Source organism: Abramis brama (assembly GCF_963993115.1).
Source record: "Abramis brama genome assembly, chromosome: 15".
Classification (NCBI taxonomy): Eukaryota; Metazoa; Chordata; class Actinopteri; order Cypriniformes; family Leuciscidae; genus Abramis; species Abramis brama.
Window position 1 is genome coordinate 12,642,011 of NC_139977.1, and position 112,818 is coordinate 12,754,828.

A 112,818-nucleotide genomic window follows, 5' to 3' on the forward strand; every position below is an offset into this window, starting at 1 on the left:
CATTTACTGTTACTATAATAATAATTATTGTTACTTCGTTTTATTTGTTTAAATTCTGGATTGTGACCCGACAATAAAATTGACCCAAATACAATTTTGGATAAAAATCGGATGAGAATTTACGGTCTTTGTCAGATGACGTTAAACTCGCGAGAAGCGATTATCTGACGTTTAGAAACAATGTTTGTTTTTGTTCTCTTGACTTAAAGGATGCAGGAGGAGTGTAATTTGTAACATTCCACAACCGTTACTGTTGAGTAACACATGAAAAACTAATGGACAGACACCCCAAAATGAGAGCGAGGTTGAGGTTCAGAGAAGCTAAAGGAGGTTCAACAACTGATGAAGCGGAACCCAAATGTGCCGAAACTGAAGAAAATTGTGTTTTTATGGCTAATAGTTCTGTCGAAGCTCAACGAGTCGGTTACCGAACTGAAGTTAACCGTTTGACGACTCACAGACAAGGTCAACCACCGCATGAAGATTACAACTCAGTCGACAGGTCGATGACAAGAGACGTTGGTATTGAAAAGGAAAACGCTGACATGATTATAACGTTATGTCCACTTCATCCCTCGGTTCAAGATTCACTGGAGATGAGAGATCACGCACTTTCCTCGTTAAACATTCCGCAGGTTTTTTCACCTACAGACACGCATCAGTCATTTAATTGTAATTTGTCCAGTTTTCCTACAGAAACCCATCAGCAATTCGGCGTGCCACCTTTTCAGATGGAAAAAAATCAGCAAATCAGACGTTCGTATTTTCCGATGGTAAACCATCAGCCAATTATCGTGGTGCCTTTTCCAGTGCTATACTATCAGCCAATCAGCGAGGCGCCATTTCCGATAGTAAACCATCAGCCAATTAGCGAGGCGCCTGTAAACAACCGTGAGCCAATCAACGAGGCTTCTGTGCAAGACTATAGCCAAGGACTCAACTCTACTCAGGCGACTTCAGGAGCAAGTAGGTGGATGGAGGAATATTTGCTCTGGACCAGAACTTTAAAAAGCGCCATTCTCTTCCTTTACATTTCTAAGTATTTCAAGCATTAATTTTAAAGTATAGCTATAAAGATAAATGGTACATTTAATTATTATACTTTGTTTTGGATCAAGAACAAGTTTTTAGCTTTAGGGCAAAAAGGAAATTCATTTGTTAAAGGGTTAGTTCACCCAAAAATGAAAATTCTGTCAGTAATTACTCACCCTCATGTTGTTCCAATTCATTTTTGGGTGAACACATTAACACTTTAAGTGACACATTTACTGTGACCTTTTGCACGTTTATGACTTTGTATGTTTTCATGTGCATGCAGATGCAGCATTACATTTGAACTGTTTTTGTGAGCAGAAAGTAAGGTGGCAAGAAAAGGTGGCATCAAAAAACCCATGAATGCCTTCATATTATGGTCAAAGATTCACCGACCCACCTTGTCTAAGGCCAACCCTATTGCCAATAACTGCGAAATCACTGTCCAGCTGGGGTTAGCATGGAACAAACTGTCTGAAGAGCAGAAGGAGCCATACTACGCGGAAGCACGTAAAATCAAGGCAGAACACATGCGGAAGTACCCAGGTAATCTATGCGGGAATATTCAAAGACATTATAGTGTCCCTATTATGCTATTTTAAAGGTTCCTAATTTTGTTTACCTACAATAGGTTTACATGCATCCAAGGTTAAAAAAAAAAACACTTGAACACCTCCTTTCTCACAGTGTCAGAAACAGTTTGATGGATAAAGCTGTGGTTTTCAATCTTAGTCCTGGGGACCCACTTATCTGATCTGCATATTTTGTATTTCTCCCTTATTTAACACACCTGATTCAGATCATCAGCTCGAGAGATCCATACACTGAACTGAGTGTGTCAGAAGAGAGAGACGTACAAAATGCGCAGTGTGTGGGGTCCCCAGGACTTCATTTATCATGTACTTTGGGACTTTGCGGACCTTTTACATTCACAAACCGATATATTACATGCTACATGAAAGGTAAAATTCAGGGAAAAAAGCGTAATAGGGGCACTTTAAAAGGCATACAGAATCTCTTTTGAAACTGCTTCAGATTTCTTTTTCTCATTTTTCTGCATTAATACAGATTGGGTCTATCAGCCAAAAAAGAGTTCCGTCCCCAAAGGGCCGACGGCCATCCCTGCTGCGACCCAAATCTCCTCACTCTCCACTCTGACACGGGCACAGAGATCTAACCCTTACCCATCAGTCAGAGACGTCATAGGCCAGAGCAGTCTAATTCCTCCAGGTTCTGCTACTTCTTTTTGTCCTTGTCTTTGAATATTACACGCTCAGTATAAGTTAAAGGAATAGTTCGCTTAAAAATTAAAATTCTGTCTTCATTTACTCACCCTCAAGTTGTTTCAAACCTGTATGAATTTCTCTCTTCTGCTGAACACAATAGAAGATATTTTGATGAATGTCGGTAACCAAACAGTTGATGGACCCCATTGACTTCCATAGTAGCATGGAAGTGAATGGGGTCCATCAACTGTTTGGTTACCGACATTCTAAAGGTGATGATACACAGGGCAACTTTTTTGAGCAATGTTGCCGTCAACGGACAACCAGATGAGACACAGGGCTCACGACTGATCTAAATTATCCAGATAGAAATGTATTGCCCATTTTCAATGGGAAAGTGCCCAAGCAACAATCGCTCGGCAAGATTGCCCAGCAACATTGCTCAAAAAGTTGCCCTGTGTATCATCACTTTAAGTCGTAGACTTTAAAAAAGTCTAAGGGTCATATGCCCCTTAAATTTTATTTTAGTGAGTATATGTCTTAACATTACTGCAGTAATGATAGACACAGGTACAGTAGGTCTTTGATACTGTCCAGATTGGCAGTAATACTTTACTGCCCACCTTTACTGTCTTTATTGTGCTTGATATAAAATAAAAGGTGCTTTAAAAAGTCCTTGAATCATAAGAAGATTGGGAACCCTGTATGTAATAACTAGTGCTGTCAGTTAAACGCGTTATTAACGGCGTTAACGCAAACCCATTTTAACGGCGTCAATTTTTTTATCACGAGATTAACGCTCTTTTTGGCCTAGCAAACTTTGTAGTTTTTTTCACATGCTGTTGCAACAACTAGTAGCGTTAGAAAAACTACAACACCACACCGGATCTAGCTAGACCGGAAACAAAACAACAGGCACGCCGCACACACTTGTTTGGGCTTGCGAGCCGGCCGAAGAGTAGTAGGCTAACGTTAAGTTTTGAGTGGATGGCGAGCGCGAGACGCCGAAATGGATGCCAATAAGATTCTGAATGGAAAGTTTACTTTTAAAAAGTTGCCAAATGGTTCCATTGACAAGACCAAAGTGATCTGTGTGTTTTGTCGTTGTGAACTGAGCGATCATCGCAGCACGTCCAGTCTGAAACACCACTTGATGGCCAAGCACACAGCTGATGTGCAAGTGAGAAAGTTGAAAGTGTGAAATTGAACACTACAGTATATGCCAATGTTGTTTTAAATTAAAAAAACATTTGCAAAAAGCAAGCCGATTCACTTTTCCATGTTGACAAGAGCATTAAAATGAGAAAAAAATAATGGGACAAAAAGAAATCAAGGGACATAAAAATGTGCGATTAATTGCGAGTTAACTATGACATTAATGCGATTAATCGCGATTAAATATTTTAATCGTTTGACAGCGTTAGTAATAACCTGTTTTATTTTTTCCAAGTTTTGCCAAGTTATAGTGTCTCTGAGCCCTCAAACTAGTGATATTTCAGACATGATAAAAACACTAATTACACTAAACACTAATTAATTAAGCTTACAGATATTTTAAAGTTGTTGTTTTTTTAAACCCTCCAGGAATTGAATTATTTGGATCATTCTGTTAATACCCTGCAAACATGATATGAAGCCAGAAATAATTTCACCCTAAAAATTTCACAATACTTTTGTCAGCCAACATAAACCAAGGCATGGAGATGCATCAAGGTGTTACCAACAGTCTTCACTCCGCTCCTCACTGTGTCTTCTCTGCAAACCTCCACATGACTTGACCGCAGTTCTACCCAGAGTGAGCTTGTAATATTGTAATGTGCTTTTCTTTTCTTTTTTTTTTTTGTAAATATACATTCTCAAATTAACATTTTTATATTTTTCTCACAGATCCATCCCACATTCAAACTATTTTAGCCATGTCACTGACTTCATGAGACACTATGAAGACCAGAGGCATGAGACGCTGAATCGTGAATATTCACGAATACTGAATATCAGACTTCTGGGTTCCTGTTTGTTCTCTTGCCTGGACTGCAGAGAGTGTGTGTCCATTTTCATACCTACTGTCTCAGTAATTGATTGTTTTTTACAGGTCATTATTTAATTTTTTTTAAGGTTCTGTAAAAATAAAAATGTTTTAAATTTCCTGCATTCAGGAGTGTCTGCATGTTCATGAACAATGGACGGGAATGAGAAACATGCAGAATCTGTTATGAAACAGATCAGGCTCTGAATTGTGATTGCCAATCATTCATAAATGCCACTCAAGTGGTGTGTCACAGATTTAATTATTTTACCCTACTACCAGACCCAGACTTTTAATAATATGAAAGTCCATTGTAAATGCAACATCTTATTGCTAAATCTGACTGCTTGAGATGATTGATGATGATTATGAAAGATGTGATGTGCATAGAAAGACTGCTTTACATTTAACATCAATACGCATAACTACACAAATAGAACATTTAGGTAACATTGGAACAATATCTCACCAGAACTGGAACAACAGGTCCACTGTGACACAGGCAACGAGATTTAAAGATGAACCCATCATCTTAGATTTGCACTTCTTATCTTTTGTCCTAGTCACACACACACAAAGAAACCTTTTTAAGTTTAATCACGAGTTTAATCACAGCACTACTAAGAAGTATATGTTGAAACTGACAACAGATAGTGGGATTTGTTAGTTAACAACAAGCAGTGCTGGGCAGATTACTTGCAAATTGTAATCCGTTGCTGATTACAAATTACATGATGAAAATTGTAGTTATAGTCCAGTCATTTTATGAAAAAAGGTTGAACAAATTGCAACAGAAGCAAACTCAACTGATTTTGTATCCTCAATATGTCCTGAGTAAGGAAAAAAAATGTCCCGAAGAATCCCATTAGGGGAAAATTTGGAGACCCAAATATACCCAAGGCCTATTCATTCTTTTTCTTAGTTGAATTGGGTAAAAAATTTTAACCTTTAGATATCACCATGAAAATTACTGAGTTGATTACTTACATCAAGACAAACAAAAAATGTATTACAAGTTTTTTTTTAATTGTTTGTTAACATGGACAAACGGTGCATAATCTAATTACGTATGTGCTAATTTGCATAAATACCACAACAGATCTTGGGTATAGCCAGGTGAAAATGTCTTGTTGAATCTTGTTGACATATAACAGTAAAATACTTAATGTTAAGGTCTGAATGGAACCCATTTAGGCTACCCATGAGCATAGAGGCAGGAAGATACTTTAAACCAGCCTTTATTAATTATTATTGCAGAGATGGGGTTTGGGGCTGGGTCCGTGGGACTGTTTCTGGGGATTCACTTTTAATTTTACTTACCTTTTGTCTTCTGCATTATCCTTACCATTGTCTCCTGTCAGACTCGTCCCCCAGAAACAGTCCCACGGACCCAGCCCCAAACTCAGTCTCTTAAAAATTAATAAAGGCTGGTTTCTAAAGTACTTCTTCCTGCCTCTATGTATTAATGCTCATGGGTAGCCTAAATGGGTTTAACATTAACATTAAGACCTTAACATTAAGTATTTTACTGTTATGTGTCAACAAGATTCAACAAGACATTTACACCTGGCTATACCCAATGTTTAGATCTGTTGTGGTATTTATGCAAATTAGCACATACATAATTAGATTATGCAGCGTTTGTCCATGTTAACAAACAATTTCAAAAAACTTGTAATACATTTTTTGTTTGTCTTGATGTAAGTAATCAACTCAGTAATTTTCATGGTGGTATCTAAAGGTTAAAATTTTTACCCAATTCAACTAAGAAAAAGAATGAATAGGCCTTGGGTATATTTGGGGTTTTTTCGAAACTTTCCCCTAATGGGATTCTTCGGGACTTTTTTTTCCTTACTCAGGACATATTGAGGATACAAAATCAGTTGAGTTTGCTTCTGTTGCAATTTGTTCAAGGTTGACCCCCATTGTGGCTTAAAATGACTGGACTATTAGTGACGTAATCTAGATTACTCATTTTAGGTAATGTATTCGGACTACTTTTTGATTACTTTTGACCTAACTTGTTTATCACTTAGATCTGAATGGGATTATTGTGTACCATATTGATATATTAAAAGAGAGAGAGAGAGAAAATATTTTCCTAAAACATTACAACATATGATGCATTAAGCATTACATTATGCCAGTGTTTCCCAAACTAAGGTTAATCAAAAAACTTGTGAAAAAAGTTTAGAACTCTTGTGAAGAATGTTGGTAGACAGGTGACGGCACCAACTGACTTCCAGTAGGGAAAAAAAATACTATGGAAGTCAATTGGTGCCGTCAACTGTTTGATTAACGACATTCTTCAAAAAATCTTGTTTTTAGTTCAACAGAACAAAGAAACTCATACAGGTTTGGAACAACTTTAGGATTAGTAAATGATGACAGAATTTTACTTTTGAACTATCTTTTTAATTTAAGTAGATAATCGTTTGTTTCACTCCCATTTTTGTCGTTTCTCCTATTAAATCCAGTCCCGTCTGAAGTGAAGGTTGTCAGCAGGAAGTAAAATGATACTGCCACATTTTGGCTAAAAATCGAAGGAAGCATCACGTGACATTTGTGATTTTAAGACTTTTCCAGAATGCACTGAAAGACATTTAGATAAAATATTTCATGCCGTATGTGCGTGCCATGTTTTTTTTTTTTATATATATATATATATTTTTTTTTATGGATGCCACATTTATATTTTTTGAAGAGCTGCAGAGATATTCAACTCAAGCCTTTGAGTTGTGATTTTTTACTTATGTAGTTTTAGATCAAGAAATAGGCAATCACCATATTTTTAAAATATGTAAAATGTAAAATAAGTTTTGGGGTAACGTTAGTGTAAGGGGATAGAATATAGAGTTTGTACAGTATAAAAACCATTACATCTATGGAAAGTCCCCATAAAACACGAAAACACAACGTGTGTCTTTATTTATTTATTTGATCCTGTGGTGTTTTGAGCTAATAATGCCAATAATGTCAATCCAGCCAATGACGTAAAGGAAAGTGTGAGGAAGTGCTTCGCCAACAGGAAGTTTAGCTGAAGTGTGTTTGTTTAGTTTCTGGAGCGATGGCGGAGAACATAGAAGGAGAGAGCGCCGGACTGGCGGAGAACAGGTCAGATAACTACACTATAACATCCAGTATGACGACTCTAGATGTATATTCACGCAGAAATCGGTGCTTATTCATATCTTAGCTATAAAGCCAGCCTGTGTTACAGTGTGAGTGGTGGAAAAGTCCGCTGGCGCAGTTTAGCGCAGTTAGCATTTTTGCTAGCTTCGTAAACGTACACTGTTTTTTTAATTTATCTGCGTGAATAGTTCAAACTTTAAAACGCAAGCTAAGCAAAACTGTTCGCCTCAGAACAACGCACTAATTAAAACGAGAATATTTCCTGTTAGAAACTAATGGTGTGTTTGCAGTTGATGTGTTAGCTATGTCTGCTTTGCATGCTGACTTCAGCCCACCTGCATATTTGTGTACGACAGTGGTCCTTTTTTATGCCATACTTATTTTGTTTATATTTAATTTGTGTTCAAATTAACACTGAATAGAGAAAACAGGTGAGATTCATTTTAATGTTCGTAGGGGTTGACCAAAATCTTAATTTACGATATCTATCTATCTATGAAATACCCAGTCTTCAGCCCTTAACTTAATGCTAAAAAAACTCCTGATACCAACCTATCCACTGTGCACAAAAAAAACTGACAACCATGAACAGAAGAAATATACTCATTCATACAGTCCTGATGATAATACTGTTAAAAATCAAGTGTAACAACAAAAAAACTCTTATTGTGTGCAACTATTTATTCATACTTATACTCCAGTCTTATTGCATAAAAAATTATACAAAAAAATACAACACCACTCTTTATGAAGCGAAATAATTATTAGTTGTGTCTTAAGCCCCTTTCACACAGTGTTTGATTCCAGAAATTGCCATAGAATTGCTAGAGTGCCTTCTGTGTGAACGCAAACACGTCCCGAGATGGGGACCTTGTAACGTTGCTGGGATCAGTCCCGGTCGGAACGCGCCCTGTGTGAACAAAAGGCAGGACCACTGCCGTCATATATCTAGGAGCTTATTTAGATAATTTCCTTAGACAACAATTTTGTTGTAGAGCTTTTAGTGTACTAAGTGGTGGTTTTGCATACCAATAATATTGGTAGTTACTGATTTTTTTTTTTCTCCTCAGTATGGTGTTACGTTTTCGTAGCCCCGCTCCACCACCTAGCGCAGTTTTGCGAGGACCTCCTCCATTACTACGACCCCCACCTCCGCCCTTCGGCATGATGAGAGGACCCCCACCACCCCCTAGACCCCCTTTTGGTAGACCACCGTTTGACACCAGTATGCCACCTATGCCCCCACCCGGAGCTATGCCCCCACCAATTGGACCTCCACACCTGCAGGTAGGAATTATTACAAAAATATGATATTATATGTGCACTAAATGTTACTTTCAATCTCTGATAGTGTCCGATCTCTGTCTCTCTCTAATCTCTAATAATCTAAGATTGTCTTTTTCACAGAGGCCACCATTCATGCCCCCACCCATGGGAAACATGCCTCCTCCTCCCGGGATGATCTTTCCGCCTGGAATGCCTCCATCACCAGGAACAACTTCAAGTTTGACTAGTGATGACATCTGGGTAGAGAACTCCACGCCAGAAGGAAAGGTGCTGAATGTTACTCGCCGATAGCTCTATTTTCATTGTGTTTGTAAATATAATATTTAAATTTCATTTTTATAGTATTTTTAATGTAATCTTTTGTTTCATATTGGGTGGAAAAACCAAAGGAATATAATCATATCAGTTGGCTTAATTCGTTGAACAAATAGACATTTCCTTCAGTTATTTTCATGCCTAATTAAGCCTGTTTAAATGTATTCTGTTCTATATTTCATCTACAGCGCACATTTATAGAGCCGCAGTGGCACAGTAATCACATGACATTTTCCTGTGATAATGTAGGGAACCACTTATACAAAAACACGTAACAGTTCATGTTTTTACTTAGGCTGCAATTTAGTTTTAATCCAACAGACGTGTGTGTGCTGAGTAAGCTCAGATCAGAAATCAATTGCATGCAACAAGTGTCTCTCTCTCTCTCTCTCTCTCTCTCTCTCTCTCTCTCTCTCTCTCTCTCTCTCTCTCTCTCTCTCTCTCTACCATCTACCATCAAGTAACGCTAGTAATATGTGCATCGTTTTACTTTCTATGCTATTCAAATATCTGACTGAACTACAAACATTCCAGCAATGTCTTTGGAAAAAGGGATGTACGCTTGAGTCGAGCGTCTATGGAATATGAAATGCACAGTGTGCTCAATCCTAATAAAATAGCTTCACTTCTGAATCGCTACATTATATTTCTCAGCAACAAGGGGGTCTGTGTTTATCTGGACACAAACACTGTACTGTACAAATGCTGCATGGTATTGTTTTCTTGGTATCCGAGCATTTACAAATACACAAGCCCAGTATCAGGTCCGAGACCGATACTGGTATCAGTGCATCCCTAATACACACACACACACACACACATCTTTCAGAAATAATTTTATTTTTCAAATCAAAATGTTAATTATAAGACTTACACGCACTATAGATGTGTAAAACTTTTTCCCAAGTCAGTCCAAATTGTCTTGTTGAGAAAAAAAACATAAGTTGCATCGGCCACATTGTATTATTACATTTAGAAATAATGTAAATACCTATAAATAAAACATTTACAAACATTATCCTTTAAGTTTGATGGTATTCAGAACAGGAATGAAAAAAATAAAGCAAACATACATTTTCATTACAAACAACATTTATTATAAACGGCAAGCCTAAAGAAAACCCCCCAAAAACTATTATTCGGCACGAATCCAAATGCGTGCGCTTTGTGCATGTTTTGCGTGCTTGACTTTAATAACATTATATAAGTTGCAGCACATCTCAGATTAAAAAACAATTTATATTCTGGAAAATATGGCATATTCACTCTTTCTTTTTTTTATAACCTTTTATAGCACTTGCTAGTTAATCTGAATGGTGGTTGGACAACTAGTCAACCATCCTCATCCAGTCCTAGCATTAGCGTCCTAGGACTTTTGAAACCTTTCTACTATGCTCTTCCAGGTATATTTCTATAATTCCCGGACTCGCGAGTCGGCCTGGACCAAACCAGAGGGAGTGAAGATCATCCAGCAGTCAGAGCTCAATCCTCTAATGGCAGCTCAGTCTGGAGGAGCTGCAGCTGCTCCTGCTTCTACTGCAGCTAGCAGCGCTGCTACGGTTGTGACCGACCCGGTCTCCACGCAGAGCATGTCCCCCTCACACACCCTCAGCTCCAGTCCCGACCCCAGCACCAGTCCGGCCCCCAATGCCTCTCAAACCTCCACCAGTGAGTATTAAACACAGAGGATGAGCTATGAATCATGTAATGGCCTGTTGTTCTCAACTTGGGGTTCCTGAGGGAACTGCCGGGGGTTTAATTAAATTAAATATAAAATGAAAATAAATAAATGTGTCTGTATAATTTATCAAACTAAAACTCACAATACCATCTTATTTTTAATGTGAGACAACCCTCGACGCACATCTCCTGGATATAGATATATATATTTATATATATATATTTATATATTAGTCCTATATTAGTGTCCTATATAAGTATAGTCCTATATGTATATCTCCACCAAATCAGCTTATCTTTGGAAAATTGCTTTATGCATTAAGATGCATTCATATGTGATATAATCTGGAAGCAAAACAGCTACACTTTTTATATCAGTCAATAAAGCTTTTTTTAAAATAAATTTTAACTTAAGCTATTACAACTAAAACGTGGTATTATGTTTGAACGAAACTGCATATTTGTCATTTTAAGAAAAGGAACTTAGTGCTGGTGGTGCTTGAAACGTTGGTTATTCAGTGTTTAAAAAATAAATAAAAACTAACTAATTCTGATAAGATATTACTACTAATTCTACTACTAATAACAATATAAAACACGCTTAGATCTTATGAGCTGCTGGGTTAATGAATATTAATCACGTCTGCGTTCGCTAAAACTGATTTGCTGAAATCAAAACGGGGACGGTAATAGGTAACACATTTAACACATTTAACGCTTGCACATTAGTTCCACCCACTACTGAAGAATCTGGCAATGGCTTCTCCTTGTTCTTAAAGGCTGAATGACAGGAAAATACAACAAAGAATATCATACATGTAGCGCGTCAATTCTACGTGGCATGTTAGACTTTCTCGCTCACGCTCTTTCTCTTTGCATGTTATCAAGTTATCAAACACTTCAGTCTTCTGCATGAATGATAAATTCAGTAAGCTTCTAACGTTATTCAGTCAAGAACAGTGAGTGATTTTCTGTCTTTTGTTCTTTAATTAACAGTAATGACGGATATCACATCAGCAGGTTTATTAGGCTGCTGTCACTTTAAGACCTGACGCACGTCTCACAACTCTTTCACCAAAATAGGAATTTGGCATAAATTTGTGTTTTTGTCCATTCAAGCGCTGTCTGAATCAGCTTTCTGTGCGCTTGAGTGTGTGTGTGTGTGTGTGTCACACAGACAGGAGATTCACAGATACGCGCCAGTAGTAGCGCACTCTTTTGTGTCTTATCACGTGAATAAGAGCGTGATCATATATTGTAACACTAGCCAAAGGATGACAGGGAAAAAACAGATGCTGCGTTAATTGCTTTAAAATTATTGTGCGTTAATTTTGACAGCACTAATTTATTTTTAGAATTAGTTAAGATAATAATAAGCCACATGTAAGTGCAGCCCTATTATATTAAATTATTTTGAAATAAAAACAATCATAATAAAACCCTTACTCTTATCTAAGGGTTTGGCTGACAAAAAAGTTTGTGAACCCCTGATTTTAAAGATTGGTAGTACTCATGACCAATATGATAAATCTATAATGTTTTGTCTTGATATCTTTAATCGCTTTAATCCATTCTTTCCCTTTGCTTTGTTGTTCTTGTAGCGTCTGTTTCTGAGATGCCTCCAGTGGCCTCTACTCCTCCTGCTAGTGTAGGAGTGACCCCTGTTGCTGTGGTCAGTGTTCCTACAGTAACCGCTACAGTCACTGCAGTGCAGACCATGCCACTGTTGCATCAGAGCCTCCCTCCTGGCCTGTCTGTGGCCCAGCCAGCTACTGCTATCCCAGCATTCCCCCCGGTCATGGTACCACCATTCAGAGTGCCTCTCCCTGGCATGCACATCCCACTGCCTGGTACGTAGAAATTAATTTCTTCTTGAAAGTTAGCCAAACAAGCCAGCAAATATAGTGGTGAGAACAGTTTCAAAAAGACTAAAATGTGTACAATATATCCTCCAATAAGTATATACAGGCCTGGTTTCACATACCCCTTTTCCACTGACACGGTTCCAGTGTAGGTTCCCTGCCTGTGTTTGTTCTTGAAACAATTTGTGCATTTCCACTGTAGAAAAGGTGGCTCCATGCCAGAAAGATCGGTTCAACTCCGACTTGCTGGTCTCGAACGGAGCAGGGGGGCGGAGAAATTCTGTCGCTGTCTATGGCGGTCCAGTTGAGCAATGTAATAACGTTGCACTACATTGTTGTTAAATCTAAATTTATAAAACTGTGCGCATGTGAGAGACCTGAGAGTAAGTGAAACAACAGTTTGGGTTTCAATATATCTCCAAAAAGGACAGATGAGAGAACCAGGAGTTTATGCAAGCTGCCTGTACACTAGAATCACTCCCGGTACTGTGAACAGCAAAACAAAAAAAAGCCACTCTACCTGTACAAACACCTGAACGCACATTGTTTGATTTTAGACTGTTTATAGTCAGGTAAACAACATGTAGCAGTGTTACGTCACCATTCGTTCCTCAAGTCCGTGGAAAAACATTGCCGGTTTGCGACAGGCTCCAGTTTGCCCGGCTAAGACCTGTCTGGGTTCAGCACAGGAACGTGAACAACGTCAGTGGAAAAGGGGTAACGGACAGGGCTTAGATTAAGCCAGGATTAGTTCAGTTATGACATAAAAGTAGCTTTTGTAAATGTGTTTTGGGGAAAAAAATGACTGGTGTGTAATATGCTGTGCATCTTGAGACAAAACAATGGCACTGACATATTTTAAGATTCAATTAAAACTGCTTACACATGAATTTTAGTCTGGGACTAAGCTTAAGCCTGAAACCAAGGGATAGTGTTGTATTTGGTGCTTTTTGGTATTTGAGTAAGTGTAGACCACAATAGAAACTAAACTTTATTAGTGGACTTGAATTACTCAATAACCAGTAGATGGCGCCCTCCTCTTACAAAGTGATGTGGACTGCCTACACTTACACTGTGTTGCACACAACAAATATGAGGACATTTTAAAGTTGTGATTTCCAAGCATTGGAAATTCATGGAGATTAATAATCATGGAAATCTCTAGTGTATACAATTTTCTGCTTTAAAATGTAATCAGCCGAGTTTTCAGGGCCTATCTAGATATTATTATTATTATTATTATTATTATTATTATTATTATTATTATTATTATTATTTTGTCATGATATAATTTATGCTAATACTAGTTCAGTTTTGACACCCCTTGGTTCCAGTTTCGGTACCATAGCAAAAAGTATTTAAGTATTTAAAGCTGCAGTCTGTTATTTTTTCCTCTTTGTCGCCATCTCTGTTCGAAATCTGCAATTGCAGTTATTCGTGAAATTATCAACTTTATGCGGGTTGTGCCTTGGCACGGCGCGGATGAATCCAGTGTTTTGAGGAGAATGTGCGGCTGTCAGTCGCCGCGCCGGTGTGGAAACTGTTATTCGGAATCACAGATTCTACTTTTTGGAAGTATGACCAACATAAGAATTTCAGAATTTCATCTGAACAAGTAACATCCACTTTTGTTCTGACCAACTAAGGGGGAAAAAAGCATTGCAGTAAATCGCGCTGATTAAATCTAACGATCGCTTATCACGTGAAACCATGCAAATTATACTTTGTTCTCAAATTGTTAATGTTAACAACATCAGCATTGCCGTGACTACATTTAATGCCCTTCCGATATTTATCCTTGTTTTTGCATGGGCCGGTTGTCTCTTTTTTTTCTGAAGCCACTCCGAAGTCTTTTGTATTTTACAACGGGTGAATCTCCAGTTGTCACTGGTGATTGTCATTTGAACCTTTCTGGATCCGCCATCAAATTGATAAGTTTAATTATATCAAGTGCTGTGAGAAAAGGCTATAAATCTCCACCTCCAGCATCCTCACACGCAACATGGCCTACTAGCCGAGACTCCTCCTTTATGTGTACAGATGTGAAGTAATGACGCAAAGACATGCTCGAATTTCCCGTGGAAATCCACCAGTACCACTGGAGTTAAAAACATTATTACAAGCTTACCGTTTTGTATCGAGCTAAGGCAAGCAGAGAGTTTTGAACACTGGCTGGTTATGTACTTGCTCAAATTTATTGTGGATAATTTTTAACCCAAAAAAGTTACGGACTGCAGCTTTAACTGTTTGAAGATAAAAAAAGATATATATTAAATGAAGTTAATTATAAATGATATAATTTTACTATTATAAAATAATATATTAAAAAATTAGCATGTTGCCTTCAAATATTTTTAATTTATAAAATATTGCTTTAAAAAGTTAGTAATAAAAGGAACACCACAAGGAAGAACAAAGAAACATCCTTTTATAATTCCAAGGATTATTATCCAGCCTGAAAATCCACCCCAGAAATCTCAATAACATTAGTTTTAAAAATCTGTCCATTCATCATGAAAATTCGAAAGATGTGGAAACCCTGTAGTATTTTCTTGAGGTTTGATCTGCTGAATGCCATTTTCATTTGCAGGAATGCCAGGGATGGCCCCACCTCTTGTACCCATGATGCATCACCAGCTAGCTATCACTGCAGCTCCTGCACATCTAGTGGGGACTCTCTCACTTCCTGAATGGTCTGAGTACAAGACGGCTGATGGGAGGATCTACTATTACAACAATCGCACTCTGGAGTCCACCTGGGAAAAACCTGCTGAGCTAAAAGAGAGAGGCAAGCCAGACCTCATGTTTTTTTTTTTTCTCTTTTTTTTTCTGTTAACTTGACTATAGTTACACTTGACCATTAACATTTGTCAATTCAACATGTCGGTTTAGCACAGCGAGTAATATTACTTTATTTCTCTGAACAGATAAGAACAGTGACAAGGCTAAACATGGCCATAACCATGCTGATTCAGTTTTAAAGGATATAGACATGGAAGTCAAGTCTGACTTTGGCAGTTCTAAAGAGGTAAGTGTGAAGTGTGCAACTGATTTAGACTTGTTTTGAGGATTTAGGAGGAAACATTATTGATAATGTTTTGATGTTGTAGTTGCCCAGGGAAGAAGATATGACAGAGGAGGAAAAAGCAGCACAGAAGGCTAAACCTGTTGCCACAAACCCAATTCCCGGTACTCCCTGGTGAGCCTTTTCATCTCTTCAGTGATTAAAGTCTTTAAAGGCCTCCTGAAATCAAAATATAAGTTTTTTTATCTTTTAGTATGAATATGTTGGCCTTAAGATTATGAATAAGCTGGTGTGTTCCAAAACAATGAGAACTGCATTTAGGAGATACAAGCATTCAAAACGTAGTCTCTCACTTCCGCTAAAATTGATCACAGATTTTTATGACATCATCACGGACTTCAGCTTCTCATCACAACTTCTGTCCAATCAAATGCTCTGTAGAATCTAAAGCGTTTGTTGTGTGTTGCTCAAACGCTCGAGTTTTATTCTGTTTTCCAACTGTATGTTGGTTAAGAATGAAATGGCTAGAATTTATTCACACCTCTACTATTGAATCCAACGTATCATCAGCGCTCGGATTCGCTTCCATGGTGCTGTCAAGTACGAATTGCAGTCTGAGGTAAACTAAACACTATTGGCTATTTGAAAAGGGGGCGGAGGAGCCATTCAATATGTCCCGCCTTAGCTTCCTGTTTCAGTGGAAATTACATCAACACATCATACAAAGCTGCGCGTTCCAAGGCACTTCGGTGGGCTTTTAATGTAAAGTCATTAAAGTACCATTTTTAATGTAAAGTTACAGTAAAAATGATACATATTTGTGTTTTAGGTGTGTGGTCTGGACTGGAGATGACCGTGTGTTTTACTACAACCCCACCACACGACTGTCCATGTGGGACCGACCTGAGGAGCTGGTGGGCCGTGCTGATGTGGACAAATACATTCAAGAGCCCCACCACAAAAGGGGCCTAGATGACAACAAGAAAATAGGTAAAACGCACTGTGATTTACACTGTATATATTTTCAGCTTGCTTTTAAACTTTGATTCTTGGTCCAGAGTACAGTAACGCAGCAAAATAAGACACTCTTTTATTTCTCACAGCAGGTTTCATCAAAGAGGAGATTGAAACAGCCATAGAGGACACACTGGACGATGAGCCTTCTAAGGCTAAGAAGAGAAAGTAAGTACCATCGGCTCTCAGCAGGAACCATAAGGGGCCGAGCACTCACCCCTGCAGAACACCTAACTTTTGTATTATACAGAAGAAACTGGAAGCATCACGAAAACTTTATTTCTAATCATATGAAGAGATAAGAAAATGAGGCTGCTTCCATTTAGGCCCTGATCAAAAACATGTTGAATGGACTGTTTTGTGTCACAGGTGTCGGCGTTTTTTTTTTTGCACCCAATGCTGACTTGTCTTAGCAGTGGTAATCTTTAGTTTGGGTCTTTGAAAAGTGGTGACTCCATAACGTTTACCAAATCAAATCAGTCACTGTTTCCCATCAGTGCCCTTCACGCCTGCCTCCCCCTGACCCCAAACAGTGGTCCTGTTGCACAGGGGACTATTTTTCAGGGAACGCTTCTAAGCTCTGGCGATGCCAACGTGGGCCTCCAAGGTAACCCACCTTGTTTGACCTCTCTCTAGCCTCCATTAGGCAAACCCCAGTGAACCAATCAAAACTTCAGCCCTTCAGTGATGTGTATTAATGTAATAAAGGTTTTGGGATTTGTTTTCAAGAACCGAAAGCAAAAATACCAATATATTTGTACTTGACTGCATTCTCCCTTACAAAACGCAAAATAACTCGATGCAAGGATTGCATGAATAATGCAGTCCTTAGACTTTAAACACACCTTCTCAAATACAAATCAATTTGTTTAGTAGGGCTATCAAAGTAACGCATTCTGTTAATTAAGCATGGTTTAATAAATATACACTTGGTTTGTTTCGACATTAACTTTTATGAAATTTGACTAGTCACAACAGTTTCATTCTGTTTTGAGCAATTTCTAGAAGTATGTTTTCTATCCTTAAAAGGAACCAAATGCATTGTGTTAACTACAAAAAGTTTTGAAGATTTAAATATTTTAATCGATTGACGGCTCTAGTAAATAGATTACAGTTCGATAGACATGTCAATTCTCTCAATTTAATAGAAAAATCTTCAGTATTTAAGTCACATTTATTTATATAGCGCTTTTTACAATACAGATTGTTTCAAAGCAGCTTTACAGAGATAACAGGATTTTTTTTTTTTAAAGAAGCACTTCACAATTTATTTACAAGCAAAACAAAAAAGTAACAAAATTCTGAAATGTTCTTCCTTACACTCTTCCTCTTGTCTCTGACAGGAAGGACGATGTGAAGGAGGCTGACGCAGAGAAAGACGCGGCCATGGAGGCCGAACTGAAGGCCGCTCGTGATCGGGCCCTGGTGCCTCTGGAGGCCCGCATGAACCAGTTCAGGGACATGCTGCTGGAGAGAGGGGTAAAACACTTCAATCCAACGCAATACTCTAACCAGCTCTGTAATGTTAGACACATAAATCTGAATGGAAGCCCATCAAGGTACAATCTTAAGTTCATTCTTGTTACTATTATTCTTTAATATTATGTAATATAGTCTTAAATTCCTTTCTGCTCATTCTGTCACTCCCGTTTTCTTACCTGTTATTTCTGAATTGCTTTAAAGTCGTGTTAAATGATGTGCTTGACTATAGGGATGGGCGGTATGACCAAAGTATTTATATTACTATGATTATATTGTGATAACTCATCATAAGAGTTATTCTGGAAATTCAGTGACAAAAAGTCTGAAATCAGCTCATATATGCTCATTCACGATTTCCTAAATTTGTCCACTAATTTAGTCCAGTTGATGTACAAGGGAATGAAAATAAGTGAATTTGGACGAATGCGTTGGAAAGGCTGCCGCTTTTGCGTAGTTTTTGCTTTGTCAACGGAGGAGAACCTTCTCTAATACAGGGAGATTTCAGAAATAAAAATTGTGACTTGGGTAATTAAAATCAGGTGATTTTCCTATTGATTCATTAGAAAGTGTAGGAATAGCAATATAGCAGTGCTATACTTAAAAAAAAATATTAAAAAAATACGTTAATATTATTTATTTATTTATTTATTTATTTATATATATTTATATTTATATATATATATATATATATATATATATATATATATATATATATATATATATATATATATATATAAATATATAAATATAATTTTCTTGGAGCTTGATCTTATATATATATATATATATATATATATATATATATATATATATATATATATATATATATATATATATATATATATATATATATGAGGCAACAATATTACAGTACCTTTTGATACTGAAGTCCTCCAGTTTTGTTTTTAATAGTCGATTAGTGAGACTCAAGATGGCACCAGTTGAGTTCAAATCAAACAAGAGAGAGCGAGTTCATGGTGTTTGGTGTTTTAAAGGAGAACTCCGGTCAATTTTAACATTGAGCTCATTTTTTTGTACATTTGGAGTGCTGTCAGTACAGAGAACAACGACAAAAATCGGTGTTGCCTACACAGTGTTATCCTCTTTTTAAAATTTGCACCCTGTTGACTTCAATGGGGCAAGTTTTAAATGCTATGCGCGTGAACTCGACAATCGATTACTATGGACTTCGACCGAAAACAGGATGTAAATACAGGTATGTGCGCTGGCTGAAATAACATCATTTTTATTAATATCTTTCACATCTACTGCAGTCAGATTTACCCGTGTTCACTCTGAAGGAATCACTCACATTGGCTGTGCACTTGTAATGACACATCAAGGATGTTAAGAGGCTAAAAGCAGGTTTAAAACTTGCCCCATTGAAGTCAACAGGGTGCAAATTTTAAAAAGAGGATAACACGGTGTAGGCAACACCGATTTTTGTCGTTGTTCTCTGTACTGACAGCACTCCAAATTTACAAAAAAATTAGCTCAATGTTAAAATTGACCGGAGTTCTCCTTTAACACTAGAACTACCGGAATTCCATAACTACTAGAACGACCATAGCGGTCATTCTGACCGTTCATACTTTGACGTTCATATGGCCGTACTGAACGTCATTTTCGTCATGTCATATCTATTGTACATGTTAACCTTCTCTTTTCCAATGAAGCTTTTAATTCCTGTCGTCATAGCCCTTAAAACAAGCACAAAAGAAAGATTCCCCCGACAGGTGCTGTCTCTATTTGAGGAACGTTTTGCATCAAAATAATATTTTTTTCACCACGTGAATAGACATGCACAAAAGTTAGGAAACGTACAGCCCTGTTTGTAAATAAGTTCAATAATCAATACAAAATCTAAAAATAAATGGATCTACAATGATAGGTAATAATAAACAGGACACAAAATTTTAATTCAAATGAATATGAAAATGTATACAAACAGGCTAAGAAAAAAAATGAACATTAGCTAAACAAGAAAACGAACTGCTTTAGAACGATTTGTTTCAGTGAACAAAAAATATTAACAAACAAAATCAGGTTAACTGCCCATTTGAACGGCGCAAACACCCCGCATCATTGACGCTTACGCACATTCCACACAGGTAAACACTGCCTTTCGTGTGCAGCTCCCACACACTTTGTGACATTTGGCACATGTCTCCTTGGTTTTATTTTGTTTGCAGTTCCTCCAGTTGTATGGCTTTTGATTCCATGTGGTCGGAGCGAAGTTCGCTCGCCAGTCGTGTGATGAAGTCCCTCCGCGAAACTTGCAATGTAGCGGACTTATGATATTTATAATGCGTGCGGTCAAAATGACTGTTATGGTCATTCTAGGTAGAAATAGTCAGAACTGTTGTGTGTTTTGTGATTTTAATAAAAGAACAGTGTCAGAATAAAATATACACATATTTAGGAAAAGTCAGAGTCCTACAGCCACATTTATTTTATTTTAACAAAGTTATTACACTGTAAAATTTAAAAACGGTCAAAATGACCGCCTTGGGAGTTCTAGTGTTAAGCCCCCAACGGCGCCTTCCAGGCAGCGAGGGGATGGGTAGGTTTAAGGTTGAGGGTAGGGTTAGCTGCCTCTAAGGAGCCATTGGGGGCTTAAAACACCATCGAGCCGAGTTCACAGTGTGATACGAGAGATATGAACGAATCAAATACGTGGATGAGCCATGTGTTATCCAGCAGAGCTTATACTGACGAATCAAGAGTCATACCACCCAGTCCTACTTGACAGTAGTGTTCATGCCCTCTCTGTTCATACTAGAACCTCTATCTGTCTGATTTATTTAAAAAAAACTTTGGTCCTACATAATAGTAATTATTTGGCATTTCAAGCAACTATCACAGTAGAATGTAATATTACATTGAGTAATGGATAAGTTAGTACTTGGTGTTGATTGATTTTATTTTTCATCTATGTCTATCAGTGTTTTGCAGTAGTGTAATTGTAGGTGATTTGATGTAGATTTGTGTATCATTGTAATTTTGTATGTTGTTAAAGGAATGTTGTGGGTTCAACACAAGTGAAGTTTGTATGTATGTCACATATGATGATTAACTTGAATGAAGTGTTGTTTTAACATTATTGGAGGATCTGTTCGTTGGTAAGCCATCTTTCTGCCCACTTCATACCTGCAGGTTTCAGCTTTTTCCACTTGGGACAAAGAACTGCACAAGATTGTGTTTGACCCTCGATATTTGCTGCTCAACCCCAAGGAGAGGAAACAGGTGAGAGAGATTGGTGTTTGCTGGTTTGCTGAACGAGCAGAAGTGAGCAGCTTTGTGAATTTGTCTCCATTCACTGTGCAGGTGTTTGATCAGTATGTGAAGACTCGTGCTGAAGAAGAGAGGAAGGAGAAGAAGAATAAACTGATGCAGGCTAAAGATGACTTCCGAAAGATGATGGAAGATGCCAGATTTCACATTAGGTCTGTTTTAATTAGGCCTTCTCTACATTTCGAGTGTTCAGCACTAAATAAAGGTCTGGTTTAACCTGCAGATATGCATCTTAATACCAAGTGTAAACAGATTAGATTGACAGACTAAAATGTCACGTGTTAATTTCCCTTTTATCTTTTAGGACCACATTCAGTGAGTTTGCATCAAAACACTCCAAGGATCCTCGTTTCAAGGCCATTGAGAAGATGAAGGACAGAGAAACCATGTTCACAGAGTTTATGGCAGCCTTGAGAAAGAAGGACAAAGAAGACTCCAAAAACAAAGTAGAAAAGGTCTGTCGCCGGCCTCCCACAACCACCCTGAAATCACCACTTGCACTTACTATATTCTGTTAAGCTCTGACAACTGTTGTCGACAACAACAATCTGTTTCTGGCTGCAGGTGAAACAGGATTTCTTCGATTTGCTGTCAGACCACCATGTGGACGTCTCTCAGCGCTGGAGCAAAGTGAAGGACAAGCTGGAGACGGACCAGCGCTACAAAGCTGTGGAGAGCTCAGCTGCTAGAGAAGAACTGTACAAACAGTATGTGGAGAAGCAGGCGAAGGTCAGGAGGATGCTCTTATTGTGCATGAGGCATTAGGACAGGGACCATTTTTATCGTGACACAACCAAGGCGACATGGAAAAATATGAACCAATAATATCGTAGCACATATGATGAGAAAAACGTATGCGTGTCTGTGTTGTGTAGAACGTGGATGCTGATGCGGAGAAGGAGCTGGAGCGGCAGGCTCGCATCGAGGCCAGTCTGAGGGAGAGAGAGCGGGAAGTGCAGAGAGCTCGATCGGAACAGACCAAAGAGATCGACAGAGAGAGAGAGCAGCATAAACGAGAGGAGGCCGTCCAGCACTTCAAAGCTCTCATGTCAGATATGGTCAGTGCTGGCTCACTCTGAAGAATTCTACATTGTATTAAATATACATTTTTCTCGATTTTTTTTGTTGTCTCTTGTGTGTTCACATATAGGTACGGTCAACGGATGCTTCCTGGTCTGAAACGAGGCGCAACCTGCGTAAAGACCACCGGTGGGAGTCGTCATCTCTGCTGGAGAGACACGAGAAGGAGAAACTGTTTGAAGAACATGTGGAGGCTCTTACCAAGAGGAAGAAAGAACATTTCAGGCAGCTGTTGGATGAGACCTCTATGGTGAGACGAGGCTCACAACAACAACATTTATATAATGTGTATATAATAATATCAATATATTGTTATTATAATTATGATATACATTATATAATAATTATAATCCTAGAATAAATATATAATGTTAATATACAGGCATATAGTAACAATATTAATATATTGTTATTATATACTTCTATACTTAGAATTATGTAATACTACTATTATTATTATTATTATCATTATTATATACTTAATATTTAATTATATAGTAATAGTATAAATATATAATGTATATAATACTTGCTGTTACTAGATGCTTGTATAACAACATTAATATATTTACTTATAATTATATAATATAACTGTTATATACTTATTTAATTATATTTAAGTTTTTATATATATAGGTATATAGATATAGATATCTAGATAGAGATAGATATATAGAGAGATATATAGAGAGAGAATTACAGTGTGTATATGTATATATATATATATATATATATATATATATATATATATATATATATATATATATATATATATATATATACACACACACACAATATACACAATATATTAGTTGTATGCCTTATTTTATATTAATAACTAAAGTATAAACAAATATATATCATATAAAATGTATATAATAATTATTTATTGCTCATAACATCAACAAATTGTTGTTAAAATTATATAAATAAAAATATGTATTATACTTATATATTTAACAATATTTATATACACACAAAATATATATATCTGTTACTATCACGATAATGTTATAATTATTATTATAGAAAATTAATACAAATGTTCACTACATGATTTGGATAAAAGGGTCTGCTAAATGGATAAATGAATCTTGCTGAGTTTTGAAAAAATTTCAACGTAAAAAGTTTAGTCAAACCTTTTTGTTAATAGATGGTTTGTATCTGAACAAAAAAAGGACAAGAGATGGATATTATGATTTCCTATTTAATGGATGTTTAAATTTGAGTAATTAAATATCAAATGGATTATTAAAACCTTAAATCTGTATCTGTGGGTTGTCCATGTGTTCACACTGCTTCTGTAACCATTTAATCCTAGATCACCTTAACCACCACATGGAAAGAGGTGAAGAAGATCATCAAAGATGACCCACGCTGCATCAAGTTCTCCAGCAGTGACAGAGTGAGTTCAATTATTTGGTTGTCATATTGACTTTTTTTTTGCCTTGGCATCAACTTTTTGAAACGTTCTTTCTTTCACCTTCTAGAAGAAACAGCGGGAATTTGAAGATTATATAAAGGACAAATACATCACAGCCAAAGCTGACTTCCGAACTCTACTGAAAGAAACTAAATTCATCACGTATAGGTATGCACATCACTTTCTTTTCAAAAATGGGGAATATTATTTTGTCTTGACTGACTGCTTTTGTGAAACACAGAAGACAGTTTTACAGTTTTGTGATGACATGAGTGAATAAATGATGACAGATTTTTATTTAAAGTTAATGTAACTAGCCTCATTAGCAACATTAATCTTCTAGAATTTAAACTTGGTCACTTCTAAAGCTGTCGAGCTTGTGTTCTCTGTAGATCACGGAAGCTGATCCAGGAGTCAGACCAGGCCCTTGGTGATATTGAGAAGGTCCTTCAGAATGATAAACGTTACCTGGTCCTAGACTGCGTCCCAGAAGAGCGCCGCAAACTCATCATGTTCTACATCGAGGACTTGGACCGCCGTGGACCCCCTCCTCCCCCCACAGCCTCTGAACCCAGCCGTCGCTCCACAAAGTGAAGCCGTAGTGGACTTCAGAGGACTGAGCATGAGCCTGCACAGTGTTAAACACGTGTATTTCTGAAATGTCTGTTATCTTCTCAAACTGTGCAAGATGATTCCCTGTACGGCCACTAGGTGTAGGCTAGCACAAGGCAAACTGTCAATCATTGAACTTCAGTGGTCAGGCAGGGAATGTGTTTGTACATGTCACACTGCAGCCTCTCGTGAGCATCAATTGTAGCAGGCTAATATGACAGGTCAGTGCGGAAAGGGTGTGAAATAAGTTGTGTACCCTTCAGTACATGTGTATGTGAAAAGTTTCTTAAAGTGGTTTGATTTGGGCTTGTTGCTATATTTCTGTGTTGACTGGAAATAAATGCAACCTTTTTGTTTTGTTTTTTAGCAGTTGTGTTCTGATCTCATCTTTTCTCAGTCCATGAAATCAAAGAATACAAAATGTTCCTCTCGATTTTTATTACATTTTTCTCCTTTTCTTTATAAAATTAGAACAAAAAGCAGAACATTAGTACATTTGCTACATCGTTTACTTCAATTTTACACCATTCCTTGTTGGTTGCATCAGTCAACCCTGAAGTTGGGTTTTGATGCACCTTTCATGAAGTAAACTGAGAAATGAAAATAAGCTGAAAAGTTGATTACCTCAGCAGCCACAACAACATATTCAATTATCAAAGCCATCTGCGTCCTCTGTCCTGCCAAGAGGTGAGAATCAGATGTAGGCTGAATACTGACTCAGTCGATGAGGCCCTTTCACATGACTCAATGTTATGCTACAGCATGGTGTCAAGCTAAAATGTTTCACGCACATTTGACTTGGTTTTTAAGTTTAACTGTTGAAGCATATCCAATGATTAGATAACATTACATGAATGATGCCAGCAAGATGGAAGAGGCTGCATATCATGGCATTCAGCGGAACACATTCAACTTTTTTCTTTCTTTCAAAGCATGACTTTTTTTTCTACACTAAACACATTTTGGTTGCTTTCACTATTTTCATTTTGTACATTTGCTCTTTCTTGCTACCGAAGGGCATCTACAACGCTTCTCATGACGGTTAGAGCGGTCAAACCCTGATACGAGTCATGTGAAAGGGCCATCAGCTACATTAAAAGTAAAAGGATCCTCTCTGTATTGCTGTGCATAACCAATAAACCTACAGAGAGCAAGAAGATTTGAAGTAATTAAAAACAAAAGCAGTCCAACAGCCAGTGTCATTGTCCGTGGTTTGCAGTGCACCTTCAAGTTTCCTTTGTTTAGATTCAGTGCAGTATCAAATCTGCTGTAAAGGCAAAGCTCATCTAGATGTTTCTCACAAGTTCAATGCTAGTGAGTCCAGCCTTTCCACTCTCAAGCCATCTAGAGAAATGGTGCCTTTTGTCGCTGTGATAACTGGAGACATCAGAGCTTCATGCTAGTTGACCTTGTCCTGAAATATGTAGAGGTTGTTGGTGGCAGCCACAGCAATGATGTTCTCGTAGGGGTGCCATGCAGTGTGTAGGATCTTCTTACTGAAGTCCAGACTGTCCACACTGATTTCGTCTTTCCGACGCTTGCCGCCAACACAAACTTTGCGTGGCTTGAGGATGGCTCTGGGTTTGCTGTTCTCCCGCGAGGCCTCGAGAGTCACATCACGCTTAGTGTTCCGATCGAACATACGGAAGAAATTGTTGTAGGAGCCTGTCATTAGGACACTAATGGGAAAGGAAAAAGACAATTATTAGTTCTTATTACCTGATATCAGCCATATACAGTCTAAAATCACTTTTGACCAGGGATTTGTCCAATCCTGCTCCTGGAGGGCCACCTTCCAGTAGAGTTTTCCTCCAACCCTGTATAAACACATCTGAACCACTAATCAAGGTTTTCAGGATTGCTCGAAAGTTCCAGGATACAGCTAAACACTGGAATGTGGACATCCAGGAGGAGGACTGGACTTTTGACACACCTGTCAGTTCCATTCCAGACACATTCAAACTTGTCGAAGATGCAGTCGTTTTCGTACAGAGAGCATAGCTTACTCCTAAGGTAGTCATGGACCTGTCAAAGAAAGAACCGAAAGCACAGACGATCAGTGCCTTGCGGAGTATTTGACCGAAAATGACAAGACTTGTTTATGGGGTCATCATAAACCCATAATGACTGTAGTCATTGGTCATGGTCTAATCTGCAGAGCAAGTACCTGGTAAGTTTCCAAAGGCTTGCTCTCCATGTTGACATCCCACACCCTCACTGTGAGATAGTCACGAGTCATCAAGTAGCGTCCACTGTGGCTGAATTTCACATCTGAGATGGAGGAGATGATCTCTGAGAAGAAGGAGCGATTACTGGGGTCTTCTGGTTCCTCAAATACTGATAGGGAGAAACAATAAGATACAGATGAGTAATATTTCAGGAGCAGAGTTGAGGCCTTGATCTTATGGTCTTAGTCATCATGAGACCTCTCATGGCCTTTGTCTGAATCTCATTACTTGGTGTTTTGTTCTGGATCTTGGTGTAGGTTTAGGGCAGGGGTGCCAAACTCAGTTCCTGGTGGGCCACAGTCCTACAGAGTTTAGTTCCAACACACATACCAGTAGTTTTCAAAGTAGTTTGGATCAGGTGCGTTTAATTAAGGTTGAAGCTGTGGCCCCTTTTTGACACCCCTGGTTTAGAGTCTAAGATAAGACTACAGTCATTTCCAGCATCTTATGTCCGGTACACATTGTACGATTTTGGTACACATCCCAGACGAAAGATGACCAATTGTGGTGATTTCAATGGGCGTGGCTCCTAAATGATGGTCCTACGTCATACAGTGAGAGAGGTTCATAGACGATCATTGTCACGGTCTTGCGACCAAAGACAGCCTGCGATCATTTTCTGATTCTGACAGTGTCAGAAATTTTGCTGATCATCTCACAGTGTGTTTGCTGATATGATCTACGTCTACGGACTAGCCAATAAAAATGCAACATGAAATGCTATAGCAGGGGTGTCTAATCCTGCTCCTTGAAGGCCTCCTATTTCCCTAATCAAACACACCTGTATCAACTCATCAGCTTGTTAATTAGAGACTCTGAAATGGGTGTCAGATAAATTAGATATCCAGAAGGTCTGGTCATGACCCCAACTCTGAGAAATTTCATAACCCTATTTGGTTTAAACCAGGGTTTCTCAAACTCGGTCCTGGAGGGCCACTGTCCTGCACAGTTTAGCTCCAACCCTGATCAAACACACCTGAGCAAGCTAATCAATGTCTTCAGGATCACTAGAAACTCACAGCTAGATGTGTTTTATCAGGGTTGGAGCTAAATTGTGCAGGACAGTGGCCCTCCAGGACCGAGTTTGAGAAACCCTGGTTTAAACCAATATCTTGAGAAAAAGATCTAATGGCTGCAGTATGTTGGCAGACTAAATGAACAGCACATCTCAGTCAAAAGATTAAAAAAAAAAGAATCAAAGACTAAGGAAACTCACATTTAGAGTGGTTGTCACAAAGTGCGGAGGTTCTCATGTCGCACAATCTTATGGAGCCCTTGCTGCTACTGTAGACAAACGTGTTGCATTGGTTAGGGTGAAACTCTGCCGCTGTGATCACCTCCGTCAACTCTTCCATGTTGGCTGGCTTTATGTCCACAATATCTGAGTAGATTGAGTGAAGGATCCACAATCCTATTCCCCATGAATCATCAAATCCCTTTTAATAAATGTCCTGCTTGATTCACGTGTCTGGCTCTACGTGTATTGGATTGCATCAGATCTAAATTTCCCAAATTACTGGATGAATCATCTTTCAAAAAGGTTAATCTGCAACTGATAAAATCTCTCATGCTGAATTTCTCCCAGGAGAATCTGGTATCTGTGCTTTCACTGGCTTATATCAACTGGCTTATATCAAAAACGTCAAATAAAAGAGCTCCAGGAGCCATAAATATAGCATTAGATCCATCTGTTGGTGTTGGGTAGGGACAGGTTATCCATCACGACATGCAGCGAGGATCATACATTTACAGTGTGACCGTTGGCAAGTAACAGGCTTTATCATCTCTACAACTCCCTTGAGCGACTCCACAGAATCACCAATACAGACTGTCCACAGACTCCTCATCTTAGCTCTGAGGGGTCCTTGAGAACAGTAATCAATAATGATCGATAGGGATGCGTGCTTGGGTAAGCTGGACACTATTTACCTTTAGGAGGGGAAGCAGGGGTCAGGATTAGTGGCAGACACTTGATAAAGGGTAATGGGCGTAATGTGTATCACAGAGGTGTTATCTGTCAGAATTAAGTGACAGCAGAGACAGTCTGCAGGTGGCTTATTGGGTTTGTTTGATTGCTGGTTTAGCTGAATCCTTTTGTTCTTAATTTAGTAACAAAAGCCTGTCAGTATTTATTGTGTCTGGATACAAAGTGACTTCTGGGAAGATAAAGCAATAAGTCACAAAAGGTGGGGCATTACCGTGATTTTACAATGGCTGAGGAATGCAGTGACAAAGGCTTAACTTTTATAATATTGCAGTTTGAATCAATTCTTATATCAAGTAACAGGCCTATGGTTCAATAAAGCCAATGCCATGTTTACTTGGGACATTACTTAAAGTATTAGATTTTCTAGATATTAGATATTAGACTTCTAATAGGTTCAAAGCCTGGCTGAGCAAGAAGGTCTTTTTGTCTGGAATCTGTATATTCTTCCTGTGCTGGTGTGGTTTCCTCCGGGTTAGCTTGGAGACAATAAATTGCTCGGAGGTGTGAGTGAATGTGTGTGTCTGTTTGTAATGGACTGGCCAACCGTCCAGGCTGTTTCCCTGTATTCGCCCCAAGGTGCTGGGATAGGCTCCAGCAAACCCACATAGAACAAGTGGTTTACAGAATGGAAAGATAGACTGATCTAATTTGATGTTAAAGCTTGAACTATTTACTTTATAGCCAAAAAGGTAAAAGTTACTATCGATGAATTGAATGATTTAAATTCTTTTCAATCATAGACACACAAAAAAAAAAATGCAGACCATCTGAAATTGTAAAAGGATACTAAAGCTTCGGTTTGTGATCTCCAAGTTCCACAGGTTGATCCTCAGGTCATCTGTGGACATGTATGTTTCGTAGTCGCTGTTGACCGAGATGGAGTTGATGTGATAGGTGTGAGCATTAGAGAAAATGCGACGAGGTGTTGCCTCCACCATCAAGTCCATGGGTCTCAACACAGGCACCTGAGAGGAGGAGGAAGACACATGGTTAGGAAAACAGACAGACAAAGAAAGGAAATAATGTCAATATTTGCAGCAAATACTAAGATATGCAAAGCAGGATGGTCCCTGGTTCGAGTCCCACTGAATTCCAGTTTCAGCAACGATCCAAAGACATGCAGGATAAGTGAATTGGAGAATAGACCGTGTGAAACACCCTGGATGGATGGGCAGTCTAAGACGCTTGGACAGGCTTCAGCATCCTTGAGACCCTACATAGGGGTTTGGAAAATGGATGGATATCCTTCCCATTAATGAATGTCTAATTTAATCAGACTGATTAATCTGAACAAAATTAGCATGCTCAATTTCTGCTTTAAAATACATTATAGGGAATCTTGAGTAAATACTGTCTAAAATAAGTGGTCATTTAATTTCAGCAATTCTGTGTATTTCTCAAAGTATTGTGGTTTGAGAGGCCTTGCTATATTGTGATATATAATATTAATCATATAATACTGTCAAGGGTATTAGTTGGTCTCTAAGCATTCTCCAAGTGGAGTAAAAACATATGTTTTGCCTCAAATCTGTTACTATATTTTAGGGAAACTTTAGCCGATACGATAACCGATAATTCTTTATATTTGAAAAGCCGATAACCAATAAATTGGCAGAAAACCTAAATAAATTTGTATATAATTTTAACCTGATTTAAAAAACAAAAGTATCACCATTAAAATTCATGTCCCAAGCACATAATTATAATAATGTTCTCATTATAATTTTTTGTAGCCTGTATGATAGACTTGCATGTTGCACTCAACTGTATTTTCCTTTTTTTGAAGGGAATCCAATCATATTTCAAGCAATTCAAAACCATCATGGTGAACAATGTGCATCTGAAGTATCTCAACTGAAGGAAATAATCCATTATTTATCGGCTTTAATATATCTGCCAAATTTTCTTATTGGGCCGATAACGATAACATTAAAAATGAACATATATAGGCCGATACCTATATGGTGTCGATAAATTGTGCATCCCTACTATATTCTGTATTCTAGCTCTACTGAAACACTGAACACTGTATTGAAACACTGTATCTGTTTTATAAATTGGAATTTCATGGGTCATCGGTTACCCTTTTCTCCAAATATCAGTATCTACTGTACATTAACCACTGAAAAAACACTTTTTACTATACAAAATATATTATTGTTTTTTTGCTCAGGATAAAACACAGATACGCACCTGCAGCTGAAAAAACAGAGGTGGTCTTTTGTTCTCAAATTACTTGCCCACACCTGGATCCGGCCAATTCCTAAAGCTACACAGTCAAGATCTGAAGACATGTGGAGTATAGCTCCCACAATGCAGTGTGGTAATAGGAAACACAGGTCTACCGTCTCTTTAATAATGACTAATCATTGGGCCGATGCTCCTACATGTGCTTCACGGGAGGGGTATTGCGTCGCAGTCAGTGTCTGACTCCCCATGAGGTTTTTAATGCGCGCAGCCCTCCACTAATGACAGAAGCGGCATGGCAGACATGTCCTACTCACTACAGAGATGAGGAACGCTCATCACCGAGCAGTGGGACGTGGAGGAGGGGCACACGCTACCATGCCAGGTCATTATCACCTAACACATGCGAACTCCATCTTTTCATTTCTGTAAGAGAGTGGGGGTGGGGTGAGGGATGTCCTATTGTTGATGTATACATTAGAAATACATTTTCTATAGCCTTTACCACTTTAACTATTAATTTCACATATAATATGTGAAAGCAAGTCTGTTATTTCATACAAAAAAACATTCCGATCAAAAATATTGTGTTCTAATCTGACAAATTTAATTTACGTCACATTTCACTCGAAATATAATATTATATATATATATATATATAAGCATATTTTAGGAGAATTCAGATTTGTTGTATTGTGACAGAAATTGTGACTAATTTGGTCTTCCGGTATGTCCTCTACCACCCTACATGTGCTTTTAATAATAAAATTAGCCCATGAAGCATAGCGTCATGGATTCAGTTGACAGGACCAGTCAAGACTGATTGAAGCTATTATCTCTCAATCAAGTGTTAATTAAGTTTGACTGCTGGGATATTCAGTCACTAATGATAAGAGGGGGATGAATATGTGGGTACACTTTATTAACACATTATACATAATTCATATCTAAAATCATTACGGATTTAATGTTAAAATGGAAATCATAAATCAGCATGGAATCAGAGAGTATGTGGAGTAGTAAAATGTGTTTTCTTTCAGCACAGTCCACTGCTGGCCTTACTATTTCTTCAAAACTTGCACAGTTTTGATTGAACTGATTGATTTTTAATGATTGTTAATGAATTCAGGCATACTATTCTTTCCACATAGGCTATGTTCACACAGCAGCAGAATACGGTTGTCATTCCTGTATATTAGTCCTTAATACGGTTACGTTCACACACAGCGACAGATATATGAGCTGTGTGTGATCTGAAGATTTTAGATCCACTCACTCTTCTTCACTGGAGCTGCTCCCGTCAGTTTTGGGGTTGTACGTGTGACTCAAATGCTCCGCTCTCCATCCAGATATATAAAAACATGTATTACCAGATTTGATGGCTGAACTTGTGACTGAGTTTTAGTTTTATGGATGTCACCATCCTTAATATTACTTTGGTCACTGTGAAGGAGTCATTTAATCATTAACTCAACTGATTCGTTCAAAGACGCTGATTCATGGTTACTGATAAGAGAAAACGGGCTTGACTCCCGTTGCACGTTCAACCAGGCAGTATTCGAGATGCTACTGTAAGTTGCTGTTTTGTAATTTGAACAAAATTCACACCTGTGTAAGTAAATGTGGTTGTCAATCCCAAAATCTAAGAGTGTGGACGTAGCCATATTGATTTTTGCCTACTATATAGACCTTATGCGCCAGAGAAACGAGGGCGCCGCCATCTTTAGAATATTGTCTTTTAAAGGCACAACATGTAACTTTTTTGCTTTAAAAATAGCAAAAATCACTATATCTATGTTATATATTTTTTTTAGTTGTGTACTTACATTATCCCGACTGTTTCCAACTTTCAAACCAGGAGAAATTTGTAATTTAATTCGAAGACACTTTATTTCTTTATTATAACTTTATTTGTTTCTTTATTTCCGTTTTGTCGCCGTCAATGGCGTCATATCCGCGTTGTCCCTGGTTTCCGCTCGTACTGCCATGGCAACCAGAGCTATGAACCAGAGCCGTCTGATAGTAACCAAAGCGACTGACGCGGACAATTTTGTAGTTCGCAATGTCTATTTGCACGCTGTTGTTGTTTCGTTCAAACATTATGGACCATGGCATGCAGACTTTGGATAAAAAAGGAGAACTAAAACGAGAATCAATATCAGCGCGGTGTTTTCGAGATGCCTAGAGCTCCCATAGACAATATATAAACGAGAGCTCCACGTCCGAGACTTCGACCGCTCCTACATGTACTTTATTAAACAGGTGAGCACATTTACATAAAACTAATCAATGTTATATAGTTCAACAATGATAAAATGTTAGAATATGATCTATGTTATTCTAATGTTGATCTAGCTTACTGCTAGTCTCATACAGACAAACTAACACATCAATTTCAACACATTCAAATGCAGTTTAGTGTGCTAGTGTAATGTTAGACCAAGTGAAACAGCGCTGCGTTACCTCACAAGTTTAATTTGTCTAATAAACTGACCTGTGAGTTGTAATTCTGCACTTGCGTGTAGTTCGGTAGAATGAAATGCCCATATTCCTTTTATATCCGCGGGACTCGCGTCGCGTGTGGAGCTGATAGCTGTCTCTTAGCAATCCCGAACTGCTTCATATCACAGTCATGATAAAAACATCGATGTATTCAGTCATCCATAAACATTAGATCGGTCGGCTTGACGTTGACGACAAGATCCATAATTCTTAGCAAATGTTGCGTCATCAAACTACGCCTTTGTTATTGTAAAGAGGTTAGCGACCCCTAGTGGCGAAAAATTCCATACTGTGCGTTTAACTTCCGTTTTTGCGGTCGCTCTGTACATTTCTATGGCATTGCTGTCCAGGAGTAATTCGATTTTGAAGTGGATTTACTTAATGTAAAGTTAACGAAAGTTATCATGAGGACTGTAATGTTTAAAGCAGATGACTTAACAAATGTCAGTCAACCGGGAATATTTTAAAACGAGCCGTTCATTAATAAACGCAGAATCGCTGTGAAAATACAGACTGGAAGTCAAAAGACAATGAGCGCAGCGCTGAAAAGGGGCGGGGCTACATAAGGTCTATAGGAAAGTATGCATATTCAGATGCAGAGATATGATTCAAAGATAGTCACTTGTTTCATACCTCAATGAATCAGTGTCTTTAAACGTCTCAGTTGAGTTAACGATTAAATAAAGACAGTCAAATGTCACCACCTACTGGTGAAACAATGTAACCTGCAGAAAGAGTCGCTGAAAATCCCTGACTGACTGTCTAAAATAAGTAAACAAAAATAACTGATACAAAAAGGAAAAAATCAAGGAGCAGATTTAACTCTGGGGTTCAGTATAATAACAAAAATCCAAATGTTTTTGTTTTGCAAAACATAAAAACATCTGTATGAGATCAACGAATTGTTCCCCGGAAACCATTGCGTCCCTGGAAAGTATCATTTTTCCACTAGGCTGCTCTTCTTAGGCTAACAAAACCAAACATCCTTTTAGCCATCATGTTTCTTTGTCTTTGAGTCAAACACAAAGCGTACATGTCTTCCTAAAGATGTCTCAGATTCACTGTTTTATTGACAGTGACAACCCCCTCCCCCCAGCAGAAACAATTTTGCTGGGTGAATCCCCTCATGTTTGGAGTGCAGACAGAGATGAAGGCAGTAAACACTCGGTAGCCCCTCATCGCTCTGGATAACAGTCGGGGCAGATGTACCCTGTGGAGTCCCTGAGAGGGATCCACCCTCACCTCCCCCTTTATCTCTCTGCTCAGTCTGTGCAAAGTGATAAATGCCCTGATTTTGTGCACACACACACATTTGGGAGAGGATTTCAGCTCTCCTTGCTCTGGTCTCCAGTGGGCTGCAGTGTTAGTTAAGGAAAGGCTGATGGAACTGCTGCCCTGAACACATTACAGCCGTCTCAAGAACACTCTCCTAAATATATCCCCTATCCAGAGCCACCGGTCTACTGTATCCTCAAAGGAAAGAGAGCTGTAAATTCAGGCTAAATTAATAATGGATGCAGGTCGAAATACCTGGAACTGTCCCAGATTTGGTAACCAGTAATATTAACATGTACAATCTTAATCACCTTACATTTTTACTTTAAGTCGACATGGACTCAAAACTGAAATTAAATTTGTCATGCAAATGAAATGCATGAAAACAAACTGTTTGCGAGTGTGAGTGAAGTCAAATACAGGTTGTCCTGCCCTGAAACCTACGCTTTTGTTAAACCAGAAGTTGACGTGTCCCAACTGTCACAGTGTTTACACAGTTTGGGAAAACAACCAGTGAATGGCTTTGATTTCGTGTGGCTTTAAGTGTCTTATCCTCCAAGACTGATCCTGGACATCTGTTCTTTTGGCAATAATTATATGAGAACCCACAGGGCATCAACAGTTACTTTAAGCTTTGGATAGTTGATTACGTTTCAGTGAAGTCTAAGAATTGCATCTTCTGCTCCCATAATGCAATTTTAAATCGACCTCCTAAGTCACCCGTTACGTGAGGGTCAATCCAAGCCCAGTGGAGAAAATAAAGCATCATTCTGCGATGACAGGATTAAACTGGGGTTGAATATTGACATCTTTCTGAGTGGATGACTGCTGGATAAATCAATATCATAATTACTGAGAAATTCTCAAACAGGGAAAAATCCTTTAGTACAGCCAAGTATTTGGATGAAGGCAAAATTATATAATACTATATTTACTTGGGTCAAAAAAGGTATTTTAAATAACTGCATTTAACAAATTGCAATTAACTCATATTTAACAATTGTTATGAATAACGATGGCTTCAAACTTGTGTTGTCCTAATGAGAGCAGCTGGGTCCGACAAGACAATGTATAATTAAAACAGTTCAATTACACTAACATTTCTCAAATGCCCCACGTCAGGGATAAACTTCTTTGCATTTCCAAGTGTCGAATCAGCTGCCTAAAAACAAAAGGGGTAACACATACTTTCCAAAATCTTCTCAAAGGAAAAGTGGAGGTCTTTGGTTTTTCTTGCAGTCTTCTCCCAAACCTCATTAAATTATAGAAATGTTTTTATTTTAACTAATCAATTACTCAATGTCTCTTATGCAGCTTCCAAAACAAAATCCAAAGGAGAAAAAAAGCCCTACATACTCTGAAAGAGGAAGAAATAACAAAAAAGACCCTGCCTGGCATCAATCTAATGATTCCCAGGAGAGAATACCACAGTATCAACAACATTAACACTTGACATTTATCAGCTGCCCCCAGCTGTAGCTGCGGGTCACCCCTGGACACGTTCCACTTATACAGAGTAAATCCATGTATGTAGGAGGGTATATTCCTGTGGGTCCACACTGGCACAGGCCTTCCTCCACTCTCACACCTCAAACAACAGCTCTATCTAAAATTCAATGAGACCAAGTCTCTAAAATACTCCCCAAACCCCCTACCTTGTCAGCTGTATTTGGCGAGATATGAAATTCCAACCCATAATCCTCCTCTGTTGCGCTAGGAGTGCCCACCTCCACTGGGGAAGCTATGGCTGCCAAATTACAACAGAGCTTGACCTTATTTTTTTCCCTTCACATACTAGAGCCAACAGATTAAGACTCCCTTTCTCCTCATGCTTGGGGAGACCGCATGGCTAGGGGAAGACAAGAAAAAGAAAATTGCATCTCTCAGTACCTTTAGCAGGGCTATAACCCCCATAGGTATTGAGAGGGACAAGTGGCCCTTCAAGAGCAGGATTGGACGTGTGGGAAGTGTTGTATTTGTATGTCTGTTGCCACTGGGCTTCGCAAAAAGACCGGCGAGTGAACTGTCTTGATTTTAAGGGATTTTGCTTACCCTCAGAGCTGTGATGGTGGTCGGGTCCCGTATCCTGCCATCTTCATCCTTCAGATTGTAGCCCTCTGGTCGTTTGTCTCGCTCACTGATTTTCCACAGCTTCACTGTTTTATCTGGGAAGAGAGATGATATGAGCAACAATGTGTACGGTGGAAGCAGTGTTTGTGATGTTAGTAGCAGAGAAAAACTGCACTGGCCGCTTTACAGTGGACCAAAAAAGGGTGAACTTAGCTGGCACGACAAAATAGACAGGATCTCCCAATTCACCTGACTGGACCCTGCTGTTGTCTGTATACCTAACTGCTCTGATGTGTCCATCAAAACAGGACTATAGCTTCACCAGAGCCTGGAAAACTGATGAATGTCAGCTACTTTTAATTGCCTGCAGTTACTCGGCAGAAAAAAGTCTTTAACAGCCTAACTGCTCAAAAAGGCACTGTAAACAACAAATGTTCAATTTATTAATCAATGTGTCATTTCAGTTCTCAGATTTCTGCCTACTACTTAGTAATTGTGTATGCAAAAAAACAGTTGTGCGGCTTAATGTTCTTGTGGAAACTGATACATTTTTTTTAAAGGATTTTTTGATGAACAGCATTTGTTTGAAATAAAAAAAAAATGTTTTGTAACATTATAAATGTCTTTACTGTCATTTTAGATCAATTTAATGCAGCCTTGAATTTTCTTTCAGTATATATACAGTATATATAGAAAAAGATTGATTTAAAAAAAATATTTTGACACATGATTCTATATGGTATTTTCCCCTAATTTCACAAACTCTGTACCACAATGAAAAATAACATATAGCTTAAAGAAGCACGTTATTTGTTCTTTAAAGAACACCCTTTTAATTCCAACAATTCAATATATTGTATTATTTTTCTAAATAGTGAGAAAGTTAAGGAAAGTTATATGCAACACCACAAATATCTAGTAAAGAAAACAGCACATTAACGTCCCGTGATGAGGGCCAACATCCAAAACACACATATGCTAGTGACCAACAAGTCTTTTCAACAGGAAAGTGAGAAGCATCAGCTCATATGAAGAGAACGCATCGTGTTTGCTCACCATTGGTGGACAGGAGGAAATAGGCGGCATTCTGTTGAGGCAGCCAGCGGATCTTGTTGATCTTCTCCTCAATCTCTAGGCTTTTCAAGTAGTCAAATTCGGGCTCGTGGCTCTGAAAGGTGCTGTAAACATTGTACTCCCCCCGACGGTGAGGGTGGTTCTTACTCTGCAATGATAGAAGTTGTTTATGGATTTAAAAAAAATTGCATAGTCTGCAGATGCTACTAATCAAAAAGACATTCTACGTGTATTTGGTGCATTGCTTTGTTTCACTGCCTATTTTTACAGTTTAAATCACTGCCTATTTAATGTATATCATGAGTGAAAAATGCATCCCCCACATTATCAGAGGATCGCATTTACAAATCTACAGCAGTCTACATTTAAAAAGCTTGAACCTAATTATACATTTAGGACATAATTAGTGGCATCAAACAAATGATAATTGGAAATTTCAGCTCAAACATTGGCTTATATTAAGTCTCTCTGTGTCACTCTTTTACAGTCGTATATGGAATGCGTGTTGATTTTTTTCTTTGTTGCTGAAGGCCGTGAAATACAAGAGGGGCAGGTCAGGATCTCAAGGCACAAAGGTGGTCTGTGTCAGAGGAATATCTGAATGCCGATCAGAGCGAGGAACCCTTCAGGGTCAGTTCTCACCTTGGGAAGCGTCTAAATCAATAAGCAGAACTCACACAGGCCGAGAGAAGAAGAGGGTATTAATGGAAACAGATTTGCCCTCGGTGGGAGGGAGGGGGTTAAAGGGGGTCTGAAACAGAGTGGGGCATGAATCATGGGGTGAGGATTAACAGACACCATGAAATCTCTTTAAAGATGATGCGAGAGTGAGACGAGGAGGAGCAGACGGCAAGGTTTTCACACTTTTGTGATGCTAGACAAAACATTGAGGGGTTTTTAGATCTTTGAAGGTTTGTAACCGACACACACACACACACACACAAAAACTAATTCAGTCAATATTCAGTTATATCAGGATTACCATATTGTCAAGACTACTATATTCATAGTCCTTCTATTTTGTGGTTTGGGTACAGTGATATTGGGTGTGATATACTGTACGCATTCAGATTTTAGATCTGTTTTATAAACAGCAGTTTTAATATTCATTATCATGATTGGTGAGTAGTAATACTCTGTAGATTTCGGTGAATACAATGTCTACCCTGAATTACCTCCTGTTCTCTCTGGAAGACCACCACTCGTCCACCTTTGTCCCCAGTGGCCAGGAGTTCTCCTGTCGGGTTGAACTCAACCGTGGATATGATGTCAGCTGGAAGGGAGGAAGAAGAAAACATATTATTTTAAAAGATTATATTTTAGAGCTCCTAGAATTTCCATTTAATAATCTACACTCACCTAAAGGATTATTAGGAACACCTGTTCAATTTCTCATTAATGCAATTATCTAATCAACCAATCACATGGCAGTTGCTTCAATGCATTTAGGGGTGTGGTCCTGGTCAAGACAATCTCCTGAACTCCAAACTGAATGTCAGAATGGGAAAGAAAGGTGATTTAAGCAATTTTGAGCGTGGCATGGTTGTTGGTGCCAGACGGGCCGGTCTGAGTATTTCACAATCTGCTCAATTACTGGGATTTTCACGCACAACCATTTCTAGGGTTTACAAAGAATGGTGTGAAAAGGGAAAAACATCCAGTATGCGGCAGTCCTGTGGGCGAAAATGCCTTGTTGATGCTAGAGGTCAGAGGAGAATGGGCCGACTGATTCAAGCTGATAGAAGAGCAACTTTGACTGAAATAACCACTCGTTACAACCGAGGTATGCAGCAAAGCATTTGTGAAGCCACAACAAGCACAACCTTGAGGCGGATGGGCTACAACAGCAGAAGACCCCACCAGGTACCACTCATCTCCACTACAAATAGGAAAAAGAGGCTACAACTGAGCATTGTTTCTGACCATGTCCATCCCTTTATGACCACCATGTACCCATCCTCTGATGGCTACTTCCAGCAGGATAATGCACCAAGCTCGAATCATTTCAAATTGGTTTCTTGAACATGACAATGAGTTCACTGTACTAAAATGGCCCCCACAGTCACCAGATCTCAACCCAATAGAGCATCTTTGGGATGTGGTGGAACGGGAGCTTCGTGCCCTGGATGTGCATCCCACAAATCTCCATCAACTGCAAGATGCTATCCTATCAATATGGGCCAACATTTCAAAAGAATGCTTTCAGCACCTTGTTGAATCAATGCCACGTAGAATTAAGGCAGTTCTGAAGGCGAAAGGGGGTCAAACACAGTATTAGTATGGTGTTCCTAATAATCCTTTAGGTGAGTGTATATTGAGACAATAAAATATATTAATTTATTTAATTTATTTATATCATCTCTGAAAACATTTGGGCCTGAATATGTCAGGGTCAAACTTTTTTCGCTCTAGATCTATTAATTTATTTATTTTTTAATGTAAAAAATTCCATTTATACATAAAGTAACTTCAATATAAAATAATACACCCCTTCTACAATTAACATGTTTAATTTCCCTCAACTATGATTTCCGTGATAACGTGGACGAATTGCAGAATCCAGTCATAAAGTAGAATTTACCGGCCCGACCATCTCATGTGAAATGATGAAACGCTCACCCTGCTCTCTTGAAATGTTTCCCCTGTCCATCACCATATGTAAATCTCACCAAATATCACCCATCACCATTATCCCAGCAAATATATTCTTCTAAAGCCAGAAAGATCCAGAGACCTTTGAAATGTGAAGCAAATGGCAAGAAATTCAAGGCTGACAAAAAGACCATACTGGACAAGAGGCATATTGCACGGCCATATGTAACGCTCTCCCTGGGATGAATGACATCGGATCCTAAAAAAGAATTCAGGTCATGATCATCAACATCAATCCAAGATGCACTGAAAAAATCCCCTGTGAGATTGAACTGAACTGATGTTCAGTTAATGAACTGAAGGACACTGTTAAAGATCATACACTCATTCAAAAACAGACAAGATCACAGTGACATGCAATGGACTGATTGCTTTTAGACAAGACTATATTGCATTTGGACCTGCGTAAGAACTACCCAACACAGTAAAGGGACATTGAGGACGACAGACTATATGAATTCATTACAGCAAGAAACTTTTTTCCCCGTTTAATTATTGATTTTACTAAAATATTACTCCACCTGGTACAACACTGCACTTGCAATGCGAATGAAACACGAGTCACGATAAAACAGCTCAAAGACTTTTAGACGCAAGCTAAAACGGCATGGTTGCTTTAGCAAATGTGTTTATATCTCACGTTTGCTTTTGTTACTTACCACTATTGGTTAGATTTAAGGTAGAGTAGTGTACATTATTTTCAAGTGCGAGCGAGCATTACTGGATGAATCAGCATTTTCGAACTAATCTCTTCAATGAATGATTCAATGATAAATACATATTATTAACAATCACTTGTCGCCACCTAGTGGTATAACGATGTAATCGATACATTCATTATTTGAAGCGCTAAGTTACTTTCAAAAGATGATTTGCTCTATTTTGATCGCTTTCGTAGACATCAGTGCTTATATCTGAACTATAAACTTTTATCCCAGTACTTCTGTGATCATTTGAATATTTGTAACAGAAATAATTACACTGTGTGATTGAAAAGGCTGTTTGTGAAGCGGTTTCATACCTATACGTGACAACTGCTTTCTCTGGCTCAGCGGCAGTGCCAACCAATGCCACTTTGGAGCCATTGCAGATCTGAATGTTCCGGTGTGATTTTGTCAACCGTTTAATAGACACAGGCGAATCTTTGTTACTACAGAATAAAATTGCATGGGTGTTTGAATAAGATCGCGATCTTTTACCGATTAGTCGTGCAGCTCTAACAGGCACGTATTTCCAACGGTTAAATATGTCCGTCTAGCACGTGTTTACATTGAAAAACAATGGAAAAGTAGCAGAATGGAATAACAAAAATGTGTTCTGTGTGATCGGCCCCTTCCTGGTGTACACAACGGCTCTCTCTCAATACACAACATGCTCTGAACTGCAAGTGGCCCGGATCCAAACCTGCAAAGATTCCTGACACTTCAAAGAGCTGCACAGCTGGATGGCTCCCATTGTGGGATGACACTATATCGAATCGCCAGCCCACCACCAGAAGAAAGTGGACCAGGGTGGGACGCTTCATTAAGGCAGCCCCACTAACAAAAGACGACCCAAAGTAGCAGCAAATCAGTATCCATTTTGGATTGTCTGAATTATCTCAAACATTTACGCACATTATTTGTTGCCGTTTTAATGTGCTGGCAGAAGACTACTATGTTAAGAATTACATCATTCAATTCAGAGCTTCACAGAAAACAAAAATAGTTTAGCATTGTATACATGCTGTTCTTGTAGGAGACGGATGTTTACCTCCAGCTATCTAGGTTTTCTTACCCAGAGCCAAGCTCTCAAAATAACCTGCAAATTCGAGCTCTTTCTGACCTAGCTAGCACACGACCCCAGTTTTAAGATTGTAATCACACTCCCTTGCTGCCACATCATTGTAGCCTTAGAAATTCTCGAATTGTAAAAGACGTTACAGTTCAGAGTACATTAGCAAACACTGCTCTGACTCCCTCTGCTCTGCTAGTCCCGATCGATTCCTACCTTTGACACATCTTCCTTGGTCTTCCTCAAGGAGATGCATCTGTTTCTCTGGCTTTGAGATGTACTGTTGCTATGCAATCCTTACAGCGAAAAGAAAGGGTTGTTTCTGCTGTTGCTCTCTCTCTCTGTGTCTCTCTATCTCATGCAGGTAACTCTATTTCATGGAGCGTATCATCTCACAATTCGTCAGCTCTCCCCACACAATCTCAAAATGAGTCCAGCGCTCCCGAAATAATCTTGAGTCATTTGCATAAATCCCAAACAAATACAGAAGAAATGACTTCTAAATATTTGCTTTTATCCATTTCAAGGAGAGAAAGACAGAGGGAGAAGCTAGACATAGAGAGATGGGGAGAGAGAGAGAGAGAGAGAGAGAGAGAGAGAGAGAGAGAGAGAGAGACTGACACCAAGACAAGAAAAAGGGATTGAAAAGGCTTGTTGTTTTCTCACCCCGATACACCTCTCTAGGCTTTTATATTGTCTGGATGGTGAATTTAAGTGCAGCGTTTCCATGACAACTCTTCTTTGGACTTGTCTTTTCTTGCAAAGACTTTGTTCATGTGGTGTGAACTGGCATCGCACTGACAGAATTTAGAGTAGTCGGATAAATCTTACGGAATGTCTGAGTCGAAACAAAGAAAAACAAAATCATGTTTCTTAAGGAAAATAAATCCTTTTAGGAACAGTGATATATATATATATATATATATATATATATATATATATATATATTTATATATATATATTTATTAGTATTTATTTTATATATATAGAAGATGTTAGAAATAGAAGGATGAAAATAAGTAATAAAAGTAATAAATATAAATAGAATAAATAGAATTTGGATGGAAAACGTCACAAAAAAATCTTCATATTCTATTTGCAAAATACTGCTTCATAGCTGATTTAATAGAGCACACGAAATCTGCATTTTCTAAATGCATATTATTGATCTTTGAACAATTCATCCGTGCATATGATTCATTCTTAAAAATGGTTTGACAACGTAATGTTGAATCAATATCATAAATGGACCTTCTGGTGACGTATACAGGACTTTTCCAATATTAAGTCTTTTCCTCCATTGCATAATTCCACCTAGCAAGACCAATAAGTACCATCGCCTCGCTTTCGTTTCGCCATGTTTGAAAGCTGTGTACGAAAGAGCTTCTGTGCTCCTATTGGTCAACTTCACAGATGCGACGTAACCCGTTGTAGAGGACCGGGAAAAATAAAAAAATGCTAGTCTTTCTGTCGTGAAATCGTGAAGCATCACAGACGTCAGTTGTCGTCCACTATCACACTATATGAGATAAAACGATCGACACTTGCATCCCGACGCCCATAGAGAGCCTAAGTCCCTCCCCTCCGCTTCCGGCTCATGGGACCTTACTTCGGAAAAAAGATGTATGGTAGTCAATGGAGAGAGACAACTTATCTTTTTATTCCGTCTGAACTGTGCCCTGAATTACACATATGATGTTTGTCAATTTAAAAGATAATTATGAAAGTCAAGAAAGTCGCAGTTTGTCATAAAACAGAAGAGTAACATTTAGTTTTATGTGAAAATCGCTCAATGAACTACATCTCTCGTCTCGCACTATATGTACGTCACCAACATGGCTGTCCGTTGCTCGTATGTGTGCAGTCTGGTACAAAACACTCAGTCATGACGGCGTAACGTTACGATTATAACGTAAGACTATAGAAACAGACAGACGTTAGCTTCAGTGAAGTTAGCTTCATTCATTGAGAGCAAAGGTATGACGTCACACGTGCGCCTTTTGGGTTTGTAGTCTCTGTAATTACGTATTTTCACAGTCTTAAACCTCAACAGTTTTACATCAAACTGCGACTTTCTTGACTTTAAAATGTATATTTTAAATTGACAAACATCATACGTGTAATTCAGGGCACAATTCAAACGAGATCAAAATATTTGTTGTCTCGCGCCATTGACTACCATACAATATTTTTCCGAAGTAAGGTCCCATGGTGGTCGACCGGAAGGGGAGGGACTTAGGCTCTCTATTGTCATTTACGAAACACCACGACACCTTATGTCAAATGGATCGAGGCAAAATTGGGCTGATATTGTGTAGTCTGAACCCAGCATAAGGACGGCCGTTTATTGCACAAAGAATGTTCTTGATCACTTCTCAGTTTGTCCACAGACCTTATATAATCACTGGTAATAAATTAGTTAATAGGTTAGTTTGAATTCAATAGGACAAAAATGAAAGGCATGTTATGATCTACGGTACCACAAGTAAGCAATATCTGTATGACAGATTAAAGAGCGATCACTCCATTGTGAGCTTCATTAAACAGCACAACTTGTTTGCATGAAAAAGGAGAGTTTATGCTGCTGCGCTAACAGTGGTAAAGCTTGGCAAACACTGGCGAAAAAGCGAAGTCATTGTCCTCTGAGTTAATGTGTGTTCTTTCAAACTGTCAGCGAACATTTACGCCAGCACTCTTTGAGTCTTGGCTGATCACCTTCTAGGACAATAGGTTTTTTTGGAAAGCACATCTAAAGAAAGTGCAACACGACAGTTTTCTGTAGAAGCACACCAAACAATACAAGAGACAGAGCCACAGAGCTCTATTAGAACACTTCATATCACACACACACACACACACACACAGGACAACTACAATCACCCACACTGGTAAAACAACAGAAAATGTGAAACATTTCAGAGCACACAAAGCATCATGGGGTCGAGCATTAAGGGGGTGGTGGGGTTGGGGGATGGAATAATTACATCAAAGTCATATTCCGATTCCTTGCGGAAGCAGAATTCTAAATGAGTTCTCAAAGACGCAAAACATGCTGACCTAATTAGGCCCCTGAAGTACACCATTTTTTTTTACTAGTTATCTCTGCATTCTTTTTGCTTATTATCAGCAGGGAATGTGGCAAGTACAGTGGCGTATGAATCACATACACCAAAAACACTTGCCATCATCAGGCAATTTCATGAGGTCTTTCAATGTGTGTTTTTGGAAGGAAGAAGTATCTAATATAATGGAGGGATGATGTGAGAAAGACAGTAATGGATAATGTGTGTAATAATAGTGGAGGAGGTTTTGGAAGGACTGAGCGGACAGAATCACAGAGCACTGGCGTGTATTCGCGGGTAGCGGCTTGGCAGCCAAAGTGTTATTGGAGGCTGGATCCAACCATTATTAACACATTAGGAATGTGAGGTACTGAATAGGAAAGCTAATTAATGGAGCAACACGGATGAGTGTGTGAGCTGACGGCTTTGTTCATGTGATTATGCCTGTGCACTGTCAATGAGTGCCGTCAGTTCATCAAGAAAGAAAAATGTTGTAACCGAGGATTTGTTAGTAAATAAATAAAATTGGAGGCTTATATACTATTGCAATACTTGTGAGTTGTGAATTATAAAATTTCCTGTTTGAGAGGATAGTTCACACAAAAAATGAAAATACTGTCATCAGTTACTTACACTCATGTCGTTCTAAACTCATAAAATTTTGCACCACAAATAAATATTTGAATGAAACCTGAGAGGTTTCGGTCCCAACATTGACATTTCATTCAACCAAAAATGTCAAGCTCTAAAAAGGTCATAAAGGCATCAAAAAAGTAATCCATGCATCCCATTGCAAATTTTATGGAGCAATGTAACAAAAACAAAACAAACAATAAATCTTTATTTATGACCACGACACATGCATGTGGTGTTAAGGCAAAAGCGGACATTCTAATTAATTATTGCTGCCTTATAAGATATCTTTTTTTTTGGCCAAATTCCAAGGCAACATCATATGTATCCTACTTGGAGAAGGCCATCCCACAATGCACTGAATTGGTCTCAGTCAAAACAAAAAATATCCAAGATGGAGGACAAATTTTGTTTAAGAATAGATTAAAAAGTATTGAAAAAAATAGTTCAGTGTGTAATTAAAATTGACTGTTTAAAATTGTACTGCCTTTTTATGCTTATTAAGTTAATTTATCCGGTAGCCTCTCACAGTGTTAGCTTAGCGACATGCTAACTCCACTTAAAGTTCCACTTGAACTTTAAAAATCAATGCCTTTCGACATGCTAACTCCAAACTCTTGAAATCAATTCTGTGTTGTGCTTCAATTTGTATGAGTTTGTGATATTGGTCAATTGAAGTTGGTTTAGAGGCTGCCTTAGAAGGTAACTCTCTATGTAGGCAGTATATAGCAAGGCAGTTGACTAAGTTTTGGACTAAGTTCTGTTTTTCACAATTCTCTCAAGGTTTGGTCTTCTCTGAGATTGCTTTGATAAGGCATGCATCCCACCCCAACAATATATTCTTATACCATATGTGGCATCGAGATTTCATTTTGCTTTTGTTATTGAAGTATGTATCTATCAATTTCAGACCAACTCTCTCTTGCCTGGTGGATCAGAGTGAGAAAATAAATCAAAAAGCCAGTGGAGCCGGCAAATGCAGCTGGGTCAAAGGTCACAATGATGTGCAGAAGCAGACTGTCCTCAAATGAAACCCTTTTTTCTAATAACACACAGACGACTCCAGGGCTGCAATAAAACAAGCAAACCCATATAGACACTGTCATCTCTTATATGATTAAACATGAACGCAGGAGATTGGCTGTGGCCATCTTTGACTCGCTGATTGTGGCGAGATTGGTTCCTGTGATGCCTACTTTGCTCAGAAGATGAAAGGCTAAAATTATCATAGAGAGGATGCAGATAGCGCTGGATTCACAACCGTGCTAAAATCGGAATGCAGAGGGTGACCAGGACAAATGTAAAAAAGGAGGTTTCAGTATGAAACAAGAGATGAAGTGGATTATTTTCAAAGTGTCAGAAAATTATTTTCAAAAAAGACACATGGGTTCAGACCGCATGCCCGCATTTCACCATGCAGCTTAGATTTGTTAGTGTGCATATAGTTTCTGTGGATATTTAAAAGGAAAAAATATCTAGTGAATAAACATTTGCAGAAATTCCTTAGGTTCTGTTATGTTTGTTGGTAATGTATGCCTTGTGAATTAAATGTATTATTTGCTTATCTGGTAAGAGCTAAAAGAGAAGAATTTAAGGCTGCATAATGATTATGGTTACAGTGCATTCCATGTTTATCTAATCCCATTGATTTCTACTTACAACTTTTTTTGTGTGATTGAGCATTGTAACCTATAATTCCTTGAGCAAATGAATGCAGTGGCCAATCAGACAGAACTACAACACTTCCACCTCAACAAATCAACAAAGCACACAGACACAGTGTAAACATTTTCTTATTCTTACTTTTCTTTGCAGTTTAGACGGTTTCATTGATTTTTACAAATGTGTTCGCAAGAGACCAGAACTTGCGCTTAACAACGGGGATCAAACAGTTGCATTCATTTTACTGTTTTGGATTGCTATAAAAAACATCATAAGTTATTTTTTTTATTACAATCACACAGCCTAGAAGAAATGTGAAGAAATTGTTGATTAAAAGGAAGTCTCCCTGTGTCCGAAACTCTGAATATGCATACTTCCCTACAATGTAGTAAAAGAAAAGCAGTATGTGAGACAAGTAGTATGTCTGAATTCCTGGTATTCATAAAACAGTAGGTGAAAAATACCTGGATGACCTACTACTTCCACCGAGATTCTGAAGTGCGCATCTGATGAACACTTCACTATCCCATGAGGCCACGGGAGAGGCAGCGTAACTGACGCCGGTTAGTAACAAAACAGTGACAACATGGCCAATGAAGTATGTCCGAATTTCATTCATACTACACATATTCATACTACATAGAACATACCTTTTAATGGTCACAAAGTAAAAACCAAATGTAGTACCTACTAGACATTAGATGCAATTTCAGATGCAGCTTACAACTACATTTAACTTTTTCTGAAGAATATAAAGAAAACTCAAACGCCAACAAAATGCAAGGGTGTTACAAGATAGGTGTGTGGTGTTGCTCTGGTGTGTTCTGGATGTCTCTGGGATTTTTTTCACTAGTTATTTTGTGCACCAAGTGAAAGCACACACAATGTGAGGTAGTATTTGTGTCCAGCAACGCAGTATAAATAAGAACGTGCAAAAATGTAATACTTATCATTAGTGGGTTTTTCATTTGTCTTTCATTTGCAAATACTAGGGGTGGGTGATATGCCGATAGACAACGATAAGCTGGATTTTGGATTATCGTCTCTATTACGCTCATGTGATGTTGCCAGGCTGTGCTGTCATGAAAGCTAATCAACTGAATGTGTTTTTAAGACTTACAAATTTATAACAAGTGTTTATAAACCATTCAAGTGCAATAAGTAGAACAATTTTCGGTACACTCGAAAAAATGCTGGGTTGTTTTAACCCAATTTTGGGTCAAATATGGACAAACCCAAACGTTGGGTTAAAAATGTAATTTAAAAATTTAACCCAACAGCTGGGTTTGTCTATATTTGACCCAAAGTTGGGTTGAAACAACCCAGCAGTTTTTAGAGTGCATGTGCACGCTGTCTGAGAGATGGTTTCGGAGTGCACACACCTGAAACGCAAGCAGATAAAGCCGCTGCTCATACAGCACGAGTACTGAGGTCTTTTTGCCGACTTACTGTGCTTGAGCGGTCAAATACACACACTTGTGTGTAAAAATGGCCGTCTTTGTGAGTCTCCTCATAAACAGTCGTTTATGTCTTAAGTGAACATAAACAGTTGTGAAAGAAAATGCTAAAAGTATATTGGTTCAGTGCATTATGTCTTAAAGTGACAGCAGCCTAACACACCTGGTGCATTCTGTGTCATTCTCAAACTTACGCAGTGGTTCTCAAACTTTTTTGGTCAACCCGATTTTTTGGATTTGGTGTTTGGAGCCTCTTTTTAAAGGCTATTCATGCACTTGAACGCAGTTGCAATGGCTGTTTCCTGTTTTTTTGTTGTTGTTTTTTTAGAAAATCACTCACTGCTCTTGACTGAATCACTTTTGTAACTTTAATAAGAATAAATGTATATATAATTTGCACAGATTGAGACTATGCAGTGTTTTTTTGTGTGTTTTTTTTTTTACATTTGACTTAATTTATGTGGTATTTCTTATTTCTAGGACATGAAGTTTTTCAGGTAGGTCCATTTGTTGCTTTGTTCTGTTGTGGTTTTTGTCCTATTGCTTTTAATTTGTTTCTTTGTGTTGACTGTTTGTCTTCAATAACAGTTTTTTGTTACTTATGTTAGTTAGACTAGTATTAGTTTATTTGAGCAAAAAGCAAAAGCAATATTATCTATATCATGATATACTATATAACGATAAAATCATAAAATAAAATTACTCATTTCGTGATATTCAATTTTCCTCATATTACCCGCCCAAATACCAAATATAAATACCATGAAATATCACATGTAAATGCATTTTTATATGTGCTGGTTACATAACATAAATAAGAGCAAACTCAATAACGTGCCTTTACTCGAAAAACATACTATTCGGATATAAGCTGATTGCTTAAGTTGATTTCTAGGTACAACAGACATAGACATAGGGATGACAGCTTGTAGAGTTTAATGCAATGCAAAAACAACTGCATGGGAAAGAGATTAGTGCTGTAAGGTATCTGAATTATGTGCGTCAGAGGGATAGACTGAGATAATCGTACCGGGTGCGCCCTGACCCGGTTTCAAAGAAACTAGTGGAAAGGCTATGAACCGTGCTTAATATAAAACCTCTGGAAATATACTCTCATAGACAGATTAACTCATTTAAAGTCTCTGGCTTGACAGATAGATGATATCCTGCATTAATCACAATAGGGCCATCACAGAGGCTACCCTTGTTTCCTGTTGATCTGCTGCACTAAGTGGCTTAGACAAACATTTCTAATCTTGCGTTCCGTGACTAACAAACAGAACATCCAAATTTCTTTCTGGAGGTATAAATAACTGACTCATACTAGTCTGCGGCCATGTCACAGATCACCAGAGGCACGTATCCGTCTGGACAAGAGGATTGTAGAAGTGTGGATGGATCTCCCAGCTCCTGGGGCATCCCAGATCCATCTCACTAGTCAGTGATCCTCTGTCCAACACAGGGATGGGTAACGTGACTGGGTCTGCCATGTAAAAAGTCGTCATGAAACGAAAATTGCGACCGACTTTTCTTATCTATTGTGGTTTTCGAGGGAGGAAGAGAAAAAAAATCCTTGACTTTGCTGTACCAAATTATTTAATGAATCAGAGATCTAGAATACAATTCAAGCCGTGGTGAACATGGTGATGAGGTTTTTACTAACTGAGTTCATAAATTCATGGGTTCATAACAAACTGAAAAAAGTAAGCAGGTCTGTAATTTGGCCTTCAAGAATTGAAGTACCTTTCAAAGATCCAAAGTGTTAAATCATTAACATCATTCCTCATTGTCTGTGGCAAGTTTATTACTTAATATGAGCAATAGTAAGAGTGCCTTAGGAAGCACCAATAATTAAAGCTGTCAATTAAAGTATCAACATCTGAGGATGAAACTGCATGTCAGTTCGAGGTTTCTTAATTTTAAAAGGAACGTAGGAGTGGAATTTTCTGCAAAATCCAACCTGACAGCTTAAAATGTAACTTAATATTATAGGCTTACTGTAGTAAAATGGAATAAGGAACACAGCATTTTTATGTATTTGCTTCATAATGGAATTTTATTCATTTTGAACCAAAAAAACTCTTCTGCAGTGCAGCTTTAATTAAAGGGGTCATGAATTGAGAAATCATGTAAGAGCAATTTTCCATGTAAGAGGTTGTTGTACTATTAACACATCCTGTAAGTTTCAGAACTCAAAACTTCCTGGTTAATCCAAAAACAGCTTTTGTTGAAACCAAGCTCCAAAAACGACTGGCTTCGGTTTTTGTCACATTATGACGCAATAGCGCGTCGAAAGACCACCTCTGCAGAATCAGAGAGATGCAGGATCACTGCATCTAAAAATAACATTACCGTCTAAAGGATCCTAATGCTAGTAAAGTGGTTATTTATTTTTAACTATGTGAATGTCTCAGTAGAGCATTGTTTATTTGTTCGGGACAATTAACTGTGGATTTTTTGGTAAATCAGTCACAATTTCGGGGCAGGCTTTGCAAACAGACTTCTACTGTAAGATATGGACCCTAAAGTAATGCCACAACATCTAAGTAACTGTGTTAATTCTAATGCCTGATCTGTGATCAATGATTTCTGATTACGATTCATGTACAGTCAGATGTTCTTTCTCTCAAAATCATTTATTGCTGTTTATGCGTCAGTAAATCAAGCTAGCGACTAAAAAGTCAATTTCACATTGTTTCTCTTAATAGCATGAAAATAATCTGTTTAAATTGTGATTAAATTATATATAGAAAGCGATCAAAGAACGCTCCCTTTACAATTGCTGGAGCTGTCAAACATACAGCGCAAGTTTATCAGTGACTGAGCTCTGGACTCTCTCCAAAACTCACATTATAATCAATGACGCTGTCTACACTGCACAATGAATCTCTTATTTACATTGTGTTTGAACTGTTATGATGAAAGCATTCGTGAGTGCAGAAATCGCGTTGCTGAAATCGAGACATATCTGTCATTAGCTACAATGCTTATCGCCTCAACATTTCATGCAACATTCACAAATAGTTAATTTCGACAGCTGTAATAGTAAAAACGTAGTAAAGGTTTCAGAGTTCCATATGTAATACTTATTTCATATGCAGAGATGTAGGGCTGTCAACGAATATTCTAAATTCGAATATATATTCGAATAGTTTTAAAAAACAGAATTTCGAAGGTGAAAATTAATATTCGAATGTGGAACACGCCCGCGGTAGCAGAGGCGTGGCTGTCTGCTTTACGAGTGGGCGCGCTGCCTGAGGGGTCAGGGACAGGTCACAGGAGTCACACTGTCTGGCACTTTAGTAAAGGTTAGATACAGCAGTTTCATGCACTGCAGGCTTCCACTGGTTTGATTATTTACTGTTTCATGTCAAGGAAAAGTTCCATGTTTACCACAGCACAGCTCGATCGGAGCGTTCAATGTCGGTTCTATATACTGTAAAACTTCAATTAATGTCAATAATATTTGTTTCAATCACTGAATGAAGCCTGCTATATTTGTGACAAGAGTCGCGACCTTAAATTGCTTGCACAAAACTCTTGATCAGCACTCAACATTTGTTTATTGTTGTTGTTCATTTAAACCGTTATGCGCAGAGAGTGTGAGTGTGAGGGCGAGAGAGAGAAAGAGTGCCTGCGAGTGCGAGTGAGCGAGCGAGCGAGAGTGAGGTCTGCGGTCTTGGCCATTAGTTGATTTACTTGTTTTTGTGTAGGTAATACGTTGTCAAATATGTTTAAACTTAAATAAACTACCTATACAAGTAGTTATGTCTCTTTGTATTAATTTGTCCTGTTATTGACGTAATGCGCGTCATTGACAAAATGCGCAACCAGATGTTCGAATAGTTCAAATATATGTTTAGAGGGAATATTCGAACGTCATTTTTGAGCAATTTTGACAGCCCTGCAGAGATGTTAACCAATCACAGCAGTGGGCATTTACACTTAAAGGTGCTCTAAGCGATGTCACATGTTTTTTAGGCCAAAACATTTTTTGTCACATACAGCAAACATCTCCTCACTATCCGCTAGCTGCCTGTCCCCTGAACACACTGTAAAAAAACGCGGCCTCTGTAGACACCCCAGGCTCCACAAACGGCAACAAAAACAAACTGGGCTAACCCGCACCACGAAACATAACAAACTGTTCCAGCCAATAACCGACAAGAAGGATTTGGGGGTGGGGTTTGGAGGGTTAGTGCGTGGATGAGGAGGAGGGAGGGTCTAGCTAGCCTCCGTTTTGTCTACCCAACATCACTTAGAGCACCTTTAAGACTCACAGCAGACACGCCCCTTTCAACAGAGCGTTCAAATCAGAGGGCTATAATCAGGGTACAAAATGGCCTTTCACTTTTAAATTATGACCATTTTTATGTAACAATCATACTAACATTATAAGTGCACCTCAGGAAACATTATAAAATAAAATACAGTTCATGACCCATTTAAAATAAATAAAAAACTCACTTAAAATATAGGAATAGGACAAGATGTAATAACTACAGTATGAGTATGCCCTAAAACATTTGCTGACAAACAAAAAACACCCTATTAAAAAAGGCGATTAATAATGTAGTAAACTTTTAAAGCATAGAATAAAAAATAAAAACCTAAAATCAACCGAGCTGCCTCCTGTCTGCCTACAATCTACCTCCTGCCTTTCACTCTTTTTCTTGAACTGTGAGCAGATTTACTTCGGGAATAATGAATATGCCTCCAGGGGCCGAAGCTAAAAAATTTCGTTTCATGAATAAATTGAATGGAGTAGCCAGGGGGTGTTTGGCTTGGCAGCAGCGCTTACCGGGAACCAGTCAATAACAAGCGGGACCCGCTCTCCATCTAATGATCCAGAGAGATTACATGCAGACCGTGATACAGCAGCAGACTGCTGGAGTTTACTTTCTCTTCACCCATAATGCACCTCTCTGTTAGAGAGGTCAGAGTGCTAAGAGAACAATCATTTAATGCTCAGGGCAAAGAAATAGAGATGCTAAAAATAGAAATTCAAGATCTGGGTTGTGGCTTTCAACTAAGGAATATAAGAGAAAAAGTTGCTATACCAAATTGTTTTATTGTGCATCATCAGTAACATATAATGAGCTTTTAATAGAGACAGGTCCATAAATAAGCTGAAAAGCTTTTTTATTTTTTATTATTCATTGAAAATGTACTTATAATTGCAAGAGAATACTATGGAAGCCCATTTCTGCCATTTGAGAAAATGCTTTGGTAACTCATAATTATGAGATAAAAGTCAAAATTATGACATACTAAGTCATAATTATGTAATAAAAAGTCAGAACTGTGAATAATTCAATTATGATGAATTCAAAATTATGACATACTAAGTCATAATAACTGAGGTAAGAAGACCTAAATCTCTTTTTTGTGTTCCACAGAAGGCAGAGTACAACTCAATTGACATTTTTGGTCAAACTATTTCTTTAAACACATACAGAGATAAACTGCCTCTTAGTCCCCCTACACCTCAGTAAAGGCTTTTACCCATAGACTGTAATTCCCTGCAGAGTTGGCCCTCCATTGTTAGTTGTTAGGGGCCAGAACTCAGAAGCTTTTGTCTGGCTGGTATTGGGTGGCTTGATGCTGACTGGGGGGATTGCAGTAAATATAAAGAGGCGTTTTGCTGAGTTCAGGTACTGAAGCAGCACTACTCTTCACTGCAGTGGTGGAGAAAGGTCTATTCCATATGGATACATAAATAACCACACAGGAATCAGCGAGGAAATAAATCGGTCTTGATTTACGGCCATGCATCCGCAGCAAACAAAAACGCAAATGCAAATAGGATCGAGAGCAGAGCGGCACAGGATCTCATAGGTTAAAGACAATGTTGAGGAATCACTAAAAGAAGCGGCGCTACTAACTTCACTACATTTTTCAGTGGTGTGACAGTAGTTCATCTGTCTAGTTCAAATTAGTTTTTCTTTAACAATGTAACATCACTATGTGGCAATTTTTATGCCATATATATATTTATAATAGGGGTCCTATTATAATTATTTACATTTTTAACTTTCTTTAGTGTGTAATGTTGCTGTTTGAGCATGAAAAACGTCTGCCAATTACCAACGCATAAAGTCACTCCAAGCGACTGAAATGCCTCGATTGTAGTCTCAAGTTTTCTTTCAGGAACATACACTTAACAGTATCACCATTAAAACAATTCCCGCCCAAGGCATATGCTAAATAAAGGGGTGAGGCCTGGTTGAGTTGCATTAGAAGTGTGTTATGGTAAGGGCGTGACATTTCCAAAACACGCGCAAAGATGTTGACCAATCACAATACAGTAGTCAAGCTGACGAATCAGAGCACATTGCACTTTTTGGAAGAAATGGCTTTATAAAGACAGAAACTACAAAGTGTTGCAGACAGACTGGTAAGACAGCTGCTGCAACAATGTAAATTATGTGAAAAATAAGGTGTGTTTGAACATTTAGGCATGAAACCTGTTGTAGTAGACCCCAAAAACAAAATCAAAACTTTGAAAAAGGGCAAAATAGGTCCTGTTTAAAATTCTGCTGTTCATCATCATTTTAACATTTGGTGTATTTGTGTTGTTGTTGTTGTTGTATTTATGGTAAATGTATGTGTTTAACAAGTGTAATGTCACCTGATTTAAGATTTTATTGATTCAAGAACCATGACAGTTTTTGTGCCAGAAAAAAATATGCCTATGATTAAATACTTCTGGTGAACCTAACTAGTTATCTTAAAGAGAAGTGAGAACGTGAATGCAGTTAAATCTATGTGAAGATGGCATCTTAGCAAGCTACAGTTTCAAAGTAGTTTCCCCAACACTGGCTAAACAGCATTACTGGACTTGGGCTTACAGTTATTCTGATCCACAGAGACTGATCCATGTCAGTTGTGAATATCTGCAGTTCACAGTATGACTAAGCAGCTGTGAGAGAGAGAGAGAGAGAGAGAGAGAGAGAGAGAGAGAGCATGTCTGTGAATGTGGCATCTGGTCCACATTAATGGGTCTGGTTGTAATCGCTCCTGCAGTAGCTTACAAATCCTTTAACATCAGTATCATGGGCATCCTACACACTGGCACTATTTGTCTCTATTACAGGCAACATCTGCGACCATCTGCATCTCTAATACAGGTTTATTGTGCCCATAAGCTGTAAATGGAGACAAAATGGAACGTTTTTGTATTGGGAGTATGAGAGAAGCACGACACGTCACACACACATCACTTTTCAGATTTTCTCTATTTGCACTGCCAAATTAGTTGACTTGACATCTCGCCAGTCTCAGAATGTCCAAGCTACTATTTTCCAAGCAAAAAAAAGAAGACCACAAACTAGGGGTTGCCACGATACCAGATTTTCACTACATGATTATCATGGCCAAAATAATTTGCGTTAATGATAATAAGGCAGTTGTTAGGCTGCATCAATTAGGTCAACCGGGACCGGTTGTACTTCTTGTTACATTAAAAGAGGAATGGCATCTACACTTATATTAGTCTGTCTGTCTCATTCTTATCCTGAGGTTATCGTAGTCAGGTAAGCTCAGAATCCAGTGCATATCCAGACCAAATGGTGGACCTGCCCGCTGAGACGAACAAAACACAGCCCTGAGCGAAGACCATGACAATTAAACGGGCTCTAGGAGCAAATGAAATCCCTGTGAAATCCTCATCGACTAGACAGCCATCAGCAGAGATCCTCAGTGAAGAACCAAACAACCAGAACCAAGAGAACTAGACTCTGCATTGACACCTATGGCCAGTTATGAACACACCATGCTAGGAACACAACACAGTTTCATCAGTCATTGATAAGCCATTCGTCCACTGCTGGCTAAACGACAGCTCTGCTAGACAGACTACAACTCCTCCTCCCTACAAATGCTGGCATGACATATCCCAATCTTCAAACAGGAGATGGATGAAATATTTTGAATGATATCAATTCACAATCTGACTTGTGAAAAACTGGCCTCCTGACTGAGCCTGGTTTCGCCCAATGTTTGTTTCTCCATTTCTGTCACCTGATGGAGTTTAGGTTCCTTGTCCCTGTCGTCTTTGGCGTGCTTGGTATAGGACACTTAATATTCAGCAATATTAATGATTTGACTGTATCTGTATAAACCACTATATATAACACATATACATACACTATATATACATATATACCTACTAGACAAGATCCGAAATCTCACATCATCTAGTAGGTACTACATTTGGTACGAAACCAACTTCATGACCGTTGAAGAAAGTGTTTTATATATTATGAATATGGGTAGTATGCATGAAATATGGATGTACTACATCCGTCATGCTGTCACTCTGATGTGACCTACAAGCATCAGTGTCATCGCTTCACTGCCATTCACAAATCCTCTACCGTGGCCTCATGAGATAGTAAAGATCTCATAAATCAGATGCGCACTTCAGGACTTCAGCGGAAGTAGCACTTTTCGCCAACTGTTTTTTCGAATACTATGAATTCCAACACACTACTCATTTTGGCATACTATTTTTTACATACTATATAATAGAAGGGAAGTAGACATTCGGACATTTAGAAGACAATTTTTAGTAGACATTTTACGGAATCCATGAATTTGCGCGGCAGTAATGGCTACTCACTGCATCATTTTCTCTTTTCCATTTTATGACAGGTGGCAATCAGCATTAAGGTGCAATTCCACAACTTACTATGTTGGAGTGTCAACCAGATAGTTACTGGTGCTGGATTATTTATGATATTACCGTGAGTAGTATTAACATTATATCAATTTTTAAAACATCACAGTATTATCAATACAGGTATATTGCAACACCCCTACCACAAATAATATTTAATTGTATAATAGAACAACCTGGACATGCTAAATAACACAAATAATCACAAAAAAATACAAAAATAATTATATTCAAGGGCGTATAAATGATGATGACAAAATTTTAATTCTTGGATGAAATCGGAAATATATTCTGCCAGGGTTCTCTCAGTTTTCATTTAGTGGTCTCTTGTGTTTCCACTGTGACCACACATGCTAATGTGCTATCCTTAACTGGGAACATTAGCATGTGAAATTGAATAATCATCAACCCTCCTGGCTGAGAAGATGATGGCGTTACTCCACTGACAGAGCAGAACAGCTGAAAAAGTCATCATGGAATTAAGAAGACTTTATCACAATTATGATGTTCTTTAAATTACACAATTTGCCACACTAGCAAAAGTTTTAATTGCCTATATTATAGCATAATACTAATAGCATACTAGCATACTAATAACATAATATGAATAGCATACTACTATACTACTCTGTTTCTGCAGTATTACAATTGCCAAAATGCACAATATCTATCTATAAATTACAGAAACGTCTGTCTGTCTGTGTGTCTGTCTGTCTGTCTGTCTGTGTGTGTGTGTGTCTGTTAACCGCATATCTCTCGAACCGTTCTCTAAACATTCTGACATTAGAGGGTTGTATCGGTCAAAGAAGCCCCAAGAAGGTTGTGGTTTAAAAATAAACATTCTGACATAAACACTCAGTCAGCTACACTGTTTACTTCTGAATATTATAGTTTGGTTCCAGAACGTGATAAATCCATTTTGATTAATTTGAGTAAAAATGTGTTTTCTTTACCAAGAAAGTGGCAAGATGAAAACCACTATTTTCTGTTTCAAACTTTCACATAGCATCTTTAGGTTATAATAACATAAAAAATTCTAATCCAGATTTTGATTTTCAAAGATCTATTATAAAAATGGATTATTTTCCCCAAAAAATGCAATAAATTCATGACACTTTTTTTTTCAAAATGCAATTAATCCATTGAATCAATATAAAAGTTATTTTTTATCATATTGAAACTGTTGAAATCAGCCATCGCTAAGAAATATCTCCTGAACTTTTTTGACGGCGATCAGCTCACAAAAACTGATTTTGCACGGGCACTTTGCACTGCTCCCTGAATCGACGCGCTTATTCATTTGTGGATGTTAACTGAATCTCTAAGTCAGCTATGCTGTTTACTTCTGAATATTATATTTCATTCTGGTGCGCTTAAAGTTATCGCTACTGTGTAATAGTAGCCTATGCTATTCACCAACTAAACATATCCTATTCAATGCGATCACAGTCTCTTTCACGGGCATCATTTGTAGTTGCCTATTCACAAACTGTTTCCTCAAGCATAGCGTTTTCTCGGAGTTCACTGTGTGCTTTCTACCATGCACAAATAAAAATGTCACTGAACTTTTGCTGTGTAATTGTAACAATGAGCACTCGAACACACCAAACCAACAATTATTCAAAACACACTCAAAAACTGATTTTGCACGGGCATATTGCACTAGCACTTAGAAGGTTGTGGTATACATAAACACTCAGTCAGCTACACTGTTTACTTCTGAATATTATAGTTTATTCACAGCCATCATTTGCTCCCTGAATTCAATGCGTTCACAGTCTCTTTCACGGGCACCAAACCAACAATTACTAAAAACACACACAAAAACTGATTTTGCACGGGCATTTTGCACTAGTATAACAAAGAACACTCACAAGTGATATGACAGCCACAATTTTTAACATCTCTTTCTTGACTCATTTTTTGACTGGACTGGCAAAAGTAAAGACATTTTTCAAACAACTAGATTTATTTACAAAGTGTTGAGGCTTTCTTCATCATAAGCCAGTTTCCACAGATCCACAATCTGTTTAAGAGTATCTGGAATGATTTTTCAATGCAATCACCATACATATTTAGAATAAAATGATTTCGAGCATTCAATATTCAAATCCTCTCTGAAAGATAACTGCGCGTTTTATGGATACAAACCTTTGACAGTTGTTTTCACTTTATTTTCCACCTTTCCTGGCTCAAACAACTCTAAATTGAATCTCGAGAGGGCAAAATTCAATCTTATCGACCTCTAATAGCCACAACCATCACATCAGCTTTCTAGAGATGATGGCTGTGGACATTAAATGAAGAGGTAATTTGACATGTTTTCATACAGGTTTCCAAGCTATTTTCTTCAAGAACGCTGTGGTCAGTAATAGGGTGGCTGTTCCACATAGATGACTACCAATCTAGTTCAGCTCTGGAAAAATCGTTTATCTGACTGCTCCTGTTAAATGGTTGTCAATATGCACCGGGGCACCTCCATTTGTCCGTCAACCAGCCTGAAAGGAGGGAACAATGATGCTGACGGTGCAGTAATAAGGAGAGGAAAGGGAGGTACAGGTTTTTTGTCGAACAAATTGGGTAAACATAATGAGAAGACACAGGAGGTGGCAGAGAGAGGCAACTGCGGTGCAAACAATGTCAAAAAATTTGGTAGCGAGTGTTACAATGCCGCAGGGCATTTGAAAAAAAGCGAGAGAGAGGCGCCAAACCGGGAAGCATCAGCAATCTGATTTTAATGAGCCAACACAAGAGGTTCACAACAGAGCCAAAAGGATCTCTGGCTAGACCCCACCCCCCTCCCCGAACTCACAGCCGTTACACTAACGCAGGGTCAGGAGGTCCGAAGAGCACGTCACTACCCTGTGCCTGTAAGGTAATGAACAGCCTGTGTCCAGAGACACCACCCCCTACAAACTGTTAATGTGTCCCTGGTCCACTCCATCAAGTAATGGTGTAATAACAAGAGGGACTGTTGGGAGCAGAAAAGGGACTTGGTTACAACTACCATTTAATGGACTACTGTATCATTCCTGTTCGAACAAGCAACTGTGTAAGCAACGTCTTAAGATTTTCATGGTTATACACCCTTGATTAAAACATGGTGACCATGATTTTAGTTAGGGTTAATATATTATATAACACAAATATAGGGGTAAAATATTTCTTCAAAAGGAATGAATGAGAATAATTCTTCTCTGAAAAGATTTCTATAGCTACAGTTCTGGCGAATGTATTTTGTTCTACAGATATTTGAATATTTTTATTTTAAACAAGACAAGGACACTGATTTTTTGTGAAAAATAAATATGGTCTTATTACCAATTCTACTAACTAACTATTAACTATGACTTTTGCCTCAATAAACTCCTAATTACTGCTTATTAATATTTAGTAAGGTAGTTGTTAAGTTTAGGTATTGGGAAGGATTAAGGGATGTAGAATATGGTCAGAATAAGACATTAATAATGTGATTTATAAGTACTAATAAACAGACAACATCCTAGTAATATGCATACTAATAAACAACTATTTAATAGTGAGAAATTAACTGTAAACTAAAGTGTTACCATGTAAGTAATACACATTTCATGTGTTCCTCACTAACAAACTATACTTCACCTATACTTCAACTATGATAGCTTCATCAAACCGAAAATACATTAAAAAAAATGTTTTATTGATTACAATTGTATTGATAAGAGTAAACTGAACACTAGTACTTACCATTAATACAATTTCTGGCAATGCATGGTTTCACATTAGATATTTTAAGATAAGCAATTCAGTTGCAAATGAGATAAAGCACATATCCAAATTGCTCCACAAATGCAAATTCTTACAAACAGATTGTCACAGTGTCTGGTTTATGTTCTTTGGGTCACCACTAGATGTCCTCCTTCCTCACGGTGTCCAGCACACTCTTGAACTACATTCCCCATGATCCTTGTCTTTTCATTGCACTCAGCTGTCCCTTATCACTGATCATTGCACTCAGCCTGTTTCCCATTATCATTGTCATTTCCCTGTGTATTAATACCCTGCCTGTTTAGTGTTTGTTACGGAGTCCTTGTTGTATGTATCACGCCACTTCAGAGTTCTGTTCTTGTCTGTTTGTATTGTTCTTGTTGGATTGCTTCTTTGGTTTTGACCCCTGCCTGGACTGTTTGTGAGTAAGGATTTCCCTATTAAACATTTCATACTGCACCCTTGGATCTTTCCCTTCTTCCCGAGTGTGGATCGTGACAGAAGGACTCCGTCATGTCAAGATCCAGCAGTATGTTTACCAGTGCCTCTTCCCCAGCCACCGAGCGGGAGAGGGGGCAAGGTTTTGAGGGGACCCGATTGGTCATTTTTCGCGGGACCCGTGGAGGCCGCAGTAGAGGAGGTGGACGAGAGAAAGACCAACACCACTCTCCACTCTGGCCCCTCTTCGACCCTGGGTTGGTGGTTTCCAGCCCAGTTCCAGTGGTCCCGAGGCCGGTGGTCCCAGTTCCGGTGGTCCCAGTTCCGGTGGTCCCTGTTCCGGTGGTCCCTGTTCCGGTGGTCCCAGTCTCTGAGGTCCCCGTGCAGTCTAAGATAGACAAGGCAGCTGAAACTCTGTTGGAGTACTTCGAAAGGCTATATCAGATCCTGGAGAGTGCCAAGACTGTTCACGTCACGCCTGCCGAGCCTGTGTTCCCTGACAAGATGGCCGCCGTCGAGCCAGTGTCTGTTCCGGTTCCTGAGCCGGTGGCGTCTGGGACATTGTCAGATTACTTCGAGCGTCTGGCCAGAATCCTGGAGATGCCTTTTGGACCCACAGTGTCGGTTCCTGAGCCGGAGCCAGTGTCGGTTCCTGAGCCGGAGCCAGTGTCGGTTCCTGAGCCGGAGCCAGTGTCTGTTCCTGAGCCGGAGCCAGTGTCTGTTCCTGAGCCGGAGCCAGTGTCTGTTCCTGAGCCGGAGCCAGTGTCTGTTCCTGAGCCGGAGCCAGTGTCTGTTCCTGAGCCGGAGCCAGTGTCTGTTCCTGAGCCGGAGCCAGTGTCTGTTCCTGAGCCGGAGCCAGTGTCTGTTCCTGAGCCGGAGCCAGTGTCTGTTCCTGAGCCGGAGCCTGTGCCTGTGCCTGTGCCTGTGTCTGTTTCTGTGCCTGTTCCTGTGTCTGTTTCTGTGTCTGTTCCTGAGCCCTCAGTGACCGCGACCCTGGCCATTATGGCCACAGCCATGTGGTGTGTGTGGGCTACGCACACACTTGGGCCGGTGGTGTCGGTTCCTGGGCCGGTGGTGCCAGTTCCAGTGCCTGAGTCGGTGGTGCCAGTTCCAGTGCCTGAGTCGGTGGTGCCAGTTCCAGTGCCTGAGTCGGTGGTGCCAGTTCCAGTGCCTGAGTCGGTGGTGCCAGTTCCAGTGCCTGAGTCGGTGGTGCCAGTTCCAGTGCCAGTTCCGGTGGTGCCAGTTCCGGTTCCTGAGCCGTTGGTGTCTGTTCCGGTTCCTGCGCCGTGGCCGCCCGAGGGGTCTTCACCGCCGTGGCCGCCCGAGGGGTCTTCACCGCCGTGGCCGCCCGAGGGGTCTTCACCGCCGTGGCCGCCCGAGGGGTCTTCACCGCCGTGGCCGCCCGAGGGGTCTTCACCGCCGTGGCCGCCCGAGGGGTCTTCACCGCCGTGGCTGCCCGATGGACTGTTGTCTCTGCCCTGGCCGTCCAATGGACTGTTGACTCCGCCCTGGCCGCCCGAGGGAAAGTCTCCGCCCTGGCCGCCCGAGGGAAAGTCTCCGCCCTGGCCGCCCGAGGGAAAGTCTCCGCCCCGGCCGCCAGATGGACTGTTCGCTTTGCCCCGGCCGCCCGATGGTCTGTTCGCTTCGCCCCGGCCGCCCGATGGACTGTTCGTTTCGCCCCGGCCACCGGATGGACTGTTTGCTTCGCCCTGTTTCCCCGATGTACTGTCTGTGTCACCCTGGCCCCCTTTGAGTCTATTACCCCCTGTTTCTGTTTCCCTTCATGGACCTGGCCCCCCGTCCCTCCCCCTGATCCTCCACCGTGCCACCTCCCTCCTGAACTCTTGTTTTGTTCCGTGTCCTGTCTTGGAGTGTCTGGGAGCCACTCCGTAGAGGGGGGGTTATGTCACAGTGTCTGGTTTATGTTCTTTGGGTCACCACTAGATGTCCTCCTTCCTCACGGTGTCCAGCACACTCTTGAACTACATTCCCCATGATCCTTGTCTTTTCATTGCACTCAGCTGTCCCTTATCACTGATCATTGCACTCAGCCTGTTTCCCATTATCATTGTCATTTCCCTGTGTATTAATACCCTGCCTGTTTAGTGTTTGTTACGGAGTCCTTGTTGTATGTATCACGCCACTTCAGAGTTCTGTTCTTGTCTGTTTGTATTGTTCTTGTTGGATTGCTTCTTTGGTTTTGACCCCTGCCTGGACTGTTTGTGAGTAAGGATTTCCCTATTAAACATTTCATACTGCACCCTTGGATCTTTCCCTTCTTCCCGAGTGTGGATCGTGACACAGATCACAAAGAATGATAGCCAACTTGTCTTTTTTTTTTTTAAATTTAGCAATCATCTTTGAAATGGCTAAGCACTGCAAACAGTCTGTGGCTATTTTCAACTGCTTTACTTTAAAACTGCTAAAACCTTAACAAGCTTCGCTTGAAAACAAAAATTCCTAATATTAATTCTAATAATTCCAAAGTATGTTACATTTTTAATATAGAACGCATAAGTGTTTATTCACCAACCACAACCAAATCGCAATTGAGATTCATGTTCGGATTTATTACAGTTCGTCAGAGAAGGTTCGCTCACAGATTTATTAGCAGCAAATGGCACACACACACCTCGTGAAGAAACACTTACTGGAGAGAGCTTGTGCGCATTGTTGCCAGACTGAGAAGATTGAGTAAAACACTGGGCAGAAAATGTATCCTTTTAATAGGAGAAAAGCTCTTGACATCTGGCAACCCCAAGCAGGAAAGACAGTGGCTTGTTACCAATGCAAGATGATAAATGTCAAAAAAAAAAAAAAACTTTCAGGACAAATAACCTGAAAATTAAATCAAGAAAAGAAGAAATCGTTTTCATGATTAAAATACGATTAATCGTGCAGCCCTAAACTGTAGTACTTAAAGCGAGAGAAAATCTTCTGTTTTCCAGAAAATTCAGAGGAGGCATCTGGAGGGAAGGAGATGAGCCAGATAAGACTCCGAGATCAGATTAGAGAAGGATCGCTCATCGTTGCTTTCTTCCCAGTCGCCCCTTGAGTGCACCTGACCAGGCCTAACTCTGCAGATCAACGCTGATCTTCCTGCAGTTTCACTCAGACCCGCATCCACTGTAGTTCACCTCGAGATACTACACGGACAACTTCTTTCAATCTTGAGAAAAATAAAATGTCTGAGCTGAAGGCAACGTCTTTGAATGGCGCGGGATTATTTTACTGCAGACTAAACACTCACTGGGTTGTTTTGTCTGCTCAGCTGTGATTTACAACACATTGCCTTCGATCTCTCTATGCGACTGAGGTCAAAAGGTCTTGAATGACATCTGTTTGTCAACATTTCAGCCCATGTATAAGTTTCACCTTTGCTTTTATAGCGAATGCTTTTTTTCCGTGGTGTATATATGCTCAGTTGTTGTCTACCCTGCTCAAAGATGCTGACAGAACCTTGTGGACCAGGGCGTAGCAGGGATAAATATGGGTGCTTTAAAACTGCTTTAAAAATGCATAGGTCATCATTTATTTATCTGATTGTCAAAACCACAGAGGCATCAGTATGATGGTAGTCAACTGCTCAAGCTATAAGCTCTTCACAGCTGTGTCTGGTAATGACTGTTTGTCGGTTTTCTGCAAATGATTTTGCTATGTGCTAAAAAAGGCAACATTCAGAGGCTTCTGGATGTTTTCCCTATCGTCCCATTACCCAGAGTCAGCTGTAAATGCTATTTTAATTCCAGGCAAGAGTGCTTCAAAATCTCAGTTTGCTGACGCTCTAACATTGCTCAAGACAATGAACAATGGCTGGTGTTTCTAGGGTGTTTGTACGTACTGTAGTAGTTAAGTTATATTTACTGAACCAAGTCAAAAGCCAACCCTAAGTGTTTATGATATTCTATTGATTGTCTAGAAAGGTAAGAGCACATTTCTACTTGAAAATCATCACGAACATCATTAACATCATCCAAAGCTCTATACATTTTTTCCTTTCTTCCACACACAAAAGGAGAATTTTTTTAAATACTGTCCTGAATGCTTTTTTACCATGCAATAGACCTTATCTAGGTTAGGATTTTACGCGGATGAAAACGAGGCTGTGCGGGATAGACTTATAGTCTTTACAATGGCATGCACTGTATAAAGGTCCTAGATCATGTAATTTTCACAACTCGCAATTTGACATGCCGTTATACAGTAATACGATATATCGCGATAATGAACACGCACAATATTTTTTATCGTGGGCACTTCAACATACCGTGAATAATTATTTATTACGAATTATTCTGATTTTTAGAATGCATTTTAAGAATACTATTCCCATCAACTGGTTAAACTGCACAACACCGCTGTATGCTGCGTCAAGGAGGTATGCGCACTTAAACAAGCCCAACACGCATGAGAAGCGCATGGTGGAACGAGTGAAGGAGACGTGCTGAATGAAAATGCACATTCACTCTCTGACAGCAGATGGCACTGATGGAACAGCAGAAATGCAGTACCAAAGTACCAAATACTTAAAGGGCCCTATCTTGCACCCAGCGCAATTGACTTTGTACACCGACGCATGTATCATTCCTATTTTGCACCCGCCCGCGCACAGCGGACTTTTCCCTCCACAGTCGCACGACGGTAAATTAGGAAATGAACTTGCGCTCCCGGGGGTGGTTCAGCGCAAAGAGGAGGCGTGTTCCAGGACAAACGTTCCCTGGTGCTATTTTGCAGGTTTAGAAAACAATTCCGCCACTGACCAGGAAAAACCTAGTCTAAAGTCAGTGTATAATAGCCATCCGCCATGGAACAAGCGCGCCTGCTCTTAAAGGGAATGTGAGATGTCGCTCTGATTGGTTTATTTCACGTTACGCCCAAACCACACCTATGAATAATGAAGCTACTTCAGACCAACCCATTTTAGATTTGCGTCAGGCGCAAGAGTCATTTATCCCGCCGGTATAATAGCAACAGCGCCCAAGATCCGCCCACAAAGTTACTTGCGTTTCGCGCTTGATACTTGCATTTCAGATCGTTAAAATAGGGCCCAAAGACTTAATAACCTATATACTCTCAGACTTAAACATTTTTACATTTTAATCTGGACGACTTTTAGGATTCTATATTGTTGTTCTGTAAAGCTTTACAATAAGGACCCATTGGGTAACATTAGTTAATTCATTAGTTAACATTAACTGAATGAAAAACACTTCTAAAGCATTTAGTTAGCCCTCTTAGTTAATTTCAACATTTAATAATACATTATTAAAATAAAAAGTTGTAACTATTATATAATGGACCTGAGCTAACATGAACTAACAATAACAAGTTGTATTTTTTTAACTAATGTTTACAAAGAATAATAACTTTTTGTAAAAAAAATAAATAAATAAAAAATAGCCATTGCTCATTGTTAGTTAATGTATTAACTAACATTAACTAATGGGACCTTAATTATTGTAACGTGTTGCCTATTAATCTTCATAATTTTTTTGCACTTAAAATCTGTTTGAAACATTTGATTACTTTATAAGTTTTTCTTTACTGTATCTAAATGTTCTTTTTTATATATATATATATATATATATATATATATATATATATATATATATATATATATATATAGAAGAAAAAAAGTTATTAAACCTGTTAAAGTCACAATACTTTTTTTGCAACTTATTTGAATATCGTGATAATACAGTATACCGTGATAAAAGCTTCAGCAATTATCGCAACATGTAAATGTTATACCGTCACATGCCTACTCGCAATTTTAATAACTGTTTTCTAGAGTTTTTAGAGGAAGTAAACCTAAATGTAATGCTGCAATCGACACCTTTCACTATTTAATCATAGCAGCCATTATCATTATGTTGCTAATTTTTCCGATTAATTGCGCAGCCCTTATTGTTAATAAAGGTTTTGACATCCAGTGTGGTGGATGTGTGCATTCACAAGAGTTTATGATAGAAGTATGTCCAATTCATAAACGTATCACATTTTTTCAATGAATCGGTTGATCCAGTTCACAAAAAAGGTCTGAATGTTTGGTTAACAAATTGAACTCAGTTCACTTCAACTCACTTGACTCAATAATCTAGTTAAAGTGATTAGCAGCTCACTGCCAGGGAAGACCATCAGAAGATTAACGTAAATTTCAGTCTGTTCCTCACACAAACCATTTGTATGACTTCAGAAGACTTAGAATATGGTGCACAAATCATATGATTACAACTATTTTAATGATACTTTATATTGTTTTGGTGCTTTTGCTTAATTTTCAAATCTTAAAAATTAACGGAATGGAAAATTAATGGAGAAAAGCAACCAGTACAGTCATATGAGTTTGGAATAACAAAATTGTTTTCTTAGAGTTACAGGTTTGTTTGTTTTTTTAAGTTAAAAATAGATTTTTTTTTCTGAACACTATGCTATAAATAGTCCATGATTTAATAATTTGACTCTCTTTCAGAGTAAGGGTAAGTTTGGCCATGTTTGGCACAGACAGCATGTTCTACAAGAGCTGTAAGTGATGGATGAGAGGGGAGCACTTGCATAATTCACAGAGAATTAACTAGGGAAGATGAGAGGCATGTAGTAGATTCTATTCTCCAGACGACAGAAGCTCATCTAAGGTCAGTGGGTGAAGTACACACAGATGCAATCAATCCTTTTAATGCTCCAAAACAGAAAACAAGTGTCAAACCATGCAGCTTTGACGTCAACACATGTTTAGCCCAATAGCTCAACAAATTATACATAAAATGGCTCCTAGTTACCAAAATAACCATCAGCATTTTGACTCCTTTTACTCCAAAATACAATGAATAAATCTCACAACACTTTGGTAATAAATAAAAAGAATAGTGAATTACGCACAGTATGACCAGGAATGTGGATTAACTAGAGAGTGTCCATTTTGATTTCATTAAGAATAAATACTCTTAAAGACTGGATTTAAGCATGGCCTGCCTGAAATGTGGATGTTCGCAGCTGGAATGACATCACATATGACTACGTGTTCTCTGGCTTTAATCTCTGATTTATTCCCTTCTCTCGCCATCCCTCCCTCCCTTTCTCTCTCCGTCTCTGTCTCCAACCAACCCCCCCCCCATTCACTGATGCGTCGCACCAGTCCTGTTGAAGGCTTCTTGTCTGTGCATGAGAGGGTCTGGCTCAGTGAAACTCTTCAGCTGTCTATTGTCAGAGAAGAAGAATGCCTTTATACTGTCAATATAATCTACAGTTTGCACTGGCTGCACTTGGAAGACAAGTACTGCAACAATTCACAATAGAAAACATGTTTCTAGCTGTAAAAAAAAAGCCAATTTATATAGTAAGTTTCCACTGTAAGCATTTCAGTCATTCTAGATGACTTAAGTATTTATTTGTCAATAGTTCTCCTAGGAATGTGTACAAGATTCCATTTGTAACTTCCATTATCATTTGGATTAGAACCAATCCTAAAGGCATCTTTTATGACCCTATACTGTACGAACTGTACCTCATAAAGATATGGTTTTATTTTCCACATAATGTATGTGTTCTAAAAGATCTAGATTTGCTTTTATGTTGGATAATTAAAATTCCCATTAAAACTGGTTCCGAATTGATTGAAGTTGAATAGCTGCTTGATATTCACCACTGTTTGTCAGAAATAGATCTTAATGTATCCTACATTGTTTTAGACCACAAATATTGCACATATCTAAACTGCCAGCTCTTACAACTGATGGAGCTGGGCGGACTAAACCACCAGAAAATCTTCTTAAGGTGTTAGTCAGACTGCTCAGCTATTTTTAGCTTAAATACAACACTACGATCAGTATTTAATATCATTACATTTGTGGTACACATGGAAGATGCCAGCATGACTGACACACTTATGATCAGAGCCATATGTACTTTAAAAAAAGGACATGAGCAGAGTTGCTAAAAGGATTTCCATCATAATTTGGCACCGTTCCTAATGGGATCAAATAAAATCCTGCTTCATAAACTGTAACTCCTAATACGATTTTTAATGTCTTTTTTATCGAGCTCTACGTATGTTCTAAAGGATTGCGTTTTCTGTAGCGTTATATTAGAAGAAAGGATCTTAAGCATCTGCTGGATGAAATTAAAATCCTATTTATTCACTTTTCTCAATAAATAGCCTAAGTAATAAAATAGAAATCAGTTTATCCAGTCAGTCTTTTTGAAGCCAAAGCCAAACCCCTATTCCTTCTGTAATTCTGACTCTACGTGCACCTGAGAGGAGGAGATCATGTGATGAGATATACCTTCAGTTGCATAGTTGTGGTCTCGGAGGAAGCTGTTGTTGATCTTGCGGGTGTCTATTTCCTCATCCATTGAGAAAGGCGCTGATAACACTGACAAACGCAGAGAGAGAAACGCGCTATCTATCCATGATCCGCGCGTGTGCGTGCGTTCAGCCCAGAGCCCGGCGCGCAACACACGGACGCACCATTAGCCAACGTTACACAGCAGTCGCACTGAAATCCGTCAATAGATAAACGTGATGAGGTAGAAAGCCGGTGTCGGTGCGCAAGGTGTCACACAAGGCGGGGCTGTCTGCAGCAAACCGTGATTTGACGTAAAGTTGCACAAGCCTCATCCGATATGACAACAACCCGCGTCCAAATCCATGCCTTGAAATGAGTTGTCATGCACAGTTTGACGAGTTTCAAATGTGAGTCTCAGACTGCCGGCATAGAGAGCTCGCTTTCCTCTCTGTCGCTCCGTATGAGAGTGCTGAAGTGCTGACGTGACGCTGCCGTGGACGCGCCGCGCCGCATCGGATGAAGTGAGAGACTGGCGCTGCAACTCCGCCCCTCTCTCACTCCAGCTTGTGCGCAGAGGATCATGCTATGTGTGCGATGGTGTTTCAGCACTTGTTGAATTATGCCCATCTGCATTACTTTTATAGCCTAATAATTATGGTGATGATGAAGCTCTTGCGTTTAATAAAGCAATGTGGCAGGTGACGTGTTTTTTTTTGTTTTTTTTTTACGATTTGGGGTTAAAAATGTGTCTAGTGTCACAGCAGGGGCTATATTTCAGAATGGGTCTAGAAAAAAAAGGCCAGTTAGCAGTTTGTAGGTTTCAAACCCCTTTTCTGTGAATTATGTCCTTCAAACTAATAGGCCTATTCTAAAAAATAAAATATAATATTGTAGGCCTATCAATTCTTTATGTGAACAAAACAGAATCTCACTGGTATACATTCAGAAAGGAATCATAATAAAGATCTTGAACAGTCTGGTTATAATAAAGAGAATAAACTAATTTTATAAATGTGAGGTCGGCGCTATAGTCAAGTCAGTTTTATTTGTATATGCACTTTACACACACACAATTGATTCAAAGCAGCTTTACAGAAAATCATGTTAATGTTTATAATATCTTAAATTGTTGCATTTAGCAGATTAAAAAGCCAGGCAATATACTTTACATTTTACAGTGATATGAACAATCAAGCAGTTGAGATTTGCTATATTTAGTATATGTAGCCTATATATATATCGCTTTACATGAGTATATATATATATATAATGTATAGGAAGTTGGAAATATCCAACTTTTAAATTTTCCGACAATATAACCAATCAGGTAGCCGGCATTTGCTATATAGTATTGCTTTACGTAAGTGTACTGTATGTTTGCGGGTCTAAAATCAGATGTACTATAAATCCAACTTACAATACAGTGGTGGTCAGAATTAATGGCACCCCTGGTAAATAAGATAAAAAATGGCTGTAAAAAATAAATCTGCATTGTTTATCCTTTTGATCTTTCATTCAAAAAATTCACAAAAATCTACCCTTTCATTTAAGTAAAAGAATTGAAAGTGGGGAGGAAATCACATTATGAAATAAATGTTTTTCTCCAAAACAAGCTGGCCATAATTATTGCCTCCCTGTTATTAAATACTTTTTGCAACCTCCTTTTGCCAAGATAACAGATCTGAATTTTCTTCTATAATGCCTGATGAGTTTGAAGAATAACTGACAAGAGATCAGAGACTATTCCTCCATGCAGAATCTCTCCAGATCCTTCAGATTCTCAAGTTCATGTTGGGGCTTCTTCTCTTCAGTTCACCCCACTCATTTTCTATAGGGTTCAGTTTAGGGGACTGGGACGGTCATGGCAGAAGCTTCATTTTGTGCTCAGTTACCCATTTTTGTGTTGATTTTGATGTTTGTTTTGGACCGTTGTCCTGATGGAAGATCCAACCACGGCCCATTATAGGATTTCTAACAGAAGGCGTCAGGTTTTGATTTTTTATCTGTTGGTATTTGCTAGAATCCATAATACCATGTATCTGAACAAGATGTCCAGGATCTCCAGCAAAAAAATAGGCCCACAACATATAAGATCCAGCAGTATATTTAACCGTAGGCATGGGGTACTTTTTATCCCTGTTTACACCAAACACATCTGGTGGGTTTGCTGCTAAAAAGCCCTTTTTTTTGTTTCATCTGACCATAGAATCCCTTTTGAAGTTCCAGTCATGTCTGACCACTGAATATGCTGGAGTTTATTTTTGGAGGAGCGAGGAGCATTTTTTTTTTAAACCCTCCCAAACAACATGTGGTTGTGTAAGGGTTGTTTGATCATTTTTTTTAGGCTTTCTGACCCCCAAGACTCAAGTAATCTCTGCAATTCTCCATCTGTGATCCTTGGAGAGTCTTTGGCCACTCAAACTTTCCTCCTCAATGTTCATTAAGACAATATAGACACATGTCCTCTTCCAGGCAGATTCGTAACATCTTTAGTTGATTTGAACTTCTTAATTATTGCCCTGATGGTCAAAATGGGGATTTTCAATTCTTTAGCTATTTTCTTACAGTCACTTTCTATTTTGTGATGCTCAACAATCTTTTGATGCACATCAGAACTATATTCTTCGGTTTTACTCATTGTTATGCATGAGCAAGGGAATTTGGCCTTTGTGTATTCGTCATATTTAAACTCCTGTGAAACAAGAAGTCATAGCTAGACAATTTCATGTTTCTAGTCACCCTGGTGTGCTAAATAAAGGTAAATATTAATGGAATGTACTTCAGCGATATTTTACTCGTAAAAAATTCTAGGGGTGCCAATAATTGTGGCCGACGTGTTTTGGAGAAAAACATTTATTTCATAATGTGATTTCCTCCCCACTTTCAATTCTTTTACTTCAATGAAAGGTTAGATTTTTGTGAAATTTTTTGAATGAAAGATCAAAAGGATAAACAATGCAGATTTATTTTTTTACAGCCATTTTTGATCATATTTACCAGGGGTGCCATTAATTCTGTCCACCACTGTATATTGCTGGTATTGTAAAGTTTTCTTTCATCGAAGCAGAGACCAGGAGACAGTTGGGATCGCGTTCAACGGAAGTTATTCTTTATTGAGAACTCCGCTGTACGTTGCTGTAGTGCTTCCAACATGATCTAACTCTAATACAGTATGCATTGTAGTTATATACATTCCAAGGGGGAGGGATTACATAGAGGTGGAGATTCTGAACAAAGCATGCAAATTAAGTATACAGGTTAAGGTAACACCCTAGACTGATGGTCTGGCCCATCCTAATTCAATCAGCATAAGGCTCCAAGAGCCATTTGGGTCCGAAAGCCATTTGCAGAACAAAAGGTGAGATTCTCAGTGAATCATTCGTGTGCTAATCCCATCAGTCTGACAATAAGGAGAGAACAGAAATTGCAACTTTGCTGAGATCTTAACCTTAAAAGATTCTTTACCATGATGTTATGTACAGAAGCATATTTGAAATAGATTCTTAAATTTGTAACCCTTCACTGGGCTAAGTTGACATTTTGCGAAGATAAAGTATATCACTTTATTACTTGTAGTAGTTGAAGGTTGGAGTTGTTATTTCATTATGTGGTGATATTAAAGGTAATGTAACTTTTTTGGTCAAAATTAACAAAGTTTAAATAACGAGTGAATACATCAATCCTTCTTCCGAAAGGTATTATTGTCTTAACCTGATTCACAATGGTAAATATGTGTTTATATTTTAGACCTAGCGGGATGGTTTTCGTGGGAAATTGCGTACACACGTCACTCGCCCAGGATGCATGTCTCGTCATATCCGTAAATAGAGAAAAGTTGATGACATGTGTATGGTCTGGCATAGGTTAATTGTCACAACGTGTGAGAAATTTTGACATGGAGCAGCTAAATCTCGAACCTCGAACCAGAGGACAGTCGCTGGCAAAAAGAGAACGCAACAGAGCTCGTAATAAAACAAGAATCAACATTGGCTTGGCTTTTCAGAGATGGCGAGAACTGAGGGATTTGAAATGTTGAGGGATGGAGATGGTATTTTTATTACTTTATTATTTTAAAGCATTATTGTGAAGGGTCATTTCATTATGGTTTTTGTAGAGCTGTGGTGGAATTTATTGTCAAGAAAGTAACGTGTCTATTAATGGGTAAAGCTACAGTAATGTCTTCAGCTAGTCAGATTGAGATCTAAACTGCTTACATCTCTTAAGCCTAATAGTGACTGTTTTACGAGCAGTAGGATAATCTCTTTCTTGCAGAGCCGAAACACAACCAAAACAATCTTCTTATGCAAAATGAACCACTAGAGGGCCAAAAGTTAGTGTACCTTTAAGAACTAGTCACATTTATATCTGGGGCAAGTTGTCATGTTTTAACCTTCTGGGGTCTGAGGTATTTTCTGGGTCCTGAGGTGTTCTGACATGCTCTGACATTTGTGCTTATTTCTGTTACTTGTGACATTTTCATGGCTAAAGTCTTATTACACTGTATTCAGCACAAACTCTGCTACAATAATATGTCAGCAGCATGTATGTAAAAGTTTGTAGTTTTGAGATAATGACGTTTATGCGTGGTTTGTGAAAAAAAAAAAATGTCACTGAAATAAGGTCATGAAATCCATACTGATTATTTCTTCACAAGACTTTTGAAAATTGTATCACATAGCCTAGAATATTTGCTCCAAAACTATGTGAAAATCATCCTGCGTACTAAAACAGATAAAACAATATATTGATTTAAAATTTGTAAGACATGTTTTGTGTAAGAAAGCTGTATGCGAGGAGGCGTCATGAATATTGATGTGTTTCACACCTGAGAAAGACAAAGACCCTCCCATAATGGCCCTATCGGGTGCTATCAGGCCATATCATTATGAGGAACCTTGCACAAAGAATGAGTAGAGATTTCAAAAAGAATGACTTTTTGATTGTTTGGATTTATTTACAACACAACATAATCCAAAGATACACAACAAATGACAAAAAAAAGCACATTATTGAACACACTGATCTAAAGACAGAGACTTGAACAGTCACATAACTTTGTGCCATTCCTGAAACATAGTACATACCTGTCATTTCCAAGGTGTTTGATTTTTCATTTTACCATGGTCATGTACAGAGAATCATGTGAATGTTTAAGTCAGCAGGACTCATCAGTGGGGCATCTGGTCCCTGTAAAAAAAAAGAAACGAAACAACTGTGAACATGAGAAAGAGAAATCTCTCTCAAGAGAAAATAGGCTGCACAATTTTGGGAATAGATTTTAGATTTTTCTGGTTAAAATTGTGATTTAAAATTTACAAAATACACAAATATATATATAAAATGAACACCAGGTTTGTTGCGCCTTGTAGGCATATAAGTGTAGGGCTGCATAAAATAATAACAATAGCCTATAGCAGGCGGCCTATAAATCATTAAAAATGAACACTTCAGTAACACTACACTAGAGAAAAATATATGAGAAAAATATCATGTTACTTCAAATGTTTCCATCCGTTATGATGTTATGAAATGAGATTGAAGTAAAAACATGAAGCCTAATGTTTGGCGCGTTTTGCTTTTCAAACGCACAGCGTGCAGAGAGCATTTACTGAAGCGATCGAGTCGCTCCAAACTATGAAACATTATTGTTACCACATTACACATATCTACGTTTGAGCATATATCCACAAACACAGTATTTAACAGTAAACAGGGGTCTAAACATTATAATATTCACCATATTAGAGTAAACACTAATACTAGCCTACTTTTATATCATTCTGTGTTTTATTATCGAACATAAAAACATCCTCGTGTACATGTATATAAATTTTGTAAAAATTTACTCTAATCTAATTTCATAACGTACATTTTATTCTGGCACCAGTTTAACTAGTAGCTACAATGTAAAGTTTATACAACAATAACATGCTTACTATTATGAGTGGACATGTCTTACCTTAAAAATCTTTCTCATCTTCAAATCGCGTTCTTCTAATTCTTCTGAGGTAAATCTAAGGTAAACAGCACAGCACAAACAAAACGTGTCTTCCAAACTTGATGAAAAGCAGAGGAGAACTTAAGTCTCTGATTCTTTGTTTTTGAGGTAATGGGCGTTTACAGGTCTGCATTCCTTCACGTGGACTATTTGCATGCCAATCGCTCGTGCGCGCATGGGTGTGGTCACATTAGAGTTAATGAGGATGCATTTGAGAAACTGTACATGTCGTTGCTTTCATACGGATTACTTAAACAGAGAATATTTGTTTTTGATATCATTTAAATCATTTAAAAATAGAGACTACAAGCATTGTAAAGACATACGTATCAAGTCTGTGTGACAAACTTTTGCTGAGTTACAGGTCATTTTCTGTCACGTTTAAGAATGAACTTCAGATTGAGAGAGACGGCAGAACGTGCATCATTATTATTTTCTTTATTTTACATTTTGTTTTAATTATGAGTGTACACAAATAAAAGAAGACATTTAACAGTTTTGAATGCTGTATAACACTTATATGTAAGATCAGAAGAGTCTCTTTTGCACTGATAAAAAAAAAAGCGAGCTGGTCACGCTGGCACGACCGCCGACCCCAGAGGGTTAAAAGTTATTTTTTTTTAAAGTACATTTTTACAATTTATTAAGTCTTTGTTGGCCAAAATTATGGTTTGAAATTTCTGGACATTCTGCTTCTGGTTGTTACATTTGTGTTTCATGAATTTCGTTGCGTTTTATAATTGTTTTATTCTTAAAACTTTGAATGATTGCTTTATTCAATCCTTGGTATTTGCATCATAACTTGACAAAGCTGTCAACTTGGTCAAAACATGTCAAAAATCATGGTATTACATTTTATTGTTGTAGACTCCTTCAAAGACAAGAGAGTAGCATTCATCATCGTACTTTTCCTGCCAATGCACATCTAAAAACCGCCTGTGATTTCTTCACATTCCATTTGCAATGAAACCGGTCTCATTCTTCATAGTGCTAAAACATATACAGCCTGCACAAGTTATTTGACACATCACTGCTCTTGAACAACGCACAAAATGAGTCAAATGCATTTTCTCTATCTTCCATAATAAAGAGCAGTGAGGCATGGCTCTCAGATCTTCTCTTACTGTTGACCACTTCAAAATCTTTATATCCCAATCCTATTGTGTGTCACTTTGTGGTGAATTAAATCCCCTCTGCCTCAAATCCCTTTAAGATAACAGGGAACGACTAAACCTAATCGTGATACTAGTTCAGGTGGAATTACAGAAGATTACTTCTGCTCAGTCAATGGAGGTTTAAACTCAGTCATAGCCATATTCTTAGCATAGAAAGCTGAGGATAAGAAGTGTACCTAAAAAAATATTCCAGGATAATTAGAATTTAAACTCTAATTACGGAATCTGTTGTTGATTAGCACAGAAGATTATTTTGACTTGTCCCTCAGTTTGTAAAAACAAATTAAAATTCCATTTGCAGTAGTGCACAAAAAGGATGCATGTATAAAATATACTTGACCTTTACTTACTAAGTAGCCTATACTTAATAAAATGAACTTGAAGTATACTTATTTTTGTAAGGGTATGCATGGATGAATAGTAATAATATCAATGACATATAATATATAATGTAGGTATGTGAATAGTGATTTTTCAATTTCATGCTGACTTCCCTGGCCTCAGAAGTAGATGTGTGGCGGTGTGAAACTGATGCAACAACTTTAAAGAAGAAACAATGTTATTTAGGATAATATAAAAATTATTTACTATAAATAACAAGGCACTTGGCATGCAGTCAAGCTACTATATTGTTTGATTAATGTATCTACATTCTTGAAAAACGTAATGAATATTGTTTTTATGAAAAAGGTTTGTTGAGTTCTGCTGGGTTTTAAGGCATGAATTGCAGTGACAACCAAGCTCAATCCCAGCGGATATCACTGGTAATAGGTGCTATGGAGGTCAGCTCAATAGTGTCAGCAGCAGAGCATATGGTGGGATATAAGTGGCAGACAAACACGTACGCCAGCACACTCTCTCTCTCTCTCTCTCTCTCTCTCTCTCACACACACACACACACACACAGGTCATAGTCTATATGGACTATATGTGATACATGAAAATATAGATATATTTGCTATCATGTTTACTCAAAACATTTTTTAACATGAACTAACAATGAGCAATATATTTTTACAGCATGTGAATTGATTTGAATTTATTAACCTCTGCTAATGTTAAATAATAAAAATGTTCATGTTCATGATAGTTCACAACGCATTAATAAAATACTTGAGTACTGCAGATACCCTTATAAAATATTTCTCTAGTAAAAGTATTAAGTACTCTTCGATTTTAGTAGAAGTACAAAAGTACTTGATTTTTAATGTACTTAAGTATTAAAAGTAAAAAGTACTGAATGATGAATGTTTATTTATTTTGCAATTTTTTTATACTCCATCCTACTGCTCAAAATACGTGTGGGGGGAGGGGGTGTAATGGACTAGACACAAATAGGTTACAGCTCAGTCTGACATCATTATGAATTATTATGAATTTTTAAGTAGCCAGCATTATCAATGAGGAAGATTAAGAAACATTAGTAACTTTTCGCACCATGAGTCATGTACGCACTCAAGCTCCGAGAATCTCCCATTCTTGGCTCATTTTGAGTCTGTGAATTCAGTGAATTGGTAACTAGAGACATGCTCTGACCGGATTACTTGAATCAGTGATTTGTTCACTCGAGAACAGATGCATCGGATCGGTCCAATTCATGAATGAATCGTTCAGTGCGATTTGTGAAACGATTTGAAGGGTCAATTGAAAATAATCAGCACGTTCATGAATCGGACATCGCTGTCAAATCTTCGAGCGGGTGACGATTTCTACAGTTCAAAATAATGAGGAACGACAGGTTTTTATGAAATGTAGTGGAGTAAAAAGTACAATATTATGATTTGAAATGTAGTGAAGTAAAAGTTTCCCAACAGAAAAATGTATTTAAGTACAGTAACAAAGTAAAAATGCCCCCACTGATGTTAACAGATACAACTTTTGATCTTAAAAAAAATGTAGTAGTAATTGTTGAGATTAACATTAATTAAGATTAATAAATGCTGTTAGCAAATTAAACCTTATTAAGTGTTACCATAAGAAACTATTATGTACTCGATCCTTGTCAGGGTTCTGTTTAGTTTTCTTATGTTCTTCATGTTTCTTGTATATCCTTTCAGTTTAGCGTTCTCGTGTCTTAGTTTCCTTAGTTACTGATTACTGTCACCTATGTCTTGTTTTAGTTCCCTCCTTAACTCTTCTGTATATATACTCCTAGTTCTGTTCAGTTCATTATGGGTTCTCTTCTTTTGTGAACGTAGTTTGTTATTTCTCCTGTGGATATTCTCCTTATTGATTAAAAGTATCTGTTTTTGTAATTCTGCGTCTTTCATCTCCTTGTGACCATGATATATATGACAGAAGAACAGACTGAAACCATAAATGAAAAGGCCAGATGCTGCTATTAGGGAAGGATCATTGCCCCTTCACCAAGTGTCTAGATTACACCTTTCCGGGCATGTACACCTTTCACTGCGGATCCTCCCTCACTATAGGAGTCAACAACTCCGACTCCCCATATCCATGGAATGCATGGAAATATCCATACTCTACAGCAGCCATCTCTCTTCACGCTCCAGACCGGATCCATCGTTCCAGCTCACAGTGTCCCGGAAGGCACGAGAGATCTTGACACATCGACCTCGACGCCCCGCCACATTAAAAAACCCAAGCCAACACCCGTCACAGACCACGTGCAAGAGCCGCTTCCACCCAGAGAGCCAGAGACTGCCAACACGTCTGTCCTGGAGCTACACCCAGAAGCCACCTCCGTCCCAAGGCTGGAACCTACTGCCAGGTCCATCCCACAGTCCGCACTGTGGGGGCAGTCCTCTCATGAGCCAGTCGAGGTGCGCTTGCCCAATAATTTCACAGCGAAGCCAGCTCCCACCTTTGTCCCCGTCCCTGAACTCACTCCTATAAATCCAATAGATGATCCATTAACACCCTGCTGGCTCAGTCTAGTCCCCTGAATTCATTAGACATTCCACTTCCACCCTGTCATCTGCCCACCCCGTTGTCTCCATCATCACTGCTGGCTCGAGTTACTCACCAGGACTCACCTGCTCCGCTGGTGCCTTGCAGCTCCATGTCTCCATTCTAGCCGCTGACTCTCTCCAGCTCTCTGGCCCCGCCGTGGGTCTCCTCTACACCAGCTCAGCTCTGCGAGACAAATCCCCTGGCTTCACCTCGGGCCTCCAGAACAATGATGCCACCTTGGCTTGTCAGCTTGTTGGCTCTGCGCTCCCTCAGCTCCGCCATGGTCCGACAACACTCAGGCTTCATCAGGCTCCTTCATCCCTCCGGCTCCACGTTGGCCTCATGTCAGCCTGATTCCGTAGTGGACTTCTGGGTCTCTGGCTGCACCTTATCCCTCCACCCCTTTGGCTCCATCAGGTTCCTCCTTCTCTCCAGCTCTGCCTTGGTCCTCACTCACTCCGGTCTCGCCCTGTTCTGCTAGGCCTTCCTCTTTCCCCCTCGTTCCCTTAAGTTGGTGGTGGTCCTCACACACTCCAGTCTCGCCCCATTCAGCCAGGCCCCCGTCTTCGCCTCTGCCCTTTAAGTTGGCGGCATCGCCTTTGACTTCTGGACTGGTCCGTTGGTCCTTCGATTATGCTGGGGTCTAAATCTCACCCAGCTCCGCTAAATCTCACCCAGCTCCGCTTCCATCGGTCGAACTCAAGCGTGCCACACAAGTCCTGAAAAGTGATGCCAAAGCATCTTGATCGCCCCCAGGTGGTTGGTCCCAGTATAGGTCGCCCCGCACTATCCATGTAATTTAATGGACGTGAGGCAAACTAAACAATCAAATAACACTTCAAATAATTTTTTCCCAAAAAACTTTTCTGTCATTTTAGGTAGTTTTTATCACACTGTTTAAGTTTAAGTGTTTATTTTATGAAATAGGTTTGGTCTTAGTTAATTATTTGATGCTATTCATACTTTGCAGTCACGTGACTACCATGGATACCTGGCGGGCAACAAACGGGTATTTTCAACGTAGAGTCCTGTAGTTCCAGGTCTTTCTAGTAGCTATCAAGTCTGTTAGCGAGCTAGCTGCATAACTATGGACTAGGATTAACTCCAAGGTAACTTAGCTAAATTGTGTAAAGCAGACAAGGTTTTTTTTAAGATAATCGAGCAGTAGGCTAATAATTCCTCCGTAAATAATCTAGCTCTACTGTTGGCTCATCTCTGGTTCTCATTGATAGATATCCAAAACCATAGATATCACAAACCTCAAAACAACCTATCACACACTTTTGTTGTTGTTAGCAAAAGACGACAGATGTTACTGTGCGTTCACACCGCCGCCGGCGAGAGCGTCAAAGTGCCCGGTCATTCATTTTCAATGAATGTTGCCGCTCTCGCCGGCGGCAGTGTGAACGCACAGTTAGACTAGATTAGACTCATAACACAAACAGCTGACTCGCCGAACCAGCTGGTGGTAAAGACACGATTAATTACATGATCATACACCCATTGTATTCAAACAAATGTTGAAATCACCTTTGATGGAGTGATGGAATGATCACTGCACAGACGTGTATACTGTGAAGGTTGCTTATCTCATCTGCGGTTAGTGCATTCAATCGCACAACAACTATCTGGCATGTCGTTTACACCTCCAAACACCAACTTTTGTATAGTAAAACTGGCGACGTCCTGGCAAGATCCTTGATTAGTTTACTGGGTTTAGTTGCTGGAGAACGACGTTCTTGCCCGCCAGCCAGTACTTGTGACGTCACGTGCAAAGTATGAATAAAAACAGGAGTTTGACGTCATGATTGACAGCTGTGATTGACAGCTTCTCTGAGCGAAGTAGTCACTGAAGCACCAACGGACATTTTGGGGGATTTTTGGGAGGAGTTGTTCAGCAGTAAACCGTTTTCTGCAAGAGTGTTGGCAGGGCCTTGATAACGCGGCTCCACTTCACACTCACTACTGCGCAGACTCGGGTCCCGCGTTCACAACTGCGCAGAATCAGGTCCCAAATCTGCGCAAGATGTCAGCGCCATATTGGGACATTGGCGGCTTCACTTTTCTACAATGGAAGAGAGTGAAGGTGCGTCGTCCATCTTTTTTTAGTCTATAGTCGGACTCCAGGCTCCGGTCACAAGACACATCAGGGCTGCGCCTTGGCTCATCACTCCATCAGCTCTGCAGTGGTGTTCCATATAATATACCAAAACAAAATACCCTTACCAAAATAAAAAAATTAGGAGGATCAAACTTAAAATGTGACAAAAACACTACATAAAAGTAATTTATGCCATTTTGGAGAAGAAAGATTAAACAGACAGATACATACACACATTTTATGAACTGATAAGTGAGGAACTGATGCCAAAAATCCTCCCCCCACACATGCAGACACAGATTCATGATAGAGCTGGCAGACTGCTGCTGGTTTAGTGTGTGTCCTGAATGGAGGAGTGTTAATTAAAGCAGGAAGACTATTGATCTGATCCTCCTCCACCCCTCACCCGCCTCCTGCACCCTCATAATGTGTGAGCGTGTGTGAGATGGAAAATGAGAAATGACTGTTAAACTAAATTTGACAGTGTTAAGTAGGGGTGGGAATCAGCTGGGACCTGGTGATAAAATAGTATCTCGATATCTGGGTCACTATATGATAATGATATGATGCTTGATGAACAGTGCATACCTCTAAGACATATTTGCATTTTTTTTAAATGGTTTGTGTGAAAAGTCAGAAAGTCACAGCTATAAAAAAAAAAAACAGGACTTTTTGGATGCAGAGGCAGGATAAGGGGATAATTGATACTGATAAATCAATGGGAGACTAAAATAGAGACTGAGGTTGATAAGAGTTATAGAAGAGAAAGAACTGAGGGCAAGAAATTCTAAGCAAGGCAGGGATTATGTAATGTAATGTAATGTGTAAATGAGTGGGTGTACAAGATACACAGCTGAAAATAATGAGCATGGTCTTTAAGATGCACTCCTTTCATGCTAATTAAATAAAGATATCTGCAAAGAAATATTATTAAAATGATGTTCACTCATATAAAGTCTTTCAGAAAAAGCAATTTCATTCTACATAGAGCAGTGTCACCATGTGGAGATCACATGGACTAAAATAACTAAAACTGAAACTGAAATAAAAAAATAATAAGAAGAAAACTACACTGAAAAATATTTGGTGAAGAAAACATTTTCACTCAGAAAACTAGTACATTAAAAAAAATGCAAAAAATCATCAAGAATTAAAGTATAAGAATAACAAAATTGAGAAATAGTATTTGCTTGTAATTCAGAATATTAAAAAACGTATCTCAATACTAAAATAACACTGGTCCAATATAGCTGCCATCAACAAAACTTTAAGATTGTCTCTGAATTTGATATTTCTTTCAAAACTGTGATGCCAAATCAAATCAATGCCAGTAGTGAGCACCACAGAAACTGTGATTGTGCACAGCAAAAGTTAACTGCAGTTGAGTCAGCACCATCAGAAAAGAAGTTTCATCAAGGTCACTTTTGTACATATGGGTACTGACTATTTCGAGAATGAAGGACAAACACAAAGGATGACCTGCCTCTATCCAGTCTCCATATAACCCCTCAACCATATGTGCCAGATATATCCGCTGTCAATATGTTCTGTTCCACCACGGACGTCACTGCCACACAAATTGATTGGACAATTTTTGTTTGTTATTCAGACTCATGTAGACTGTGACATTGACATTCGAAAGTGATTCAATAGTCATGCTTATAGAGTTTGCCTGCAACTGTCCTTCAATAACGCTAGCCTGGTTCTTACATTTAAAACAACTAAAAACAGCAATCAGAAATCTAATTCATCAGCATACATGTTTCCCATTTGCACACAAAGAACAGATAAAATTTTTGGTTTGCTAGATGGTTGCTAAATAAAACCATGGATAGAGCATGTGGACCCATGTGGGGTTACAACCCTAAAGCCCGCTCACATCAACCAAATGCTTGGCACAAAAATTTGGTCTGATTTTTCTATGCATTTATTTAGCTGTTCAGCCCAATGCATAGAAAACGGCAGACGGTATGAATAAATAAAATCTTACAGAAATCTTACGCTTATAGAAAAGCAGAAATATCCATTCCCGTCCGTTCCCGTCCACACCACAACAATAACGATTTTTTGAAGAAGAAGAAGAAGAATGTTGGTAACCAATAGTTGATGGGTCCAATTGACTTCCACAGAATTATTTTCCATACTATGGAAGTCAATGGGGTCCAACAACTATTTGGTTACCAACATTCTTCAAAATATCTTCCATTGTGTTCAGCAGAAGAAAGAAACTCATACAGGTTTGGAACAACATGAGGGGGAGTAAATAATGGCATTAAAAATTATGCCATTATTTACTCCCTTTTTTGGGTGAACTATCCCTTTAATACAGGCATCCAAGTAGAAGCCTGAGCCAGAAAAGCCCACGAGCCAGGACTCAAACTCAACATGTCGGAGCATTACCCACAAGGCCATTTGCTACAGACATCCAATTTTTGTATTCACTGTGATGTTTATCAAACAACACCAAATACAATAGAACAGAGAAAGGAGATCTGGATTCTCGCTTTGCTATTCACTTTCGCTTAGCAAAATAGCTATAGTTTTATTTACTGGCATCGGCTCCGGGCATGTAACCAAAAACATATAAAACTTATTGGTTGGCCATATTGAAAAGGCCTTAAGGTTGAGAACCTCTCCTATACCTGCTTTAACAGGTTAATGCAAACTGAATTTTTGCACTGGATACTGGAGAGAAAAGGCCCCTATCAGGTTAGGGGTAAGTTTCTGCTCTTAAATTTCTACTAATTTTTCACTTTTATCCAAACAGTGCATTCAAGGTACAGTTCCTGGGTATTAAACCTATGACCCAAGGCTACTGCTGCGCTCTACCAGTTGAGCTACAGGAAAAGGATTTTTTGAATGAAACTGAATCAGACGGCTTTTCTGCCAACCAGTAACACCATATGGCCTGCTCTCCACTGAGCCATTGCTCCTTTTTGTCCGTAACATCAGCCCCGATTTGCAGGAGAAGGCTTTTCCGTGAATTAGGCAGACGGCTCATAGCGGGAAACTCCGCACCCCTGCTGGTTCCACCGTGTCTGAGCCATGTGTAACCATGACAATGAGGACACACATCTCTCCTTCATTAAGCATTCATTACAGTGTACAATATTATCAATATTCAATGGTTTATTGAGAATATGAGATCAGAGTCCCTGCCCCATAAAGGCTGACATATGAAATATACAATATATATATATATATATATATATATATATATATATATATATATATTTGAAGGTAATTATTGATAATAATAAGAAATGTTTTGATCACCAAATCAGCATATTAGAATGATTTCTGAAGGATCATGTGACACTGAAGACTGGAGAAATGATGCCTGAAATTCAGCTTTGCATCACAGGAATAAATTATATTTTAAAATATATAAAAATAGAAAGGTTATTTTAAATTATAATTTATAGTAAACAAATGTTCCTGTATTTTTTATCAAATAAATGCAGTCTTGGTGAGCATAAGAGACTTCTTTCAAAAACATTATATAGTGAAAAACAATGTTGTTTTAATAATGATAGAGCAGGCTGCATATATAGAAAATGCATGATAATTTTAATTAATATTAAAATATATAAAGTTACCTCTTCAATGATATTTCTATGTTTAATTAATATAATTTCATGATTTGATGGTATTTTATAGGGTTTTTAGGGTTTATGTTAGTATTGTATACAGAAATGATAAATTATATACAAGTCACATGAAGATGGAGCTCAATGGACCTCAAATAGACCGTTAAAATTTTTTTAATAAAATTGTTTCATAATTTACTCACAGATGGTCCCGATACACTTTCATATGGAAAAGAGATGTGTAAACATTCCGCTAAACATCTCCTTTTCTGTTCCACCAAGAAACAAAGACAATTTTTCGGGTCAATATTACTTTAAATAGTAAAAAGGTGGCCTTTACAGTCTTCAGGTCTAGATGTTTGGGGGCTTATTCCAATTGATTACGACTATGATTACACACCATGAATGTATCTATGGATGACTGGGAATAGTCTGGCTGCATTTTGGGCTGAGCTGATAGCATTGCTTCAGCGGGCGCTGTTCTGATTTTGTCATTAAGTAAGAATAACAATGACCATATGTGCTGTCAGATACATTGGAAATGATGCCACGTACACACAACACACATGGACACTCACACACATACACACAAAGTCTCATTCACATCTTCTAGCGTGTCAGAGATCTGGCAGTCCCAATGTTTATTCAGGCCTAAAATGACGGGAGTACAGGACAGAGGCAGTGATGCAGAAACAAGACCACCTGGCTTCACACACTGCTGTCCATCACAGCCTTCTCAACAGTTACAACACTTTTCAACTAGCGCCCCCTTCTGACCAACTTTAAACATCACATTTGTTTATAGATATGATGTACAGGCTGATTATATTGTAATGCACTAATGCTTGTGATATTAACTGATCTCTATCTATCTAGCAAAGACGTTTTAATGTGTTACAAACTTGATTACCATAAATGACTTACTTGCATATATGGTTTTCTTGGAAGAGCTGAGCAGGAAATGGGCATCTAAAATGAGCAAGTGAGGAGGACTACTGCTGTGAAGTTCAGTTATTGATAGATCTCATTAAACACTGAGTATAATAACTGTGGTAGATTTACAATCAAATGAAAATGGCAAAAAAAAAGTCAAATTACGGATACATTCTGTTGTTCAGAGTTATAAAACATACATGGATTTATGGATGATGTTTGTAACAAGTAGAAGTTGGAGAAGTTTAATTTCCATAAATCAGTTCAATCGTTTCAAAACTGTGATTCAGCGACGTGTGGTCTTTCTAATACAAATGTGTATTGGGAAATGTATTGATGCACACGTAAAAAAAATATTAATATTGTTCTTCCTTGCATGGCACACTACTGCTGAAAAAAGTTTTTTTCAAAGAAATTAATACTTTTAATCAGCAAGGACGCATTACATTGATCAAGTGACAGTAAAGACTTCTACACTGTTACTAAAAAACATCTATTTCAAATAAATGGGGAATGCATGAACAGATAAAATGTATACGCTGATTTCACGCAGCCGCCATTTTGAAATCGAAAGTGAGGCTCCGGTGGGAAAAACCCCGGAAGTAAAGATAAACAACAATGCCTTTGGACTACCAAGCTGGGGCCTGTTTCAATAAGGAGGTTCAACCAACTCTGAGTTAAAACTTGAACTCTGAGTTGACTTACCCTGAGATGGGAAACTCTGAGTTTTCGGTTACAGAACAGCTGAAATGAGTTAGTTCAATCAACTCTGAATTGACTGACTCTGAGTTAAGCGCGTGCACCACAACTATAAAAAGCCATTATCAATGGAGCACAGATATTACGAGTCACCATGGCAACAGCGCCAGACAAAAAGAGGTCTTCATATTTCTTCACATTTTAATTACTGTTATACAGTGATGGGTGTAATTAATTACCAAGTAATCTAAATACTGTAGTTTAATTAAAGGGATTACTCTTAATTCTTCTGTAATTTAAAGTTAAATCTGATGTAATTGTATTAGACTATAGAGCAATTCTGTATAGGCTATTTAACATACATTTTTAAAAGTTATATTTTTAATGTATAACCTTCTCCCTCTACACACTTTGGTCAATTCAAGAATAATTCATGCAACTGTATATTGTTTATTTGAAAGCATTAAAAGTGCTGTTTGTCTCTCCTTGTATTGTTCAAGTGTTTAAGGTTGACATGGGATTTAGTAATTAGTAATAAGTAGACCAATAATTTCTAAAGATAGTCATTATTACATTAATCTAATTACACTGTTGAAGATGTCATTTGTAGTTAGTAGTAACTTGCCCAACTGTTATAATATCAGAGGTGAAACTGGAAGAACAGTATGTTATTCAACCTAATTTTAATTTTCATGTAGGTGCAATCCTGCAGGCATTAAAAGAACATGGCAGCAGCTGAAATTTAAATATAAAAACATAATTCAGTCAAGTAAGGCTTGAGCATAGTATGGGTGTAGGCTACCTGACTTTACAAACATGTGACATATTAAATAACTAAAGCATCCAGTGTCTAGCAGTGCAGCAGCATTTTTGGCTGAGGGAATTCCTGGACGGACTTCAGAGCCAGTCCCAAAGATCCAAGGGCCTTCATAAAATGTAAGAGGTTTACATATGTGTTATTTTTGATATAGGCTATTTTTGATATTTCCATTTATTTTACTTTGGGTTAGGATTTTTGTTGGTCCCAATAGATTCTGATGGTAATATCTGTCTTTTGGAGCCTCCTGTCCCAACAGAACCCCAGGCAGTTGTAAGTAGCCACTCAATACACCAGAAATTATGACAAATAGTGTTATAAAGTGTACTCAACCAAATGCTCATCACATGGGGATAAAGTGTTTCTGCTGCCACAGAGAGGCCTACAGAGGTAATGTTAATATTATGTGTCTACACATCAAACAATCTACACATTCACATTTTTTCACATTTTTATGTGGAGTAGCCTATAGAATCTAAGTTTAAATCTAAGTATAAACGGGTATTCTTATCTCTCCCCCCGCCCTCAGAGTGTGGAAGAACAGCAGGAGGACGGTCCATCAACTTCTGGTGCACAGATGAACAGTTCAGTGATTTTCAGTAAATGCCACAGTTTAATTCTGTAGAATTTGTTTAGAACTACATTATGTAACTCTAATCTACTACTGTGTTTTCAGTTGCCAGTTAAGGAGTTATATAGACTTCATCTTAATTAAAAAAAAATATATAGCAATAATATAGCAATATTTTATTTATTAATAAAAGATTAATTTTATTAATAAAAATGTACTGAAAGAATGAATTAGGTGTTTAAACACCACTTCCACTTTAAAAAGGGGAGGAGACCGAAAGAAACTCTGGGTTTACAGAAGAAAACCTGCTCCCGACCAGGTTAGGTTCACAGAGTAAGTTACCATGGTAACTGACTCGGAGTATAAGTTACCTCTCTTTCTGAAACAGGCTTGACTTACCCTGCTTTCTCAGGTTTAACATACCTCCCATTCTGAAACAGAAAACTCAGAGTTTCCCTCATTTTAGGGTTAACATACTCAGAGTTTTCACTTAACCTCCTTTCTGAAACAGGCCCCTGAAGCTGCTGCCGCGATTTACATTATTGGATGTTAATATCCAATATAGGATATGTATATAGTTCATTCCTGCTTCTTTTTTTACTTTCTGAATTATATAAAAAAAATATTTTATTTATAAATGAATTTCACTGTATATAGTCTAAAGTATGAAAGAAATGTATGTACAGTTTTAGAATTGACACAACATCATTAAACACAACAATACGCCATCGCATTCACGACTCTCCTGTGATTAAAGGCGACACTTCCGGTTTTCTTCTCACCGGAGCCTCGCTTTCGATTTCAAAATAACGTGCATGAAATCAGCGTATTGGATGCACTTAAATAAGACAGAGATGGGGATCAATCACAAGAAATTGCAGACATGAGGGAAAATTGCGTGGAACATTTACACTTAGAAACATGAAATGCCACCTCCCTACAGGGGAGACAATTACGCACAGCAACAAACAATGAAAGTATAAAAGAACCCATTTACAGCAATTACCTGCATACTTGCATGTTCAGTTGAGGTAATGTGCGATGGGAGCCAAGTGCGTCCTCTTTATGGATTTTAGCGATTTTAGCCTGTAACAATGTTCAGTATATTGCTCTTGCATTCATTGAAGCACTTAGCTTTGTGGTATAGCTGAATAAAACAGCACTATAATAAAGTCATATCTAAGGGAACACATGAGTTATTTGAATGTGAAAGACCACACACTGTGCTAACTGAATCTTATTAAACTTTGTGTTAGCGGCTATTTAAAAACATGGTGGAAATGGGTTATACTTAAGTTTAAATTGTGAATGTTGACTCTACAATTTTAAAATCTTAAAATATACTTTTCTCCCTCTCAAAAGTGTATTTCACCCACTCAATAGTGTATTTAATTAGACAATAAGTTAACGTTTAACAGTAAACATACATGCATCATTGGAGAAGTATTTATTTTTTTCTGAATTTCTCTCCAAAAAATAAAAATTATTGGAATACAATTATAATGTAGTACATTTGGAAATGATTTACATAAAAATATTCTGTTCACAAGTGATATTTATCTTGATTTTTCATTGTTTTCTACACATCATGTTTCAAATTTTATCTCAGGCTCTTTACCAACACCGTTGTCTCTTTATGCGTTTAGTTTTTTACAACTTGTTTAGCTTACTATTGTTTATGTAACAATTAATCATTTGATGAGGGAGTTTAATAGTGTAAGATTCAAGATTGAATCTTACAGTTTCAGATTCAAAGTCTGGGTCTGGCACAATACAATATACACTCACTGGCCAATTTATAGGTACACCTTAGTACCGGATTGGACCCCTTTTTGCCTTCATAACTTATTTTAATTCTTCATGGCATACATTCAACAAGGTGCAGGAAACATTCCTCAGAGATTTTGGTCTATATTGACATGATATCATCACACAGTTGCTGCAGATTTGTCGGGTGCAAATCAGTGACGCAAATCTCTCGTTCCACCACATCCCAAAGATTCTCTATTGGATTGAGATCTGGTGACTGTGGAGGGCATTTGAGATTAGTGAACTCATTGCCATGTTCAAGAAACCAGTTTGAGATGATTTGAGCTTTGTGACATGGCATGTTATCTTGTTGAATTAGCCATCAGAAGGTGGATACACTGTGGTTATAAAGGGATGAACACGGTCAGCAACAATCCTCAGGTAGGTACTAAGGGGCCAAAGTGTGAAAAAGAAAATCTTCCCCACACCATTATAACACCGCCAGCAGCCTGAACTGTTGATACATGGTAGGATGGATCCATGCTTTCATGTTGTTTACACCAAATTCTGACCCTACCATCTGAATATTGCAGCAGAAATTGAGACTTATAAGACCAGGCAACATTTTTTACAATCTTATTGTCCAATTTTTGGTAAGCCCGTGCAAATTGTAGCCTCAGTTTAGCCAAGGTTTGACATGTTGTTTGTTCAGAGATGCTTTCTGCAGTCCTCGGTTGTAACAAGTGGTTATTAGAGTTACTGTTGCCTTTCTATCAGCTCAAACAAGTCTGGCCATTCTCCTCTGATCTCTGGCATCAGCAAAGCATTTTCACTCACAGAACTGCCGCTCACTGGATATTTTCTCTTTTTCTGACCATTCTCTCTAAACCCAGATGGTTGTGCATGAAAATCCCAGAAGATCAGTAGTTTCTGAAATACTCAGAACAGCCAGTCTGGCACAAACAACCATGCCACGTTGACCATGTCTACATGCCTAAATGCATTGAGTTGCTGCCATGTGACTGGCTAATTAGATATTTGCATTAACGAGCAGTTGAACGAGCTTGAAGGCAGCATTACTAGACCTTGTTATAAAGTTGTACAAAGTAATTGCCTGTTGAGAAACAGTATACAAATCAAAACTCTTGACAGCAAGTGTAAAACTGTAACTGTTTTCAACACATCTGTCCTTCTTCAGTTGCCACTTCCTCATGCATATATAATGCCAGCCAGATGCACATCTACATGCAGGCCAAATCCCTTGATTCGCTCATGCTCACTTCTCTTGACCCACATTTACACCCCTATTCCGTATTTCACTGCTTTATCAAAACATTTCACTGTCAACCGTTGTAATTTTAACATGAATCCTATATTAGCATTAATGCACAAACACTGGAACTGATGGAATGGCACAATGGTGTCACAAAGCTGTGAAAGAAGTGTGCATAATGTGACAGGTGTGTGGCACAACTTCACTTCATGCTCAATGAAAATGCAACTTTAGGTCTCTGTGTATATGAAACCAGCTTTTAAAAGTGTGCCTCAATAGCAACAATAGCAATCCTTTGGGGGCAAGAACCAGTCAAGCACTGCTGACTGTCTTATACCATCATGAGGGCTTCAGTCAAACCTCTCAAAGCGTGCAACAATATAGAGAAAATGGGGCTGTCTAGACTTTCTGCTTTTATTGTGCCATTGAAGAAGAAGGCTGAGCTAACAGATACTAATAGCTCACAAAAGCACCTAGACTGGTGGAATCAAGGTGCCTGAGCTCCAGAATTTCTGTTCTGAAGCTTTACACAGTGCTCCACATTCTTGAATGAAATTTAATGTGTTGTTTAAAAAAACAATACTTTCCAATTTACGATTAGCTTACAGGGTTAGTTCACCCAAAAATGTTGTGTCGTTCCAAACCCGTAAGACAGGGGTGCCCAATCCTGCTCCTGCCGATCGACTGTCCTGCACAGTTCATCTCCAATCCTAATCAAACACACCTGAAGCAACCAATTAACGTCTTCAGGATCACTTGAAAATTAAAGACAGGTGTGTTTGATTAGGGCTGGAGATGAACTGTGTAGGACCAGAGAATGTCTAATAGGAAGAGAATTGGCACTCTCTGCTTACTTCCGGTTTCTGGACTGGCTGCAGTAACACGTCTCTGTCCATGCGGGGGCGCTCGCAGGCGAGTGCAGAATGAATGGAGGTCTATGGCGAAATACCCCTCAAAATCCACTTTTCTCAGGATATAATTTTTTGTCTAGTAATTTGAATGTTGTATTCGAAAGGAGATGCAAAGAAATTACACATTGCTGGGTGTTAGATTTTTTAGAGTCACTTATTTGCTTTAAAAAGTCTTTTAAAATGTCAATGACGTCATACACATCGTACGACCAGACATACAGCTTTACGGCAATCCTTCAGTCACTTTGGTGCTTTCGCGCTCTGCACTTTCTTTTCACTCGAGGCATCGACAACACAGCCGACACAGGTAAATACACGTGCTAGAAGAGTTTTTGTTTTGTATATTTCTGGTCCCGCTTCGGATGCCGCGATGCCATCAAGCGGTATCTCTGGTCGTAATCAGTCCTTCACTGACCAATCAGCGTTCATTAGCAGAATGCTAGCGTGTTATGGGCAACAACAACTCAACCTGTAAGAAATCGAAAGGACATAAGTACTCGTTCATTCAACTTTCGACCTATAACCCATGTTGAACTTGCAAAACCTACAATAAAATCTGAGATTTCTCAACGGCAAACGGGTGAAAGATACACATTTAGCCGTATAGCCCCATAGACTCCCATTCATTCTGCACTCGCCCGCGATCACCTCCAGTGGAATTCTAATGGAACTGCAACCAAGATCTATACAATGGGGCTAATAGGGAGTGCCAAGGCTCTCCGTAGACGGGCTCTGGTAGGACAGTCGATCGGCAGGAGTAGGATTGGGCACCCCTGCCGTAAGACCTTCGTTCATCTTCTGAACACAAATTAAGGGTTTTTTTATATATAAAATCCGAGACACATATATAAAGTTATAAAAGTTATAGAGTTAAAAAATATGAATTAATTAATGATATTCTTTTTTTACTTGTCTCTCTACCTCTGCCTCTTTCTCTCTCAAAGCCAGCATTGACTCAAAAGGGCTTAGAAAGTAATAGAGGATTTACTTTGCTGTGAAAGTTCAATGTTCCTCATACAGCCCCTGAGGGAAATGTATTTCTTTATTTAATAACCTAGCTGTTCCAATACAGCTCAGCTGAATCAAGAGCTCTTTTTGCTGACCTGGTTACTGTGACTTGTATTGCTCACACTGGGTCAGATTCACCACTGAGTACCGTTTTATGCAAAACTCAAACTCACAGCTTAAATGCTTTATTATTTTCCAGTAGGTTCATGATTTAAGTTCACAATCTCAACATAACAAAAGTTATATTGTTTAAATTAAAACAATGGTATTTTTGGTATGTCTGCTGAATAGTTTTCTGAAAAAATTCACAGAAACTGGGAGGTTTCAAGAACTGTACAACATGTACAGTATTGTACTTCAATGGAAACAATAGTTGCTGATGGGGGAAAAAAGGAAATAATTGCAAGAAGTATTGCATTTTAATTTTAAATTAGATTAGAGTTACTTTATTGCTTTACAACTTTATAGCTTTTTTTTATTACTTTTTACTTTTTTAGAATTGCGGGAGCGTGTTTTGCATGGGCAAACAAAACTTTTCTTCAGAATAAGGTAAAAACATCTTTCATAACCCAACTTTAATATTTTCTGTGATAACTCTCTTATGCTTCTCATATATTCATTTTACTTGCATTATGTCTGTCAGAAATATCTTTCTCCGTTTTTCAAAATCAAGACTTGCACAGCATGGTGAGGAATCAAGCATTCAGCAGCTCAAACTGTAGCTGTCAAAGATGCCTAGTGCCTGGTACACATTGTACGGTTTTGTCCATATTCTCCTTTCGTTTCCTCTTCTTTTTTTTCAGCAAACATAAAAACCCAAATTGCCAAAGTGCGATTCATCTTGCTCTATTTGTTTACCACTTGCGCATGCTGAAGACGTTTTATTTTTTTTCTATACTATCTTGAGTCATAGCCTACCATTCAATAGGTGTCATCATCGTACAGCCTACATACATGTCGTCCCCAAGTTTATTAGATCCGTGTCTTACAGTGTGATTTGTAATGATCTTATAGGATTGCCGAAATCCCTGTAGGAGGCATAATGCAGTGGTTCCCAACCCTGGTTCTGGAGTACCTCCTGTGCTGCGTTCCAGTCCAAAATTGTCATGCCCTTCACTTGCTAACTTCCCTCCGTCTCGTTCACTCGGATGTACGAAGTGGAACGCACTTCAAAATGGCGGCAGGGATTCCCCCGAGGGGAAGTGCTTAGGGAAGTTCGCAAGTGTGACTGGACTGGAACGCAGCCCAGCACTCCACAGTTTAGATGTCTCCCTAATCAAAAACACCTAATCCAACTCATCACCTCGTTAGTAAAGACTCCAATCAAAGCCACTTGTAGGCAAGCCTGCGACATTAGCCAGAAAAAGCATAATGCCTGCTAACACTTCTGAGTTTTTTTTAATGGATGTCAATGGAGGAGAGGCATCACTACGCTGCAACCTCCCTGTCTCTCTCTTGAAACCAACACGGAAGTGAATTCAACGGCAATTCATCGACTGGCCGCTTGAGGCTGGGTGCGGAAGTGAGTCAAATCTGTATCTCCCCCATGTTAAAATACTCAACTTTACAGCAGAAAAAAACATGTTTACAGCCTGGTGCAAAAAGTGGCTTTGGTCTATATAGCTTATTTTCCCTTGAATTTTTTTTATAACTCATCCGTTTACATTATATTAAGCCTTAAAGTTCTGCATAATTAAGGGTGTCCACTTTTGAGTGACATGCTGCTGTGGCCATTAGTCATCATTAGCCGTTTGTCTGCTGTCTGTTAGCCGTCACGTTACCTCAGCTAATTGTCCGACTGTAAAAATAAATAAATTCGGGAGTCGACCACGCCCACTTTAAGCTTCAAAAACAGTCTTCAGAAACCTACGGGTGACGTCACGGACATTACGTCCATATTTTTTTACAGTCTATGGGAAATAGCTTATAATTGAATGAATTGACAGCCCATCGGCTGATCTTCAATTAGTCTTAAATCTTCAATCTTTAACATGTTTGCTCTTAAACATACATTTCGGATTGATCTATTTTTATAGTTTACACCGAAAAAATGGTGTTTCATGAGAGAAGTCACGGTTGCGCAATTGCGCGACAGGTTCTGTATGATTCAGTTTACGCCATTTTCATTTATTTCTATGGTAGCCACAAACAGTGATTGACTGTTGCCCAACTCTGAATGAAATGCAATGGCGTAAAGGCTGTGTGTTTGGTTATCAAGGCACACGTGATCCGTACACGTTAGCCGTATCGCTTATCGTGAGATGGCAATCGATAGATGTTAACATTTTATGTTGGAATATAAGTTCTATTTTGCCTTGTTTTACATGCAGCGTATTCAATTCAAATTTATTTGTATTAGCGTTTTTCACAACACGTATAGTTTCAAAGCAGCTTTACAGAACAAAGTATGTGTCTACATTACAATTTAGAGGGATCTGTTATCAGAGACTGTGTCCAAGTTATCTATGTCAGAAATGTACAGTTCTAAGATAATCCAAATCATGCTGTTATTAGCTAACATCATGTATTAATTTAAAGAAGGAAACAATGAGCTAATTAAAGTGATTATTACAAGTTGGGAACATAATGATTACATTATAAGAACATTTTGCATTGGTGCATGTATGATGCTAAAACAGTTGACTGGTGGAGTGGAGTGCTCCTTGATAACAGAGATTGTTATTTTCAAAAGTTCAGCTTCCAAAGACTGTGATCTAACTAAGCCTATGCTGAAAATAATGTAATTTAAATTAACAGATTGGTGTGCCTAAAGTAACATTAGAGTCTTCGCGTAGACTGAGTTAAGCAAAAGTCTTGTGACAAAAATGATAGTAGGACATTATAGCACAAAAAAAATCATAGTACTTGGATACTTGAGTACATTTGAAGGCAAATACTTTTGTACTTTTACCTAAGTGAATGTTTAAAGGCAGCACTTCTACTTTTACTTGAGTAATATTTTACCTTGGGTATCTCTACTTTAACTCAAGTTCATGGTATGTGTACTTCGTCCACCACTGTTTAAAAGTCTGTGCCTTTTCCCTGTTTACAAAGTCTTACTATCTTAATCTTGTTCCTTCATTCTGATTGATACTTTTCATCCCCTCATCTTGTCAAGTCAACTCTGCTTTTTACTTCACATCTCACGTACAGTCTAAAAACTTCCATACTGCTTATGCTGATTGCCCGCCTTTTTCATACTCTACACAATTATGTAAATGCAAGCTCGATTTCATACATTCTCCCTGTTCTCTCTTACATCCCTGCACTCCATTTACATCCACTCTCTCATAAACACACAAGTGTTTTTCCAGGCATTTGTGATCAGCAATTGCTGGTAATAATGTAAAATGTGCATTCACTATGGGCTGGATCAATGCAATAACCTCTACTCTGCTTCTACACAAATGTAGAACACACTGTGCAAGTGGCAATTAGCAGATGCTTTTATACAAAGCAACTTACAGTACACTTACTAAACACTTTCCCAAACCCTAACCATTAACTACAGTACAAATCAGATCATATCTTATAATGAAATCATTATAATTTGATAGTGTTGTTTGAAACTCAACACCATCCCAAAGCCTGATACTAACAATTCCCCTATCTCAAAAATGTGATTGATAAGAATTTTTTTACTATGGTTGTTGATTTGAGTTCCACACCTGTTCACTGTTACGTTGATTACTCCCTGTGTATTTAAGCCCTTGGGGTACATTTACACTACAATGATGTACAAACGGAAGAGGTTTTTCTTTTACGTTTTTCGCATACAGATGACAACAGTCAAAATGATCCCCATTCACACGGATCCACGAAAACAACTAAAAATGCTCTACGTAGTGAAAAAAACATTACGCTCATTAAGACTGAACACTCATGTGCATGTCTATTTTCACAAATTTACATTTTTGTAGTTTACATGGAGACAATAGCGGTATTGTTTTGTTTCCTATGTTAATAGTTCCGTGTCACCTTAGGGGCCGTTTACACAATACCGATTTAAACTAAAAACAAAAAACTTTTTATGCGATTTAGCCGTTCCTGTACACGACAACAGCGTTTTCGCTGCCTGAAATCAGGTTTCAAAGTCCAAGTTTTTGAAAATGATACCATTATCATCTCCATGTAAAGTTTCTTTACGAAAAGACATCGCCAACTACTGGCCTGGCATGCATAAGACAGCACTTTTGTGTTTAAAATGTTTTTATTAGGGAATCCAACAATTTGACAATCATTGTTACATCGCTTTTATTGATTCCTCATCATAAACATAAGGAAGAAACAAAATAATAATAATAATAACAAAACAGAAAAAACAAAACAAAAAACAAAACACAATGAACAAGAAAGACAGAACAGTTCCCATTACCACCCACCCCACTCTAGGGACTTAAAGGAACACTCCACCGTTTTTTGAAATAGGGCTTATTCACCTTCTTTCCTACATTTAGATAGGTGGGCAAATGCATTTTTGTCTCAGTGCATGCATTGTTTTAGTTTGGCAGGGTCGGCGCTAGCTTAGCTTAGCATAATGAATGGAATCCTTTGTTGCCAGCTAGCATGTCCTGAGTAAAAGTGATATAAAAAATAAAAAAAACCCACCTAATTACTTCTTGTGGCCTGCGTATTCACAAGTACAAATAGTGATGCAGATTAACACTAGGCGATTTCCTAGGCAGATATTGACTTGGGACTATATTAGGGGGAAGCATAGGCAAAGCACTGCTACTTGGACGCAGAGATATCACGCCCAAGTAGCAGTGCTTCGCCTGTGCTTCCCCCTAATATAGTCCTTAATATATAAGTCAAAATCTGCCTAGGAAGTCGCCTAGTGTTAATCTGCATCGCTATTTGTACTCGTTGTGAATACGCAGGCCACAAGAAGTAATTAGGTGTTTTTTATTTATTTTTTATATCACTTTTACTCAGGACATGCTAGCTGGCAACAAAGGATTCCATTCATTATGCTAAGCTAAGCTAGCGCCGACCCTGTCAAACTAAAACAATGCATGCACGGAGACAAAAATGCATTTGCCCACCTATCTAAATGTAGGAAAGAAGGTGAATAAGCCCTATTTCAAAAAACGGTGGAGTGTTCCTTTAAGTCATATCACACTAATGGGACAGTCAATGCTACACACTTAGCCCTACTTAAACTACACTATCAAGGTAATGGAGAAGGGGAAACCAAATCTTATACAACTGATCCAGTCTGTTTAATAAAGAAAAAAGAAAGACTTTTTTCCAGATGTAATAACCTTACCATTTCATCCAACCAAAATTGAACAGCAGGGACTTTGATGTTCTTCCAAAACTTAAGTATTAGTTTCTTTGCAATAATAAGTCCATAGGACAACTGTTGTTGAGATTTTTGAAAAGAAGTGATGTTATCTGAGATTCCAAATATCTATAAGACAGCACTTTTAATCATTTTCGCTGATCCGTGTGAATGGGGATCATTTTGACAACGTTATCGACTTTACGCAAAAAAACACAAAGTAAAAACATTTCTATTTTTAGTACATCATTGTCGTGTAAATATACCCTTAGTGTTATGTGGTTGTGCTACTATATTACTCCTTGTGATTCTTGTGCGTGTTTCCCTTTTGGATTTTTTATTAAAGCCACCAAACGTGACAAATGCTGTATGATTAACCTTTTTATATATATATAAAATCATCAAATTAAAGTGTGTTGTTTGGGTGTTAAAGGGGTCATCGGATGCAAAATTCATTTTTATATGGTGTTTTTATGTAAATGTGTCTTTGCAGTGTGAGGACACAACCACCATACAATGAAAAAAATCCATTCACTCCTTTTTTTTTAATCCTCAAAAAGCCGAAACACTCTCAATAATCAAGCCGTTTGGATTTTCTGAGCAATATGATGTAATATTGCTCATGCTCCGCCCACGACCATTGACGGACTGTCCCGTATTAGCATATTTCCGCCCTCAGCCATCTGTATACTGTCTGCCAAGGCAACACTTTGTGTCTTTTGTCAGTGCCCCACGAAAGAGAGGGATGGGGTGAGCAGTTGCTCATTATCATTTAAAGAGACATGCACCGAAACGAGTCGCCGTGAACAGAGCTGTTTTTGAGGAGGTAAAAAGGGTGTTGTTTTACACAACCATTGAGGAATGTTACAAACTTTACATGAAGACCCTAAAGAATCATACCAACTTGTGGAAAATGGGCATCCGATTACCCCTTTAAAAATACTCTAAATTTCACATTAAAGTGATGAGCTGTAACCGGCAATTTCATAGTGAAGACATGCAGCAAAAATAAACTAGTCTTTAGTTATCCAATTAAAAATAGTAAAAAAAAAAAATGAAAAAAATCTTCCACTTCCACCAGGACACATAGGTTCCCATTTATTCTGTCAGCTAATACCTATTTTTTCTATTCAATTTGAAGTGCTTTTAAGGCCAATATTGTCATACTGATATGAAACAAAAAAACATTTTAGGATAAAATTATTTAATATTATATTTGAAAGCCATCATTTTTAAATTTTAGAACTCATAGATTTGTGTTTTTGTTTAGCCTTCATTAACAACAATTAGACAATACGATTGATTAGGCATGAACCAAAATTTCAGCCACTGAAAATCAATCAGTTCGCACAAACTATCTACTCGCAGTATTGTAGTCAAGCATGTGACCGTATTATAAGTATTATAAGGTTGACATTTACATGGATTTATTTTCAATTATTTCACAAGCACAATGTAACTTTACTGTAAAACTCCTGGGCACTGGTAACATGATTACATAATACAGTATGGTAATACACTGCCAGCAAGGCAACTGTAACCTTTTAAGATCCAATTGATCCGGCCTGGGCAGCAGACACAGATGGAGACAGCAGGAGATGAGAGAACAGAATCATGCATGAAGACAGAAAGCCAACGGAAATCTTTCACAAGACTCTGAAGAACCACAGTGCAGCATGTAATGATAGCCCAGTGTTTACATCTTCTGGATGAAAGCGGAATCAAAGGAAAATGAAAGACAGCAAGTGAAAGGAAGAGGATGGGAGAGAAAGATGTGTAGCTGCAGGTGTTGAATGGTATTGCATGTCCAATATGTTGGCTACAGGAGGTTGTTATTGGAGCTGGGCTTGTAATGAAATATCGCTTTCCGGGAAGAAACTCACTCAACACTTATTGTTACAGGGCCCTATAGAGGTTTGTCTATTAGTACCTCTACTGCTGCACCAGCAAGGTTTGAAAAGAGGTATTTTCCCCTTAGGTTCATACTGTCCTATATATAGGTAACAGAAGAGGTATGAAGATAATATGATCCAGACTGCATCATTGCAAATGCAATTTTGTGCTTCTTTAAGGGTGTGTGTGTGTGTGTGTGTGTGTGTGTGTGTGTGTGTGTGTGTGTGTGTGTGTGTGTGTGTGTGTGTGTGTTTGTTTTCATGACAACTGAGGACATTTTTATGATAACACACCTGCAAATGAGGACACTCGGGAAAATAAGTGATATATGAGGACATTTTGGGTGTCCTCATTTTTCAAATGGCTTTAAAAACATACTAAGCAGTGTTTTTTTTTAATGTAAAAATGCAGAATGTTTCCTGTGATGGGTAGGTTTAGGGATAGGGGCAGTGTAGGGGGATAGAATATACAGTTTGTACAGTATAAAAACCATTGCGCCTATGGAATGTCCTCACAAATCACATAAACATGGCTGTGTGTGTGTGTGTGTGTGTGTGTGTGTGTGTGTGTGTGTGTGTGTGTGTGTGTGTGTGTGTGTGTGTGTGTGTGTGTGTGTAATAATGTTGAATCATAAATAATTAAATTCAATTAAACATGTATTAAATTATATTTATTAAAAAACATTTGTATAAATCAATCAATCAATAAATAGTGAGGAAGCGTGCATGCAAGGTAAACTGGCTTTTTTTTTAACTTATAGTTAAAAAAACATTATGCAATTAAATTAAAGTTAGATTATAGAATTTTCTGTTATGCAGTATAATGTCACTCAGCATAATATTATCTGCTAAATGATTTACAAGTAGATGTACTTGAGAATAAGATCTAAAGCTGCTTTGGATGTCAACAAAAAAAAAGAGACATGTTTCAATAGAAATCATTTCTGACAGAACTAAATGTGTGTGCCTGGAAGCACAAGCTCCTGCAAGGAAGACACATTCTGCTGCGTATAAAGTTTAGTTAATTCGGATCTGCGATTCACATTCTTTAAAAAAAAGCCTGAGAGTGCGGCATACAGTATCCATTGAGATGGAGATAAACTTATCCACATATACATTGAGACTCTATGGAGTAAATATCAGCTGTAACACTGCTAAATTGCTACAGGGCAGGCGCAAGCTATAATAAACAGACTGATTCATCATATTAATTATTAAATAATAGTTCTGAAATATTTTCAGTTTAGATGTAAAGCCTGTATAATATTTGATGCATGCATTTCAAGGAGTCTAAATTATGAACATGATCAAAACAACCTGTTGCACATAATCTACATGTATGCCTTCTGTCGTCTGATTTATACTTTTTAGTATAATTTAATTTAATTTAATATAATTCTAAAAACATCCACCTTCAGGTAGTGGTACACATGTCTTTTTGCTGTGAAAGCGTTAATGTAAACATAAGAACTTGGTAACACTTTGTTTATCCATGCATCGTTTTTATTTTATTTAAAAAAAAAAAAAATTAAAGTCTATGTATCAAATATGATACATCAGGCTTTTGAGGAACATTTATTTGTACGTGTCTCAATCATCATTGTATTGCACTGCATTATATGTTCACTAGCAACGGCAAAGTCATGGGTTCAATTACCAGGAAAGACAATAAATGGAAGTTTCTTTGGATAAAAACGTCTGCCACATGCATAAATGTAAATGTCAAAATACTTTACAGTGCACACATTACTTTTACTCAGAACTTAATCAAGTAAACACACACTAACATTAGAACTGTAATGTAAAGTGTGAGCTGTGGCAGTGGTTGCGTGTCAAATTAAAGGCTAGTAATCTGCCGATCATAGAAAGTGGTAACAGTTGCTACCTTGAGAATTTTTTCTACTACAATAAAACCAGTTAATTTAGAAAACATTTTGCACTGTATTGAATATGCCTTTTTCATTAGTTTTACTCAGTAGTTGCAGTATGTGTTCCAAAATCTACAAGACTGCCTACCTAGACTAGCACTGTGTCTGAGGGCATCATACATGTAGACGCGAACGCCCCTACAGTGACCCAAAATGTTGTCTAGGTAGATTGCTCGCTACGTTTTTAGACACAGCCCGCGTTCCTAACGTCATCCGATCCAATATCAACAAACATCTAGTTATGTATAGAGAACACTCTATTGCTTGCACTTTAAACAGTGCATCATCTCCACTCACATGCTGTCAGTGTGAAGCGAGAACAGTGACTTACCCTCAGTGTGACAGCTGGAGGAGAGGAGGCTGCTCGGTGGTCTGAAGATGTAAGGCAGGTACCGGGAGAAGCATTTCATCTTTCGACTGGATTTAGTATGCGCATTACTTTATACTGTCCTCCTCGTGAAGTAGGGGAATATTCGATGGAAGAACCTCACGCTCACTGTCTCTGTCGGAGGGAAGACATCTGTGTTACTCCGGTTGTCCATGCTTCTCCCTGCTCCCGTCGCCCTGCTGGCTGGAGGATGGCTTGTTTTGCCCCAGTCTGTCTGATGGGAGGGTGGGAGAGAGGGAGGGAGGGAGGGGTGTTTGTTGAGAGCAGCTCCTGCGTCTGTCCGCCTACTGGTCGACTTCGAATTTACCGCCTCATCTGGTGTAAACCCGAGGACTGAACAGTTGGACTAATGAGGAACGACCGCCTATTAGGCTATGTCGTAAATTTTCGTTTTTATGTTGTGATAAATTTGAACTACATATTAAAGACGTAAATTATGTGTTTGGTTAATATTTGCTAATTTCATGATTTGTTAAAGTCCCCCTGTGGTGAAAATCAAGTTTTTAATGTCGTTTGTATGTCTATGTGTGGTTTTTAATATGCTTTAAGACAAACCATGTGTAAATCCATAAGTCAACACCATTGCTTCTCTTTAAAGCTGCAGTGAACCAAAAACGCAGCTTGAAATGGTTGGTGTTTCTGACTTCACAAAATACCTTGTAACCAATCACATCAATGTGTGATCGTCAACAAGTGGATCTCTGAGCTGGGCTGCGTTCAGCCCCGACAAAAAGTTGCAAAACGTTTTTTAAACGGAAACGGTGGAGAGTTGAATGCGTTCTGATGACGCAAGAGTTGCAGCTGAGAACGCCACTATTTGTGTTATTTTTGAAGAATTTTTGGAGGCTGATGAAATCGGTATGAATATATGTTTAATACTGCAAAATACACTCGATGTTACAGTCACTGCCCTTGCCGTCCAGAATAAAAGAGAACATCTCAATCGAGTGAAGGGATTTGTGGAAACCGTGGTTCCTAATTATTGTGATCCAACATTTGCCTAGCATTTCAGAATGAAAAGACGACAAACATTTCAGGTGAAGGATAATCCACTTACCTCCGAGACTGTCATGATCTAGGCTATATAACCTTATTATTTTTTATTGTGAGTATTAGGCTTATCATTATTGCTGAGTGATCACTGTTGATATGCTATATTTTTACTAACTCTTACAACAACATGTCTTCTAATATCTTCAATTGTCGCGTATACCGAGCTGCAGCGGACACATTTGTAAACGACTTTACTTGAACCCATTGTGAGAGCTGTCTCTTGTAAAGGGGTGGTATAATGCCCTTTTCACAAGATGTAAAATAAGTCTCTGATGTCCTCAGAGTGTGTATGTGAAGTTTTAGCTCAAAATACCCTACAGATATTTTTATATAACATGTTAAATGTCACTTTCTGAGGGTGAGCAAAAACGCACAGTTTTTGTGTCTGTCCCTTTAAATGCAAATGAGCTGCTGCTCCCGGAACAGTAATACCGCGTGGTTTATATATACATGTTGCTGCTGATTGGGCTGACATTTTTGACATACCCACCAAAGAGAAAACGTATCTCAAACCACGTTGCACACCATTTCCAGGAAACGTTTAAATATGTCATTTTGGTGATCAAAGTTAAAGGGTTAGTTCAGCCAAAAATGACAATTCTGTCAGTAATTACTCACCCTCATGTTGTTCCAACCCCATAAGACCTTCGTTCATCTTTGGAACACAAATTAAGATATTTTTGATTAAATCTGAGAGCTGGATCACTCCTCCATAGGCTTCTAAGACATTATAACTTGCTGGCCCAGAAAATGCATTAAAGACATCGTTAATATAGTCCAAGTGACTACAGTGGTTCAATCTTAAGTTTATAAAGCGACGAGAATACTTTTTGTGCGCAAAAAAAAACAAAAATAACGACTTTATTCCACTATTCATTTCTCTCTGGGCCTCGAGTTATTTCACGTAGTGTTTTAGCGCAGCGCGTCTGTGTTGCACGTCACACGCATCACACACATGACCAGCGTCGGCCAATAGTGAGCCTACGCAGTTATACTACGTGAAAAAACTCGAGGCCCAGAGAGAAGGAAATGAAAAGTGGAATAAAGTTGTTATTTTTGTGTTTTTTTTGCGCACAAAAAGTATTCTCGTCGCTTTATAAACTTAAGATTGAGCCACTGTAGTCACTTAATACATTTTCTGGGCCAGCAAGTTATAACGTCTTTAGAAGCCTATAGAGGAGTGAGCCAGCTCTCAGATTTAATCAAAAATATCTTAATTTGTGTTCCGAAGATGAACGAAGGTCTTACGGGGTTGGAACAACATGAGGGTGAGTAATTACTGACAGAATTTTCATTTTTGGGTGAACTAACCCTTTAAGTTTTAAGGGATACAATTATTGACTACAGGGGGACTTTAAGAGCAAATAATGTTCAAATGTGAGATTTTCCAATGGGGTTTTTCGATTTATGTGTAAAATTAAGCCTGTGTTAATCTATATTTTAACAATTTCAATGCAGTCAATACACATTGACACCAATTGGTTGACATAAGCAAGCAGTTCCACAAAACACGACTTTATACATGTTGTTCATTACTAATGCTTATTACTGTAGTGTACACTGTAGAACACTAGTGTGACCCAAATTAAAGTAATATGTCATATGTAGGTTACCCCCAGTACCATGAATTTTTTAACTTCCTACAATCTCTAAATAATTTAGATAGTTATACAGTGCGGCTTACTCCAAAGCCCAGTCTAACTGGAGCAACATTTACTGTAGTAATGTTCTTTTTGCTTATTATATATAAATAAAAAAATATAAGTTCACATCAAGTTGAAGCCGTTTATGCTATTGTCTTGGATTAAAGATAGTAGGGCTGTTTATATTCTGACAAAACCTCTCTGTGTGCATGTCAAAACTGTTATGCTGCACAAGAGAAATGTAAACATGACCTTTGATGAGGTTATTGCAGGAAGCTGCGATTTACACTTCTTATTGACTCTTTGTGACAGAATGTGATGTGCCATGTATACTTAGAAATGCATGCCGAAATTTCACATTTTGGCTGATGTTAATTGATAGAGGCATTTACAGGAAGGCATAGTATAGCTGAGTTTCTGTGTCAGTTTCCTTCAGCTCCTCATATGTAATTATTTCTTTGTTTATAGCAGAAGCTTAATCAATAGCGGGTCCCTGGGTGTGAGGGAGGGAAAGGAGCCATCTGCACCTCTCATGGATAAGCATATGAAAAGGCTAGCACTCATAGTGCCAGTTCCTCCACTCTGTGCCACCACAGCATAATGAGTTGAACACACACATTGATTTTCCACAGGACACCCACAATGCATTTGCATGTGTGTGTGTTCGAGAGAGGGAGAAAATAGCTAAAAATAAGGAATATTAACATAGCAGAACATTATTTTTTCTTCAGATCTGTGATGGAAAATATAAGATGCATTGTAGATAGATTGAATTTGTTCTATTATAGTTTTTATTCATATTTTGAATTAGTTGTTATTTTGATATTTTATGTTTTATGTGTTTAATTTTTTTAACATTTTGTTGTCTTTTTGTCATAATTTTGTTTTTTATGTATATAGTTTAAATTTTTTATTTCAGTTTTAGTTTTAGTTAGCCTATGAGACATGAGAAATGTTGTCTTTACAACTGGTTGAAATAAAATTTGTTTGTGTTTTTTTAATATCATTCAATGTTTATTTTATTTCAAGTAACATTTTTAACTACAATAACACAGGTGTGAGACTGCAAGAAAGAGATCTGGGTGTTCTGTTCTCAGCTAATTATTGTTTTGTTTTTTTTAAAACACCTAGAGATCCTTCGGATGAGACATAAAACCGAGGTCCTGACTCTCTGTGGTCACAAAAAATCCCAGGATGTCTTTCGAAAGAGTAGGGGTGTAACCCCGGTGTCCTGGCCAAATTTGCCCAGTGGCCTCTGTCCATCATGGCCTATATATATATATATATATATATATATATATATACTAATTGGCTTCATCACCCCTCTCCACCAATAAGCTGGTGTGTGGTGGGCGTTCTGGCGCAATATGGCTGCCGTCGCATCATCCAAGTGGATCCTGCACATTGGTGGTGGTTGAGGAGATTCCCCCTTTTATGTAAAGCGCTTTGAGTGCCGAGAAAAGCGCTATATAAATGTAATGAATTATTATTATTATTATTATTATTATTATTATTATTATTAGATTTGATTAAGTCGGTTGTATAAAACTTGCCACCAGAATTCTAATGTGTTATGGGTGGTTGCAGGACATTTCTATGCTGTTTCTATATAGCACATTGCCATGCAGTTGCTCAAGTGTTTTTGGGTGGTTTTTATCACGTTGCTGGAGTTGCTAGACTAGAGCATTCTGGGCATTTTTTAGTGTGCTGTATGTGGTTGCTAAATTGGTCTGGGTGTTTTTCATCGTGTCGCTATGCAAGCTGCTATCATTAAAGGCCCAAGTCAAAAGAGCCTGATTATTTAGGAAACAAAAACAAGTAATAGAAAAAGCTGCATTAGTTTAAAGCCGCAAGGTAACGGGAGTAGTGACAGATATTTATTGTGATATGCATCTGATTGATACAGATTATCGAAAAAGAAAATAATTCAGGGTGGTGACTTGATTCTATCTATCTATCTATCTAGGCAGATCTGAATGAAAGCTTGCAGTTGATCATATAAAAGGGTCGAGGTTTAAGCGGAAAATATTATGGGAGAAGTCAGAAGTTCTTCCAAGCGTCACTTTTAAGATGCTTAAGGTACCCTTCGCCCATGGTGTCACTATATAGACCAAAAAGGAACTCCATTGCTTTCAATTGCTTTTCTTATGCGTCATATCATATATTTATATGTATATATATATATATCCAATTACTTTGCTTGGAGCAGGGGGACCGTCCACTGTAGGACCACACCCACGACTTTCTCAATCTGGCGTGCCTGACTTGCTACCCGGACCACTCTCTCTGTGTTTTCTACTAAACCAGCCTTAGTGAGCAGTCCAAGGCACACCTCCCAGTGGACCATCCACAGGGAAAATTTCTCCACATTTGTGGCATGGGTGCTAATGGATCACCACATACCATCTGCCCCTCTGAGGACTACATAACCAGCCCCACTCCGAATCCAGAGCCCAGTCAGCCATCAGCATGCTGCATGGAGTGAATGCTAGAGCCCACACCTTGGCTCCTCCCATCCTCGGCTCCACCAGATACCATTGTCCTTGTGACTCCACCGGGCTCCCTCATCCCTCCGGCTCTACCTTGGTCAGACGTCTCCCATCTCCATCCAGCTGTTTAGATGGTCCAGTCCCATCTGGAGTCCTTCCTGCTCCACTGGTTCTGTCAAGCCTCCAGTCTCCTTCACCAGACAATACCGAGTCTGTTTTGTCACCCAGGACCAAGTCTTTTCATCGCCCAGAACCAAGTCTGTGTCACTGACTCTGTGTCTCACTTGTGTGGAGTCCCTCAGGGCTCCATTCTTGGGCCTATCCTGTTCTCTATACATGCTTCCCTGTAAACCCTAACGCTCAAAATAATTAATTGGTTTGAGTAGGACAAACTTAAATTAAACTAATTAGTTCAGTCAAATTAACTTTTATGAGTATTTAGTACTTTCTTTTTCTTTCAAGTTCACAGAACTGATAATAGAGAATATATTAAGATATATTAGTAAACTGAACTGTTTCATTGTTTTGAGTTTTATGAAATGATTTATTTTAATTTAAACAAACTTAAGTTTAACTGAAACGGCTGGGATGTCTATTTCCCAGCATGCTTTGCAGATGGCACTTGAATGGGAGAGTAAATGCTAAAATTAAGTGTAATATAATGTTTTTTTGTGCAAAATTAATGTTAAGTGGGAGATTAATGTTTTGTTATGCTAATTTAGAAGAATTTCTGTTAATGTTGGTTTTAGGATAGTTACCATCATGGTGACAAGTGGTGCATGCGGCTTGATTTGAGAGCAAATAAAATCTTTATATTGTTGCACTCATGCAGCAAGTGCTGTATAACATACTATTGTTAGCATGATAACATAATAGTATGTTAGCAAACTAGCTTGTTAAAACTATAAGTTAATACTAATGAAAGTGTTCACATTGAGATTACATGAAGGTTTTTAAGTTAAATGTATGAAATAGTGTACTCTGATTTTAATTGTTCTTAACTTGAAATGTTTACAAACTACAAACAAAGTACAAACTTAAAATCTGCCCGTTCTGCTTACTTAAACTTTTAATTTCAAAACTTAAAAAAATGAAGGCAATCGATTGCCTTAAATTTGAGTTCTGCTAACTTATTCGGGTTTACAGTGTAGGGTCAATTTGTAGAAAGTATGGCATCTTGTTTCATTGTTCAATAAAGGGACAAAAACAGAAGTCATGGTATTTGGACCCAGCTGTGCCCGTAAGTCACCATATCAGGATCTGGATGCTATAAAACCATATGTGAAGCCCACTTTAAAAAACCTGGGAGTTATAATGGAAAGTGACTTTAAACTGGATGAACAGATTCATTCAGTAATTAAATCTAGGGTTCTTTTCTGTCTTTTAATTATTTTGAAAGGGTTATACGTTTTATCACGACCCACCTTGACTACTGTAATGGTCTTTATGTATTAACCAGGCCTCCCTAACACATTTGCAGATGGTACAGAATGCTGCTGGAACGCACAAGCGAAAACATATTACACCAATATTGGCTTCCCTTCACTGGCTTTCATGTTAGAATTGATTTTAAGATTTTAGTTGTAGTATTTAAATCGTTAAATCGACTAGCACCAAGATCTCTTTCTGATTTAATACAGCCACATGACCCAAGAGTACTTAGGTCTGCTGAGCGTTTACTTTTGGTCATCCCTTGAGCAAGGCTAAAGAGCAGGGCAAGAGCAAGGCTCATTTTTACTATTTGGCAGTAACTCGATATGAGAGCTGTTTTGTTGTATGTGCTTACTGTTTTCTGATTATGTTTGTACAACACTTTGGTAAACACTTGTTATTTTTAAAAGTGCTCTATGAATAAACTGAGTTGAGAGTTGAGTTGAGTTCACCCTGGGTAATTAATAACCTCGGATAAATGGGATTCTGTGTTATCTTACTTTATATATATTTCGCACTGCTCATACTTTACCCAGAGTAAACAATTAATAAATAAGGTGACATTTCACACATTCCTAAACCCTGGGTTCTTATTTGCATATATGCTGTGTCAACAGAAATGACTGGATAAACACAAAATCACATTTGGTTTTTGACCCTTGAAAATGGGTAAAATCAAACCAATTTGGACATGGAGCTGCTTTGAAATCTCAATATTGCTGGGACTGAACCATATAGGGCCTAGGCTATATTCCAAAAGAAACATTTCTTAGGAACCAGAATTTAAAATTATATTAAGATAACTTTAATACTTCTTGAGTAACAGGCAGGCAAACTTCGGAAAATACATTTTTGGCACTCAGACAGGTATGCAATTCAACAATTTGAACATAGAATCACAATGAGATCCCCATATCTCTGGGATTTAACCATATAGGGCCTTTAAAATGAAGACTGCAACATAAAAGTTTATTTAGCCAGAATATATAAAATATATAAAAGGATATTAAGATATCTTAAATCTTCTAGAGTTACAGGCATGCAAACTTTGGAAAAAATAATATGTTTGGTTCTCAGACAATAATGTTCTATGCAAATGTTTGATAAAGGGAAACTAGAAACATTTCTAGTTTCATCATAATATTTTCTTCAGAGTTTCCACTTTGAAAGAAAAATATATCAGCTGTATGCAGTGACCCACATTTGGTTTTTGACTCCTGAAAATGTGTACAACTTACTCATGAAGCCACATTGAAATCCCTATCTCTGGGGATGAACCATATAGGGCCTTAAAAATGAAGATACCAAAAGAAAAGTTTAAGAACCAAAATCTAAAAGTGTATATATATATCTTTAAAACTTGTGCTTTTCCCCAGTTTTGAACTGTCACCATTGGCATATAATGCAACAAAGATTGCTAAAGTCAACACTTATAGACCTACCATCTCTGTGTTAAAAAAATAAAATAATGATGCAGCCATCTTTCTAAAGTCATTTTACCCCCTGTAATTTGCCTCCAATGGTCATTTTCACCCCTTCTACATAATATTGGATTACTCAATATATATTTATTAATGATATTTCATATTTTAGTTTTCTTTCTCATTTATGTATGTCTTTCACCAGAAAATAAATGATTAAAAACTGCCCACTGACCGACTGCTCATCAAACATTCATCCTCTTTCATTGATTTTGGTGGCTCAAACCAGTGAATTTTGCTGAAAGGTGATTCATTTGCATCACTGATTAATAAAAATATTAAGTAATTGCTGGCCCATGTTTAAGTTTACACATTACACGTTATGTAATACTTTTTTCAAGTAACTAACGCATTACTTTTAAAATTACAACAAAATATATTGTTTTCGTTTTTGTATATGCCCATATAATTATATTTAGAACATAGAGTTTTATGGAATGGAACAGAGTGGGGGAAAACTTTTTTTAATGAAAATAAGCATGGATTTGGATTTGATCATTTTTTATTTTTTTTAAGTGACCAGACAAGATACAATATACTTCAGTGTTACTCAAGTAAACACAGACTCAATCGTTCACACAGATGGTCAAAAGGTTTCATAATGAGGCATTTTTCAAAGTTTGTTGAATACTTACACACCACTAGATGGCAGTAAAGCTATGTTTTAATGTAGTGGGGCAGAAGAAGAGCTTTGACTATTTTTTGTTCTTCTTTCTATTGGTTTTGAAGAATTACAAATACAGCCAGGGGGATACATTGAATAAACATAGAAAATAAAACAAACAAATGAATAAATTAATTAAACCATGACAAAATAAAAAAGATAAAAATATTAAAATGTTCAAAATAGAACAGCTTCCTATTTTTCAAACATAATATTGTTGTTGTTGTTTTTTAGTTTTTTGGGGTTTTTTGGTTGGGGGGGGGGGGGGGGGGGGGGGGGGGGGGGGGGGGGGGGGGGTTTTAGGTATTGTTGAACTTCTGTCTAAAAACAAAAGCTTATTTCCCCAAATAATATTCCTTGACAAAACAAATCACACAACAGACCATCAACACCATTACCAACGATAGGGCTGGAGACAATATTCCTTATAATAAGCCCGAACACAACGATTATTATTCCTAAAGGTGGAAAGAGAGAAACAAATTTGACCAATTACGCTATCAACAGGATCCAATGAATATAGAGAGAGCTGAAGACATGTATTTTAATAAGCATTGTTAGACCAGAGGAGACAGCATCAATAACTGCATAACTTTAGGAGTGACTGGAATCTAGAGAGGAA

General features: G+C 38.3%; 2 protein-coding genes across 5 annotated transcripts; one reads left to right on the forward strand and one right to left on the reverse strand.

The window, feature by feature from the left end:
* Positions 1-7,299: 7,299 nt before the first annotated feature.
* Positions 7,300-24,856, forward strand: tcerg1b (transcription elongation regulator 1b (CA150)). 2 transcript variants are annotated; one of them, XM_084137135.1, is made up of 20 exons: positions 7,300-7,398; positions 8,487-8,703; positions 8,824-8,970; positions 10,422-10,686; positions 12,300-12,548; positions 15,151-15,348; positions 15,488-15,588; positions 15,671-15,759; positions 16,415-16,575; positions 16,689-16,767; positions 17,943-18,078; positions 21,238-21,327; positions 21,409-21,527; positions 21,680-21,830; positions 21,940-22,104; positions 22,251-22,433; positions 22,526-22,705; positions 23,777-23,860; positions 23,946-24,046; positions 24,271-24,856. In XM_084137135.1, exons 1-20 carry the CDS (start codon positions 7,352-7,354, stop codon positions 24,470-24,472), a joined length of 2,964 nt encoding a protein of 987 aa, XP_083993261.1. In that variant the 5' UTR covers positions 7,300-7,351; the 3' UTR covers positions 24,473-24,856. The 2 variants fall into 2 exon arrangements, with proteins under 2 accessions (XP_083993261.1, XP_083993262.1); XM_084137136.1 differs by having other exon boundaries at positions 7,301-7,398; positions 16,692-16,767.
* Positions 24,857-24,911: 55 nt separating this feature from the next.
* ppp2r2bb (protein phosphatase 2, regulatory subunit B, beta b) lies at positions 24,912-103,651 on the reverse strand. Of its 3 annotated transcripts, none has more exons than XM_084137137.1 (9): positions 103,379-103,651; positions 38,989-39,086; positions 37,796-37,961; positions 36,722-36,834; positions 29,493-29,670; positions 27,935-28,099; positions 26,658-26,827; positions 26,424-26,515; positions 24,912-26,169 (listed from the first exon to the last, which is right to left on the reverse strand). In XM_084137137.1, the coding sequence occupies exons 1-9, from the start codon at positions 103,455-103,457 to the stop codon at positions 25,890-25,892; spliced, it is 1,341 nt and encodes a 446-aa protein (XP_083993263.1). In that variant the 5' UTR covers positions 103,458-103,651; the 3' UTR covers positions 24,912-25,889. The 3 variants fall into 3 exon arrangements, with proteins under 3 accessions (XP_083993263.1, XP_083993264.1, XP_083993265.1); XM_084137138.1 differs by lacking the exon at positions 103,379-103,651 and adding an exon at positions 70,200-70,694; XM_084137139.1 differs by lacking the exon at positions 103,379-103,651 and adding an exon at positions 42,455-42,734.
* Between the last annotated feature and the right edge of the window lie 9,167 nt (positions 103,652-112,818).

Coding starts and splice junctions, on each gene's coding strand:
- tcerg1b (XM_084137135.1), top strand. CDS start 7,352: ATGGCGGAGAACATAGAAGGAGAGAGCGCCGGACTGGCGGAGAACAG. Junction 16,576..16,688: donor AGATGACAACAAGAAAATAG/GTAAAACGCACT, acceptor TATTTCTCACAG/CAGGTTTCATCAAAGAGGAG. Junction 16,768..17,942: donor TCTAAGGCTAAGAAGAGAAA/GTAAGTACCATC, acceptor TGTCTCTGACAG/GAAGGACGATGTGAAGGAGG.
- ppp2r2bb (XM_084137137.1), bottom strand. CDS start 103,457: ATGAAATGCTTCTCCCGGTACCTGCCTTACATCTTCAGACCACCGAGC. Junction 39,087..103,378: donor CTCCAGCTGTCACACTGAGG/GTAAGTCACTGT, acceptor CCTCCCTTCCAG/CTGACATCATATCCACGGTT. Junction 36,835..37,795: donor TTTCCTCCTGTCCACCAATG/GTGAGCAAACAC, acceptor CTCTCTTCCCAG/ATAAAACAGTGAAGCTGTGG.